Below are 144,179 nucleotides of genomic sequence, written 5' to 3'. Positions count from 1 at the left end.
AAATAGAAATGAAAATCTTGTGGTCTATTAAAATGATGAAAATGATTGATTATGATAAACTAATGAACTCACCAACCTTTTGGTTGACACTTTTAAGCATGTTTATTCTCAGGTATTAAATAAATCTTCCGATGTGCATTTGCTCATTTTAGAGATATTACTTGGAGTCATTCATGGCATATTTCAAAAGACGTTGCATTCGAGTCGTTGAGTTCATCAAGATTATTATTAAGTCAATTATAATTGGATATATTATAAAATGATATGCATGCCATCAACTTTCGATGTAATGAAAGTATGTCTTTTAAAAACGAATGCAATGTTTGTAAAATGTATCATATAGAGGTCAAGTATCTCGGGATGTAACCAAATGTAATGTATTCGTCCAGATGGATTAGGACGGGTCATTAAAGAGGAGGCATTGTTCCTTCAAGACACAAGAATATCGTTGATTAGTATTCTCAATAATACTAATCGTGATATGGAATAAAGATAAAGATAAAATTTTTCCTTGACTCGCCGTAAATTCTTTATGTCATAATGCCGGGACGTCTATATGAGTCACCGTAATATAATCCCGGCAATTATATTACCCTAATTCATATGTGCATCCGACATTACTTCATAAGGTCAAGGTGGCTTGTCAATCAAATTATACAACGTGAGATGAAGATGGAATAGAAGTTAGATATGAATAGAAGAGTTCGAGTATAAATGCACAAGTAGTCACGTAAGTCCTACTTCAACTCTATATGCAGGTTGTAGTCTAGACTCACTAATGTACCCTATGACTCGGGGTTGACACCAATGAAACTCTAAATCCCTACAACCAACGCTCTGATACCATCTGTAGAGACCCGACAAAATCGTCATTGACGGCGCCGTCTACTTAGGTCCCGTTACGTGGTCATAAGTCTCTAAAACAACGTTTGACCCAAAAATATGTCGCATTCATTTCAAATGTAAGGATGTTTCAAAGCTTACAAAAATAGTTCAACGAATAGTTACATTACAATGTTTAAAGTACAAGTGAAACCTATGCGACACAATTTAAAGTAAGTCAAAAGACACTCCATGTATGCATGTATACTCGACATCCAAGCAAGTATCAAAAAGAGTGCGAAAGCATGTATCACATAGCATTCAAGGACCTGAGAAAACATATAGAAAACTGTCAACGAAAACATTGGTGAAATCATAGGTGTATTAATAAACGTTATATTTGAACCACAAGATTTAATATTTCCATAAAGTTGATTATCTAAATCGTTTACATTCCAAAGGTTGTTGCACGTTCGCGAGCACCCAATTATCAAAACTTAACTGTTTTGTACCCTGTTACGTAGTGTTAGAACATACACTATACTCGAAAATATATTTCATCCGCTAACGGTAGCGAACCGTCCTAATGAGGGCTCGTCAAGCCCATGTGATCACATAACATAAGTTCACGTTTACACCCTGCAAGTGTAACTAATAATAATTGAATTAAGGCTTTTTGTTCTAACTCACTGTGGAATGTTTGTTTTCGTACTTGTGTTCAAAGCATAAAAGTATGATACGTATATGTTTCTCATCCCATAGTTTAAATAGTAACAGTTGTTGAAAAGGTGGGACTATGATCTCACCTTGAGTGCACGAGTAAATAAGGTACTTCACAAAGTAAACGTGTGCAAGAACGAATGCTAGTCTTGACCTAAACAAGTAGGTCGTATCAATAACGGTAAACACGGTTGGTCAAAGTTGTTCAATTAGTCCTATGGCTCAATACGACTCGATTATATAGCATGCAAATCAAGTTGTCAAGTTTCATGCAAGAATCAAGTATACAAGAAGATTAGAACGGTTTAAACAAGTATTGGTTAAGTTTGAACAAAAGTCAACTTTAGTCAATGAAAAAGTCAACACGTTTGGGTTGGGTCCCGAACTATTTTTCTGAGCTAATTATTCATATATAAGCATGTTAGAACAAGTTACATGGTAATTGGAGGTGCGTAGCATAGTTGGAATTAAATAAAAAAGTGCAAATTTGAACAGTCTCCAAACGCGACCAATGTCGTGCCGCAACATAGCTGGGCCGCTCTGCGGCATAAAACGTGAGCTGGTGCCTGGGTCGTTTCACTAGTCACCACTAGTCACCACTTTGTGTTGAGTGAGTTGAGAGAAAAAGTGAAAGTATGAGATGAGAAGGAGAAGTGAATGAATGGTGGTGGGGAGGTTGACTAGTTCCACTAGTCACCACTTTGCCCACTTGACAACATTAGTCCTTCGAGTTTAAAAGCGGGTGCGCGAATTACCTAAATGAGATGTTTTAAAAACGCGTATTAACGGATGATGTTATAATTATTTAACGGACTTAAAATAATTAAACGGAAAGTAAACGGAAAAAGACGGGATGTTACACTACTCTAGCTAATGGACTATTTAATTAGCCCAATTTTAATAAGTTTATGACCCATATAAATGTAAGACAAAAACTCATTTATAAGAGCCAACATACTAGCATTTTTGTTCACCATAATCACAAATGTTTCATGAGATCCTAACAATAAGAACCACCTTTAGACCACCAGTAACCAAAAAGCAAAAAGGTGTCCCCCTTGTCCTCCACCCCCCCCCCTATGTACCCACGGTTTTGGAAGACCACCACCACCACCACACTATAAATACAAGCCTTGATCATCCATTTTACACTTGATCTCATTCACATTTTACACACACTTGCTCGCTAACTCTCTCTAGTCTTTCTCACTCTAAAAAGTGTAAGTTTTAAATTTTCTTCTTCTTCTTTTCTTCTTCATAGAATCGATATCATCATCATTAAAGGATCAAGCTTTTTAGCTTCTTGATCTTGTTATATCTTGAAGATTCAAACTTTGATTTGAATCCTTCAAGAACATGAAAGATTCAAGCTTTTTAGCTTTGAATCTTCATTATTTTGTTAGATCTAAGTTTTCTAACTTAAGATCCCTTTATTTTGTTAAAAAGATCAAAACTTGTGTTTATGATCTTCATGAAGCTTGAAGATCTAGCCTTTTGCTTTAAGGATCTTCAAGAATATTAAAGATCAAAGCTTTCTAGCAGGGTTTCATTATTTTGTTAAAGATCTTAGCCTTTTAGCTTATGGTCTCATTACTTTTACTAGATCTTAGCTTTCTAGCTTATGGTCTCATTAATCTTGTAAAGATCCAAGCTTTCTAGCTTAGGGTTTTCTTAATACTTGAGATCTAAGTTATCATTATAGATCTCACTTACTTGGAACCTTTTTGTGATTGTTGTGATGATAAAGATCAAGTCTTCATCATATCATATGATGAATATGCATAAACGTGTGTAAAAAGGACAAAGGTTGAAGCTTTATTGTGTTTATGCAATAAAGAGACAACCTTGATGTTCAAAACTTGTAGAATGATAGATTTTACTCTTAGTTTTATGTTGATGTTTGAAACTTGGTCAAAGTGATGCTAAAACATCAAAGAGTTGTACACTTGAAGCTTACACGCATCAAGGATGAGAACCGTGATGAGCATCAAGCACCAAGAAATCCACCGGAGCACTTGTTTGCTATTTTTCGGGGTCTGATCAGACTCCTAGGACTTCTGAAAAATTGATTTTCAGATATTTCGTTTTGAGTAGATGGCTTTTCTTTTAGGGATCGCCTAAATCCGATATACGGTTTAGGATCTATGGCCTTCCGAAAGTCACTACGCCTTTGTAACGACGTGCTGAAAATTCTGACCTACTCGCGCTTGAACCATTGCCACGGTCAAAAGACATCGAGTTAGGATCTGAAAATTGGATAGCGGTTAGAGGACTCACAAACAGAGCCTTGGCCAGTGGCCGTGCATCATTTAAGTTTGTATAGAGGTCATAGCAGCTGTCCGAAGTCAGCCTTTTGTTTCGATCTCTATTCTTGTTGAAAACTTACTTTATCTTTTATGAATGATGATGATGATGATGATACTTAAGACTTAATTTATTCACTTTTAAACTTTTGGGGACAATATACTGACTTAGTGACCTTTGACTTAGGTTGACGACCTTTCGGACCGACTTACTACCTGCATACTTTTCATATCGACTTTTACCGCACATTCACTGTGAGTTATAGCTTCCCTTTTTATTTTAACTATTTTTGAGACTGAGAATACATGCGCTTTTTATGTTTTACATACTAGACACGAGTACTTAAACTTCATATATGTGTGGGTTATATAATGGCATAAACATTCCCCTTAGCACGGTAACGTTTAATCATTGGTTTTTGAACCGGTGAACGCGAATATTAGATATGGATCCATAGGGTTTGACATCCCCACTCAGGCTAGTCGCGCTAGCATTTAACGGGTGTTTAATACTTTGAGGACATACGCACTCGCCAAGTATACTTTTATGGGGTATTATTATTACGTTAAGTTAGTTACCGGGTGCCCACGGATAAGCATATACTTTATCATACTGATTTGAAATACTGATGAAACGCTGGTTGAAGCACTGAAATCTCGTGGTCTACATTACATTACTAATTACAAACAAACTATAGCTCACCAACATTCGTGTTGACTTTTTAAGCATGTATTTCTCAGGTGCTTAGACGTTGTTGCTTTCGCTGTTAGACTTGATGTTATAGTCTTAATGTTATAGACTTGCTGCATTGTTTAGAGATGTCTCAAGCATGGAACTTTTCATTTTGCATTCACAACTTATGTTATTTACGAGCTATGGCTTTGTAACGACCTTTGTGTCACGTTATCATTTGTAAAACATTTGAAGTTATCTTTCATGAATGCAAAACTCGTTTTAAAACAGCATGTAGTATTATACCGTGTAATGGACCTGTTGTTGACGATTCGTACATGATGGTTTTGTACGGGGCGTCACACGTAGACTCCATTACCAACATACATCGAGATCAAACACTCGATCTCTAGGGTTCCATCCACCCGATGAACCTCATGGTCCGCCATCCCTAACACAAAAGCGAACACGCGCTTAACAGCCCAACACCAAGGCCCGTCTCCATGGCTTGGTAGAGACATTCTCCCAAACACTAGGGAATGCTTGGTTGCACCAAGTCTTACGCCTCTCGTTCGTCAATCAAAACGTCACCGTAGGGTTATTCATTAGGAATGTCACCCATATCAACAATACGCACAACACAATCGAAACCTTAAGGGTCTCACTCGAAAGAGCCTAACGACCCGATACCAACCAAAAGCCTGAGCACCCAAAGACTCGCGTAATAGAGTCAAGGCACAACACACCACTCATACACTCTACTGAGTGCATATCAATATCAAAATCGTAGGCCGACCACCCGCTACTATTATCTCCAATAGAGAATAAAATTTAGCTAAGGCCTACACTCACACTGCATTTAACATAAAAGTACGTTATGCAAAAACAACATAAATGTACCTCATCGTCTCCTCATGACGTTCGCCGTCCCTAGCACGGGACACTCCGCTTTGCGATGCCCTCTTCTATGACAATTAAAACACACAACATCACCAACACCCGATGTCGGGCACTCCCAAAACTTGTGGCCTCTTTCGCCACATTGAAACATCTAGATGCACTAGAACTCGATGCTCCTTTCCCCACACTACTCGTACCTCCAATTGCACTTTTGATTCTCTTACTCGGAGCGCCATACGAGTCAATCGTTCTCTTACTCAGAGCATTATCCATCCTCTCCCAAGGATATGGCTCAAAACCCTTAGCCAAGGCAAATAGTTAGGCAAACGAGTTCACTTGCCCAAGGCTTATCTTCCCACGTAACTCATCGTTTAAATCCTTACAGAAATCTTGCATCAAAAACCTTTCGTTATTCACGTACTCGAGGCAAAATTTCCCCTTAGACATAAAGGTAGCCCGTAGAGTATTTAGGTCCATAGACCCTTGTCTCAACATGCGTATCTCCTCACGCATTCTTGTCAAGTCGGCTGGCGTTCCGAATTCTTCAAAGAATTCTTTCTTAAAATAGCCCCATGTCAAACTCATGAACGGTTCTTCACCGACCGTATCAATTTTACCATCCAACCAATCTTTCGCACCATCTCGCAACAAACTAGTAGCGATTCTTGTTTTTTTGTCCGGAGGACACTCACTTGTACGAAAGCATCCTTCGATAGCCGAGATCCAACGAGTACTCACTAACGGATCCGGTTATCCATGATACATAGGAGGTTTAGTCGATCGAAACTCCTTGTAACTAAACTCCTTTTTACCATTACCCCGAGGCTCGATAAGCCTTCTTTCTAACTCTTCTCGAATCATGTTTACTTGCTTCGCAACCTCGGCTTCAACCCTAGCCGAAAACTCATCGTTATCATTTCGTTCTCCACTTGATGTACCACTTCCCGTCGCCATTCTAAAGAATGCAAAAATGATTAAACACGGGCGAAAATAAAACCACACGCACCAAACCGCCCCATCTTGCTCGACACTCGTCGTACATTACTTGCAGACACGATTTGCACCCGTAATAAGGTTTGCAAGTCCTTGTTACGCACGCACTTCGTACCAACTCGTTAGTACAACGACCATCTTGCTCGATGATATTCACAAATGCAAACACAATACAATATCACGATACAAGCTACAATCCTAGTTAGTTCGCCTACACGCTAAGGCACTAACCAAATTCCCGTTCCGACCCGAAATCCTACAAGTCCTGCAACAAATAAGCACACACAAAAGTCTAAGTTTGGCACCTATCTCAAGTCACCTAAATCCCTTAGACCATGCTCTGATACCACTTGAAACGACCACAAACCATTTTAACGAAAAACGACAAAACTTTTTTTTTAAAACAGGAGCGGCGCACCAACCATAGGTGCGGCACTTTTGGGGACACAAGAACGGCTCTCCTATTTCTGAAAGCGGAGTTCCTGTCGACTCACCAAAAAGACTACAACTCACTAACGAAAAGCGGCGCTTTTACCTCAAAAGCGGCGCTCTTAAACCTGAACATGTGCAGTTTCGAAATATATAAGAGTTAAACCAACCCATTAAACCCAATTCCAAGTCTAACAATTTAGTGACCCAAATACAAGTTTAATATGACTCAAAATAGACTTTTTCACGATTTGAGTACTCCATAACCATAACGATTCATTAGTTTGTAACAAAACGACCCGTTACACTAGTTTTGACCCAAAGTCAATTACAATCCACAAATTCCAATTAACGACTCAACCCTTGGGTTGTTGACACAAACTAAAGCATGGTGATTGGGGATACGCTACCCAATACTAATCAATCCAAAAGCAAGATCTTCTAAAGAAACCTAGCTAAGATCTCTAATCCCCACGTTTACCCGAGCCGCCATCATACGAACCTATAAAAATATCAACAACGAGAGGGTAAGCTAATGCTTAGTGAATGTAAAGGTATTATATACATACATATGCATAAAATGACTACCCATCACCAAGCACAAAGAGTAAACACATACCACCACCGTATAGCAAGCAAGCTATAAATAGGCACATACACAAAGTAGCTACACGCTACGAAATCTCCAAGCTAGCGCCACATGATTAGCTACAACACAACAATAAGTATATACGTGCATACACAATAAATATACTCAACAACATCAACAAGGTTAACCCCTTAACCTCATCCACATGAAGGTTGGCCGAACATCACGCACCTTAGTGAATCTGAACATCACGCGACTCACTACCTCCAAACAATTTGACTATTAAGGATGGCCGAACTTCACGCGCCTTTATGAATCCGAACTTCACACGATTCATACCTTAGTCATACATCACAATAGGGTTGGCCGAACTTCACGTGCCTTAGTGAATTCGAACATCACGCGATTCACTACCCGAATCATCATCACGACAAAAGCTAGCAAAACCCATCGCCAAAGGGTTTATCCAATACACTAGCCAATCACAACATCAAGGGTGGTAACCCAAACGCATAAGCGTATCACATGGACCCGAAGCATAAGAAGAGCCCATTCACCCACACATACCTAGAGTAAACCCGAGCAAGGGTCACTCCACACACACGCACCCATCCTATTCATACATACACGTATAGTAAATTTACACTCACCTTAAACGCCTCGATGAAGTGCAATCCAATCCCGCAACTCTCTAATGGAACGTACCTATTCCATTTATCACATAACAACCAATGCAATTAAGGTGGATTTATAAATCAACCCAAATTAACACTTAGTGCAATTTTGACCCAAATGCACTTCCGAGCCCAAACCGCGCCCAAACTGCGCCCAAACTGTAGTGACCCAAACTTTTTCATGATTATATATATTAAATGAAATTGAAATTTACATGATTAAGTGTTTCCAACATGTTAAGCAATTAAACTTGTTAAGACTTGATTAATTGAAATGAGTTTCATGTAGACAATTGACCACCCAAGTTGACCGGCGATTCACGAACTTTAAAAAATTGTAAAAACTACATGATGATATATATATATATGGATATATGTATATGGTTAACATGCGATTATGATAAGTAAGTATCTTACTAAGAGTATTAACAATGAGTGATATACATAAAAATGAGATTATTGAATTAAGAAACTCGAAACAATATATATAACGATTATCATTATAACAACGTCTTACTAAATACATATGAATCATATTAAGATATAGATACACTATGTTTAACATGATAAAATGATAATTAAGTATATCATTAAGTGTGTTAACAATGAACTACATATGTAAAAACAAGACTACTAACTTAAGGATTTCAAAACGAGACATATATGTAACGATTATTGTTGTAACGACATTTTAATGTATATATATCATATTAAGATATATTCATACATCATAATATCATGATAATGTAATAATTTAACATCTCATTAGATATAATAAACAATGGGTTAACAACATTAAATGAGATCTTTAACTTAAAGGTTTCAAAACAACACTTACATGTAACGACTAACGATGACTTAACGACTCAGTTAAAATGTATATACATGTAGTGTATTAAGATGTATTTGTACACTTTTGAAAATTTCAAGATACATATCAAAGTACTTCTACTTAACAAAAATTCTTACAATTACATCCTCATTCATTTTCATCAACAATTCTACTCGTATGCACTCGTATTTGTACTCGTACAATACACAGCTTCTAGATGTATATACTATTGGTATATACACTTCAATGATCAGCTCCTTAGCAGCCCATGTGAGTCATTAAACATGTGAGAACCATCATTTGGCAACTAGCATGAAATATCTCACAAAATTACAAAAAATATTATAAATCATTCATGAATTATTTACATGAAAACAAACTTACACATCCTTTATATCTAATCCATATGCCAACGACCAAAAACACCTACAAACATGTTCATTCTTCAATTTTGTTCATCTAATTGATCTCTCTCAAGTTCTATCTTCAAGTTCTAAGTGTTCTTCATAAATTCTATAAGTTCTAGTTTCATAAAATCAAGAATACTCTCAAGTTTACAAGTCTACTTCCAATATTTCTAACCATTTCAAGTGATCATCCAATCTCAAGAAATCTTTCTTATTTACAGTAAGATATCTTTCTAATTCAAGGTAATATTCATATTCAAACTTTGGTTCAATTTCTATATCTATAACAATCTTATTTCGAGTGATAATCTTACTTGAACTTGTTTTCGTGTCATGATTCTACTTCAAGAACATTCAAGCCATCCAAGAATCCTTTGAAACTAGATCAATTTTTGTCACTTCCAGTAGGTTTACCTACTAAACTTGAGGTAGTAATAATGTTCATAACATCATTCGATTCATATATATAAAACTATCTTATTCGAAGATTTGAACATGTAATCACTAGAACATAGTTTAGTTAATTCTAAACTTGTTCGCAAACAAAGTTAATCCTTCTAACTTGACTTTTAAAATCAACTAAACACATGTTCTATATCTATATGATATGCTAACTTAATGATTTAAAACCTGGAAACACGAAGAACACCGTAAAACCGGACATACGCCGTCGTAGTAACACCGCGGGCTGTTTTGGGTTAGTTAATTAAAAACTATGATAAACTTTGATTTAAAAGTTGTCCTTCTGGGAAAATGATTTTTCTTGTGAACATGAAACTATATCCAAAAATCATGGTTAAACTCAAAGTGGAAGTATGTTTCAAAATGGTCATCAAGACGTAGTTCTTTCGATTGAAATGACTACCTCTTACAATATTGACTTGTAACCTATATTTCCGACTATAAACTTATACTTTTTCTATTTAGTTTCATAAATTTAAGTTCATTATGAAACCATAGCAACTTAAATCACTCAAAATGGATTTAAAACGAAGAAATTATGGGTAAAACAAGATTGGATAATTTTGCTTGTTGTAGCTACGTGAAATTTGTAACAAATCTATACAAATCATAACTTAACTAACTTATATTGTATTATACATGTATTCTAACATATATTATGTAATCTTGGGATACCATAGACACGAATACAATGTTTTAACATATCATATCGACTCATCTATATATATATTTCGGAACAACCATAGACACTCTACATGCAGTAATGTTTGAGTTAGCTATACAGGGTTGAGGTTGATTCCAAAATAATATATATACTTTGAGTTGTGATCGAGTCTGAGACTTGTAGACACTGGGTCGTGGATTGATTCGAGATAATATATATTGCTTTATTTCTGTACATCTAACTGTGGACAACTAGTTGTAGGTTACTAACGAGGACTGCTGACTTAACAAACTCAAATCATTAAAACGTAATAAAAATATTGTAAATATATTTTGAACATACTTTGATATATATGTACATATTTGTTATAGGTTCGTGAATCGACCAGTGGCCAAGTCTTATTCCGATGAAGGAAAAATCTGTGAAAGTGAGTTATAGTCCCACTTTTAAATCTAATATTTTTGGGATGAGAATACATGCAGTTTTATAAAGGTTTTACAAAATAGACACAAGTACTTGAAATTACATTCTATGTTGGATTATGAATACCGAATATCACTCTTTTAGCTTGGTAGCCTAAGAATTAGGGAACAGACACCCTAATTGACGCAAATCCTAAAGGTAGATCTACGGGCACTAACTCCCCCCATACTGGAAAATGGTATGCTTTAGTACTTCGAGTTATTAATACAGATGGATTTCTGTTTTGGGGATATTCTATATGCATTTTGTTAATGTCGGTTACCAGGTGTTCAACATATGAATGATTTTATACAGATTGTATGTTATTGAAAGATGAAATCTTGTGGTCTATTATTACGATTTGATATATATAGGTTAAACCTATAACTTACCAATATTTTTGTTGACGTTTAAAGTATGTTTATTCTCGGGTGATTATTAAGAGCTTCCGCTGTTGCATGCTAAAATATGGACAAGATTTGGTGTCAGCATGCTTGTATAATATTGTTTAAAACTGCATTCGAGATTTACTTTATTGTAACATATTAATATTGTAAACCAATATGTATTGGTCGTGTGTAAGTGTGATATTTTTAGATTATCAAATTCTTGATAATCTAGGTGGTGTCCTTTTAACCTTGTCAATAAAATAAAGGTTATGGTTTGTTTTAAAAACGAATGCAGTCTTTGAAAAACGTCTCATATAGAGGTCAAAACCTCACAAAGAAATCAATTAATATGAAACGTTTATAATCGATATGAACGGGACATTTCAGTTGGTATCAGAGCGTTGGTCTTAGAGAACCAGAAATTTGCATTAGTGTGTCTTATCGAGTTTGTTAGGATACATTAGTGAGTCTGGACTTCAACCGTGTTTTCCTTTAAAAACGATTGCTTAACACTTTTGTTGGAAACTATATATTATTAACAGGAAAATATTATGTGATATATTAATCTCTTAACATGTTTGATATTGTGTGATAGATGTCTACCTCTAGTACAAATCCCATCGACTCGCCTAATAATAATGAAGAGTCGAATATATTTTGGGAAGATTCACAAATTCCCGAAGAAGAACCGAAAGAGGAGGAACCGGAAGAGGAGGAACCGGAAGAAGAGGAACCGGAAGAAGAGGAGGTTCCGGAGGAAGAAATATTAATAACTACATAAAAATGGTTAAATAAAAGAAAATCTTCAACCAATGGTCCAAAATTAATAATTGTCAACGGTGTTTCCGCCGAGGAAGCAAAATATTGGGAAGATTACCAATTTTTCGACGAATCGGATCCTGATGAGGATTACGATGATGTTATAGAAATTACCCCAACCCAATTTGAAAGAGCAAAAGAAAACCATAAGGGAAAAGGTATCAAAATAGAAAAACCTGATTCCAACCCCGATGAACTTTATATGTATCGTCAACATCCGTATTTCCTAAATTGTAACAATAACCCGGGAACCTCTAAACCACCAGGTTTTTCTAAACCATTGTGGAAAATGACGGCTCGTATTAGAGGAACATCGTATATCCCTAGAAAATTAGGAAAAAGAACCAAGTCCGAAGAAGAAGAAGAAACCAGTGATTCAGATTAGAGAGTTGTAATCATGTTGTGTAATATATGTATTGTAGTGTGCTTGTATTTTCATGTTATGTAAAAATTGCTTGTATTATTTGTTATTTATCTTTTACAAATCTAATCCTTGTCTATTTTACAGTATAAAAACACACAATGGACGTTAAGGATAGACAACTGAATATTCTAGAAGACCTACCCGGGGACATGATTGATGAAATCTTGTCAAGAGTCGGTCAGAGTTCATAGGCACAATTATTTATGGCAAAATTAGTTTGTCAAACATTTGAAAGACGTTCCAGGCATGCCTTAGTTTATAAAAGGCTTTCCTTTAATAGATGGGGTATATCACATTGGGGAGACCATAAGTTACACTGTGTTTTCTTTAAAGCATTGAATGCGGGGAACCCAGATGCAATTTTACGCTACGGGTTGAGAGCCTATTTTGACTCTACCTATCCTAACATAGGACTTCGTTCTTTAGAAAGAGCTTCTAACATGCAACATAAAGAAGCATGCTATGTCTACGGGTTAGTAATGTTCGCTTCTCACCAAATTGAGAAAAAGAACATAGGATTGCAACTACTAAATAAAATATTCCCACAAGTGACGGATTCAGTAGTTGGGGTGAGAAATGAGATTTTTAGATTATTACGGGGCTGTTGGGCATTACAAAACCCTCGTCCTTTTGACGACATTACAACATGCTTCCTAGCCAACGGTCATAACGGTTATTTTCCACAAGACCAAGGATGGGAAATAGTCTTAGTAAAACCAGAATGTATGACTTGTTTCTGGACTTATGAATTACGTGTCTTTATTGCCTTTGCTGAACGACTTGCGTACTAGCTAGAATTATCTTGTATCAAAGTTATTGTGTGCTATATTTCATGCTATATGTAAAATAGTGGTATTGTAAGTTTGTAAAATATTGTATAAGAGTTTGAACATGATATATTATTATAAACAGTTTTTCATATAGAATTGTAGTAGTTGAATTGTATATTGGCTATTAAGTATGAACTTAACGGGTAGGTACCACCCGAATGAAAAATTATAAAACGCTAATATGAAGAAAAAGATTTTATAAATAAGTTCATATTATGCTACGAAATACTATTGACTACTCTTAATATTCTATATGATTAACTTAATTCTTTTGGATATTTTTGAAGGAAATGGCACCGACTACTCGTCAGAACTTGAACATGAGCGAGGAAGACTTCCGTGTTTTCCTTGCAGCAAACGTAGCCGTAGTACAGGCTGCGATGCAAAATAACAATAACTCTGGATCTAGCAGTGGAACTAATTCCACAAGAAATCGTGTAGGATGCTCCTACAAAGAATTCACTGCCTGCAAACCTCTGGAATTCGATGGAACCGAAGGTCCAATTGGATTAAAACGGTGGACCGAGAAGGTCGGATCGATGTTTTCCATAAGTAAGTGCACTGAAGAAGATAAAGTAAAGTACGCTACGCATACCTTCACAGGCACTGCGTTAACATGGTGGAATACCTATCTCGAGCAGGTGGGACAAGATACTGCCTACGCGTTACCATGGTCAGCATTCAAGCACTTGATGAACGAGCAGTATCATCCCGGAAATGAGGTCAATAAGCTCAAGGTAGAGCTTAGAGGATTTCGAACGCAAGGATTCGACATTACCACGTATGAACGACGATTCACAGAGTTGTGCCTATTATGTCCAAGAGTGTTCAAAGATGAAGAAGAGAAGATAGACGCATTTGTTAAATCTTTATCAGAAAGGATTCAAGAAGATGTGAGTTCACACGAGCCCGCCTCCATACAAAAGGCAAGCCGTATGGCTCACAAACTAGTAAATCAGATTGAGGGAAGGATTAAGGAGCAGGCGGCTGAAGAGGCCAACATGAAACAAGTCAAGAGAAAGTGGGAAGAAACCAGTGACAAGGGTCACCAATACAACAACAACAATAATTACAACCACAATCGCAACAACTATCCCAACAACCGCAACAACAATCACAACAATAACCACAATCCTAACAATAACTACAACAAACGTCCCAACAACAACCACAACAACAACCATCCCAACAATAATAACAAAAGGCAAAAACCATGTCAGAGGTGTGAAGGATACCATCCGACTGGGTTCTGCAAGACAACGTGTACTAAGTGTAATAGAGGTGGTCATAGCGCGACAAAGTGTGAAATCTACAGACCGGTGATTAACAAAAATAATGCAACCAGTAATGTCGGGACAAGTAATGCCGCCTTTATTTGTTATGGATGTGGAAAACCGGGCCACGTCAAGAGTAAATGCCCAAACCAAGGAAATACAAATGGGTAAAGCTGTGGAAGAGTCTTCAACATTAATTTGGCAGAAGCGCAGGAAGACCCGTAGCTTGTTACGGGTACGTTTCTTATTGACGATAAATCTGCTTATGTTTTATTTGATTCGGGTGAGGATAGAAGCTATATGAGTAGAGATTTTTATGATAAATTAAGTTGCCCATTGATGCCTTTGGATAATAAATTTTTACTCGAATTAGCAAACGGTAAATTAATTTCAGCAGATAATATATGTCGGGATAGAGAAATTAAACTGGGTGATGAAACGTTTAAGATTGATTTAATACCAGTCGAGTTAGGGAGTTTTGATGTAATAATTGGCATGGATTGGTTGAAAAAGGTGAGAGCAGAGGTCGTTTGTTACAAAAATGTGATTCGTATTATGCGCGAAAAAGAAAAACCTTTAATGGTGTACAGAGAAAAGAACAACGCGAAGTTAAATCTTATTAGTAGTTTGAAGGCACAAAATCTAATAAGAAAAGGTTGTTACGTCATTCTAGCACACATCGAGGAAGTTAAACCTGAAGAAAAGAACATCAGTGATGTTCTCGTCGCAAAAGAATTTCCCGATGTATTTCTGAAAGAATTACCGGGATTACCCCCACATCGATCCGTTGAATTTCAAATAGACCTTGTACTAGGATCTGCACCAATAGCTCGTGCTCCATACAGACTCGCACCCAGCGAAATGAAAGAATTACAAAGTCAGTTACAGTAACTTTTGGAGCGTAGCTTCATTCGACCAAGTACATCACCATGGGGAGCTCCTGTTTTGTTTGTCAAGAAGAAAGATGGTACATTCAGGTTGTGTTTGGACTACCGAGAGTTGAACAAACTTACCATCAAGAACCGTTACCCATTACCAAGAATCGACGACTTATTTGATCAACTACAAGGCTCGTCGGCTTATTCGAAGATTGATTTACATTCTGGATATCATCAAATGCGGGTGAAGGAGGATGATATTCGGAAGACTACTTTTAGGACGCGTTACGGTCATTACGATTTTATAGTTATCTGTTTGGATTGACTAACGCACCAGCTGTGTTCATGGACCTCATGAACCGTGTGTGTGGGCGCCATATCTCGATAAGTTTGTCATAGTTTTCATTGATGACATACTTATCTACTCAAAGAATGATCAAGAGCACGAAGAACATTTAAGAAAAGTGTTAGAATTGTTGAGGAAAGAAAAACTGTATGCTAAGTTTTCAAAGTGTGCATTTTGGTTGAAAGAAGTTCAATTCCTCGGTCACATAGTGAACAAAGAAGGTATTCAGGTGGATCCGGTAAAGATTGAAACCGTTAAAAAGTGGGAAACCCCGAAAACTCCGAAACACATACTCCAATTTTTAGGGCTGGCTGGTTATTACAGGAGATTCATCCAAGATTTTTCAAAAATAGCAAAACCCTTGACCGCATTAACGCATAAAGGGAAGAAATTTGAATGGAAGGATGAGCAGTAAAAAGCGTTTCAATTGTTGAAGAAAAAGTTAACTACGGTACCTATATTGTCATTACCTGAAGGGAATGATGATTTTGTGATATATTGTGACGCCTCAAAGCAAGGTCTCGATTGTGTATTAATGCAATGAACGAAGGTAATTGCTTATGCGTCGAGACAATTGAAGATTCACGAGCAGAATTACACGACACATGATATGGAATTAGGCGCGGTTATTTTTGCATTAAAGACTTGGAGGCACTACTTATATGGAGTCAAAACTATTATATATATCCATCACAAAAGTCTTCAACACATATTTAATCAGAAACAACTGAACATGAGGCAGCGTAGGTGGATTGAATTGTTGAATGATTATGACTTTGAGATTCGTTACCACCCGGGGAAGGTGAATGTGGTAGCCCCGACGCTTTGAGTAGAAAGGACAGAGAACCTATACGGGTAAAAGGTATGAATATAATTATTCGTACTAACCTTACTACTCAAATAAAGGAGGCGCAACAGGGAGTTGTAAAAGAATGAAATTTAAAGAATGAAATACCCAAAGGATCAGAGAAACATCTTAATATTCGGGAAGATGGAACCCGGTATAGGGATGACAGAATTTGGGTACCAAAGTTTGGGGATGTGAGAGAAATGGTACTTGGGAAAGCACATAAAATGAGATATTCAATACATCCCGGAGCGGGGAAGATGTACAAAGATCTCAAGAAACACTTTTAGTGGCCGGGTATGAAAGCCGATATTGCTACATACGTAGGAGAATGTTTGACTTGTTCTAAAGTCAAAGCTGAACATCAGAAACCATCAGGCCTAATTCAGAAACCTGAAATCTCGGAATGGAAATAGGAAAACATTACCATGGATTTCATTACTAAATTGCCAAGGACTGCAAGTGGTTATGATACTATTTGGGTAATAGTCGATCGTCTCACCAAATCAGCACACTTTTTGCCAATGAGAGAAGATGATAAAATGGAAAAGTTAGCACATTTATACTTGAAGGAAGTCGTCTCCAGACATGGATTACCAGTCTCTATTATCTCTGATAGGGATGGCAGATTTGTTTCAAGGTTTTGATAGACATTACAGCAAGCATTGGGAACTCGTCTAGACATGAGTACTGCCTATCATCCAGAAACTGATGGGCAGAGCGAAAGGACGATAAAATGCTTGAAGACATGCTACGAGCATGTGTTATTGATTTCGGAAACAGTTGGGATCGACACTTACCGTTAGCAGAATTTTCCTACAACAACAGCTACCATTCAAGCATTGAGATGGCACCGTTTGAAGCACTTTATGGTAGAAAGTGCAGGTCTCCGATTTGTTGGAGTGAAGTGGGGGATAGACAGATTACGAGTCCGGAGATAATACAAGAAACTACCGAGAAGATCATCCAAATTCAACAACGGTTGAAAACTGCCCAAAGTTAACAAAAGAGCTACGCTGACATTAAAAGAAAAGATATAGAATTTGAAATTGGAGAGATGGTCATGCTTAAAGTTGCACCTTGGAAAGGCGTTGTTCGATTTGGTAAATGAGGGAAATTAAATCCAAGGTATATTGGACCATTCAAGATTATTGATCGTTTCGGACCAGTAGCTTACCGACTTGTGTTACCTCAACAACTCGCAGCTGTACATAACACTTTCCACGTCTCGAATTTGAAGAAATGTTTCACTAAAGAAGATCTCACTATTCCTTTATACGAAATCCAAATCAATGAAAAACTTCAATTCATCGAAGAACCCGTCGAAATAATGGATCGTGAAGTTAAAAGACTTAAGCAAAACAAGATACCAATTATTAAGGTTCGATGGAATGCTCGCAGAGGACCTGAATTCACCTGGGAGCGTGAAGATCAGATGATGAAGAAATACCCGCACCTATTTCCAGAAGATTCGTCAACACCTTCAACAGCTTAAAATTTCGGGACGAAATTTATTTAACGGGTAGGTACTGTAGTGACCCGAACTTTTCCATGTTTATATATATTAAATGAAATTGACATTTACATTTACATGATTAAGTGTTTCCAACATGTTAATCAATCAAACTTGTTAAGACTTGATTAATTGAAATGAGTTTCATGTAGACAAATGACCACCCAAGTTGACCGGCGATTCACGAACGTTAAAAACTTGTAAAAACTACATGATGATATATATATATATATATATATATATATATATATATATATATATATATATATATATATATATATATATATATATATATATATATATGGTTAACATGATATTATGATAAGTAAGTATCTTACTAAGTGTATTAACAATGAGTGATATACATAAAAATGAGATTATTGAATTAAGAAACTCGAAACAATATATATAACGATTATCGTTATAACAACGTCTTACTAAATACATATGAATCATATTAAGATATAGATACACTATATTTAACATGATAAAATGATAATTAAGTATATCATTAAGTGTGTTAACAATGAACTACATATGTAAAAACAAGACTACTAACTTAAGGATTTCGAAACGAGACATATATGTAACAATTATCGTTGTAACGACATTTCAATGTATATATATCATATTAAGATATATCCATACATCATAATATCATGATAATGTAATAATTTAACATCTCATTAGATATAATAAACAATGGGTTAACAACATTAAATGAGATCGTTAACTTAAAGGTTTCAAAACAACACTTACATGTAACGACTAACGATGACTTAATGACTCAGTTAAAATGTATATACATGTAGTGTATTAAGATGTATTTGTACACTTTTGAAAGACTTCAAGACACATATCAAAGTACTTCTACTTAACAAAAATGCTTACAATTACATCCTCATTCATTTTCATCAACAATTCTACTCGTATGCACCCGTATTCGTACTCGTACAATACACATCTTCTAGATGTATATACTATTGGTATATATACTTCAATGATCAGCTCCTTAGCAGCCCATGTGAGTCATTAAATATGTGGGAACCATCATTTGGCAACTAGCATGAAATATCTCACAAAATTACAAAAAATATTATAAATCATTCATGAATTATTTACATGAAAATAAACTTACACATCCTTTATATCTAATCCATATACCAACGACCAAAAACACCTACAAACACTTTCATTCTTCAATTTTCTTCATCTAATTGATCTCTCTCAAGTTCTATCTTCATGTTCTAAGTGTTCTTCATAAATTCTATAAGTTCTAGTTTCATAAAATCAAGAATACTCTCAAGTTTACAAGTCTACTTCAAAGCTTTCTAATCCATTTCAAGTGATCATTCAATCTCAAAAAATCTTTCTTATTTATAGTAAGATATCTTTCCAATTTAAGGTAATATTCATATTCAAACTTTGGTTCAATTTCTATAACTATAAGAATCTTATTTCGAGTGATAATCTTACTTGAACTTGTTTTCGTGTCATGATTCTACTTCAAGAACTTTCAAGCCATCCAAGAATCCTTTGAAGCTAGATCAATTTTTATCACTTCCAGTAGGTTTACCTACTAAACTTGAGGTAGTAATGATGTTTATAACATCATTTGATTCATATATATATAACTATCTTATTCGAAGATTTGAACATGTAATCACTAGAACATAGTTTAGTTAATTCTAAACTTGTTCGCAAACAAAGTTAATCCTTCTAACTTGACTTTTAAAATCAACTAAACACATGTTATATATCTATATTATATGCTAACTTAATGATTTAATACCTGGAAACACGAAGAACACCGTAAAATCGGACATACGCCGTCGTAGTAACACCGCGGGCTGTTTTGGGTTAGTTAATTAAAAACTATGATAAACTTTGATTTAATAGTTGTGCTTCTGGGAAAATGATTTTTATTATGAACATGAAACTATATCCAAAAATCATGGTTAAACTCAAAGTGGAAGTATGTTTTTCAAAATGGTCATCAAGACGTCGTTCTTTCGATTGAAATGACTACCTCTTACAATATTGAATTGTAACCTGTATTTTCGACTATAAACTTATACTTTAACTATTTAGTTTCATAAATTTCAGTTCATTATGAAACCATAGCAACTTGAATCACTCAAAACAGATTTAAAACGAAGAAATTATGGGTAAAACAAGATTGGATAATTTTGCTTGTTGTAGCTACGTGAAATTTGTAACAAATCTATACAAATCATAACTTAACTAAATTATATTATATTATACACGTATTCTAACATATATTATGTAATCTTGGGATACCATAGACACGAATACAATGTTTTGACATATCATATCGACCCATCTATATATATATTTCAGAATAACCATAGACACTCTATATGCAGTAATGTTTGAGTTAGATATACAGGGTTGAGGTTGATTCCAAAATAATATATATACTTTGAGTTGTGATCGAGTCTGAGACTTGTAGACACTGGGTCGTGGATTGATTCGAGATAATATATATTGCTTTATTTCTGTACATCTAACTGTGGACAACTAGTTGTAGGTTACTAACGAGGACTGCTGACTTAACAAACTCAAATCATTAAAACGTAATAAAAATGTTATAAATATATTTTGAACATACTTTAATATATATGTACATATTTGTTATAGGTTCGTGAATCGACCAGTGGCCAAGTCTTATTCCGTTGAAGGAAAAATCTGTGAAAGTGAGTTATAGTCCCACTTTTAAATCTAATATTTTTGGGATGAGAATACATGCAGTTTTATAAAGGTTATACAAAATAGACACAAGTACTTGAAATTATATTCTATGTTGGATTATGAATACCGAATATCACCCTTTTAGCTTGGTAGCCTAAGAATTAGGGAACAGACACCCTAATTGACGCAAATCCTAAAGGTAGATCTACGGGCACTAACTCCCCCCCATACTGGAAAATGGTATGCTTTAGTACTTCGAGTTATTAATACAGATGGATTTCTGTTTTGGGGATATTCTATATGCATTTTGTTAATGTTGGTTACCAGGTGTTCAACATATGAATGATTTTTATACAGATTGTATGTTATTGAAAGATGAAATCTTGTGGTCTATTATTACGATTTGATATATATATATATATATAGGTTAAACCTATAACTTACCAACATTTTTGTTGACGTTTAAAGCATGTTTATTCTCAGGTGATTATTAAGAGCTTCCGATTTTGCATGCTAAAATATGGACAAGATTTAGTGTCAGCATGCTTGTATAATATTGTTTAAAACTGCATTCGAGATTTACTTTCTTGTAACATATTAATATTGTAAACCAATATGTATTGGTCGTGTGTAAGTGTGATATTTTTAGATTATCAAATTCTTGATAATCTAGGTGGTGTCCTTTTAACCTTGTCAGTAAAATAAAGGTTATGGTTTGTTTTAAAAACGAATGCAGTCTTTGAAAAACGTCTCATATAGAGGTCAAAACCTCGCAAAGAAATCAATTAATATGAAACGTTTATAATCGATATGAACGGGACATTTCACAAACTAACCAATGATCACTAACACAAGTGAGAATGGTCCTAATACACCAATTAAACTCAATCATAAGTGTTAAACACTTATCTTGCCCAAATTGACACATAAACCCTAATTTTGACCCATTTCAAAATTAGTCTTCCAAATACATCTAAATGGGTTTCAACACTTCTACAATCACTAAACCTAGTGATTAAACCCAATTACAAGTCCTAAATCATGGCCAAAACGTCAACCAACCCGAAACCCGCCAAGTATCAAAAATAACTAGTCACCATAAACCCACTTAATCATCTAAATGGGTTTTACAACTAACAAGCTCAAAACCCTAACTTGAATATCAAATCATAAAGATGAAATTCGGAGTTGAGACTTACCAATAACACCAAAATGATGTCGTTGACGAGTAGAACAACTTTAATACTTGAGACTTGACCCGATTCAACTTTCTTCTTCCTTAAATGAAGCTCTCTCTCTCTCTCATTAAAATGGATTTCTCACTCCGTGGTTTGAAGAGGGTGTTTGTGTGAGTGAAATAAGGATAAGAATGATCAATGGATCAGTTTTAATGGCTCAATACCGACCCCAAGTGAAAAGACCCAATTACCCCTCATTTAACTCTTTTAAATTTCCAACAGCACCCAATCAGGACCAAAAGCGGCGCTCATAGACCAAAAGCAACTGATAATGCTAAAAACGAACATATATTTCATAGCATTATCCCTCAAGAAAGACAAGCTTTTAGTTGCAATTGTTCTATTTACAAGTGATATTCGTTTAAATAATAAAAGGTGAAGACAAAAGACAGATTCGATGAATTGAAGACGCAAACGACCAAAAAGCTCAAAAGTACAAAGTACAATCAAAGTGGTTCCAATTATTGATGAGAAACGTCTCAAAATTACAAGAGTACAAGACGCGAAATGCAAAATACAAGATATTAAATTGTACGCAAGGACGTTCGAAAATCCAGAACCGGGACCAAAGTCAACTCTCAACGCTCGACGCAACGGACTAAAAATTACAAGGTAACTATGCACATAAATAAAATATAATATTTAAATAATTCTTATAATTATTTATATATTATATTATTATTTATAAACGTCGGCAAGAAAGAAAACAAAGGCATGTGAACTTCACCAGCTGGCCATGCGATCGCATGGCCTTGAAGAGTAATCTTCATGCGATCGCATGGAGGCCTTTTTCAGCCTACAGGCCTATAAATTCGCGTGTTTGGCTCAGTTAATATATCATATATTCATCTCTCTATCTATACGTAAATATATTTATATTTATATTTTAATTTTAATTTTAATTTTAAATTCTAATAATAAGGGTATGTTAGCGAATGTTGTAAGGGTGTAAGTCGAAATTCTGTCCGTGTAACGCTACGCTATTTTTAATCACTGTAAGTTATGGTTAATATTATTTTTAATTTAATGTCTCGTAGCTAAGTTATTATTATGCTTATTTAAGACGAATTAATCATGATGTTGGGCTAAAAATTTTAAGATTGGGTAATTGGGCTTTGTACCATAATTGGGGTTTGGACAAAAGAACGACACTTGTGAAAATTAGACTATGGGCTATTAATGGGCTTTATATTAACTAAATGATACCTCGTTAATTTAATATATAGACTTATAATTTGACGTATTTATATATAACCACATACGCTTGACTAGGCACGGTGGGCGGGATATCTATAAATACCAATAATTGTTCATTTTACCGGACATGGAACTGGATTAATAGTTAGTAGACTTGTTGAAACAGGGGTGGATTACATTCAAGGGTAATTGGTGTAATTGTTAACAAAGTAGTAAAACCTTGGTTTACACGCAGTCGATAACCTGGTGTTTTCATTAAACAAAGTATTAAAACCTTGTTACAATTCGAATCCCCAATTAGTTGGAATATTTGACTTCGGGAATAAGAATAATTTGGCGAAGGCTTTCGCACTTTATATTTATGACTGATGGACTATTATGGACAAATCCGTATGGACATATCGAATAATCCAGGACAAAGAACAATTAACCCATGGGAATAAACTAAAAACAACACGTCAAACATCATTATTACGGAAGTTTAAATAAGCATAATTCCTTTATTTCATATTTAATTTCCTTTATTTCATACTTAACTGAACTTTTAATTATCGCACTTTTATTTATTGTTATTGTATTTAATTGTACTTTTAATTATCGTACTCTTTAATTATCGCAATTTTATTTTATCGCACTTTTATTTATCGCAATTTCATTATTGATATTTACTTTACTCTTTAAATTAAGTTGTATTTATTTTTAATATTTTACATTAGGTTTTAACTGCGACTAAAGTTTTAAAATCGATAAACCGGTCATTAAACGGTAAAAAACCCTCTTTTATAATAATAATATTACTTATATATATATTTGTATTTTTATAAGTTAAAACTAATATAGCGTTAAGCTTGTTTAAGTGTATCCCTGTGGAACGAACCGGACTTACTAGAAACTACACTACTATACGATTAGGTACACTGCCTATAAGTGTTGTAGCAAGGTTTAGATATATCCATTCTATAAATAAATAAATATCTTGTGTAAAATTGTATCGTATTTAATAGTTTTTCCTAGTAAAATATAAGCTATTTCATATACACCTCGCATAACATCAAGTATTTTTGGCGCCGCTGCCGGGGACATTCTTGCTTAAAATGCCGGAAGCGCAACGCTATATAAAAAAAAGATTTTTATTAATTTTTTAGTTTACTTTTATAAAAATACGCTTTTGTAAAAATACGTTTTAAATAATCAAAAATATAAAAAGAAAAACAAAATATAAATATTTTTAAGAGTTTGTTAAATATAAAACTATAAAGTTTCTTTATTTTTATTTTGTAAAAAAATAAGTTTTATTTACTTAATATAAATATTTTATAAATTATAAAACACAAAACAGAAAAAAAAAAAAAAATATTCGAGGCCCGTACTGTAGCAGCCCACAACCCTGGCCCGATACTCTTATCCATGTGATCGCATGGATTTTTAAGGTGAGGACCATGCGATCGCATGGCCCTGACAGACACGCCACATTTGACCTAAAACAGCAATCATTACGGTAATTATTATTATTATTATTAATTCTAAACCCTAATTAGGGTTAATTAAAATATAATTAGTTTTAGTTTTTATTTAATTTGTATTTTAAGTTATAATTAGTTTAATTAAATTATAAAATTAATAGTTTTATAAAATAAATAATATAAAAATAATATTTTTATAAAAATTGTACTTTTTACAACTTTAAGTATATTTTTATATTTTGTTTCTTTTTATTCGTTTTAGCGTAATATTTGTATTTTTCGCTCGTATTTAATTATAAGATATAGTTTTTGCCATAGTTATTTTTATTTCTAGATTTTTAGGCTTCGACGTAAAATTCTTTAAGTGCTTTTTCTTTAGACTAAGATTTAGGTGCTTTAGAATTTTACGACGCCGTTTTTAAGTGTTAGTACCTTTTTAAGTTATTGCCATTTGGGATATAGTTTTTCTTTTAAGCTTTAATATTTTTAGACGCAACTTTTAATTCTTAGTTTTTAATTCCTTTTTAAGTTTCGACGCGCTACTTTCTTATTTTTATTTTTCGACGCCTATTATTTTTCGACCTTTTATTTTTCAACGTTTTTCGACGCGCTCTTTTTCTTTCTTATTTCTCGACTTTCTAGTTTTTAGGACATAGAATTTTTCTATTTCTTATCTAAAAATTTCTTTAAATTTAAACGAAAAATTATTTTAAGTGGTTAAATTGATAGACATCAAAATTTTCTGGTTCGTAGTAATAGTTGGATTTGTACGTGGATCGGGTTATTGGAGCCAAACAGTACTCAATTATATTGAGACCAAATGAATCCTGCCCCTCTGCTGCATCTTTTGGCTATTCGAAACGTGGGCAAAATCAGAAAAGTCTATTAATTTGATAACTTATATAATTTTTCTTATTTTTATAACTAATAGGATATTCAGTGGATGCACCGAGCAAAACGTTCACCACCTTTTGTACGTTCACCACCTGTAACTCGATCAAGACATCTAGCAAATATTGTCGCCGTTGATTTTTCTTTAGAATCGTCATCCAGTCGACCAATTACTCCAATTCAAATTTCCGATAATCCATTTTTTGAACCCGACCTCACAATTGAGAATCCGGAGATTATTCAGGGACAATTCATAGATCCTGAACCACTAATCTTTCCTCCGGAACCACCAATCATTCAAACAAAGATTGTTGAGGAACTAACCATTAAATCAGAATTCTATAGTGATTCAGATTCAACAAATTCAATTATGGAGAATCTGGAACCTTTAAGTATGGAAGACTGAATGAGAGCTAAACGCACTGGCCAAGGTCACGCAATTACTCAACCTGACATTAATGCGCCAGATTATGAAATCAAAGGACAAATTCTACATATGGTAACTAATCAATGCCAATTTAGTGGTGCACCGAAGGAAGATCCAAATGAACATCTTCGTACTTTTAATAGGATCTGCACACTATTTAAAATAAGAGAAGTGGAGGATGAACAGATATATCTCATGTTATTTCCCTGGACTTTAAAGGGAGAAGCCAAAGATTGGTTAGATCGTTACCTGAAGGGGCGATTGATACATGGGACGTTTTAGTTGAAAATTTTCTTAAACAATTCTTTCCGGCATCTAAAGCCGTGAGACTTCAAGGAGAAATTGTTACGTTCGCACAGAAGCCAAATGAAACTCTATATGAAGCATGGACAAGATTTGGAAAGTTATTAAGAGGATGTCCGCAACATGGTTTAGACACTTGTCAAATAGTACAAACATTCTACCAAGGATGCGACATCACTACAAGAAAAGACATCGACATAGCAGCTGGTGATTCCATTATGAAGAAAACTGCAACTGATGCTTACAAAATTATTGATAACACTGCTTCCCACTCACATGAGTGGCACCAAGAAAAAGATATCGTTAGATCATCTAAAGCAGCTAGAGCCGATTCTAGCCATGACTTAGATTCCATTTCTGTAAAGATAGATGCTGTCGAGAGACGAATGGAAAGGATGACCAAAGATATCCACTCAATACGAATTAGTTGTGAGCAGTGTGGAGGACCACATTTGACAAAAGATTGTCTCAGTATTGAACTAACAATGGAACAAAGAGAGAATGTTTCATACATAAACCAAAGGCCTGGAAATAATTATCAGAATAATTAACAACCGTCAAGACCAATATACAATCAAAACCAGAATTATAACCGAAATGTTCCATACAACAACCAACAAGGTCCAAGTAATCAACAAGTATCCAATAATACTTACAATCAGTAAAGACCTATTTTTCAAAACAAACCACTACAAACCGATGATAAAAAGCTAAATTTAGAAGATATGATGTCGAAGCTAGTTGAATCTCAACCTCAATTTTTCACATCTCAGAAACAAACCAATGAACAAAATGCTCAAGCATTTAGAAATGAACAAGCTTCTATTCAAAATTTGGAACAAGAAGTAAGCAACCTAGCAAGGTTGATAGGTGAAAGAAAACCGGGAAGTCTACCAAGTGATACAAATGCTAACCCCCAGAATGAAACAGCTAAAGCCATTACCACAAGAAGTGGTATTACACTTAAACCACCTGAAATGCCTGTAATTTCTGATGAAGCTATTCCTACTCCACAAGAACCACAATCTGATCAAGATAAGGAAAAAGAACCGGTAGTTGAAAAGGTTAATGAAGATAACACAGTTAAGGCTAAACCTTATGTTAAACCATACCAACCACCACTTCCTTACCCGAGTAAAATAAGAAAAGAGAGACTTGAAGCCGAGCAATCCAAATTCTTGGATATGTTTAAACAGATAAATGTCAATCTTCCTTTCATTGATGTGATTTTAGGAATGCCTAGATATGCTAAATCCTTGAAAGATCTGATCACAAATAGAAAGAAAATGGAATAAATCTCGGCTGTTACTATGAATGCTAATTGTTCTGTAGTGCTGTTAAATAAGTGATGTTATGCGAGGTGTATATAAAATAGCTTTTAAATTTTAGAAGGAAATACTATTAAATAGGATACAATTTTACACAAGATATTTATTTATTTATAGAATGGATATACTTAAACCTTGCTACAACACTTATATGCAGTGTACCTAATCATACAGTAGTGTAGTTTTTAGTAAGTCCGGTTCGTTCCACAGGGAAAATCTTTAAACAAAGCTTAACGCTATATTAGTTTACTTTTATAAAAATACAAATGTATATATAAGTAATATTATTATTATAAAGGAGGGTTTTTACCGTTTAATGACCGGTTTGTCGATTTTAATTCTTCAGTCGCAGTTAAAACTAAATGTAAAATATTAAATAAAAGACTTAATTTAAAGCGTAAAGTAAATAACGATAATGAAATTACGAATAATAAAAGTGCGATAAAATAAACTTGCGATAATTAAAAATTACGATAATTAAAAGTGCAATTAAATACAATAACAATAAATAAAAGTGCTATAATTAGAAGTGCAATTAAATATGAAATAAAGGAAATTAAATATGAAATAAAAGAATTATGCTTATTTAAACTTCCGTAATCATGATGTTTGACGTGTTGATTTTAGTTTTATGCCCATGGGTTAATTGTCCTTTGTCCTGGATTATTTAATATGTCCGTCTGGTTTTTGTCCATAACAGTCCATCAGTCATAAATATAAAGTGCGAGTGTCCTCGTCAAATTATCCTTATACCCGAAGTTAAATATTCCAACTAATTGGGGACTTAAACTGTAACAAGGTTTTATTACTTTGTTTAATAATTACACCAGGATGTCGACTGAGTGTAACCCAAGGTTTTAATACTTTGTTAACAATTATGCCAAGTGTCCTTGTACATAATTTCACCCCTGTTTTAATAATTCTAGTGGCTATTAATCCATTCCCGTGTCCGGTTAAATGAACGATTATTTGTACATATAAATACCCCGCCCATCGTGTCCGATTGAGTGTAAATGGTTATTTATAGGGACGCCCAATTGTAAATCTTTATATTAACATTAACAAACTATCATTTAGTTAAACAAATATAAAGCCCATTAATAGCCCATAGTCTAATTTCCACAAGTGTCGTTCTTTTGTCCAAACCCCAATTATGGTACAAAGCCCAATTACCCAATTTTAGTAATTAGCCCAACATCATGATTACTTCGGATTAAATAAGCATAATAATAACTTAGCTACGAGACATTAAATTAAAAAGGTTGAACATAACTTACAATGATTAAAAATAGCGTAGCGTTATACGGACAGAATTTTGACTTACACCCTTACAACATTCGCTAACACACCCTTATTATTAGAAATTAAAATTAAAATTAAAATTAAAATATATATATATATATATACTTTACGTATGATGAAGAGAAGAAATATATGTTTTGTGGTGCACCAAACTGCGAATTTATAGGAGATGTGGCCTGACTTTTCATGCCATGCGATCGCATGGACTTTCTTCTTCCTGGCCATGCGATCGCATGGCCAGCTGGGAGAGCTCACATGTTGCTTGTTTCCTTGTGCCGACGTTTTATAAATATAATATAATATATATATTAATTTTAAGAATTAATTATATATTATATTATATTTATATGCATAGTTGACTTGTAATTTTTAGTCCGTTGCGTCGAGCGTTGAGAGTTGACTCTGGCCCCGGTTCCGCATTTTCGAACGTCCTTGTGTACAATTTAATATCTTGTACTTTGCGTTTTGAATCTTGTACTCTTGTAATTTTGAGACGTTTCTTATCAATAATTGGAACCTCATTGATTGTATTTTGTACTTTTGAGCTTTTTGGTCGTTTGCGTCTTCAATTCGTCGAATCTGTCTTTTGTCTTCACCTTTTATTATTTAAACGAATATCACTTGTAAATAGAACAGTTGCAACTAAAAGCTTGTCTTTCTTGAGGAATAATGCTATGAAATATATGTTCATTTTTAGCATTATCAAATATTCTCACACTTGAGCGTTGCTTGTCCTCAAGCAATATAGTCTTGAAATACAAGAATCACTTCTTTATTCTTCACATTTTGTACATCAGTGATTTCAATACGGCGGTATAAACAATGGTAGTAACGATGTGGTTTACAGTCCCACATGACTATAAAATTTAGATCCATTAAGGAAATTAGATCTTTATGAAAACATTTGATCTTTTGAAAATTAAATCTAGTTTTTACCCTAGATAAGTTTTCCGGAATAACCCTTCACCGGTGTTTGCAAAATATTTTTGTGGGCTTGGTGGGTTTCAGATTTGAAAATTTTAGCTCAAAACTTGCGGTTTTGTGTCACCCACTTGCTAACCTTGTATTAGGAAAGCAACACGTCCAGTTTACTTGTCCCGTATATTACCTTTCGGTAAACTACCGTCCGGTTGTAAAGGAAAGCGTTGAACAAGCAACTGTTAAGGCAATGTCCCCTGACATGCTTTTAATTATGGTCTATAACGTGTCGGACGCAATTACTATCCTTTGTAGGAGCAATAGTAAAGCTCACCCTTATAATTTGTCGGTCTGGCACAAGGTCTTGTCTTTAACCATGCTATGCAACCACCGTTCTTAAGGTTGACACCCGATTTGGTTCAGATGACCTAATGAATTCCAGGTGAATTTCTAGGATTTTACGTTCAATGGTAATGAACGCATTGAAAATGGGTTTTCAGAAAACAAATCGGTTTATAATTTGATCAAAATATTTTCTCGTTCAAGCTCGAGTTTAGATATCATTGAATTCCATGGGTTTGAATTCTCAATCTTTAAGGTCAATCTCTAGGATTGAGTAATATCAGGCTTAAAAGCTGATTTTTAATCTTTAAGGAGATTATCCTTTCTGGGGATCTGATTCATTAGTCTTATCCAGCTAATTTGCACGGCACCCTCCCCATTTTACGAGACAGATCCTCTCATGGTTAGGATAAGTCTAACCACTTGGCAACCCTGTTTAATGCTGAGGTCCGTGGATTTCCTGCTGATTTTAGTGATGACTTTTCTAGGTTTTTCGTCAACCTACAGCTGGTCTGGACGACAACTTCTTGACCTAAATCAAGGAGCGCATTTCTTTTTCGGAAGACTTTACTTCCTTTTAATGATGGAATTGATTCATCGTGTAGATCCATCTCTTCTTTTCTTTCATCGGGTAAAATAGTTTAGTTTAGTCCAAAGCAAAAGTATTTTCAGTTATTTGTTACAGAAATATGTGACATATGTTTAAGATAACTTGGTAATTTTTCCCACACTTGGCTTTTATTTTCTTTTTTTTTTTTATTGTCCTCTATTCCATTTTAAATGAATTTTAACATTTTGGTTTGTTTCTCAATTTATGTCCTTTCTGAGCTAACAATAATTTCGGTGTTAACACCTAGTTTTATCGTTCATAAATATGTATAAACATGATTTTGAGTTCATTTAATTGAAAATTTTTAAAAATTTTACTAGAATTGGGTAGTCAGTATATAAGACTAGGGCTGTTCTTTATCATCAGAGAGCACTAGATTCTAATACAACTACTACGTTACTAGTATTTTTTAATGGTAACCAAGTGTTTAAGATAAAAATTTTAAAAATCCGAAAGAATTTAACCCCTTCCCACACTTAAGATCTTGCAATGCTCTCATTTGCAAGAAATCAGTAACAATTTAAATTATTGAGGGTGATTAGCGTAAAAATGATTAAATTTTACCAAAGTTTCCAAACATATTGGCGTTTGGTTGCTGAATGATAAATGGTGCATATCATTTGTTCATTTCGTCTGTTGTTACATCACATTTATTTGTCATCTTGTCGTCAAAATTAGTAGCTTTTGCTGAACTTAATGCCAGTCTTTGAAAATGCGCTGTTTTACCCTGTTTTGTACAATCGACAATATACATACATACAAATATAATCATGCATGGCAATTTGAAATGGGACTTAATATCCCACTTTCAAATTCTAAATATGAAATATTAGTACACAATAATAATAAAAATGATAAAAATTACAAATATATCCAATAACATAAGTTTAAACATGAAAAAGTCAAAAGATAAAAACATAAAAATCATAAAAATAACCAAATGGAACTAAATCAGTCTGGATATGGGTTCCAGTTCATCTCGTCAGGTGGGTTCCATTGTTGGTTATAGGTATTTTGATAGGCTTGGTTATAGTCATACCGGTTAAAGGGTGGTCGGATATCGGGGCTATGTGGCGGAAAATGAGCAGGTCGAGTAGGTACATAGTTATTTGGTACCTGATATGATAGCTGGCTCATGATTTGGTGCTGATGAACTAACCAGCTATCGTGTTGGCGTCGCCTATAATCCTCGTATACTCGCTCGGAGTTCCACTGCTCATACATACTATGTCTGGCTGCGTTCGTCATTGCTTCCTCATCTATACGAACGTGGATGTCAAGAATAGCATCTCGAAAGACATCCCTAATGTCTTCCGCCTCCTCCATTTCCTCGTCTGAGCCTCTCTCTACCTGAGGATGAGATCCCTCATAGGGTACTGCCTGGTTACGTCTACTTTTCAATACCTTAGCACCCATATAAACTTTCAATCCTAAGGGCTCAACCTGTTCTCTACAAAGCTGTAATGGACCCCCTTGGTTCCTATCAACACCTAAATACTCTCCAATGAGAGTAACAAAAATACCTCCTCCTATTATACTCCCGTCCTGCATTCCCTCTACCATTTTAGATAAATAAAAAGCAACACAGTAAGGGATATTGACAAAGCTTCTAGGATCCCGAATACACTTTAGGTAGAATAAATCATGTAAGGTAATTTTTTCTTTATTATGACCTCTCTGCGTAATCGAGTTAGCCAAAAATCTATGAATAATACGAAGCTCGGCTCTGTCAATATGTGTATAGGAGTGTCCTCCTGCTCGTGTAAAAACATCAAAATGTGACATACGTCTCCAAATGGCGTCATCGTCAAAGTTACTATCTACCCTTTCACCATAATGAATCAAATTTGTACAATCGGGTAATAGCAACTCACCAGGAGTATATATCTGTAAGGTCCTGGCCATGTCCAACATGGACATTCTGTACATCCTACCGCCAAGGATAAACCTAAGAAATCTTCTATCATCTATTCTAACTATATTTGTATCAAGTGATACATTACTCATCAACTCAACACACCATTCCTTATATACAGGTCTACGAATGGTGAAAAGACGTTCCCAATCTGTAAAAGAAGAACTGCCATACCTTTGAACTAAAAGCTGTCTAACACGGTCAGCTAGATGGACCGTTTCCAAAGGGGCCCAATCGATTACCCTTGGCACCTCTACATTTTTTGTTACCAATTTGAATTTGTTCCTTTGATATGTCTCGTAATCTCTCCATCTCCTATCAAATCTCATATTAGGATGCAGAGTGTGCTCAGGAATCGTTGGGAATTCTACTGGCGGCCTCATTGGAAATACTATGAATTCATCAACAAACTGTACCGGATCATAATAAGGTATGTGCTGATCAGGCTGTTGTTGTTGTTCCTGTTGTGGTTCTTGTTCGTGTTGCATTTCTGGTTCTGGTGCTGGTCGTCTAGATGATGATGCTCCTGAACCTCCAGTATCGACTTTCTGTAAAACACATTAAACATAAAATTTGTGCATCCATGTTAGCAAAATAACAACTTAAAACAATCACTATAACATGTTAAATCAAAATTAAACCTATACACATTTTCACAATTTTTCACAATTCTACACTTTTCAAATAAGCACATATGAAAATGTATACAAAGTTCATAAGCTTTTAACTCAAATAACATGTCAAAATATTCATTACTAATAATTAAACAAGTCTCAAATGGCAAATATATCAAATTAATCAAGTTCATGAATTTTGGACTTAAAAAGTCCACTTTAATCTCCAAAAATCATGCTTAGGATCATTGTTTGGATCATTTAACTATCTAAACATGTTACACTACTCAATTTAGCAATAATTCATGACAAAAATCGGCCATAACCTGTTTATATCAAAAAGCCCCAAATTGCTCAAGAACACAAACCCTAGATTTCTAAAAATTTTGAAGTTTTTGGCTTCAAATCATGTTAAATAGCATCAATCTAGGTTATACATGCATAAAATACTAACAATTTAACACTAATTACACTAGAAATTAACAAAATTGCATTAGGTAAAAAATTGGTAATTATCACAAAAACTAGGAATTTATAGAGTTTAGGGGTGTAATTTTTACCAATTTGCTGAAGAATGAGAATCTAGGCATGATTAGAGCAAGAAAAATGACGAATTACGGTGAATTTTGGTGAAATTTGGAGAGAATTTGAGTGTGTTTTCGGGTATGTGTGTGTTTTTGTGGAGAAAGACAGACCAGGCTGCTGTATGTATCAGGCCTGCATTTGGTCCCCATGCGATCGCATGGGTTCCAAGTGCAAACCCCATGTGATCGCATGGGGTGCCGGCTACAGTAAATTTTTTTTTTTTATATAAAACCTTATACTTTATAAAACTTATAATTAATTAAATTTTAAAAAATTTGTTTTCCTTTAGGAGCGAGGGCGTTTCGGATCGTTGTCCTAGTCTGTCCCTCGACAAAATTTTAAAATTTTTCAAATCAAAGCGTGGTTTTTAAAAGTAAAGATTTTTGGGTTTTTTTTTATGTTTTTGGCATACTTTAATTCAATAAGATTAAAAATAATGATAATAAAAGTTCTCGTCCCTCCCTCGGGTAAAGCAATTTCGGTTCAATGACCTAGTTTTCAACTTACGACGAATTTTAAAAATCATTTTTTTAACTTAATAAGATAAAGTAAATTTTTGTTTTTAAATTCACACCAAACTTAAAATAAAAATACATAAAATTCAAAATTAATATTAAAAATTCACACCAAACTTAAAATTTGAAATGCATAAAATTAAAAATTCTTATTTTTTTAAAAAATTAAAAATTCACACCAAACTTAATTTTAAAAAATTAATATTATAAAATCACACCAAACTTATATTATATTTTTCAAATATTTACAATTTTAAATATATTGTTTTTACAAAGTTTACAATATTAATTTAAGATTTATATATTAATTTTAAAAATATGGTAAAAATAAAATTAAAAATCTTTTTTGGCTTTTTATCCCACTTTAATCAATCAAATATTATCAAAAATATGCGCCCCTCTTTTCGGTAAAGTAATTTCGGTTCCAAGACCTAATTTAACTCATGACGAATTTTTGAAATATTTTGGGTTGATTGATTAAAGATATTTATACCTTAAGAATAAACGTTAAATTTCGCAGTGATGTAATAAATTTTTGAATGATATCAATAATTTCGGTCGCCAAACCTAATTTTATTCAATACCAATTTAATACTTTATAGCGAACAAATTAGCGTTTATTATCAAAAGGTTAAAAATAAAAATAAATAAAAAATAAAAACTGTACAGACTTACCTGTGAGATAGTATTCTTAGTTATATGATCTATCCCATTCATAAGATAATCGGTTTAATTGGTTTTCCATAGCTACATAGGCGTAACCTCGAGCATTCAGTGTTTTTTCTTCTAAACATATGAACGGTCTGTCTCTGCATAAAGTAACAAATTCGGTATTTGAATAGGTTTGATTATTTGAACATTTACCTCCATGTGACCATTTTTCGCATTTGTGACATCTTTCAAGGTGTCGTGCTCTTCTTTTCGCTGCGGATTTTGATTTCCCTTTACCAAATTGTAACTTATTATCTTCGCATCTGGATTCTTTTCTTACTCCGTCCAATCTTTCTCTGATTACTGATACTATTTCACTCGGAAGTGTGTCATTATTACGTTTAGTGATCAAAGCGTGTAGCATTAGACCATGGTTTAGTTCACAGGCAGTCTTCATTTCCTAAAAAAATAAAAATTCAGAATGGGGGGAGAAGACTAGTTCTTTAGGGTCTGCTAGGGAAAGACCATTCGGATTCCATTTTCGAGAACTACACGAAAACAGACAATCTAACTCTAACAGAAATACATATTATTTTTTAAAGACTTGATTCTCCCCACACTTAGTTAGCTGTGGTATCGAAATTGTGATTAACTTCATTGTCGAATGTAGTGACCCGAACTTTTCCATGTTTATATATATTAATTGAGATTGATATTTACATGATTAAATGTTTCCAACATGTTAAGCAATCAAACTTGTTAAGACTTAATTAATTGAAATAGGTTTCATATAGACAATTGACCACCCAAGTTGACCGATGATTCACGAACGTTAAAACTTGTAAAAACTATATGATGACATATATATGGTTATATATATAGTTAACATGATATTATGATAAGTAAACATATCATTAAGTATATTAACAATGAACTACATATGTAAAAACAAGACTACTAACTTAATGATTTTGAAACGAGACATATATGTAACGATTATCGTTGTAACGACATTTAATGTATATATATCATATTAAGAGATATTCGTACATCATAATATCATGATAATATAATAATTTAAAATCTCTTTTGATATTATAAACATTGGGTTAACAACATTTAACAAGATCGTTAACCTAAAGGTTTCAAAACAACATTTACATGTAACGACTAACGATGACTTAACGACTCAGTTAAAATGTATATACATGTAGTGTTTTAATATGTATTCATACACTTTTTAAAGACTTCAAGACACTTATCAAAATACTTCTACTTAACAAAAATGCTTACAATTACATCCTCGTTCAGTTTCATCAACAATTCTACTCGTATGCACCCGTATTCGTACTCGTACAATACACAGCTTTTAGATGTATGTACTATTGGTATATACACTCCAATGATCAGCTCTTAGCAGCCCATGTGAGTCACCTAACACATGTGGGAACCATCATTTGGCAACTAGCATGAAATATCTCATAAAATTACAAAAATATGAGTAATCATTCATGACTTATTTACATGAAAACAAAATTACATATCCTTTATATCTAATCCATACACCAACGACCAAAAACACCTACAAACACTTTCATTCTTCAATTTTCTTCATCTAATTGATCTCTCTCAAGTTCTATCTTCAAGTTCTAAGTGTTCTTCATAAATTCCAAAAGTTCTAGTTTCATAAAATCAAGAATACTTTCAAGTTTGCTAGCTCACTTCCAATCTTGTAAGGTGATCATCCAACCTCAAGAAATCTTTGTTTCTTACAGTAGGTTATCATTCTAATACAAGGTAATAATCATATTCAAACTTTGGTTCAATTTCTATAACTATAACAATCTTATTTCAAGTGATGATCTTACTTGAACTTGTTTTCGTGTCATGATTTTGCTTCAAGAACTTCGAGCCATCAAAGGATCCATTGAAGCTAGATCCATTTTTCTCTCTTACAGTAGGTTTATCCAAGGAACTTAAGGTAGTAATGATGTTCATAACATCATTCGATTCATACATATAAAGCTATCTTATTCGAAGGTTTAAACTTGTAATCACTAGAACATAGTTTAGTTAATTCTAAACTTGTTCGCAAACAAAAGTTAATCCTTCTAACTTGACTTTTAAAATCAACTAAACACATGTTCTATATCTATATGATATGCTAACTTAATGATTTAAAACCTGGAAACACGAAAAACACCGTAAAACCGGATTTACGCCGTCGTAGTAACACCGCGGGCTGTTTTGGGTTAGTTAATTAAAAACTATGATAAACTTTGATTTAAAAGTTGTTATTCTGAGAAAATGATTTTTATTATGAACATGAAACTATATCCAAAAATTATGGTTAAACTCAAAGTGGAAGTATGTTTTCTAAAATGGTCATCTAGACGTCGTTCTTTCGACTGAAATGACTACCTTTACAAAAACGACTTGTAACTTATTTTTCTGACTATAAACCTGTACTTTTTCTGTTTAGATTCATAAAATAGAGTTCAATATAAAACCATAGCAATTTGATTCACTCAAAACGGATTTAAAATGAAGAAGTTATGGGTAAAACAAGATTGGATAATTTTTCTCATTTTAGCTACGTGAAAATTGGTAACAAATCTATTCCAACCATAACTTAATCAACTTGTATTGTATATTATGTAATCTTGAGATACCATAGACACGTATACAATGTTTCAACCTATCATGTCGACACATCTATATATATTTCGGAACAACCATAGACACTCTATATGTGAATGTTGGAGTTAGCTATACAGGGTTGAGGTTGATTCCAAAATATATATAGTTTGAGTTGTGATCAATACTGAGATACGTATACACTGGGTCGTGGATTGATTCAAGATAATATTTACCGATTTATTTCTGTACATCTAACTGTGGACAACTAGTTGTAGGTTACTAACGAGGACAGCTGACTTAATAAACTTAAAACATCAAAATATATTAAAAGTGTTGTAAATATATTTTGAACATACTTTGATATATATGTATATATTGTTATAGGTTCGTGAATCAACAAGTGGCCAAGTCTTACTTCCCGACGAAGTAAAAATCTGTGAAAGTGAGTTATAGTCCCACTTTTAAAATCTAATATTTTTGGGATGAGAATACATGCAGGTTTTATAAATGATTTACAAAATAGACACAAGTATGTAAAATTACATTCTATGGTTGAATTATCGAAATCGAATATGCCCCTTTTTATTAAGTCTGGTAATCTAAGAATTAGGGAACAGACACCCTAATTAACGCGAATCCTAAAGATAGATCTATTGGGCCTAACAAACCCCATCCAAAGTACCGGATGCTTTAGTACTTCGAAATTTATATCATATCCGAAGGGTGTCCCGGAATGATGGGGATATTCTTATATATGCATCTTGTTAATGTCGGTTACCAGGTGTTCACCATATGAATGATTTTTATCTCTATGTATGGGATGTGTATTGAAATATGAAATCTTGTGGTCTATTATTATGATTTGATATATATAGGTTAAACCTATAACTCACCAACATTTTTGTTGACGTTTTAAGCATGTTTATTCTCAGGTGATTATTAAGAGCTTCCGCTGTCGCATACTTAAATAAGGACGAGATTTGGAGTCCATGCTTGTATGATATTATGTAAAAACTGCATTCAAGAAACTTATTTTGTTGTAACATATTTGTATTGTAAACCATTATGTAATGGTCGTGTGTAAACAGGATATTTTAGATTATCATTATTTGATAATCTACGTAAAGCTTTTTAAACCTTTATTGATGAAATAAAGGTTATGGTTTGTTTTAAAATGAATGCAGTCTTTGAAAAACGTCTCATATAGAGGTCAAAACCTTGCAACGAAATCAATTAATATGGAACGTTTTTAATCAATAAGAACGGGACATTTCAGTTGTGAAGACCCGTCCTAATCCATCCGGACGAAGTCCATATCGATTATAAACGATTCACAACAGTTGATTACATCGCGAGGTACTTGACCTCTATATGATACATTTTACAAACATTGCATTCGTTTTTGAAAAGACAAACTTTCATTACATCGAAAGTTGACAGGCATGCATACCATTTCATAATATATCCAACTATAATTGACTTGATAATAATCTTGATGAACTCGACGACTCGAATGCAACGTCTTTTGAAATATGCCATGAATGACTCCAAGTAATATCTATAAAATGAGCAAATACACAGCGGAAGATTTCTTTCGTACCTGAGAATAAACATGCTTTAAAGTGTCAACCAAAAGGTTGGTGAGTTCATTAGTTTAACTTAAACAATCGTTTCCATCATTTTAATAGACCACAAGATTTCAGATTTCCATTTCTCATAAACATACGTCCCATGCATAGAGACAAAAATATCATTCATATGGATTGAACACCTGGTAACCGACATTAACAATATGCATATATAAGAATATTCCCATCATTCCGGGATCCTCCTTCGGACATGATATAAATTTCGAAGTACTAAAACATCCGGTACTTTGGATGGGGCTTGTTGGGCCCGATAGATCTATCTTTAGGATTCGCGTCAATTAGGGTGTCTGTTCCCTAATTCTTAGATTACCAGACTTAATAAAAAGGGGCATATTCGACTTCGATAATCCAACCATAGAATGTAGTTTCACGTACTTGTGTCAATTTCGTAAAACAGTTATAAAAGTTGCGCATGTATTCTCAGCCCAAAAATATAAAGGGTAAAAAGGCAAATGAAACTCACGATACTGTATTTTGTAGTAAAAATACATATGACGTCATTGAACAATGCAGGGTTGGCCTCGGATTCACGAACCTATATCAATTGTGTATATATTAATACGTATAATGTAAGTTACAAAATTTCATTTATTAATATGTATTATTTATATATTATAGTTTTGTAGAATTTATTCTAACCTTTATTTTAAAACGTATACTTATATTATATTTTAAGTTATATTATATATATATATATATATATATATATATATATATATATATATATATATATATATATATATATCTATTTTATGTATATATATCTATAATGATTTACGTTTATATAAATAGTGACATTAATATATTTATATACATATATTTGTGGTTAGTATTGTATTTATGAAATTTTATTAGTTTGTTATGTGAATTATTAATACAATCCTAGTATATACCATAAGTATATATATAGTGTACAAAAGATTTATTTGTTAAAATAATAATTTAGATAATAATGATTTACTAATAATAATAATAATTTTATTAATAATGATAATACTAATAGCAAAAAAAATGAAAATGATAACTGTTAATGATACTAATAATAATAACTCTAAAATAATATTAATACTAATACCATACTTATGTTAATAATAAGGGTTCTAATATTTATAAAATGATAAATGATAATCATAATAATACTAGTAAATATTAATGATGATACTGATAAATATGATATTATTAATTGTAAATGTACTGATGATACTATTATTTATAAACCGGTACAAATTCTAATATTGATGATAATAATATATTTTTATTTCCTTCATAATAATAATAATGATAATCATAATCATAATCCTAATGATGATAAAATACTAAAATGATAAGTTCATTACTAATAATAATATTATTAATACCTATCATAATAATAATAGTAATGTCTATAATACTTTCAAATATGATAACAAGTATGATACTAATAATAACAATAACAATAACAATCAAAACAATCACAATAATAATAATAATAATACTAATAATAATTAATATATAATAACAATAATAAAATTAGAAAAGAAAACTACCTCACATGAAAAGAGTTTCAAAAAAAAAAAGAAACTACCGTCCTCTGGACTCGATCTCGTGACCACATGCTCACACGCAAACACTCTCGACCATCCCACCAATTCTGATTCTCTGTACTAATATCGAATTTAAATTTTATATATAAACTGTTTTTCTTCTATTCCTCTTCTTCTCCACAAGTCTCATGGATTCAACAAAACATCAATAACCAAAAAAAAAAAAAAAAAAAAAAAAAAAAAAAAAAATAAATAAAAAAAATCGGGGTTCCCTTTAAAGCTTCAAAACATTACAGAAAAAAAAATAATTTGGGTTCTAAAATAAAAAAAAAAAATACTAAAGGCCTACTGCAGCGTCGGTTCTTGGAACAAAACAAAAAAAATTGATTTCGTAATAGATAACATTATAGATAATGTTTATAACACGAAATAGTTTTCTAAACATGTATAAAAACTACCGGAATCGTCAATTTGATCAGAAACATATACACGAACGCGAATTTATCTCAAGAACAATTGTTGACTTTTTTAAAACTAAACTTTGACTTCAAAATTCAAGATCGATATAAAGATTTGAGAGTTGAGATTTTGCAGATAGATTCAAAGAAAGATTTCTAACCTTTCTGCATTTTTAGATTTTGAAACTTTATTCGAAATTGAATTAAGAGAAAAAAAAAAATTGGAGCGTGCAGAGAAGAAGAAAAAAAAAATATCGCTGTGCTCTTTAATCCCATTGGATTTCCTTTTTATTTGATTTGCAATTATACATAATCATGTTGTAATAATAGAGATCGGTTGATAAAAAATGGAGAAAATGTCAACACAGGTTCACGAGTTGGGAGCAGGAAAGAAACAAAAAAAATAATAATAATAGAGATAAAGGATACAGAGGTCACGCGTATAATATAGATCCCTACTGTTTTTTTTTAATTAATAATAATAATATATAATAACAATACTATTAATATCTAATAATATTAATAAAATTAATAATAATGATAATAATAATTGTAAAAATGATAATAATAATAATAATAATAATAATACCATACTAATTATGATAATATTAATATTTTATCGATAATAATAATATTAGTAATAATAATCTAATTTATACATCCAATTTCATCTTTATATGATATAAAGTGATATTATGAATACAAATATTGATATTTGACGATACAAATAACATTACTACAACAACTATATTTGTATTTAAATTTAATTTATTAATATCATCTATTATTATGTAATATTTAATAATTATGTAATATGTATTGTAACATATACTGAATATTATATATTTATGCATTTTAATATAAATATATTATAATATTTATTTACATACTAATTATATTATACTTATGTATGTAATTATGAAAAATATAAATTTTTTATATATGTAAGTATTATATATATTTATTAAAATAGTACATTATTTCATCATAGATATATTATAAATTTCTACATATACATAATATAATAATTATGTATAAAATCATATATATATAGTTATATTTATGTATATATGTATACTACCATATATATAAAATCATGTTTTAAATGTTGAGTAGATGATTAATTATGTATATTAAACAATTAACTACAAAGTATAACATTGTACATTTAATATTTTGATAACGTTGGTAAAATATGTTTGAATCATTTATATACAATATACTATATATATTCAAAATGAAAATCTTTAGTTATTAAATGTTATCTTTTATAATAACAAAATTACTTAATAGTTCATTAATACTAATATAATTAGTTTTATATATAATTATTTATATTTACATTCTTAGTTACAATTAAAGGTTCGTGAATCGTCGGAAATAGTTAAAGGTCAAATGTTATCATGAAATAGTTCAAACATAATGAGACTCGGTTTAATAGACTTTGCTTATCGAGTCGAATCATATAAGATTATGTTTAAATTTGGTCGGAAATTCCCGGGTCATCACAGTACCTACCCGTTAAAGAAATTTCGTCCCGAAATTTGAGTGAGGTCGTCATAGCTAACAATAAATATGTTTTCCTGACGAATATGAGTTGATAACTTGAGTTTTATCATCATTGAGTAATATGGATAAAAATAATTCGATTATTCGAAGAGTGCGAATGAAGCTATTCACAAAAGGATGAAATGAGAAACAAAGATTTGTTTTTAACTTTTGACGTAGTCAGGTTTGAATTTAGAAAATAAGGCGCGTCTTAACTTTTGACATTGCCTTGGTTGAATTCCGGAATTTAAGGGATTTAAAGAAAATCTTGAAGATCTATAAAATCTGATTCTTCGGAATTTATGGAAATTAAGATCTCTTTAATTAAATACGGTGATCTGCCCCGATTACTACGTCTGATATTTCCAGTATAAATTAAGCTCTTCCTTTCCATTATTCTCACCATTCTTATACTTTCTTTCTTAGTTCATACATCCAAAAGATTCTGAAAATGATTAATCCAGTTCTGATCCTTGTCCTCATCCTTACTATCACAACAATCATTCTCCTTTTCCAACTTCCACCAGAGGAATCTGCTTTCTTCTACTTCGCCCTCGGGATTATAATGTTTTTAATTCTCCCGTGTCTTTATGTTGCGATAAACATTGATATACACGGTTTGTAATTTATGTGTTGTTATCGGACTTTATATTCTCCCTTATATTTCAAAGCTCTATGCTTTTGTTTTCTCTTCCCGACTTCAAGTCAAGCGAATAATGGTCCAGAATTTATAGATATAGAGTTTCGAATGATTATAATGTTCTAAGCATGAAGGAACGTGATAGCACGATTTGATTTTCAAATTTATCAACATCACGGAAGATAGAACCATCAAGAATACATTTTCTTGATTTGTTACGGAGTTAAGTAGGATGAAAGAGTTATGTAACATGGCACATGATGACGTTATGATCTGTGAATCATCACGTTTCATTTAGAAACTCAGCATGACTTACTATAATATAATCACGTTGATCAAGTGTCATTATATTATACTAACTCATGCATCAGTTCCCATCATTACTACAATAACATTCATATTTTAAGCTTGAAAATTTACAGAATATAGAAACTAACAGTTTCTATATGATGTAATACTGATAGCACGAAAAGATTAATGATTTCAGATAAGAATAGTTATAAAAATATCTCCAGAAATATGGAGGATATTTATAATGAAAGGTACGATAATATCTCAGAATATGTAAGATCAGAGGATGATAGAAACTATTGTCTGCAAGGGTTTAGAGTAAGGAGCAAGTTATTCACTATAGATTTTAGCAGACATTGAATTATTTGGATTCTTTGAAGTCAAACTTATTCTTTGTGATTTATCCACGGCTTTCTTCATAGTTTCGCATAATCTGCTTTTCGGTACTATATTTTCTATTGAATGTTTCCAATATATTGATACACAGGAAGCACGAAGAGGTATATAATTTCGGACGAGAATATTTATGAAAATATCCTCAGAAATATCAAAGATATTGATGATGATATTTTGGAATTTCTAAGTTCGACGGTTGATGGAGAAAGATTTTCCGCAAGATTTTAACATGACTTCGGAGCAAGATATTCTCTAAAGATTTCAACGGATCCAGAATTACCTGAATCCTTTGAATATAGGATTTGGTCCTTGTATTTGTCCTTGGTCTCCTTCATGGGTAACTCAATCTGTTTTTCAATACCCAATTTTCTATCGAGCGTTCCTAACACTCCTTTCTTTATCATCAAACTTTTGTCCGTTTAGACTATCTACCATTTTTCTGTTTCCTCTGCATTTAATGCTATGATATCTGAATCATCGGTTATTAATCCGAGGTGGTTTCAGGAGAATTGTGTTTTTAGATGATTAAACGCTGATGGTAATATGATGGAATATGAAAGGTTACCTGGTAACAATAAAAGAGCACGCGTATATATAAACGTTATAATAAGGTTGTTTCGTACGAAAAGTCGAAGTTGACTTGTTGGAGCTGTGACAAAATTGGCTAATTTTGAAAAGGGATCGCAAAGTTGTTTTTGTTAATAAATGCCAAACGATCTGACGCGGCTACGTGTTGAACTTTTACTCAATTGCCGAGAGTTTCTCAGGTGCATAACTATATGCATAAATCTTTCCTTCCGTAGATGAAGTGCGGTTGATTCATCCTATCGATTGAGGTGTTTTCAAGAATCATGAAAGGTTTGAACGCAGAATGTAATCGTGAAGATACAAATGAGGTTTAAGACGAAATCAAGTGGCAAACTTGAAGAATTGTTTAGTTTCATATGTTATATTCAATATTTTAATTCATTTTAATTGTCCAATGTTATTAGTCCACAGTCGATAGTCCACAGTTGACAGTGCAATCATTCATATATAGTTTAATATATAATATTTGAATTAATTAATACGTATCGTGACCCGTGTACATGTCTCAGACTCGATCACAACTCAAAGTATATATATTATTATAGAATCAACCTCAACCCTGTATAGAGAACTCGATCATTACTGCATATAGAGTGTCTATGGTGATTCCAAATAATATATATAGATGTGTCGATATGATATGTCAAAACCTTGTATACGTGTCCCGATATTTAAAGTGCGTAAAATAAATAACAGAAATTAAATGACGATAAATAAAGTGCGTAAAGTAAATAACAGAAATTAAATGACAATAAATAAAATTGCGAGAATATAAATTGCGATAAATAAAATGTAATACGGAATTAACAGTTAGCTAGGAACAGTTAGCTAGGATTTTGTTAGCGTGGTTTCTTAATAAAATTTAATATTGTTAATTAGTCTGTTTCTAATCAATTTTTATTGTGTCCATTATTTCTTCATTATGCCACTTGTTGGATTCTGATAGGTCAAAATTCAAATATGAAATTGAATTTGAATGAAAATAGTTATTCTTTGGTGAATTGATAAGTATCCCGGTGGTTGTAAATAGGATAGTGAATAACTGTTGAATCAGATTCGAAGAATATACAGTGTAACTTATTAATGTGAAATTTAAATATTCCTCGGGTATTACCTACCCGTTAAAATATTTTTATTATTAACAGTTTGTACAAAAGAATTTTTAATTACAATCTTTATGAAAACATATATACATATATATTTTCTTCAAATGTAATCATGAATTTAATGAGTTAACATGATATTAAACTCATTTAGTTTTCAGTTGGAACTAGAATAAATAATCTCTAAAACATTAGAGATTACATAATCACCATGTCGAACGAAGATAACTGATGTAGAATGTCATGTAGAATGATGATTATACTCGAGGTATAGATTGAGATGTTGAGGCATGTGATATTGAAATTTGGGTTGTTGGTGGTACTGTTGGTGCCGGTGATTTGGATGAAGCTGGTACGTTTTGCACCATATTTTCCAAGACTACAACTTATGCGCGAAGTTCGTTAACTTCTTCTATTACACCGGGATGATTGTCGGTTCGGACGAGCAGATGAATGAGGTTTAGAATCTGAGATAGTATATGATCGTGATGAGATACTTTGGAAATGAGAGAGAAAATGGTGTCTCGAACAGGTTCGCCGGTAAACGTTTTAGGTTCATTGTCAAGAGGTGAATTTGATTAGTGGAAATGATCGCCTTCTTCGCGTTTCCATTGATTAAGTCGACTACGAACCCATCTCCAATTCATTCAGAATAGATGATGGCTAATTGATCGATTCATTCCGGTTACTCTGCTTTCGGAGCTCGAGTGGAAATCCATATCGAAATAGCTGTCGGAATAACTATCGAAATAGCTATCGAAATCTGATGGACTCGAACTGGTTGAGGGATTCATCTCGTACGATCAGATGAAGGATTTTCGATAAGAAATAGATTATAGGATGTAGATTAGTACCCTGCAATACATAATTTACATATGCATATATAATACTAAAATCCCATAAGCTACGGAGGAATCTATGGAAGCTGTCAGGCAAAGGTAACAATAACAGATACGCTAAGATATGAATTTAACTATACACTGTCTATGCAATAAAGGCAGTAAGACGTGTCTTAGACTTTAAGGATGATAAGCAAATAATTTTTCGATACTAAATGATAAGCAAAACTTTTGACATGCAAACACGGTCGAAGTCCAGACTCATTAATGCATTCTAACGACTATCAGTTAGACTCACTAATGCAAGACCTGGTTCGCTAAGACCACCGCTCTGATACCAACTGTGAAGACCCGTCCTAATCCATCCGGACGAAGTCCATATCGATTATAAACGATTCACAACAGTTGATTACATCGCGAGGTACTTGACCTCTATATGATACATTTTACAAACATTGCATTCGTTTTTGAAAAGACAAACTTTCATTACATCGAAAGTTGACAGGCATGCATACCATTTCATAATATATCCAACTATAATTGACTTGATAATAATCTTGATGAACTCGACGACTCGAATGCAACGTCTTTTGAAATATGCCATGAATGACTCCAAGTAATATCTATAAAATGAGCAAATACACAGCGGAAGATTTCTTTCGTACCTGAGAATAAACATGCTTTAAAGTGTCAACCAAAAGGTTGGTGAGTTCATTAGTTTAACTTAAACAATCGTTTCCATCATTTTAATAGACCACAAGATTTCAGATTTCCATTTCTCATAAACATACGTCCCATGCATAGAGACAAAAATATCATTCATATGGATTGAACACCTGGTAACCGACATTAACAATATGCATATATAAGAATATTCCCATCATTCCGGGATCCTCCTTCGGACATGATATAAATTTCGAAGTACTAAAACATCCGGTACTTTGGATGGGGCTTGTTGGGCCCGATAGATCTATCTTTAGGATTCGCGTCAATTAGGGTGTCTGTTCCCTAATTCTTAGATTACCAGACTTAATAAAAAGGGGCATATTCGACTTCGATAATCCAACCATAGAATGTAGTTTCACGTACTTGTGTCAATTTCGTAAAACAGTTATAAAAGTTGCGCATGTATTCTCAGCCCAAAAATATAAAGGGTAAAAAGGCAAATGAAACTCACGATACTGTATTTTGTAGTAAAAATACATATGACGTCATTGAACAATGCAGGGTTGGCCTCGGATTCACGAACCTATATCAATTGTGTATATATTAATACGTATAATGTAAGTTACAAAATTTCATTTATTAATATGTATTATTTATATATTATAGTTTTGTAGAATTTATTCTAACCTTTATTTTAAAACGTATACTTATATTATATTTTAAGTTATATTATATATATATATATATATATATATATATATATATATATATATATATATATATATATATATATATATATATATATATATATATATATATCTATTTTATGTATATATATCTATAATGATTTACGTTTATATAAATAGTGACATTAATATATTTATATACATATATTTGTGGTTAGTATTGTATTTATGAAATTTTATTAGTTTGTTATGTGAATTATTAATACAATCCTAGTATATACCATAAGTATATATATAGTGTACAAAAGATTTATTTGTTAAAATAATAATTTAGATAATAATGATTTACTAATAATAATAATAATTTTATTAATAATGATAATACTAATAGCAAAAAAAATGAAAATGATAACTGTTAATGATACTAATAATAATAACTCTAAAATAATATTAATACTAATACCATACTTATGTTAATAATAAGGGTTCTAATATTTATAAAATGATAAATGATAATCATAATAATACTAGTAAATATTAATGATGATACTGATAAATATGATATTATTAATTGTAAATGTACTGATGATACTATTATTTATAAACCGGTACAAATTCTAATATTGATGATAATAATATATTTTTATTTCCTTCATAATAATAATAATGATAATCATAATCATAATCCTAATGATGATAAAATACTAAAATGATAAGTTCATTACTAATAATAATATTATTAATACCTATCATAATAATAATAGTAATGTCTATAATACTTTCAAATATGATAACAAGTATGATACTAATAATAACAATAACAATAACAATCAAAACAATCACAATAATAATAATAATAATACTAATAATAATTAATATATAATAACAATAATAAAATTAGAAAAGAAAACTACCTCACATGAAAAGAGTTTCAAAAAAAAAAAAAGAAACTACCGTCCTCTGGACTCGATCTCGTGACCACATGCTCACACGCAAACACTCTCGACCATCCCACCAATTCTGATTCTCTGTACTAATATCGAATTTAAATTTTATATATAAACTGTTTTTCTTCTATTCCTCTTCTTCTCCACAAGTCTCATGGATTCAACAAAACATCAATAACCAAAAAAAAAAAAAAAAAAAAAAAAAAAAAAAATCGGGGTTCCCTTTAAAGCTTCAAAACATTACAGAAAAAAAAATAATTTGGGTTCTAAAATAAAAAAAAAAAAAAATACTAAAGGCCTACTGCAGCGTCGGTTCTTGGAACAAAACAAAAAAAAATTGATTTCGTAATAGATAACATTATAGATAATGTTTATAACACGAAATAGTTTTCTAAACATGTATAAAAACTACCGGAATCGTCAATTTGATCAGAAACATATACACGAACGCGAATTTATCTCAAGAACAATTGTTGACTTTTTTAAAACTAAACTTTGACTTCAAAATTCAAGATCGATATAAAGATTTGAGAGTTGAGATTTTGCAGATAGATTCAAAGAAAGATTTCTAACCTTTCTGCATTTTTAGATTTTGAAACTTTATTCGAAATTGAATTAAGAGAAAAAAAAAAAATTGGAGCGTGCAGAGAAGAAGAAAAAAAAAATATCGCTGTGCTCTTTAATCCCATTGGATTTCCTTTTTATTTGATTTGCAATTATACATAATCATGTTGTAATAATAGAGATCGGTTGATAAAAAATGGAGAAAATGTCAACACAGGTTCACGAGTTGGGAGCAGGAAAGAAACAAAAAAAATAATAATAATAGAGATAAAGGATACAGAGGTCACGCGTATAATATAGATCCCTACTGTTTTTTTTTAATTAATAATAATAATATATAATAACAATACTATTAATATCTAATAATATTAATAAAATTAATAATAATGATAATAATAATTGTAAAAATGATAATAATAATAATAATAATAATAATACCATACTAATTATGATAATATTAATATTTTATCGATAATAATAATATTAGTAATAATAATCTAATTTATACATCCAATTTCATCTTTATATGATATAAAGTGATATTATGAATACAAATATTGATATTTGACGATACAAATAACATTACTACAACAACTATATTTGTATTTAAATTTAATTTATTAATATCATCTATTATTATGTAATATTTAATAATTATGTAATATGTATTGTAACATATACTGAATATTATATATTTATGCATTTTAATATAAATATATTATAATATTTATTTACATACTAATTATATTATACTTATGTATGTAATTATGAAAAATATAAATTTTTTATATATGTAAGTATTATATATATTTATTAAAATAGTACATTATTTCATCATAGATATATTATAAATTTCTACATATACATAATATAATAATTATGTATAAAATCATATATATATAGTTATATTTATGTATATATGTATACTACCATATATATAAAATCATGTTTTAAATGTTGAGTAGATGATTAATTATGTATATTAAACAATTAACTACAAAGTATAACATTGTACATTTAATATTTTGATAACGTTGGTAAAATATGTTTGAATCATTTATATACAATATACTATATATATTCAAAATGAAAATCTTTAGTTATTAAATGTTATCTTTTATAATAACAAAATTACTTAATAGTTCATTAATACTAATATAATTAGTTTTATATATAATTATTTATATTTACATTCTTAGTTACAATTAAAGGTTCGTGAATCGTCGGAAATAGTTAAAGGTCAAATGTTATCATGAAATAGTTCAAACATAATGAGACTCGGTTTAATAGACTTTGCTTATCGAGTCGAATCATATAAGATTATGTTTAAATTTGGTCGGAAATTCCCGGGTCATCACAGTACCTACCCGTTAAAGAAATTTCGTCCCGAAATTTGAGTGAGGTCGTCATAGCTAACAATAAATATGTTTTCCTGACGAATATGAGTTGATAACTTGAGTTTTATCATCATTGAGTAATATGGATAAAAATAATTCGATTATTCGAAGAGTGCGAATGAAGCTATTCACAAAAGGATGAAATGAGAAACAAAGATTTGTTTTTAACTTTTGACGTAGTCAGGTTTGAATTTAGAAAATAAGGCGCGTCTTAACTTTTGACATTGCCTTGGTTGAATTCCGGAATTTAAGGGATTTAAAGAAAATCTTGAAGATCTATAAAATCTGATTCTTCGGAATTTATGGAAATTAAGATCTCTTTAATTAAATACGGTGATCTGCCCCGATTACTACGTCTGATATTTCCAGTATAAATTAAGCTCTTCCTTTCCATTATTCTCACCATTCTTATACTTTCTTTCTTAGTTCATACATCCAAAAGATTCTGAAAATGATTAATCCAGTTCTGATCCTTGTCCTCATCCTTACTATCACAACAATCATTCTCCTTTTCCAACTTCCACCAGAGGAAGCTGCTTTCTTCTACTTCGCCCTCGGGATTATAATGTTTTTAATTCTCCCGTGTCTTTATGTTGCGATAAACATTGATATACACGGTTTGTAATTTATGTGTTGTTATCGGACTTTATATTCTCCCTTATATTTCAAAGCTCTATGCTTTTGTTTTCTCTTCCCGACTTCAAGTCAAGCGAATAATGGTCCAGAATTTATAGATATAGAGTTTCGAATGATTATAATGTTCTAAGCATGAAGGAACGTGATAGCACGATTTGATTTTCAAATTTATCAACATCACGGAAGATAGAACCATCAAGAATACATTTTCTTGATTTGTTACGGAGTTAAGTAGGATGAAAGAGTTATGTAACATGGCACATGATGACGTTATGATCTGTGAATCATCACGTTTCATTTAGAAACTCAGCATGACTTACTATAATATAATCACGTTGATCAAGTGTCATTATATTATACTAACTCATGCATCAGTTCCCATCATTACTACAATAACATTCATATTTTAAGCTTGAAAATTTACAGAATATAGAAACTAACAGTTTCTATATGATGTAATACTGATAGCACGAAAAGATTAATGATTTCAGATAAGAATAGTTATAAAAATATCTCCAGAAATATGGAGGATATTTATAATGAAAGGTACGATAATATCTCAGAATATGTAAGATCAGAGGATGATAGAAACTATTGTCTGCAAGGGTTTAGAGTAAGGAGCAAGTTATTCACTATAGATTTTAGCAGACATTGAATTATTTGGATTCTTTGAAGTCAAACTTATTCTTTGTGATTTATCCACGGCTTTCTTCATAGTTTCGCATAATCTGCTTTTCGGTACTATATTTTCTATTGAATGTTTCCAATATATTGATACACAGGAAGCACGAAGAGGTATATAATTTCGGACGAGAATATTTATGAAAATATCCTCAGAAATATCAAAGATATTGATGATGATATTTTGGAATTTCTAAGTTCGACGGTTGATGGAGAAAGATTTTCCGCAAGATTTTAACATGACTTCGGAGCAAGATATTCTCTAAAGATTTCAACGGATCCAGAATTACCTGAATCCTTTGAATATAGGATTTGGTCCTTGTATTTGTCCTTGGTCTCCTTCATGGGTAACTCAATCTGTTTTTCAATACCCAATTTTCTATCGAGCGTTCCTAACACTCCTTTCTTTATCATCAAACTTTTGTCCGTTTAGACTATCTACCATTTTTCTGTTTCCTCTGCATTTAATGCTATGATATCTGAATCATCGGTTATTAATCCGAGGTGGTTTCAGGAGAATTGTGTTTTTAGATGATTAAACGCTGATGGTAATATGATGGAATATGAAAGGTTACCTGGTAACAATAAAAGAGCACGCGTATATATAAACGTTATAATAAGGTTGTTTCGTACGAAAAGTCGAAGTTGACTTGTTGGAGCTGTGACAAAATTGGCTAATTTTGAAAAGGGATCGCAAAGTTGTTTTTGTTAATAAATGCCAAACGATCTGACGCGGCTACGTGTTGAACTTTTACTCAATTGCCGAGAGTTTCTCAGGTGCATAACTATATGCATAAATCTTTCCTTCCGTAGATGAAGTGCGGTTGATTCATCCTATCGATTGAGGTGTTTTCAAGAATCATGAAAGGTTTGAACGCAGAATGTAATCGTGAAGATACAAATGAGGTTTAAGACGAAATCAAGTGGCAAACTTGAAGAATTGTTTAGTTTCATATGTTATATTCAATATTTTAATTCATTTTAATTGTCCAATGTTATTAGTCCACAGTCGATAGTCCACAGTTGACAGTGCAATCATTCATATATAGTTTAATATATAATATTTGAATTAATTAATACGTATCGTGACCCGTGTACATGTCTCAGACTCGATCACAACTCAAAGTATATATATTATTATAGAATCAACCTCAACCCTGTATAGAGAACTCGATCATTACTGCATATAGAGTGTCTATGGTGATTTCAAATAATATATATAGATGTGTCGATATGATATGTCAAAACCTTGTATACGTGTCCCGATATTTAAAGTGCGTAAAATAAATAACAGAAATTAAATGACGATAAATAAAGTGCGTAAAGTAAATAACAGAAATTAAATGACAATAAATAAAATTGCGAGAATATAAATTGCGATAAATAAAATGTAATACGGAATTAACAGTTAGCTAGGAACAGTTAGCTAGGATTTTGTTAGCGTGGTTTCTTAATAAAATTTAATATTGTTAATTAGTCTGTTTCTAATCAATTTTTATTGTGTCCATTATTTCTTCATTATGCCACTTGTTGGATTCTGATAGGTCAAAATTCAAATATGAAATTGAATTTGAATGAAAATAGTTATTCTTTGGTGAATTGATAAGTATCCCGGTGGTTGTAAATAGGATAGTGAATAACTGTTGAATCAGATTCGAAGAATATACAGTGTAACTTATTAATGTGAAATTTAAATATTCCTCGGGTATTACCTACCCGTTAAAATATTTTTATTATTAACAGTTTGTACAAAAGAATTTTTAATTACAATCTTTATGAAAACATATATACATATATATTTTCTTCAAATGTAATCATGAATTTAATGAGTTAACATGATATTAAACTCATTTAGTTTTCAGTTGGAACTAGAATAAATAATCTCTAAAACATTAGAGATTACATAATCACCATGTCGAACGAAGATAACTGATGTAGAATGTCATGTAGAATGATGATTATACTCGAGGTATAGATTGAGATGTTGAGGCATGTGATATTGAAATTTGGGTTGTTGGTGGTACTGTTGGTGCCGGTGATTTGGATGAAGCTGGTACGTTTTGCACCATATTTTCCAAGACTACAACTTATGCGCGAAGTTCGTTAACTTCTTCTATTACACCGGGATGATTGTCGGTTCGGACGAGCAGATGAATGAGGTTTAGAATCTGAGATAGTATATGATCGTGATGAGATACTTTGGAAATGAGAGAGAAAATGGTGTCTCGAACAGGTTCGCCGGTAAACGTTTTAGGTTCATTGTCAAGAGGTGAATTTGATTAGTGGAAATGATCGCCTTCTTCGCGTTTCCATTGATTAAGTCGACTACGAACCCATCTCCAATTCATTCAGAATAGATGATGGCTAATTGATCGATTCATTCCGGTTACTCTGCTTTCGGAGCTCGAGTGGAAATCCATATCTAAATAGCTGTCGGAATAACTATCGAAATAGCTATCGAAATCTGATGGACTCGAACTGGTTGAGGGATTCATCTCGTACGATCAGATGAAGGATTTTCGATAAGAAATAGATTATAGGATGTAGATTAGTACCCTGCAATACATAATTTACATATGCATATATAATACTAAAATCCCATAAGCTACGGAGGAATCTATGGAAGCTGTCAGGCAAAGGTAACAATAACAGATACGCTAAGATATGAATTTAACTATACACTGTCTATGCAATAAAGGCAGTAAGACGTGTCTTAGACTTTAAGGATGATAAGCAAATAATTTTTCGATACTAAATGATAAGCAAAACTTTTGACATGCAAACACGGTCGAAGTCCAGACTCATTAATGCATTCTAACGACTATCAGTTAGACTCACTAATGCAAGACCTGGTTCGCTAAGACCACCGCTCTGATACCAACTGTGAAGACCCGTCCTAATCCATCCGGACGAAGTCCATATCGATTATAAACGATTCACAACAGTTGATTACATCGCGAGGTACTTGACCTCTATATGATACATTTTACAAACATTGCATTCGTTTTTGAAAAGACAAACTTTCATTACATCGAAAGTTGACAGGCATGCATACCATTTCATAATATATCCAACTATAATTGACTTGATAATAATCTTGATGAACTCGACGACTCGAATGCAACGTCTTTTGAAATATGCCATGAATGACTCCAAGTAATATCTATAAAATGAGCAAATACACAGCGGAAGATTTCTTTCGTACCTGAGAATAAACATGCTTTAAAGTGTCAACCAAAAGGTTGGTGAGTTCATTAGTTTAACTTAAACAATCGTTTCCATCATTTTAATAGACCACAAGATTTCAGATTTCCATTTCTCATAAACATACGTCCCATGCATAGAGACAAAAATATCATTCATATGGATTGAACACCTGGTAACCGACATTAACAATATGCATATATAAGAATATTCCCATCATTCCGGGATCCTCCTTCGGACATGATATAAATTTCGAAGTACTAAAACATCCGGTACTTTGGATGGGGCTTGTTGGGCCCGATAGATCTATCTTTAGGATTCGCGTCAATTAGGGTGTCTGTTCCCTAATTCTTAGATTACCAGACTTAATAAAAAGGGGCATATTCGACTTCGATAATCCAACCATAGAATGTAGTTTCACGTACTTGTGTCAATTTCGTAAAACAGTTATAAAAGTTGCGCATGTATTCTCAGCCCAAAAATATAAAGGGTAAAAAGGCAAATGAAACTCACGATACTGTATTTTGTAGTAAAAATACATATGACGTCATTGAACAATGCAGGGTTGGCCTCGGATTCACGAACCTATATCAATTGTGTATATATTAATACGTATAATGTAAGTTACAAAATTTCATTTATTAATATGTATTATTTATATATTATAGTTTTGTAGAATTTATTCTAACCTTTATTTTAAAACGTATACTTATATTATATTTTAAGTTATATTATATATATATATATATATATATATATATATATATATATATATATATATATATCTATTTTATGTATATATATCTATAATGATTTACGTTTATATAAATAGTGACATTAATATATTTATATACATATATTTGTGGTTAGTATTGTATTTATGAAATTTTATTAGTTTGTTATGTGAATTATTAATACAATCCTAGTATATACCATAAGTATATATATAGTGTACAAAAGATTTATTTGTTAAAATAATAATTTAGATAATAATGATTTACTAATAATAATAATAATTTTATTAATAATGATAATACTAATAGCAAAAAAAATGAAAATGATAACTGTTAATGATACTAATAATAATAACTCTAAAATAATATTAATACTAATACCATACTTATGTTAATAATAAGGGTTCTAATATTTATAAAATGATAAATGATAATCATAATAATACTAGTAAATATTAATGATGATACTGATAAATATGATATTATTAATTGTAAATGTACTGATGATACTATTATTTATAAACCGGTACAAATTCTAATATTGATGATAATAATATATTTTTATTTCCTTCATAATAATAATAATGATAATCATAATCATAATCCTAATGATGATAAAATACTAAAATGATAAGTTCATTACTAATAATAATATTATTAATACCTATCATAATAATAATAGTAATGTCTATAATACTTTCAAATATGATAACAAGTATGATACTAATAATAACAATAACAATAACAATCAAAACAATCACAATAATAATAATAATAATAATACTAATAATAATTAATATATAATAACAATAATAAAATTAGAAAAGAAAACTACCTCACATGAAAAGAGTTTCAAAAAAAAAAAAAAGAAACTACCGTCCTCTGGACTCGATCTCGTGACCACATGCTCACACGCAAACACTCTCGACCATCCCACCAATTCTGATTCTCTGTACTAATATCGAATTTAAATTTTATATATAAACTGTTTTTCTTCTATTCCTCTTCTTCTCCACAAGTCTCATGGATTCAACAAAACATCAATAACCAAAAAAAAAAAAAAAAAAAAAAAAAAAAAAAAAATCGGGGTTCCCTTTAAAGCTTCAAAACATTACAGAAAAAAAAATAATTTGGGTTCTAAAATAAAAAAAAAAAAAAATACTAAAGGCCTACTGCAGCGTCGGTTCTTGGAACAAAACAAAAAAAAATTGATTTCGTAATAGATAACATTATAGATAATGTTTATAACACGAAATAGTTTTCTAAACATGTATAAAAACTACCGGAATCGTCAATTTGATCAGAAACATATACACGAACGCGAATTTATCTCAAGAACAATTGTTGACTTTTTTAAAACTAAACTTTGACTTCAAAATTCAAGATCGATATAAAGATTTGAGAGTTGAGATTTTGCAGATAGATTCAAAGAAAGATTTCTAACCTTTCTGCATTTTTAGATTTTGAAACTTTATTCGAAATTGAATTAAGAGAAAAAAAAAAAAATTGGAGCGTGCAGAGAAGAAGAAAAAAAAAATATCGCTGTGCTCTTTAATCCCATTGGATTTCCTTTTTATTTGATTTGCAATTATACATAATCATGTTGTAATAATAGAGATCGGTTGATAAAAAATGGAGAAAATGTCAACACAGGTTCACGAGTTGGGAGCAGGAAAGAAACAAAAAAAATAATAATAATAGAGATAAAGGATACAGAGGTCACGCGTATAATATAGATCCCTACTGTTTTTTTTTAATTAATAATAATAATATATAATAACAATACTATTAATATCTAATAATATTAATAAAATTAATAATAATGATAATAATAATTGTAAAAATGATAATAATAATAATAATAATAATAATACCATACTAATTATGATAATATTAATATTTTATCGATAATAATAATATTAGTAATAATAATCTAATTTATACATCCAATTTCATCTTTATATGATATAAAGTGATATTATGAATACAAATATTGATATTTGACGATACAAATAACATTACTACAACAACTATATTTGTATTTAAATTTAATTTATTAATATCATCTATTATTATGTAATATTTAATAATTATGTAATATGTATTGTAACATATACTGAATATTATATATTTATGCATTTTAATATAAATATATTATAATATTTATTTACATACTAATTATATTATACTTATGTATGTAATTATGAAAAATATAAATTTTTTATATATGTAAGTATTATATATATTTATTAAAATAGTACATTATTTCATCATAGATATATTATAAATTTCTACATATACATAATATAATAATTATGTATAAAATCATATATATATAGTTATATTTATGTATATATGTATACTACCATATATATAAAATCATGTTTTAAATGTTGAGTAGATGATTAATTATGTATATTAAACAATTAACTACAAAGTATAACATTGTACATTTAATATTTTGATAACGTTGGTAAAATATGTTTGAATCATTTATATACAATATACTATATATATTCAAAATGAAAATCTTTAGTTATTAAATGTTATCTTTTATAATAACAAAATTACTTAATAGTTCATTAATACTAATATAATTAGTTTTATATATAATTATTTATATTTACATTCTTAGTTACAATTAAAGGTTCGTGAATCGTCGGAAATAGTTAAAGGTCAAATGTTATCATGAAATAGTTCAAACATAATGAGACTCGGTTTAATAGACTTTGCTTATCGAGTCGAATCATATAAGATTATGTTTAAATTTGGTCGGAAATTCCCGGGTCATCACATCAGTTGGTATCCGAGCGTTGGTCTTAGAGAACCAGAATTTTGCATTAGTGTGTCTTATCGAGTTTGTTAGGATGCATTATTGAGTCTGGACTTCGACCGTGTTTACTTGAAAAAATGATTGCTTAACAAATTTTGTTGGAAACTATATATTTTTAACATGTGAATATTATGTGATATATTAATCTCTTAACGCGTTTGATATTATGTGATAGATGTCTACCTCTAGAACAAGTCCCATTGACTCACCTAATAATAATGAAGAGTCAAATGTAAATTGGAATGATTCGTGGACTGATTCACAAGTTCCCGAAGAGGAACCGGAAGAAGAGTCGGAACCGGAAGAAGAATCGGAACCGGAAGAAGAATCGGAACCGGATGAAGAAATAGAACCGGTGGGGGAAATAATAAAACGGTTAAGTAAAAGAAAATCCTCAACCAACCGACCAAGGTTAATTATGGTCAATGGTGTTTCCGCCAAGGAAGCAAAATATTGGGAGGATTACCAATTCTCCGATGAATCGGATTCCGACGAGAATTCCGATGATGTTATAGAAATTACCCCAAATGAATTTAAAAAGGCAAAAGAAAATAATAAGGGAAAGGGCATAAAAATAGAGAAATCTAATTCCAACCCCGATGAACTTTATATGTATCGTCAACCCCCGAAGTCCTTAAGTTGTAACAATGACCCGGGAACCTCTAAACCACCAGGTTTTTCTAAACCAATGTGGACAACGACGGCTCGTATTAGGGGAACATCATATATCCCTAGAAACTTGGCAAAATGAACCAAAACCGAACAAGAAGAAACGAGCGAGTCGGAATAAGATAGTTGTATTCGTGTGGTGTAATATATGTAATATAGTGTGCTTATGCTTTATGATATATGTAAAAATTGCTTGTATTAATAAGTATTTTTTTTATGAATCTAACTCTTGTCTATTTTACAGTATAAAAACACAAAATGGATAGACAACCCAATATTTTAAGAGACCTACCCGGAGACATGATTGATGAAATCTTGTCTAGAGTCGGTCAGAATTCCTCGGCACAACTATTTAAGGCGAGATCAGTTTGTAAGACATTCGAAGAACGTTCCAAGAATGCCTTGGTTTATAAAAGGCTTTCGTTCGAAAGATGGGGGATATCACATTGGGAAATCCATAAGTTACGATGTGTTTACTTTGACGCATATATTGCGGGGAACCCAAATGCTATTTTACGCAATGGGTTAAGAAATTATTTTGACTCAAAATATCCGAATATTGAACTTCGTGATTTAGAAAAAGCGGCGAACATGCAACATAAAGAAGCATGTTATGCTTACGGATTAGTAATGTTCGCTTCTCACCAAAGTGAGAACAAGAACATTGGGCTACAACTATTAAACAAAACGTTCCCACAAGTGACGGAGTCGGTAATTGGGGTAAGAAATGAGGTTTTTAGATTGTTACGGGACTGTTGGACATTACGTAACCCTCGTCCCTTTGACGACGTTACAACACGCTGTCTTATCAACGGCCATAACGGTTATGTTCCACAAGACCAAGGATGGGAAGTAATCCTAGTAAAACCAGAATGCATGACTTGTTTCTGGACGAATGAATTACGTGTCTTTATCGCCTTTGCTGAACAACTTGTGTACTAGCTAGAATTATCTTCACAACCATCTTGTATCAAATTTATTGTGTGCTATATTTCATGCTATATGTAAAATAAGCGGTATTGTAAGTTTGTAAAATATTGTGAAAAAGTTTGAACGCGAAATATTATTATAATCAGTTTTTCATATAGAATTGTAGTAGTTGAATTGTATATTAGCTACTAAGTATGAATTTAACGGGTAGGTACTACCCGAATTTAAACTTATAAAACGCTAATATGAAGAAAAAGCTTTTATAAATGAGTTCATATTATGCTACGAAATACTATTAACTACTCTTAATATTCTGTATGATTAACTTGTTCCATTTGACTATTTTGAAGGAAATGGCACCGACTACTCGACACACCGTGAATATGAATGAAGAGGAATTCTGTACTTTTCTAGCTTCAAACATAGCTGCAGTACAGGCTGCGCTACATACCAACAATAACCTTGGATCTGGCAGTACAGGAAATCGTGTAGGATGCACCTACAAAGAATTCACTGCCTGCAAACCTTTGGAATTTGATGGAACCGAAGGACCGATCGGATTGAAACGGTGGACCGAGAAGGTCGAATTGGTGTTTGCCATAAGTAAGTGTACTGAAGAGGATAAAGTGAAGTACGCTACGCATACCTTCACAGGTTCTGCGTTAACATGGTGGAATACCTATCTAGAGCAAGTGGGACAAGATGATGCTTACGCACTACCGTGGTCAGCATTCAAGCACTTGATGAACGAGAAATACCGTCCCAGAACCGAGGTCAATAAGCTCAAGACAGAACTTAGAGGGTTACGAACCCAAGGATTTGATATTACCACGTACGAAAGACGATTCACAGAATTGTGCTTATTGTGTCCGGGAGAATTCGAAGATGAGGAAGAGAAGATCGACGCGTTTGTGAAAGGATTACCGGAAAGAATCCAAGAAGATATAAGTTCACACGAGCCCGCCTCCATACAACAGGCATGTAGAATGGCTCACAAACTAGTGAACCAGATTGAAGAAAGAATTAAAGAACAGACTGCTGAAGAGGCCAATGTGAAGCAAGTCAAAAGAATATTATGATCGGCGCATTAGTGAGTTTCTCTTTAAGAATATTAAAAGATTTGATACACTCATCTGAAAAGATGAATGGAGCATCCTTTTCTAGGAGTTTATTCATAGGAGTGGCAATTTTAGAAAAATCTTTTATGAAACGTCGGTAAAAACCGGCATGCCCTAGAAAACTCCTAACACCTCTAACATTGGTGGGATGTGGAAGTTTAGCAATTACATCTACTTTAGCTCTATCCACTTCAATTCCTTCTTTTGAAATTTTATGTCCAAGAACGATGCCTTCTTTAACCATGAAATGGCATTTCTCCCAATTAAGTACTAGATTTGATTATTCGCATCTAATAAGCATTCGTTCCAGATTAACTAGACATGATTCAAATGTATCACCGAAGACTGAAAAGTCATCTATGAAAACTTCTATGCATTCTTCTATCATGTCGTGAAAAATCGCCATCATACACCTTTGAAAGGTTGCAGGGGCGTTGCAAAGTCCAAATGGCATGCGTTTGTAAGCAAAAGTACCATAAGGGCACGTGAATGTGGTTTTCTCTTGATCTTCGGGTGCTATTGGAATTTGAAAATATCCGGAAAATCCATCTAGAAAACAATAGTAACTATTTCCGGCTAATCTTTCCAACATTTGATCAATAAAAGGTAAGGAAAAGTGATCTTTTCTGGTGGTGTCATTTAATTTTCTATAATCAATACACACACGTCATCCTATTACAGTCCTAGTAGGAATAAGCTCATTTTTCTCATTTGTAATGACAGTCATGCCACCCTTCTTAGGCACGCATTGAACTGGGCTTACCCATGGACTATCAGAGATTGGATATATCAAACCTGCATCTAGCAGTTTAATAATCGCTTTCTTAACTACATCTTGCATATTAGGATTTAGTCTTCGTTGGCGTTGCACATACGTTTTATGACCTTCTTCCATAAGGATTTTATGTGTGCAATACGAAGGACTTATTCCTTTAATATCATGAATCTTCCATGCAATGGCTGGTTTATGAGCTTTCAACACAGAAATGAGTTGTGATGTCTCATTTTCAGTAAGAGAAGACGATATTATTACAGGTAATTCAGATTCACCATGTAAATAAGCGTATTCCAAATGGTTTGAAAGTGACTTTAACTCTAATTTCGGAGGTTCTTCTATCGATGATTTGTATCGATATCTGTCTTCTTCTTTTAGCATTTAGATTTCTTCTGTTGTTGGTTCATATCCATTAGCTATTAGTGTATCTAACATTTCAGCTTCATCAATTTGTTCTGTTCCTTCTCCTAAATAACATTCTCCTGTTCCTTGTAATTCTGGAAATTCTTCTAATAATTCTGCATGTGCATCTATAGTTTGAATATAATAACATGTATCATCTGCAGATTGCGGTTGTTGCATTGCTCTATCAACTGAAAAGGTAACACTCTCGTCCTCTATACTTAGGGTCAGTTTCTTACCGAACACGTCTATCATTGCTTTAGCCGTGTTTAAGAATGGTCTTCCTAATATGAGAGGAACTTGAGAATCTTCTTCCATGTCCAAAACAACAAAATCTACTGGAAATACTAAAGTACCAACTTTAACTAGCATGTTCTCCATTATCCCTCTAGGATATTTTATTGATCGATCGGCTAGTTGTATGCTTATTCTTGTTGGTTTCAATTCTCCAAGGTCTAGTTTAGCATATAGTGAATACGGCATTAAATTTATACTAGCACCTAAATCTTCTAATGCTTCTATTGAACTAAGACTACCCAGAAAACATGGAATTGTGAAACTTCCTGGATCAGATAGTTTTTTTGGTATCTTATTCAACAGTACTGCTGAACAATTAGCATTCATAGTAACAGCCGAGAGTTCTTCCATTTTCTTTCTATTCGTGATCAGATCTTTCAAGAATTTAGCATATCTAGGCATTCCTGAAATCACATCAATGAAAGGAAGATTTACATTTATCTGTTTAAACATATCCAAGAATTTGGATTGCTCGGCTTCAAGTTTCTCTTTCTTCATTTTACTCGGGTAAGGAAGTGGTGGTTGGTATGGTTTAACATAAGGTTTATCCTTAACTTTGTTATCTTCATTAACCTTCTCAACTACCGGTTCTTTTTTCTTATCTTGATCAGGTTGTGGTTCTTGTGGAGTAGGAATAGCTTCATCAGAAGTTACAGGTATTTCAGGTGGTTTAAGTGTTGTACCACTTCTTGTGGTAATGGCTTTAGCTGTTTCATTCCGGGGGTTAGCATTTGTATCACTAGGTAGACTTCCCGGTTTTCTTTCACCTATTAATCTTGCTAGGTTACTTACTTCTTGTTCCAGATTTTGAATAGAAGCTTGTTGATTTCTAAATGCTTGAGCATTTTGTTCATTGGTTTGTTTTTGAGATGTGAAAAACTGCGTTTGAGTTTCAACTAGCTTCGTCATCATATCTTCTAAATTTGGCTTTTTATCATCGATTTGTTGTGGTGGTTTGTTTTGAAAATTAGGTATTTGCTGATTGTAAGTATTGTTGGATACATGTTGATTGCTAGGACCTTGTTGGTTGTTGTATGGAATATTTCGGTTATAGTTCTGATTTTGATTGTAAATAGGTCTTGGCAGTTGATAATTATTCTGATAATTATTTCCAGGCCTTTGGTTTATGTATGAAATATTCTCTCTTTGTTCCATTGTTAATTCAATACTGAGACAATCTTTTGTCAAATGTGGTCCTCCACACTGTTCACAACTAATTCGTATTGAGTGAATATCCTTAGTCATCTTTTTCATTCGTCTCTCGACAGCATCTATCTTTGCGGAAATGGAATCTAAGTCATGGCTAGAATCGGCTCTAGCTGCTTTAGATGATCTAACGATATCTTTTTCTTGGTGCCACTCATGTGAGTGGGAAGCAGTGTTATCAATAATTTTGTAAGCATCAGTTTCGGTTTTCTTCATAATAGAACCACCAGCTGCTATATCGATGTCTTTCCTTGTAGTGATGTCGCATCCTTGGTAGAATATTTGTACTATTTGACAGGTGTCTAAACCATGTTGCGGACATCCTCTTAATAACTTTCCAAATCTTGTCCACGCCTCATATAGAGTTTCATTTGGCTTCTGTGTGAACGTAACAATTTCTCCTTGAAGTCTTACGGCTTTAGATGCAAGAAAGAATTGTTTAAGAAATTTTTCAACTAAAACGTCCCATGTATCAATCGCCCCTTCAGGTAATGATTCCAACCAATCTTTGGCTTCTCCCTTTAAAGTCCGGGGAAATAACATGAGATATATCTGTTCATCCTCAACTTCTCTTATTTTAAATAGAGTGCAGATCCTATTAAAGGTACGAAGATGTTCATTTGGATCTTCCTTTGGCGCACCACTAAATTGGCATTGATTAGTCACCATGTGTAGAATTTGTCCTTTGATTTCATAATCTGGCGCATTAATGTCTGGATGAGTAATTGCGTGACCTTGGCCAGTGCGTTTAGCTCTAATTCGGTCGGGTTCAAAAAATGGATTATCAACGGCGACAATATTAGTTAGATGTCTTGATCTAGTTACAAGTGGTGAACGTACAAAAGGTGATGAACGTCTTGCTCGGTGCATTTACTGAATATCCTATTAGTTTTTAAAAGGAAAGAAAAATTATAATAAGTTATCCAATCAATAGACTTTTCTGATTTTGCCCACGTTTCGAATAGCCAAAAGATGCAGCAGAGGGGCAGGATTCGTTTGGTCTCAATATAATTGAGGACTGTTTGGCTCCAATAACCCGGTCCACGTATAAATCCAACTATTACTACGAACCAGAAAATTTTGATGTCTATCAATTTAACTACTTAAAATAAATTTTCGTAATTTTAAGAAATTTAGATAAGAAGTAGAATAAAAATCTATGTCCTAAAAACTAGAATAGCGAGAAATAAGAAAGAAAAAGAGTGCGTCGAAAAAAAAGATCGAAAAAGAAAAATAAGAAAGAAAAATAAAAGGCGACTGAAAAATAAAAGAAACTTATAAAACTTAAAAACACTTTGACTAACCCAACCTTATCACTACAACTAACTTAAAATTATAATCGCAAGTTGAGATTACTAATTGGAATGATAATTGATACATAGGTAAAAGGCGTCTAAAAATATTAAGGCTTATAGGAAAAACTATATTCCAAATGGCAATATCTTAAAAAGGTACTAAAACTTAAAAGGCGTCGCAAAATTCTAAAACACATAAATCTTAGTCTAAAGAAAAAGCACTTAAGGGATTTTACGGCAAAGCCTAAAAATCTAGAAGTAAAATAACTATGGCAAAAACTATGTTTAAAACTAAATATGAGCTAAAAATACAAATATTACGCTAAAACGATTAAAAGGGGACAAAATATAAAAATATACAAAAAGTTGTAAAAAGTACAATTTTTTTAAAAATATTATTTTTATATTATTTATTTAATAAAACTATTAATTTTAAACTTTAAATAAACTAATTAAACATAAAAATACAAAATTAAATATAAAAACTAAACTTAAATTATATAATATATAACCCTAATTAGGGTTTAAATATATTAATAATAATAATTACCCGTAATTAATGCAGGCTACAGTCAGCTGTGGCGTGTCAGACGGGCTCATGCGATCGCATGAGTCTTAAGCTACCCGGCCATGCGATCGCATGGGCTAGGGTTTCGGGCCACAGAATGGGCTGCTACAGTACCGGGCTCGAGTTTATATATTTTTTTTTTTGCTGTAAAATATATTTATAAAATATATTTATAAAATAAATTAAATAAAACTTATATTTTTACAAACTAAAGAAACTTTATAAAACTTAAATATTTACCAAACTCTTAAAAATATTTATATTTTTGTTTTTCTTTTAATATTTTTGAATATTTAAAACGTATTTTTACAAAAGCGTATTTTTTTTTATATATATATTCGTGTTGCGCTTCCGGCTTTTAAGCTAGATTGGGTCCCCGGCAGCGGCGCCAAAAATACTTGATGTTATGCGAGGTATATATAAAATAGCTTTTAAATTTTAGAAGAAAATACTATTAAATACGATACAATTTTACACAAGATATTTATTTATTTATAGAATGGATATACTTAAACCTTGCTACAACACTTATAGGCAGTGTACCTAATCGTACAGTAGTGTAGTTTTTAGTAAGTTCGGTTCGTTCCACGGGGAAAATCTTTAAACAAAGCTTAACGCTATATTATTTTACTTTTATAAAAATACAAATGTATATATAAGTAATATTATTATTATAAAGGGGGGTTTTTACCGTTTAATGACCGGTTTGTCGATTTTAATTCTTCAGCCGCAGTTAAAACCAAATGTAAAATATTAAATAAAAGACTTAATTTAAAGCGTAAAGTAAATAACGATAATGAAATTACGAATAATAAAAGTGCGATAAAATAAACTTGCGATAATTAAAAAGTACGATAATTAAAAGTGCAATTAAATACAATAACAATAAATAAAAGTGCTATAATTAGAAGTGCAATTAAATATGAAATAAAGGAAATTAAATATGAAATAAAAGAATTATGCTTATTTAAACTTCCGTAATCATGATGTTTGACGTGTTGATTTTAGTTTTATGCCCATGGGTTAATTGTCCTTTGTCCTGGATTATTTAATATGTCCGTCTGGTTTTTGTCCATAACAGTCCATCAGTCATAAATATAAAGTGCGAGTGTCCTCGTCAAATTATCCTTATACCCGAAGTTAAATATTCCAACTAATTGGGGACTTAAACTGTAACAAGGTTTTATTACTTTGTTTAATAATTACACCAGGATGTCGACTGAGTGTAACCCAAGGTTTTAATACTTTGTTAACAATTATACCAAGTGTCCTTGTACATAATTTCACCCCTGTTTTAATAATTCTAGTGGCTATTAATCCATTTCCATGTCCGGTTAAATGAACGATTATTTGTACATATAAATACCCCGCCCATCTTGTCCGATCGAGTGTAAATGGTTATTTATAGAGACGCCCAATTGTAAATCTTTATATTAACATTAAAAAACTATCATTTAGTTAAACAAATATAAAGCCCATTAATAGCCCATAGTCTAATTTCCACAAGTGTCGTTCTTTTGTCCAAACCCCAATTATGGTACAAAGCCCAATTACTCAATTTTAGTAATTAGCCCAACATCATGATTACTTCGGATTAAATAAGCATAATAATAACTTAGCTACGAGACATTAAATTAAAAAGGTTGAACATAACTTACAATGATTAAAAATAGCATAGCGTTACACGGACAGAATTTCGACTTACACCCTTACAACATTCGCTAACACACCCTTATTATTAGAAATTAAAATTAAAATTAAAATTAAATATATATATATATATATATATATATATATATATATATATATATATATATATATATATATATATATATATATATATATATACTTTACGTATGATGAAGAGAAGAAAGATATGTTTTTGTGGTGCACCAAACTGCGAATTTATAGAAGATGTGGCCTGACTTTTCATGCCATGCGATCGCATGAACTTTCTTCTTCCTGGCCATGCGATCGCATGGCCAGCTGGGAGAGCTCACATGTTGCTTGTTTCTTTGTGCCGACGTTTTATAAATATAATATAATATATATATATATTAATTTTAAGAATTAATTATATATTATATTATATTCATATGCATAGTTGACTTGTAATTTTTAGTCCGTTGCGTCGAGCGTTGAGAGTTGACTCTGGTCCCAGTTCCGGATTTTCGAACGTCCTTGAGTACAATTTAATATCTTGTACTTTGCGTTTTGAATCTTGTACTCTTGTAATTTTGAGACGTTTTTTTATCAATAATTGGAACCTCATTGATTGTATTTTGTACTTTTGAGCTTTTTGATCGTTTGCGTCTTCAATTCGTCGAATCTGTCTTTTGTCTTCACCTTTTATTATTTAAATGAATATCACTTGTAAATAGAACAGTTGTAACTAAAAGCTTGTCTTTCTTGAGGAATAATGCTATGAAATATATGTTCGTTTTTAGCATTATCAATAAGATACCAGAAAAATTATCAGATCCAGGAAGTTTCACAATTCCATGTTTTCTGGGTAGTCTTAGTTCAATAGAAGCATTGGCAGACTTAGGTGCTAGTATAAATTTAATGCCGTATTCACTATACACTAAACTAGACCTTGGAGAATTAAAACCAACAAGAATAAGCATACAACTAGCCGATCGATCAGTAAAATATCCTAAAGGGATAATGGAGAACATGCTAGTTAAAGTTGGTACTTTAGTATTTCCAGTAGATTTTGTTATTCTGGACATGGAAGAAGATTCTCGAGTACCTCTCATATTAGGAAGACCATTCTTAAACATGGCCAAAGCAATAATAGACGTGTTCGGTAAGAAACGGACCCTAAGTATAGAGGACGAGAGTGTTACCTTTTCAGTTGATAGAGCAATGCAACAACCGCAATCTGCAGATGATACATGTTATTATATTCAAACTATAGAATCACATGCAGAATTGTTAGAAGAATTTCCAGAATTACAAGGAACAGGAGAATGTTCTTTAGGAGAAGGAACTGAACCAATTGATGAAACTGAAATGTTAGCTACACTTATGGCTAATGGATATGAACCAACAACAGAAGAAATTCAAATGCTAAAAGAGGAAGACAGATATCGATATCAATCATCGATAGAAGAACCACCGACATTAGAGTTAAAGCCACTTCCAAACCATTTGGAAAACGCTTATTTACATGGTGAATCTGAATTACCTGTAATAATATCGTCTTCTCTTACTGAAAATGAAAAATCTAAACTCATTTCTGTCCTAAAAGCTCATAAACCAGCTATTGCATGGAAAATTCATGATATTAAAGGAATAAGCCCTTCGTATTGCACACATAAAATCCTTATTGATCATAAAACGTATGTGCAACGCCAACGAAGACTAAATCCTAATATGCAAGATTTTGTTAAAAAAGAAATTATTAAACTGCTAGATGCAAGTTTAATTTATCCAATCTCTGATAGTCCATGGGTAAGCCCAGTTCAATGCGTACCTAAGAAGGTTGTCATGACTGTCATCACAAATGAGAAAAATGAGCTTATTCCTACTAGGACTGTAACAGGATGGCATGTTTGTATTGATTATAAAAAATTAAATGACGCCACCAGAAAAAATCACTTTCCCTTACCTTTTATTGATCAAATGTTGGAAAGATTAGCCAGAAATAGTTACTATTGTTTTCTTGATGGTTTTTCCGGATATTTTCAAATTCCAATAGCACCCGAGGACCAAGAGAAAATCACGTTCACGTGTACTTATGGTACTTTTGCTTACAAACGCATGCCATTTGGACTTTGCAACGCCCCTCCAACCTTTCAAAGGTGCATGATGGCAATTTTTCACGACATGATAGAAGAATGCATGGAAGTTTTCATGGATGACTTTTCAGTCTTCGGTGATACTTTTGAATCATGTCTAGTTAATCTTGAACGAATGCTTATTAGATGCGAACAATCAAATCTAGTACTTAATTGGGAGAAATGCCATTTCGTGATTAAAGAAGACATCGTTCTTGGTCATAAAATCTCAAAGGAAGGAATTGAAGTGGATAGAGCTAAAGTAGATGTAATTGCTAAACTTTCAAATCCCACCAATGTTAGAGGAGTTAGGAGTTTTCTAGGGCATGCCGGTTTTTACCGACGTTTTATAAAAGATTTTTCTAAAATTGCCACTCCTATGAATAAACTCCTAGAAAAGGATGCTCCATTCATCTTTTCAGATGAATGCATCAATTCTTTTAATATACTTAAAGAGAAACTTACTAATGCGCCGATCATGATAACTCCAAATTGGAATCTACCATTTGAACTAATGTGCGATGCAAGTGATTTTGCAATGGGAGCCGTTTTAGGACAAAGGATTGAAAAACGATTTCAACCTATTTATTATGCTAGTAAGACGTTACAAGGAGCACAAACGAATTACACAACTACTAAAAAAGAACTCATTGCTATTGTCTTTGCTTTTGACAAATTTCGTTCATATCTCGTTCTAGCAAAAACGGTGGTCTATACCAACCATTCTGCTCTTAGATACCTATTTTCAAAACAAGATGCCAAACCACGATTAATCCATTGGATCTTACTCTTACAAGAGTTCGATATTGAAATCCGAGATAAAAAGGGAGCAGAAAATCTCGTCGCTGATCATCTTTCTCGTCTTGAAAATCCCGAATTAGAAGTTCTAAATGAATCGGCCATACAAGACAACTTTCCTGATGAATATCTATTGAAGATAGATTATAATGAAATTCCATGGTTTGCAGACTATGCAAACTACTTAATATGTGGATTCCTTGAAAAAGGGTTGTCGTACCAAAAACGAAAGAAATTCTTTAGTGATATAAAACACTATTTCTGGGAAGATCCACATTTGTTTAAAAGTTGTCCCGATGGAATAATACGCCGAAATGTATTCGGAGATGAAGCTAGTCAAATCTTAAACCATTGTCACACATGACCAACAGGAAGGCATTATGGGCATCAACTAACAGCAAGAAAAGTTTACGATGCTAGATTCTATTGGCCTACAATTTACAAAGACGCAAACCTTCTTTGCAAATCCTGTGATGCATGTCAAAGGGCCGGAAAAATAAGTCAACGTGATGAAATGCCACAAAATGTCATTCAAGTATGTGAAGTATTTGACATTTGGGGTATTGAATTTATGGGTCCATTTCCAAAATCTTATAAAAATCTATACATTCTCGTTGCCATTGATTATGTATCTAAATGGGCGGAAGCACAAGCTCTCCCAACTAACGATGCACGAGTTGTAGTCAACTTTTTAAAACGTCTTTTTGCAAGGTTTGGAACACCGAAAGCTTTAATAAGTGATCGGGGTACTCATTTTTGTAATAATCAACTTGAGAAAGTTCTTAAAAGATATGGAGTAACTCATAAAATCTCCACCGCTTATCATCCACAAACAAGTGGACAAGTTGAAAATACCAACCGAGCTTTAAAACGTATTCTAGAAAAAACCGTAGGATCAAATCCGAAGGAATGGTCCATTAAATTGGAGGATGCACTCTGGGCTTTTAGAACAGCCTACAAAACTCCAATTGGAACCACACCTTTTAGACTCGTTTACGGAAAAGCATGTCATCTTCCAATAGAAATTGAACACAAAGCATTTTGGGCTTTGAAGACATGTAATCTTGATTTACATGAAGCCGGACGTCTATGATTAAGTCAACTAAACGAATTAGAAGAATTAAGACATGAAGCATACGAAAATTCGTTGATCTATAAGGAAAGAACGAAGAAATGACATGATAAAAGAATCTGAAGTTCAAAAGAATATAAAGAAGGAGACAGAGTTCTTCTTTTCAATTCACGATTCAAGCTATTTCCTGGAAAATTAAAATCAAGATGGTCTGGACCATTTATAGTCAAAAGAGTTTTCCCGTACGGAACAGTAGAGTTAATAAATTCAAATGGGATTGAATTTAAAGTTAATGGTCACAGAGTTAAACATTACATACATGGTCCGATGGAAGTTGATAATGAAGTCAATCATAATTTCACCACCCAAGAAAACCTTCAAAATGAAAACATAAATATGTTATCAACAACATATGAAAAATCAAAATTGGAAAATAGGGAGGATTCAAATTTGAGTGATGAAGAAGAATTCTTATACAAACCTCCCATTCCAAAAAACGAAGAAAAATGTGAACAAGAAGTTCAAATAGAAGTGAAAGAACCAAGAAAAGAACACCCGAAAAAGGTTTACAAACCAACTCGACTTACTAAAGCAGGAGACCCGGGTGAATTTATCATTTCTTGCTTGCTTAATGATGGCGCTGTATATAATGGACTCGCAGATTTAGGAGCAAGTGCAAATATTATGCCTCTTTCCTTATACAAAAGATTAGGTATGGGTAAATTAAAATCAACCAAAATAGGTGTTCAATCATTTGACCTAACCATTAAACACCCGGTTAGAATAGCAAATAATTTACTTGTTAATGTGGGAAGTTTGACCTTTGTTGCAAACTTCATAGTGATTAATATGGAGGAAAACCTTGATATTCCTCTAATTTTAGGTCGCCCATTTTTAGCAACCACCGAGGCATTCATTGATGTAAGAGAAGGTAGAATGACACTTAGTGATGATGATAAATCGATCACCTTTGTGAACCGAAAATTTAGATCTCCACCAACCAAAACTGTTAGACCAATAAAAATGCATAAGTGTGGGGAAGATGAAGAAACACTTAATGATGATCCGATCACAAAGAACCCCGTTGATGATAAGAAATTAGATGAACCAGTTTTTAACAGTTCAACGAAGAAACTTTATAAACGGATTCACGATGCTAAGATTAAGGGAAACTTTAAGTTATGTAACCGATTAATATCCAATTTATTGCCAAAAGAAAAGGCGATGTTAGTTGAATTTGTGAAAGTTATGGAGGAAATCAACAAATGGATTGAAGTAAAAGTCAAAGATATACAAGTTGTTGATGATCCAATTGAAAATAACGTTAATCACAATTTCAACTAAGTGTGGGGAGGTTTGAGTCTTTAAAGGATAATATGTATTTCTGTTAGAGTTAGATTTTCTGTTTTCGTGTAGTTCTCGAAAATGGAACCCGAATGGTCTTTCTCTAGCAGACCCTAAAGAACTAGTCTTCTCCCCCCATTCTGAATTTTTATTTTTTTTAGGTTTTTCGAGATGAAGACTTCTTGTGAACTAAACCATGGTCTAATGCTACACGCTTTGATCACTAAATGTAATAATGACACCCTTCCGAGTGAAATAGTATCATTAATTAAAGGCAAATTGGACGGAGTAAGAAAAGAATCCAGGAACGAAAATAATAAGTTACAGTTTGGTAAAGGAAAATCAAAATCCGCAGCAAAAAGGAGAGCTCGACACCTTGAAAGATGTCACAAATGCGGAAAATGGTCACACGAAGGAAAATGCTCGACGAATCAGACATATTTCAATACCGAATTTGTTACTTTATGCAGAGATGGACCGTTCATATGTTTAGAAGAAAAAACGTTGAATGCCCAAGGTTACGCCTATGTAGCTATGGAAAATCAATTAATCCGACTATCTTATGAGTGGACTAGAGCATATCAATAAGAAATCTATCTCACAGGTAAGTATGTACAGTTTTCATTTTTATTTTTATTTTTAACCTTTTGATAATAAACGCTAAATTGTTCGCTATAAAGTATTAAATTAATATTCAATAAAATTAGGTCTTGCGACCGAAATTATTGATATCATACAAAAATTTATTACATCACTGCGAAATTTACCGTTTATTCTTAAGGTATAAATATCTTTAATCAATCAACTCAAAATATTTCAAAAATTCGTCATGAGTTAAACTAGGTTATTGTAACGACCCGCACTTTTTCGATCGTTCTATACTTATAAGATTGATATTTACATAAATTAAACATTACCAACTTGATAAGTAATCCAAATTGTCGAGACTTATATTTCCGAAAAGAGTTTTACACAACGTTTGACCGTCTAGTTTGACCGATGATATCACGAACTATACAATATATGATAATTATACGTTTGTGTATATAAATGTATATATACATATTTAACATGATTAATGAATGTTTTAATACCTCATTTTATATTAATAACAATAAGTTACAAGTATATTTTGAAACTACTAACTTAAGTTTTCAAAACGATAACAATACGTAACGTTATTTGACATATATACTTAAGACTTATAATGTTATACATATATTGTATAAGTAATGTATTTAATTACTTTTAAAGAACTTAAATACATAAAACCATATAAGTGTATTCACAAAAGATAGCTATATTTGAATCCTCATTTCATTTTTCACAAAATTTCTATACGTATACCTAGAGTATTTGTACTCGTATCATACCTAGCTCCTATACGTATTTACTAATAGTAAATACACATCAAAATCACCACCTAACCAGCCATTATTCATGCCCTTAGAGCTAGGTAATTACTTTTGGATGATTACTTGACTAATTAACAAAATTACAAACTAAAAATCTTATCATGTATTACATGATACACGTTTTTTTTAGGTTATAAGTATCACCATTTCTAGTTCATTTTCTAACCTCATTTTTAGTTAAACACACACTCTTTCACAACCCTTAAAACCCTTAATCAATTCAGCAAAGTTTCCAAGAAGATCTAGCTTCAAAAACCATACTAAAACACCATAAGAAAACCATACAAAAACACTTCAAGAAAACCCTCCAAGAACACCAACTTACTCCCAATCTTTCATCCACTTCTATCACCCTTTTGATTCTAGCTTCTTACTCCTCTTTTACAGCAAACTTATCCAAGGAACTTGAGGTAGAATCTATGTTCATAACCTTATTCGATTCATATATATATATAGCTATCTTATTTTGTGGTACAAAAGTTTAACAACAAGAACATAGTTTGAATGTTTTCAAACTTGTTTGCAAACTAAATAGATCCTTCTAACTTAACTTTTAAAATACTTCAAGACATGTAACATAACTTATTTATATGTTAATTTAACAAGGTAAAACTTGGTTTTTCAAAGTATAAGTATTTTTGGAAAAATGGTCATTAAATGATTTTGTTGTAACAAAAATGTTTAACTTCATATGTTTCACTAAACTTTCACCTATGCCGTATGATTTTGAATGCAAACCAAGGTATTTACAGTTCATAGTCTTAAAGAAGAACTCGATCCAAGAAGATGGCAATTTGAATCAACGAAAACGGACTTGTAACGAAGAAACTATGACCGAAACAAAATTGGTTATCCAAGACTTAATTGACTTCGGGATTCATTGGAAAAATTTACATAAAATCACATCTTTATAAGATAACATGATATTTTATATATATGTACTCATAATTCAATTTCATATGGTTCAGGATCACCCGTAAGCAACACGAGAAGATTAATCATAAGATCCCATGATTGTACGCAACACGTCATTTGACAACACCGGTACCATGGGTCAAGATTAATCTCGACCAATACATATACGATGGGGTTTTATTTATTTCGTTGGGGGTTTTATTTATTTCATTGCGGGTATATTAAACATCTAAAAATGAACCATTAAAATTGAGTTACTAACAAAGAAATGCTAACTACGGACTAAGGAATTATTCTAAGTATTAAAAGTATAACAAGTATATATATATATATAACGTTTGTTTTAAAATGAAAACATATTGATATATTATATATGGATAGGTTCGTGATATCAACCGGAAGACCGAGTCAAATTATATATCTTCAAAGACAACCGTGAGTATATAGTCCCACTTTTAAACTCTAAATATTTCGGGATGAGAATACATGTATTTTATGTTTTACGATATGGACACAAGTAACTGAAAAATATGTTCTACGTTGAGTTGTACCACTGGCATACTTCCCTGTAGCTTGGTAACTAATATTTACAGCGGTATTGTAAACGCGAATCCTGTTGATAGATCTATCGGGCCTGACAACCCCAACCGGACTGGACGACCAGTATTCAACGGTTGCACAGTACTTCGTTTTATGACTACACTTGGTACGGTGTAGTAAGATTTCATATTAAAGGGAATATGCGACGTGAAAATGTTAAGTATGGTTACCAAGTGCTCAACCACTTAGAATACTTTTATTAAACTGTTTATATGCGAAATCTTGTGGTCTATATATATATTGCTGCCGGCATTAAACCTATATCTCACCAACTTTATGTTGACCTTTTAAAACATGTCTATTCTCAGGTGATTTCTAAAGCTTCCGCTGCATCATGTTGGATCTAACCAGGATCTTGCGTACGCATGTTTGTGTCAAAAATAAAACTGCATATCCGAGATGTTGTATTGTAAAATATGCTAGAAACCGTGTTGTTGTCATCATTTGTAAAGTTTGTAAGTCGAAGATTATCGCTAAACGTTAATCTTCTTTTTATTGTCTTAAGCTTGTAACAAAAATAATGGTTATGGTTTGCAATGTATAATATATGCAGTTTTCTTTCAAAAATGTCTCATATAGAGGTCAATACCTCGCAATGAAATCATACGTTATCTAACGCGTTCTTATGGTTAAGGACGGGTTATGACATGTGGTATCAGAGCGTTGGTCTTAGCGAACCAGGTTTGCATTAGTGTGTCTAACCAAGAAGTCGTTAGGATACATTAGTAAAGTCTGGACTTTGACCGGGTCTGATTTTAAAAACCATTGCTTATCACTGTTGGTTAAAAATTTATATGTAAATATTATGTAAGTACTAATGGGTTAGTTGTTATGTGATAGATGTCGGGCTCGAAACTTATTATCACATTCAGCGACTCCGAATCAGAACCTTCAGATTGTGTTTCAGTCATTAACATATCCGATGACGAAAGTGGTATTTTTGGGGAAGACTCACAATTTCCGGATGAACCAACTATAGAAATATCGGAAAGTGAGCCCGAGGAGGAAAGTGAACCCGAGGAGGAAAGTGAACCCGAGGAGGAAAGTGAACCCGAGGAAGAAATACAGGAAATTACAAAGGACGAGTTCGAACTAGGAAAGAAACGAAAAGCTAGTGAATTAGAAAATCCAAATCCCGAGTTTAATGAGAATGAAGTGGCACCAATTCCACTCAACACTACCACCCCTATCCCCGCTATTCCTATTAGTGCTATCCCCTCATCTAGTTCTTCGGCACCTCAGCCAAAACGTAGGGAGACAGCTAGGATTCGCGTTGGGGGATTCCCTGGACATAAATGTTTTGGGAAATAGACCAAATGATGCGCTGCCGTATTAAACCATGGAATCACATAATGTTTTGTATAATATTATTAGTGTGGTTTGTTTAAAGTTTGATGTAAGCATATGTAAAATAGCGAAGTATGAAATGCAATAATTTTCCATGGTTAAGTATTATTTAGATTGTAGTAATTGATTCTGTACTAAGCTATTAAGTATGAACATTAACGGGTAGGTACTACCCAAGATATAATTATAAAACGCTAATAAGAAGAAAAGGCTTTTATAATAATACCTGGTTCATATTATTAACAAGCTATAAATGTACTATAAATACACACTACATCTATAATATTCCATGTGAATAATTATTTTCTTTCATTAGGAAATGGCGCGATTGAATCGAATGACGGAACAAGAACTCGAGGAACTCATCAACCAGCGAGTGAACGATAGAATGCTATGGGTCGAAGCTGCAAGAGCTGCTGCAGTTAACCCAAATCCTCGTGTAGGATGCTCCTACAAGACGTTTCAAGCTTGCAAGCCATCATCATTCAGTGGAACGGAAGGACCGATCGGTTTAACCCGATGGATAGAAAAGATGGAGACGGTGTTCAAAATCAGTGGTTGTGATGAAAAAGACATGACCAAGTTTGCATCGTGCACTTTACAAGATAGTGCACTCACATGGTGGAAGAATTATGTGAAGGCGGTAGGAGGAGATGTAGCTTATGATACTCCATGGGAAGAATTCAAAGCAATGATAATCACCGAGTATTGTCCAAGGAATGAGGTTATTAAGTTAGAAGATGAGTTACGAAGTTTGAAGGTGGTTGGTACTGAAATCACCAACTACAATCAGCGATTTATGGAATTGGTTTTACTATGTCCTGAATTGGTTCCAACCGAAGCACGGAAGATTGAAATGTACAAAGGTGGTTTGCCCAAAAAGGTCAAGGCAAATGTTACAGCATCGAAACCTAAGACAATTCATGAAGCTATAACCATGGCAAACGAGCTAATGGATCAGGTCATTTTGGATAAGAAAGCATTCAATACTGATGTGAAGGTATCAGGTAACAAGAGAAAGTGGAACGGAAATTATGATCGAGGTTACCAACAGCAATCTTTTAAGAAACCAGAAACCCCGAAAGGTGCGGGTAGCGGTTCAGGCTTTGGTTACAAAGGACAAAGTCCTTTATGCAACCGTTGTCACAAACATCATTTTGGTTACTGTAGTGTGTTGTGCACTAAATGCAATAGACAGGGACATCTTGCTGAAGATTGTAAGGCTCTCGTTACAAATGGTAACAAGACTCCTGCTACCAACGCAAATAGAACTGCTTTGGCTAACGTTACTTGTTTTGGATGTGGAAAACAAGGTCATTATAAGAGTCAGTGCCCGAATCCAGAAAAGAATGGCGGACCTGCACGTGGAAGAGCGTTTGTTATTAATGCTAGAGAGGCACGTGAAGACCCGGAGCTTGTTACGGGTACGTTTACCATTAATAACTTATCAGCATCTATTTTATTTGACACTGGCGCCGATAGAAGTTACGTGTGTATAAATTTTTACACTAAATTGAATTGTTCATCATTACCTCTAGATGCTAAGTACTTGATTGAGTTAGCTAATGGTAAACTAATTAAAGCCGATAAAATTTGTCGTGGTTGTGAAATAAATCTAGCCGGAGAAACGTTTAAAATCGACTTAATACCCGTAGAATTAGGAGGTTTTGATGTAATAGTCGGCATGGACTGGATGTCCAAAATAGGAGCGGAAGTTGTTTGTGCTAAGAAGGCAATTCGTATTCCTGGTAAGGATAAAATACCGGTGATGATTTATGGAGAGAAGGGTAATTCAAAGCTAAAACTCATTAGCTGTTTGAAAGCCAAGAAGTGTTTAGAAAAGGGATGTTACGCTATTTTAGCACATGTTAATAAAGTTGAAAAGAAAGAAAAGTGTATCAACGATGTGCCTGTGGCAAGAGATTTTCCTGAAGTTTTTCCGGAAGAATTGCCGGGATTACCTCCATTTAGATCGGTAGAATTTCAAATAGATTTAGTACCAGGAGCTGCACCAGTGGCTCGTGCTCCATATAGACTTGCACCGTCCGAATTAAAAGAACTTCAAAGTCAGTTAAAAGAATTACTGGACCGTGGATTCATACGACCGAGTACTTCACCGTGGGGAGCTCCAATTTTGTTTGTTAAGAAGAAAGATGGATCTTTCAGGATGTGTATAGATTATCGTGAATTAAATAAGTTAACTATCAAGAATCGGTATCCACTACCGAGAATTGATGACTTATTTGATCAATTGCAAGGATCATGTGTTTATTCGAAAATCGATCTAAGATCGGGTTATCATCAATTACGCGTCAAAGAAGAAGACATTCCGAAAACTGCTTTTCGGACACGTTATGGTCATTACGAATTTTTGGTTATGCCGTTTGGATTGACGAATGCGCCAGCTGTATTCATGGACCTCATGAATCGAGTTTGTAGTCCGTATTTAGATAAGTTTGTTATCGTTTTCATTGATGATATTCTTATCTATTCCAAGAGTGAGCAAGAGCATGAAGAGCATTTAAGGTTGATACTGGAGTTGTTGAGAAAAGAACAACTTTATGCTAAATTTTCTAAGTGTGCTTTTTGGTTGAAAGAAGTGCAATTTCTTGGTCACGTTGTTAATAGCGAAGGAATTCAGGTTGATCCAGCAAAAACTGAAGCTATTGAAAAATGGGAGACTCCTAAGACACCAACGCAGATACGCCAATTTTTGGGTTTAGCCGGTTATTATAGAAGGTTTATTCAAGATTTTTCCCGAATAGCTAAGCCGTTGACAGTGTTAACGCAAAAAGGGAAGAAATATGAATGGACCTCGGAGCAGGAGAACGCATTTCAAATACTGAAGAAGAAGTTAACTACGGCGCCTATTTTATCGTTACCAGAAGGGAACGATGATTTTGAAATATATTGTGACGCTTCGCGACAAGGTTTTGGTTGTGTTCTTATGCAACGGAAGAAAGTTATTGCATTTGCATCCCGACAATTGAAGATTCACGAGCGAAATTATACGACGCATGATCTAGAATTGGGAGCAGTCGTGTTTGCATTGAAGATGTGGAGACACTACTTGTATGGGGTTAAATTCACTGTGTTTACTGATCATAAAAGCCTTCAACATATTTTTGATCAGAAACAATTGAACATGAGGCAACGTAGGTGGGTCGAGTTAATAAACGACTATGATTGTGAAATTCGTTATCATCCCGGAAAGGCGAATGTGGTGGCCGATGCTTTAAGCAGAAAGGAACGAGAACCAATTCGAGTTCGAGCAATGAATATAAAAATTCGCATGAATCTCAACTCACAAATCAAAGAAGTTCAACAAGAAGCACTCAATAAAGAAAACATAAAGAATGAAATAATGAAGAAGTATGAGAAGCAACTCGTTATACGGGAAGACGGAATTAGATATTTTGCAAATCGTATTTGGGTACCGAAGTTGGGTGGATTAAGGAAGTTGATATTGAACGAGGCACATAAGACAAGATACTCGATACATCCTGGAGTTGGAAAGATGTATCAAGATCTTAAGACACGTTATTGGTGGCCTAACTTAAAGACCGACGTTGCAACATATGTTGGGGAGTGTTTAACTTGTTCTAAGGTCAAAGCAGAACATCAAAAGCCGTCAGGGTTACTTCAACAACCAGAAATCCCAGAATGGAAATGGGATGGTATTACCATGGATTTCATCACGAAGTTACCAAAGACTGCCTGGGGATACGACACCATTTGGGTGATTGTTGATCGTCTCACCAAGTCTGCACATTTCTTGCCTATAAAGGAAACAGATAGAATGGAGAAACTATTACGATTGTATATAAAGGAAGTTGTTTCAAGGCATGGAATACCTATTTCTATTATATCCGATCGTGATAGTAGATTTACTTCAAAATTCTGGCAATCACTACAGGAGGCACTAGGAACTCGTTTGGATATGAGTACCGCATATCATCCGCAAACCGACGGGCAGAGTGAAAGAACAATTCAGACTCTTGAAGACATGCTCAGGGCATGTGTGATCGATTTTGGAAACGGATGGGATAAATATCTACCGTTAGCAGAATTCTCGTATAATAATAGTTATCATGCGAGCATTGGAGCTGCGCCATTCGAAGCATTGTATGGAAGGAAGTGTAGATCTCCTATCTGTTGGAATGAAGTAGGAGATCGACAATTAACTGGTCCCGAGATCATACATGAAACGACTGAGAAGATAGTGCAAATCAAGGAGAGATTGAAAACAGCCCGTAGTCGCCAAAAGAGCTACGCCGATGTTCGAAGGAAACCATTAGAGTTTCAGATCGGTGACATGGTTATGCTAAAGGTGTCACCTTGGAAAGGTGTAATACGTTTCGGTAAAAGAGGTAAACTGAACCCAAGATATGTAGGCCCGTTCAAGATCATCGAACGCATTGGACCGGTAGCTTATCGACTCGAGTTACCGCAACAACTCGCCGGAGTACATAATACCTTTCACGTCTCGAACCTTAAGAAGTGTCTTGCAAAGGAAGACCTTACCATTCCTCTTGAAGAAATCCATGTCGACAAGAAACTACAATTCGTCGAAGAACCAATTGAAATCATGGACCGTGAAGTTAAACAGCTCAAACAGAGCAATATACCGATCGTTAAGGTTCGTTGGAATGCTCGAAGAGGTCCTGAGTTTACTTGGGAACGAGAGGATCAGATGAAACAAAAGTATCCACACTTGTTTCTCGATGACGCAAAATAGGTACAATTTTAAAATTTCGGGACGAAATTTATTTAACGGGGAGGTAATGTAACGACCCGCACTTTTTCGATCGTTCTATACTTATAAGATTGATATTTACATAAATTAAACATTACCAACTTGATAAGTAATCCAAATTGTCGAGACTTATATTTCCGAAAAGAGTTTTACACAACGTTTGACCGTCTAGTTTGACCGATGATATCACGAACTATACAATATATGATAATTATACGTTTGTGTATATAAATGTATATATACATATTTAACATGATTAATGAATGTTTTAATACCTCATTTTATATTAATAACAATAAGTTACAAGTATATTTTGAAACTACTAACTTAAGTTTTCAAAACGATAACAATACGTAACGTTATTTGACATATATACTTAAGACTTATAATGTTATACATATATTGTATAAGTAATGTATTTAATTACTTTTAAAGAACTTAAATACATAAAACTATATAAGTGTATTCACAAAAGATAGCTATATTTGAATCCTCATTTCATTTTTCACAAAATTTCTATACGTATACCTAGAGTATTTGTACTCGTATCATACCTAGCTCCTATACGTATTTACTAATAGTAAATACACATCAAAATCACCACCTAACCAGCCATTATTCATGCCCTTAGAGCTAGATAATTACTTTTGGATGATTACTTGACTAATTAACAAAATTACAAACTAAAAATCTTATCATGTATTACATTATACACGTTTTTTTTAGGTTATAAGTATCACCATTTCTAGTTCATTTTCTAACCTCATTTTTAGTTAAACACACACTCTTTCACAACCCTTAAAACCCTTAATCAATTCAGCAAAGTTTCCAAGAAGATCTAGCTTCAAAAACCATACTAAAACACCATAAGAAAACCATACAAAAACACTTCAAGAAAACCCTCCAAGAACACCAACTTACTCCCAATCTTTCATCCACTTCTATCACCCTTTTGATTCTAGCTTCTTACTCCTCTTTTACAGCAAACTTATCCAAGGAACTTGAGGTAGAATCTATGTTCATAACCTTATTCGATTCATATATATATATAGCTATCTTATTTTGTGGTACAAAAGTTTAACAACAAGAACATAGTTTGAATGTTTTCAAACTTGTTTGCAAACTAAATAGATCCTTCTAACTTAACTTTTAAAATACTTCAAGACATGTAACATAACTTATTTATATGTTAATTTAACAAGGTAAAACTTGGTTTTTCAAAGTATAAGTATTTTTGGAAAAATGGTCATTAAATGATTTTGTTGTAACAAAAATGTTTAACTTCATATGTTTCACTAAACTTTCACCTATGCCGTATGATTTTGAATACAAACCAAGGTATTTACAGTTCATAGTCTTAAAGAAGAACTCGATCCAAGAAGATGGCAATTTGAATCAACGAAAACGGACTTGTAACGAAGAAACTATGACCGAAACAAAATTGGTTATCCAAGACTTAATTGACTTCGGGATTCATTGGAAAAATTTACATAAAATCACATCTTTATAAGATAACATGATATTTTATATATATGTACTCATAATTCAATTTCATATGGTTCAGGATCACCCGTAAGCAACACGAGAAGATTAATCATAAGATCCCATGATTGTACGCAACACGTCATTTGACAACACCGGTACCATGGGTCAAGATTAATCTCGACCAATACATATACGATGGGGTTTTATTTATTTCGTTGGGGGTTTTATTTATTTCATTGCGGGTATATTAAACATCTAAAAATGAACCATTAAAATTGAGTTACTAACAAAGAAATGCTAACTACGGACTAAGGAATTATTCTAAGTATTAAAAGTATAACAAGTATATATATATATATAACGTTTGTTTTAAAATGAAAACATATTGATATATTATATATGGATAGGTTCGTGATATTAACCGGAAGACCGAGTCAAATTATATATCTTCAAAGACAACCGTGAGTATATAGTCCCACTTTTAAACTCTAAATATTTCGGGATGAGAATACATGTATTTTATGTTTTACGATATGGACACAAGTAACTGAAAAATATGTTCTACGTTGAGTTGTACCACTGGCATACTTCCCTGTAGCTTGGTAACTAATATTTACAGCGGTATTGTAAACGCGAATCCTGTTGATAGATCTATCGGGCCTGACAACCCCAACCGGACTGGACGACCAGTATTCAACGGTTGCACAGTACTTCGTTTTATGACTACACTTGGTACGGTGTAGTAAGATTTCATATTAAAGGGAATATGCGACGTGAAAATGTTAAGTATGGTTACCAAGTGCTCAACCACTTAGAATACTTTTATTAAACTGTTTATATACGAAATCTTGTGGTCTATATATATATTGCTGCCGGCATTAAACCTATATCTCACCAACTTTATGTTGACCTTTTAAAACATGTCTATTCTCAGGTGATTTCTAAAGCTTCCGCTGCATCATGTTAGATCTAACCAGGATCTTGCGTACGCATGTTTGTGTCAAAAATAAAACTGCATATCCGAGATGTTGTATTGTAAAATATGCTAGAAACCGTGTTGTTGTCATCATTTGTAAAGTTTGTAAGTCGAAGATTATCGCTAAACGTTAATCTTCTTTTTATTGTCTTAAGCTTGTAACAAAAATAATGGTTATGGTTTGCAATGTATAATATATGCAGTTTTCTTTCAAAAATGTCTCATATAGAGGTCAATACCTCGCAATGAAATCATACGTTATCTAACGCGTTCTTATGGTTAAGGACGGGTTATGACAGTTATGAAACCGAAATTACTTTACCGAAAAGAGGGGCGTATATTTTTGATAATATTTGATTGATTAAAGTGGGATAAAAGACCAAAAAGATTTTTAATTTTATTTTTACTTTGTTTTTAAAATTAATATTAAAATAATATTGTAAAATTTTTAAATCAATATATTTAAAATTGTAAATATTTGAAAAATTAATATTTTTAATATAAGTTTGTATGTATAAAAACAAAAATATAAATTTAAGTTTGGTGTGAATTTTTAATATGAATTTTTAATTTTATGCATTTTAAATTTAAGTTTGGTGTGAATTTAAAAACAAAAATTTACTTTATTTCGCTAAGTTAAAAATTGATTTTTAAAAATTCGTCGTGAGTTGAAGACTAGGTCGTTGAACTGAAATTGCTCTACCCAAGGGAGGGACGAGAACTTTTATTATCATTATTTTTAATCTTATTGAACTAAAGTATGCCAAAAACATTTAAAAAACCCAAAAATCTTTACTTTTAAAACCGCGCTTTGAATTGACAAAATTTTAAAATTTTGTCGAAGGACGGACTAGGACAACGATCCGAAATGCCCTCATCCTAAAAAGAAACAAATTTTTAAAATTTTATTAATTATATGTTTTATAAGTTATAAGGTTATATATAAATAAAAAAAAAAAACCAAAGTCACTGTACCCGGACCCCCATGCGATCGCATGGGGTTTACACTCCAACCTCATGCGATCGCATGAGGCTGGAAATCAGGCCTGATACAAGAACAGCTCGCTGTTCTGTCTTCACAATAAGCACACACACATATACGAACCTACTCCCAAATCACCTCTAAAATTCGCAATTTTTCACCGTAATTCGTCAAATTTCTCGCTCTAATCATGAAATTGTTCAAAAGCTTTTCAAAGAAGGTAAAAATTACATCCCTAAACTCATAAATTTTCTAGTTTTTGTGATAATTACCAATATTTTACCTAATGCAATTTTGTTAATTTCTAGTGTAATTAGTGTTAAATTGTTAGTATTTTATGCATTTATAACCTAGATTGATGCTAATTAACATGATTTGAAGCCAAAAACTTCAAAAATTTTAGAAATCTAGGGTTTGTGTTCTTGAGCAATTTGGGACTTTTTGATATAAACAGGTTATGACCGATTTTTGTCATGAATTATTGCTAAATTGAGTAGTGTAACATGTTTAGGAAGTAAAAGGATCCAAACATTGATCCTAAACATGATTTTTGGAGATTAAAGTGGACTTTTTAGGTACAAAATTCATGAACTTGATTAATTTGATATAATTGCCATTTGAGACTTGTTTAATTGTTAGTAATGACTATTTTGACATGTTATTTGAGTTAAATGCTTATGAACTTTGTCTACATTTTCATATGTGCTTATTTGAAAAAGTATAGAATTATAAAAATTATGAAAATGCATATAAGTTTAAGTTTGATTTAACATGTTATTGTGGTTAATTTAAGTTGTTATTTTGCTAACACTAATGCATATTTGGATGCACAAATTTTGTGTTTAATGTGTTTTGCAGAGAACCGATACTGGAGGTTCATCATCGTCATCATCTAGACAACCCGCTTCAGCTCCAGAACCAGAACCAGAAATGCAATATGAACCTGAACCAGAACAACAACAGAAACAACAACATCAGCCTGATCAACATGTACCTTATTATGATCCGCTACAGTTTGTTAATGAATTCATAGTATTTCTGATGCATCCACCTGTAGAATACCCAACGATTCCTGAACACACATTGCATCCTAATCTGAGATTCGATAGACGATGGAGAGATTACCCGACATATCAAAGTAATAAATTTAAATTAGTAACAAAAGAGGTAGAGGTGCCTAGGGTAATTGATTGAGATCCTTTGGAAAAGGTCCAACTTGCTGACCGTGTTAGAGAGCATTTGATACAAAGGTATGGCAGTTCTTCTTTTACTGATTGGGAACGTCTTTTCACCATTCGTAGACCTGTATATAAGGAATGGTGTGTTGAGCTGATGAGTACTATAGCATTAAATGTAGATGTAGATAGATTAGATGATAAAAGTTTTCTTAGGTTTATACTAGGCGGTAGGATGTACAGGATGTCCATGCTGGACATGGCTAGGGCATTACAGATATATACGCCCGCTAAATTACTACTACCCGATTGTATGAGTTTGATTTATCGTGGTGAAAGTGTAGATAGGAATTTTGATGCGAACGCCGTTTGGAGGCGTATGTCTGATTATAATATTTTTGGGTGGGGAGGAACACATACCTACTTACATATTAACAGAGCCGAGCTTCGCATAATTCATAGATTTTTGGCTAACTCGATTACACAGAGAGGTCACAATAAAGAAAAATTGACCTTACATGATTTATTTTACCTAAAGTGTATTCGAGACCCAAGAGGCTTTGTTAATATCCCCTACTGTGTTGGTTTTTATTTATCTAAGATGGTTGAAGGAATACAGGAAGGGGGGATAATTGGAGGAGGTATTTTTGTTACTCTCATTGGAGAGTATTTAGGTGTAGATAAGGACTAAGGGGGTCCACTTTTGGAATGTAGGGAATAGGTTGAGCTTTTAGGATTAAGGGTTTATGCGGGTGCTAAGGTATTGAAGAGTAGACGTAACCAGACAATACCCTATGTAGGTAGTCAAACTCAGGTAGAGAGAGGCTCAGATGAGGAGATGGAGGAAGCGGATGACATTAGGGATGTCATTCGGGAGGCTATGACTGATGTCTACCAGCGTGTAGATGAGGTAGACATGACAAACGCGGAGAGATTTCATCGGATGGAGCAGTGGCAAGCCCAGAATGATTACGAGCATTCCAGGCAACGACAGCATGATAGATGGGACTATCATCAGTGTCAGATTATGAGCCGGCTTTCACCTCAGGATCACTACGTCCCGACCTGACCCGCTTACTATCCTCAATACCAGCCCGAGATGAGACCACCTTATACTCTCTACGACCCTAACCAGGCATACCCGTACACCTATCACCAACCATGGAACCCGGACGATGACATGAACTGGAACCCCTATCCATGATTGATATAGTTCCTGTTGGTAATTTTTATGATTGTTATTTTTTTTATTTATTTCTTTTTATTTATGTTTAAACACATTATATTATGATACTTTTATTGTAATGTTTAATATTTTTATTATGTTGTACTAATATTTCATATTTAATTTGAAAGTGGGATTTTAAGTCCCATTTCAAATTACCATGCATGTTTATATTTGTATGTATGTATATTGTCAATTATACAAAACAGGGTAAAACAGCGCATTTTCAAAGACTGGCATTAAGTTCAGCAAAAGCTAGTACTGTTGATGACAAAACGAAAAACAAATGTGATGTAACAACAAGACGGAATGAACAAATGATGTGCACCATTTATCATTCAGCAAACAAACGCTAATATTTTTGGAAACTTTGATAAAATTTAATCATTTTTCTACGCTAATCACCCTCAATAATTTAAATTGTTACTAATTTCTTGCAAATGAGGGCATTGCAACATCTTAAGTGTGGGAAGGGGTTAAATTCTTTCGGATTTTTAAAATTTTTTTTATTTATACACTTGGTTACCATTAAAAATACTAGTAAAGCAGTAGTTGTATTAGAATCTAGTGCTCTCTGATAAAAAAGAACAGCCCTAGTCTTATATACTGACTACCTAATTCTAGTAAAAATTTTCAAAATTTTCAATTAAATGAACTCAAAATCATGTTTATACATATTTATGAACGATAAAACTAGGTGTTAACACCGAAATTATTGTTACCTCGGAAAGGACATAAATTGAGAAACAAACCAAAATGTTAGAATTCATTTAAAATGGAATAGAGGACAATAAAAAGGAAAATAAAAGCCAAGTGTGGGAAAAATTTACCAAGTTATTTTGAACATATATCACATATTTTTGTACAAATAACTGAAGATACTTTTGCTTTAAACTAATCTAAACAGTTTTACCCAATTTACTGTAATATATATTTGAAAGAAAAGATGGATCTACACGATGAATCAATTCCATCATTAAAAGGAAGTAAAGTCTTCCGAAAATGAAACGCGCTTCTTGATTTAGGTCATGAAGTTGTCGTCCAGACCTGCTGTAGGTTGATGAAAAATCTAGAAAAGTCATCTCTAAAATCAGCAGAAAATCCACGGACCTCAGCATCAAACAGGGTCGCCAAGTGGTCAGACTTATCCTAACCATGAGAGGATCTGTCTCGTAAAATGGGGAGGACGCCGTTCAAATTAGCTGGATAAGACTAATGAATCAGATCCCCAGAAAAGATAATCTCCTTAAAAGATCAAAAATCAGCTTTTAAGACTGATATTACTCAATTCTTGAGATTGACCTTAAAGATTGAGAATTACAAACTCATGAAATTCAATGATATCTAAACTCGAGCTTGAACGAGAAAATATTTTGATCAAAATTACAAACCGATTTGTTTTCTGAAAACCCTATTTTTAATGCGTTCATTACTATTGAACGTAAAATCCTAGGAATTCACTTGGAATTCATTAGGTCACCTGAACCAAATCGGGTGTCAACCGTAAGAACGGTGGTTGCATAGCATGGTCAAAGACAGGACCTTGTGCCAGACCGAAAAATTATAAGGGTGAGCTTTACTATTGCTCCTACCAAGGATAGTAATTGCATCCGACACGTTATAGACCATAATTAAAAGCATGTCAGGGGACATTGCCTTAACAGTTGCTTGTTCAACGCTTTCCTTTATAACCGGACGGTAGTTTATCGAAAGGTAATATACGGAGCAAGTATACTGGACGTGTTGCTTTCCTAATACAAGGTTAGCAAGTGGGTGACACAAAATCACAAGTTTTGAGCTAAAATTTTCAAATATGAAACCCACCAAACCCACAAAAATAATTTGCAAACACCGGTGAAGGTTTATTCCGAAAAACTTATCTAGGGTAAAAGCTAGATTAAATTTAAAAAAAAAAGAAATCAAATATTTTCATAAAGATCCAATTTCCTTAAAGGGTCTAAATTTTTATAGTCATGTGGGACTGTAAACCACATCGTTACTATCATTGTTTATACTGCCGTATAGAAATCACTGATGTACAAAGTGTGAAGAATAAAGAAGTGATTCTAGTATTTTTATTTCAAAACTATATTGCTTGAGGACAAGCAACGCTCAAGTGTGGGAATATTTGATAATGCTAAAAACGAACATATATTTCATAGCATTATCCCTCAAGTGTGGTTCCAATTATTGATGAGAAACGTCTCAAAATTACAAGAGTACAAGACGCGAAACGCAAAATACAAGATATTAAATTGTACGCAAGGACGTTCGAAAATCCGGAACCGGAACCAAAGTCAACTCTCAACGCTCGATGCAACGGACTAAAAATTACAAGTTAACTATGCACATAAATAAAATATAATATTTAAATAATTCTTATAATTATTTATATATTATATTATTATTTATAAACGTCGGCAAGAAAGAAAACAAAGGCATGTGAACTTCACCAGCTGGCCATGCGATCGCATGGCCTTGAAGAGTAATCTTCATGCGATCGCATGGAGGCATTTTTCAGCCCACAGGCCTATAAATTCGCGTGTTTGGCTCAGTTAATATATCATATATTCATCTCTCTATCTATACGTAAATATATTTATATTTATATTTTAATTTTAATTTTAATTTTAATTTTAAATTCTAATAATAAGGGTATGTTAGCGAATGTTGTAAGGGTGTAAGTCGAAATTCTGTCCGTGTAACGCTACGCTATTTTTAATCACTGTAAGTTATGGTTAATGTTATTTTTAATTTAATGTCTCGTAGCTAAGTTATTATTATGCTTATTTAAGACTAATTAATCATGATGTTGGGCTAAAAATATTAAGATTGGGTAATTGGGCTTTGTACTATAATTGGGGTTTGGACAAAAGAACGACACTTGTGGAAATTAGACTATGGGCTATTAATGGGCTTTATATTAACTAAATGATACCTCGTTAATTTAATATATAGACTTATAATTTGACGTATTTATATATAACCACATACGCTTGACTGGGCACGGTGGGCGGGATATCTATAAATACCAATAATTGTTCATTTTACCGGACATGGAACTGGATTAATAGTTAGTAGACTTGTTGAAACAGGGGTGGATTACATTCAAGGGTAATTGGTGTAATTGTTAACAAAGTAGTAAAACCTTGGTTTACACGCAGTCGATAACCTGGTGTATTCATTAAACAAAGTATTAAAACCTTGTTACAATTCGAATCCCTAATTAGTTGGAATATTTGACTTCGGGAATAAGAATAATTTGGCGAAGGCTTTCGCACTTTATATTTATGACTGATGGACTATTATAGACAAATCCGTATGGACATATCAAATAATCCAGGACAAAGAACAATTAACCCATGGGAATAAACTAAAAACAACACGTCAAACATCATGATTACGGAAGTTTAAATAAACATAATTCCTTTATTTCATATTTAATTTCCTTTATTTCATATTTAATTGAACTTTTAATTATCGCACTTTTATTTATTGTTATTGTATTTAATTGCACTTTTAATTATCGTACTCTTTAATTATCGCACTTTTATTTATCGTAATTTCATTATTGTTATTTACTTTACTCTTTAAATTAAGTTGTATTTATTTTTAATATTTTACATTAGGTTTTAACTGCGACTAAAGTTTTAAAATCGACAAACCGGTCATTAAACGGTAAAAACCCCCTTTTATAATAATAATATTACTTATATATATATTTGTATTTTTATAAGTTAAAACTAATATAGCGTTAAGCTTGTTTAAGTGTATCCCTGTGAAACGAACCGGACTTACTAAAAACTACACTACTATACGATTATGTACACTGCCTATAAGTGTTGTTGCAAGGTTTAGGTATATCCATTCTATAAATAAATAAATATCTTGTGTAAAATTGTATCGTATTTAATAGTTTTTTCTAGTAAAATATAAGCTATTTCATATATACCTCGCATAACATCAGCAACGCTTTTGGAGCCTTCCAGCTCACAACTTGGAATTAAAAATGTCCGGGCTCGAATTACGGTCGTCTGGGCTTTTGATTCGCCTCAATCCGAGTTCGTATGAGAAAGTTATGACCAAATTGGTGAAAGTGCGCATAACTCCTTACACGCTCCATTTTTCACGTTTCCAACACTCGACACCTCAAACATTTGCGCTACGAAAAACGGGGTGTTACATATGTTTAATACTATTGGCTTGTGGTTACGATCACAATAATGTTATTTATTTTGAGTTTGTTGACTAATGTTTTGAAAGTCAAGTTTTTAATAAAATTAAAGACGATTGTTTTGAAACGTCTCATATAGAGGGCGTAAATGTGAACTGTGAGACCTATGAGTAACACGTCGTCAGATGGGAATTTGGCGAGGTGTTATAATTGGCTCAATATTATCACAAGGACTGATCGGGTGATTATATGACTACATGTAGGTGATGTGTAGCACTTGAAAACAGTTCTGTTTTGTTTGATGTAAAGTGTTACCTGTCCCCTTCTTTTGGTAAACAATAAGTCTGCAAAAAAGCAGGTACATGCATTAAGTTATGAATCTAAGGTAAAAAAAAAAATATGCAGTTGGAATGATGTTGTAAAATTACGCTTGGGATGGCATTTAAGTAAATTCATTAGGAGTTTTAGTAACTTGAAAGAGTATTTGTTAATTTAAGTATTTGTCAATTTGAAAATCAGTGTAACCTTCAATTTGCACAAGTTCGAAAGGGATTTCAATTTTATTTTTGCGCAAGAAAAAGATTACGTGTTCAAAAATTTTAAAATTGAGGTAATGTTCGTCAAATCCATTAACGATCGTTAGTCAAAAATACACGTTTGGTCCCTGAAGTTTCTTATAAAATTGCAAGAAAAATCCTCTCATCATCTTCATCCTTTTCATGAGCAAAATTATTGGGTTTTGATTCTGAAGTGTATTAATCAAATCCAAAAGTGTATAAACGTTCATCATCATCTCATGATGCATCAGAACGAAACAACAATAACAACAACAACAGATTCTTCATGATTCGATCCGAGTTCAATTTGTAACCGAAAATATGAAGATTGATCAGTTTTGAGAAATCTACTCCACCAAATGATGATTTGAGAATAGATCTGGAATCCTCATGACTCGTTTATGCTTCGTGATTCATCAAATCAGATGGAGAAACAACATTGAATTCACGATCTTCTGGTCAAACTTTGTTCAAATTCGGTCAACGTTTTGATTCGTGAATTCTAGTGCGTTTCTAGTTAATCTATTGATCGAAGAGTGTTAAGGAGGTGATTCTAATGTTTTTCATGAAGGGATCGAAGCTTGAAAGTGTCCGAAAGTCAAAATCGAATTTCATGTTCATCTTCATCTTCATTCTCTATTACTCAGTCGTTTCCAGAATTTGTTGCTATTTTGAATCAAAATATGTTACAGAAGTTATAATCTAGCAATTGGTATATTAACTTGGCTGTATATCTTTATTTAAGTTAGTCAAGTTCAGGGGTATGCTTATGTTACTGTATCCTAGTGTAGTGTAATCACCAAAACCACCACATATTGACCAACCTGATATCTATGGTCTGTGCAGGTGCAGATAGTATTCGTTTATGTAATTGGTAAATTACACATCCGACAATTGTAATATTTTGAGGGGACCATGTAGTTTAAGATCTTTTATGTTTTTTATTAATATTTAATTAATATACTGATGAAACCAAATTATTACTATTACTATTACTAATATAACTAATACTACTTCCGTCTCATTCTAATAGGTCAGTATTCCATTTTGGCCTGTCCCATTCTGATAGTGCACTTTCATAAATAGAAAGGAAAGAAGATATTTCATTGGTGGATCTGGAGAGAGAAGATATTTCATTGGTGGAGAAATGAAGTTAGTGGGATTTTCTAAAACTGCGTGTTTTTTGTATGTGGACTATTGGAATGAGACGGAGGGAGTAACTAATAGACAAAACTAGTTTTTTAACCCTCGCTTTGCGCCGGGGTTCGATTTCCAATGTATTTTATTGCGTTTATTTTGCAAAATTATTTCGTGGCTAACGATGATGTCGTTGAAGCGCAACTCAAGTCGAACGAAAAGGTATAACCCGTCAAAGATTTAGATGTTATCTTAAATTAACAATATATGTGTATTTCCGCGTTTCGCTATGGAGTTGTTGACTTTTTAAAACTTAACGCAATTAACTCGTTATCTTACATTAACACTGCGTATGATTTAAGAATATAATATCTACTGAGTAATATCAAAAAAATTACTAAATATTTTTTTTTAAAAATAATAAGACCCATATGTATATGTTGTTAATAGATGAAAATAGCTACGGAGCCTCTGAGGAAAAAATCAACGTGTATTAAAGGTGGACTCAAATATTTAACATTTTTTAAAAAGCGTCCGTTTTGCGTATAGTTAGTGACATTGTGTTCGTAAAGTTATTTCGAGCTTAATGATAGTGTCGGAAAAAATTTAACTCGTTGCGGGCGAGAAGATATGACCAGTTGAATATTTGAGTGAGGTTTATTTAAGATTTTTTATGAAAATGTTGATTTGACTTTTTACCACCCTGTTTGGGGGTCGATTTTAATTTTTAAACAAAGTGTGGGGGTTTTTTTGGAGAAGAAAAAAAATGAAATGACGAAAATGTTCTCGGTACTATTCATAACTTTTGTCTAATAGGTAATATGGTAATTTGTCTTATTAGTTATGACTAGTACTATTTAATATTCCATTTTTCACACACCCAACCCCCTAACTTTCGTTAAAATACAAATCGAAACCCTCATTTTATACCTATATTCTAAAATATTATTTATCTCATCACTAACACTAAAAACATTGAATAATAACACTCACCACGCTACTACTATGCTACTTTTTTGTGTGTCTCAAGCGATAAAAAAACAACTTTCATAAAAGGAACAACCCTTCAATGCTACCAAAAGATGTCGAAAAATATTCTTTTTTACAAAATAGATCAACTAACTTTTTAAAAAAAAAAAAAAACCCGAACGCTAAAAGAAGCAACTTTCACAAAGGAACAACCCTTCAATGTTAGATGTCGAATTTTTTATTTTTTTTACAAAATAGATCAACACTTTTTTTTTTAACTCGCATTCAAAACGGAGCCCCCGGCGCGAAGCGAGGGCTCCACAACTAGTTATGGCTATAGGGAGAATAAAAGGCTTGACCACCAATTCGTATACTCGTTAGTACTCGTTAGTATTATAAGAAATTAATAGAGAATAGATAGTATCAAAGATTAAAGATAATAGTTATAAAAAAGATGCATCAAGATTCATGATATACAGATTCAACCAATTATTTATTGTATCATATTAATGAAGATGGTGGTGGTGGTGGTGGTGGGGGTGGTGGTGAAGATATGAATGAGATGATAAAGAGGATTATGGGTGAAATTTATAAGAAATTAATAGTTCTATCAATTGGTACACCCTAAAGGAGGATTCCATATTTGTATTTGTAGAGTTCAATTTTGTACAAACACAAGATACTATATATACTATAGTATTTTATCATGTAATAGGAAACCTGAATACATAATGTATGAAAATAATAGAAATAAAAATGACAATAATACGACGATGTTAGCTCAATAATGATGCATATTGCATTTTGATTAAGAAAATGGATGAAACTTTTTTTTTTTTTTTTTTTTTTTTTGAACAGCGATTGGGATCACCCGAGGGGGACTAAACCACCAGTTGCGATCATCTCCCGTTTCGACTATGCCGATGCAGCGATAATAACCCCGCCCCCATCGCTGCGCGGGAGGAAACCTTGAAACCGATCCAAGGGCACGGCCAAGTAAAAACCCCTCCCCTTTACCCCCCAAACGATATGGGAAAGGTGCCATGGGTGGATACTTCATGACAGGAATGAAATTGCGTTTTTAATATGTAGCCAACGGGGGTCGAACTCCTGACCTCCCCTAAAGGAGGCAGGCCACCAACCGCTGGACCACATCACAATTTCAAATGAATGAAACTTTTAGTGTGTATATTTCTTTTATATTTTTAGCTATTTACCATCTAACAAGATTTTTGAGAGGTGAAACATTTCTTTTATAGAGGAAGCTTTAACTTTCATGTGAAATATTTATTGACAAATGAGAGATTATTATGTCGTATCAATGTCTATCAGGAAATATAGTGTTTCGGGAACTTATACAAGTAGTACTTATACAATATTGATTTACTTGACTACGTGATATTTTTTTAATTTTAACTTCGTATGTGCTTTAAACATATGCGTTCTTTTTCTTTTTTTACAATCTATCTAATTTAATATTAATCATGTTTAAGTCTCACGAAACCGCGGGTTATAAACTAGTTGGTATCACGTAGGAAGATCTGTATTTTTTTCGTAGGTGTATAGATTTAAATTTGTAACTGAATTATGATTTTGTTGTGTATATTTTGTTGAATTAAAAATTAGGGTTTATAATTGTGGTAGATTAAGAAGATTTGGATGAAGATAGAAATAAAAGGGGACAAAATTGCCATGTGCCATGCACATGAGAATACTTAACGGAATAATTCCAACTAATTTCAGGGTTATCTGCATTTAAAATGAAAGTTGAAGGTCAAAGAGGTTAAATAAAAGATAAAAGCTTTGTTTCCGGTTTTTTTTTTTTTTTTTTTTTTTTTTTTTTGGCAAAAGAACAAATACTTTTATAAAAACCGAGATACAAAAAGAATACCACAACAAAGGCTCGAAGACAATAAACAAAGCTAAAAGCTAACTAAAATCGAACCTTTAATGATATTTGTTTGAGACAAAGTTGAATGACAAGTAAATTAAAAAGAAGAATTAGAAATTTATCAAACCCTAAACATACGGCCATAACCGATTTCCCTCCAATTTGATAACAATTTCTTGACTTGTAACCGCCCTTTCACTCACTCTGCAACTTCTTCTTCTTAAATTAATTCTCTCGAAAAAATGGTTTTCAAATGTTTGATTTCCTGCAACACACTCGTCGCCATTCTCATCTTCTTCACGCTTGCTAATCACTCATCGTCAGGTACTATTTTTCAGTTTCAATGTTGATATTAATTTGCGTTTGCCACTCATTAGTTACTCTGAGATTAAAATTTGTATCAATTATTACTAGGTATTTACCTGTCAAAGCAAAATTGTAGACGAAACGTTGCACATGCATAACTACATACATACAGTGATGTTAGTATGAAATTAAACATGATCAATACAAGATGCAACGCTGATTAAGACTTGGATCATAATTAATTTCAGTATTACGTGTTGATTTTAACATGCAGGTGTTAACGTTCTAGAGTGAATCTGCTCTTAAACATGATAAATTTATTAAATAAAGTTGTTTATTGTCGATTGTTAATGTTGTTGCAGATGACAGTCAATCTGATTTGCCTAGTATAGGTTTTATTTGGAGTGATAATAAAAACAAATATACAGCAGGCGAAATTGCAGTTATTATCGTTAGGATATACAAAGATTTCAAGTCTGAAAAGGACAAACGCTTGTTTAATCCAACTTTCACGGTGAATGGCACGCAGGGGAACAGTAGTCTTATTACCGAGCTTTCGTATGATTGGAAAAATCGGAAAATTACATTCATTCCAATGATGGTTGGGCGGTTTTATATTGAAATCGATGACAATCGTTTTAACGTGCACTGGTACGCTTTGGACTATCATGTTTCACCAGGTGCTTGCTTTTTTTTTTTTTTTTTTTTTTTTTTTTTATTTTATAAATTTTCGCTTTTTGCACAACGTTTTCAAATACTGCTAGTGATACCAATGTCTTATTTGAACTACAGGTCCAATGTATGAACCTGGTGGTATCGTATCATGGATGGGTGATGTGGATAATGTAATAGCGGGGGAAAAATCGACAATCTTTATACTCCCTAAAGACGCATTTGGGAATACTATTACATCTAAAAAAACTGAACCAAAAGATTACAAATATTACGTGGCATCTGCGAGAGATGTGAATGGCACCGTTGTAACTATACAGGATGAGAAATACAACGGTTGGAATAAATTTGGCTATATCTCGTTTGAATTAACTGTAAACACAGCAGGACATATCTTAGTTCACGTTACATATGAACGTGCTCCTTTAAATGGTTCTCCGTTGCTTTTAACTGTTCACCCACGGCCCATTGATATTGGCAATTGTTTGCCACAGTGGATTGCTGAAACGAAATTCTTTCAGATTTTTTCTTATATGGAAACTATCATACACCAGCGAGATAATTTTGGGAACCTTGTACCGGGGCTATATAAATTTAGTGTTGAAGCTTTTGTAAAGGGCTCGAATTTGCACTTACCGGTTGGTGATGTAATATATAAGGAACTATCTCCTGGTATTCAGTCTTTATCTTTCAAACTAGATCAACCAGGGGACTACATCCTGATCATTTCAGATACGGATAAGAAGAACCCGATAATGAATATGCCATTTGAATTTAACGTTTATACAGGTGCGCTTTACATCTGTTTTGGTCATTATTAAAATGTGTTTTTATGTTTTTCAAATTTGGTGGCGGTTTTTAATATGGTTAATAATTCTGAATATAGGTTATGTTAATAGTATCCATAGTATGCTGGAGGGAGATGGCTTAGATAAAAATGTTAGACCTGCTGGTTGGGGTGATAATTTTATGATCTTGTTAAGGGATGAATTCGAATATCATGCGCCACTCGATAAAAATAAGCTTCAAATACGTATTACACTTGCGGCACATTGGCCAGAACCCGAGATTCGTGTGGATACTGATATATACCCAAGGATCAGTGTTTCTAAACCAGGTATATGCATGAATTCATATTTTATTTTGAATTTTGATTTATATGTAGCTTGTACATTATTATTATTATTATTATTATTAAATATTAAACAGGTGCGTTAGGGAACTCTAGTAGGAGCAGTGAATATGATACCACTTATAAGTATAAAAAGTCCGGGACATATGAAATTAGTGTCTTCTGCGGTAACATTCAGTTGAATCAAGGAAAGCCAATTTTAAAGGTAGTAAGTCCAGGTATTTTGATATATGTCAGCATTATGTTTAACTTTATCTATTGCATTCTGAGTTTTTGTTTATGTAAATTTTTATTTTATATTATTTTTTTTTTTTTTATTACTTGATGCAGGCAATGTGGATTTATCAAAATCGAAACTTGTGAAGTACGCACTAGATGTGGCAGGAGTAGATACTAACTTAGTTCTAGTGGAACTGATGGATTCCTTTTATAATCGGGTGCCGAACCAAGCAAAAAATCTGACGCTGGATGTCGTATCAGCAAAGCGTCCTCAACAATTCTATGCTTGGTACAAAGACAATCAGAATGGGACAATCACAGTTGGGTATATAATTGTTGGTACTGGAAGATTTGAGTTGAGTTTTGCATTTCAAGGACAGCGTGTCTTGCCATTTGCAGTGAATGTTTTTACTCGTAAGTTAATAAAAAAGACGAAAATATTAAATATGATTCATATGGGTTGAATTAACCATAACAGGGTATGTTTGTTTGTGAATTTATATGCTGACATAATTGGTTTTTTTTTTTTTTTAATATCCAATGTAAGACATGAGTTTCCAGTCAACATTTGGTCCTTATATCCTCTCACAATGGTTTCAGTTCAAACTTCATTAGCATTATATTTTTAGGGAACGGGGTGAAGGGTTGGAAACAGTCTTAAGATAACCCGATTAGGCCTCATACATCAAATAACTTCCCCCATTTTTTAGATAGCTTGAAATAGTCACGGGCTAAAAGGGAAAACCTTGTCGTTTTACCTACGATTATAATCAACATGTTTTATGAATTTTTTTTTTTTTTTTTGTTGTCTTCAGAGGGTATCTTACCTAAAGCCCGCGATGAAGAAGTCTATGTCTTTGAGGATAATTCCATTGGTATTGATGCTTTAGACAATGATCTCCCCTATCACGATTATCCTAAAATTCTTGGGGAAATTTGTAAGGTATGAAATATATGCACTTGTTCTTGAGATATACTTTCTGAAAGAAAAGAAAATATTAGATAGTAATTTGTCAAGTGTGATATTTCAGATCTACAATTGATAGATCCACATAAGTGTTAAGTGATACTTTACACAAATTTTATGCTAGAATTTATTTAAGGGTATTTTGAGGAGATTGTATCAAATTGAGTTGGATCTATCAATTATTATTATTATTATTATTATTATTATTATTATTATTATTATTATTATTATTATTATTATTATTATTATTATTATTATTATTATTATTATTATTATTATTATTATTATTATTATTATTATTATTATTATTATTATTATTATTATTATTATTATTATTATTATTATTATTATTATTATTATTATTATTATTATTATTATTATTATTATTATTATTATTATTATTATTATTATTATTATTATTATTATTATTATTATTATTATTATTATTATTATTATTATTATTATTATTATTATTATTATTATTATTATTATTATTATTATTATTATTATTATTATTATTATTATTATTATTATTATTATTATTATTATTATTATTATTATTATTATTATTATTATTATTATTATTATTATTATTTGTCTAAAAATGTTTAATAACGTACATTTGAACAGTTTAAAAGATGTGTGCATCCTAGAGAAAAACGGTTTTTATTTAGAATCTTGAATATATATATATATATATATATATATATATATATATATATATATATATATATATATATATTGTTTTTTTGGGCCACTTTGTATGTTGTTCAAAGTGTGCCAAATCTGGCTCATAGGAAAAAAGAACCAAATTCCCATTTAACTTTTTTGTGTTTTCCGCATTTTTCCATTTAGTTACAGTGTAACTACATACGAACTCGTGTAGGTTACAAAATCGTTTTCAAGATATAAGTGAACTACAATTAACAGAATGATATATCTGAGTGGCCCCATGATTTATAATATTTATTACATATTTCTAGCATGAACCTAATCAAATTATTATTTACATAAATTTGTGATATTGTAAAGTTTTAACTGTGTAATAATACAAAAAATTTCTATCTGTTTAAATGAAAAGAGTTAAAATGCTAATTTTTGTAAATATTTATGTATTTACAATAAGATAAACTGTAATGTAAATATTATGGACAAAGAAAAAATGTAACAAATGCAATGTAGGACATTGTTTGAAAGATCTTAATCATCTTATAATTATCCTAGCAGGGAAGTTATTAACTTTTTTGTTAAATGTTTATTTTCATGTTAATATTGGCAGCCAAGTCATGGTTCAGTTTTGGTGTATGGACATATCTTCAGATATACACCTTATAAGGGATATTTCGGTGAAGATACATTTTCGTACACAATAACAGATGGGAAAGGCCACAATTCTTCGGCTACTGTAACTGTGCACGTCATCAGTATTCCTCCACGGTTTGTTTCTTCTCCAAGTCAGTTGCTAGCAACTGAAGATATGCTCAGTCCTAAATTTGGGTGAGATTTCAAATCTTCTACAACTTTTTAAATGTTAGCTAATTTAATTAATTTTTCTGTAGCTTTAGTTTCCTTTGTTGGACATTATGTGGTCATAGTTAGAGGTGGCAGTATTTGATGGGTTGGGTAATGGGTTAAATGGGTCGTGTCCAGTTGACCCATCCATATATATATATATATATATATATATATATATATATATATAATAGCAGATTATAAAAGTTTGAGTACACATCAGGTGACTTTTAACCCATTAAACCCGTCCAACTTATATGACTTGTTTCATTTAAGCAATTTTCATCATGGGTTCGTTCCAAATTGTTTTCAACTTTACAATTTTTGTTATCTGATGTATCGAGATAAAAAAGTCTAAATGATGAAAACTCTACTATTTTCATTATGTTTTTTATACAAACAACTGAAAAATTGATGAAGTTGGATACATTATGGTGAAATTTTTCCTATTTATATGTGATAGTAATAGTAATGCAATACATGTATCTATTCAAATGAGTTGTACTTAAGTGTTAATAAATTAGTAATGTATTTTGACAGTGGTTTTCATGGGTTGGAGCTCACATATTCAGATACTTTAGAGAACATCTCTGTTATGATAAGTGCACAACACGGGTCTGTATTTCTTTCTCCTCGTTTAATGCAACTTTGGGATCCCATTTGGAACGAGCTTTCAGTCAGTAAAGCGGAAGACAAGGCCGGATCCTTAAAGTTAACTGGTCGCTTGGAAATCATCAACTATGCCTTTCAGCTACTTAAATATATTGGGTACCAAACATCAACTAATAGTTTCTCAGTTTTTTTTATTAAACTATATGAATGTGATGCTGATGCTTCAGATATTTACTCAAGTAGTTAGTAATCTTTAGATGTTATTATTGTTTGTAAAGCAAAGAGGAGAGATTCAATGGCAAGGATAATATTACGTTGTCTATCACTAGTGCAAGTGGAAAAAAGGAATTGAATATCCCAATGTACATACAACCAATTAATGATCCTCCGTACATCATTGTGCCTAAGTTCATCATCGTGGATAATGACAAAAATGACAAAGGCTTCCTCATCTTTGATAAACAGCGAGATAAGTTTAATGTTTCCATTGGGGATCCAGATCTTCATCATTATTCAGGTATATTAGAGTTTATTACATTTGATCTAAAAAACTACAAGTATATAATGATAAAACTGTTTAAATCCTACTTAAGTCGTAACTAGGGATGGCAAAAATACCCGTACTAGATGGGGAAACCCGAAACTCGACATTTTTGTGCCGGGTTTGGGTATGGGTAGGGTGATGGTTTTAATTTTTTGGGTCCTGAGACGGTTTTAGATAAAAACCCGTATACTCAACCCATATATCCAAAAATGACTCGAATTCGTATACCCAACCCGTTTAAATCACAATATTTATGTTTTGAATTTGTGTTATAGCTTTGTATTTAGTACATATGAATTCATTTTATAATTGTAAGAAGTAGGTGTTTGTATCAGGGTGATATTACATATTTTTGTCATACATCATTTTGACTAACCTTATATCCGTGGGGAAATGACTAGGAACCCGTTTGCCCATGGGAACTAGTTTACCCGACAGTTAGTAAGTAAATGGTGACCCGTCTGGTATGGCTCCGGGTTTGGGATGGGGTTTCTTGATCGGGTTTGTGTTCGGGATTACCTACACCCGGCCGGATGCCATCCCTACTCGTACCATGATGTAAAGTTCCAGATAATAATAGGGATGAATATGTAATTAATGAGTGAGAGTTGATGTTGCAGGCAATGAGAGTGAGTTTCAGGTGATGTTTTCTGTGGAAGTTACATCTGGATATTTGTCAGCTAAACTGCCAGCTGGGCTTATTAGCACAACTGAACTGAAGGCGTACAGAAGCAACCAGTGGCAACCCCTTCAAACATTTGTTGCAATATCAAGGCATTTTGCTGTCGAAGCAAAAGGCATTAGATTACGAGGAACAATACGTGAATGCAACAGTCTTCTACAGCAACTGTTTTATGTTGTCAGTGTTTTATTGTTATTAATTATTGTTCTTATTTTTATTACCATATAGATATTATATCATTGTTATGATTATCTTCAATGAATGAATATATGTTGCAAGTACAGGGTGACGAACATGAACATGATGGAGTTCTAAGAGTGAGTGTTAATGATATGGGGTTTTATGGGTGCTCTCCAGATTGTTCAGAGATGGAGTCAGTGGCTCTTATGACTAATGCAACAATAAACTTAATAACAAGGACACCCATTAGTTCATTGGTAGCCCATTGTAAGTTTAATTCTTCAAATTACTCTATCTATCTATGCATATGCAGTTATTTAGGTCTTCTTTTTCATTTTTTAATTTGCCATGTTTGAATAACGAATGTTATGTACGCCATTTATATTTGCTGTGTTATAAGTACTCACATAGCTAGCACATTTTATCTTTTTCACGGAATGGTTACTTTTCCAATAATCCATCTCTACTCCTTTTTCTACAATTTAATTTACTATCCATTCTGCAAGAGTTGGCAGTTTCGGCATTTTTCAAAAAAAAAAAAAAAAAAAAAAAAAATAGGTACATACGGGTTACATATAATCTTAAATAGAATAGAATGTCCATAGTTTTCTAAATGATATATGTTTCTGATTTTAATTAATATGCTGTTATGAGTGAAACTAGAAAGAGAACAAACGAAGTTATTGGCGTCTTGTGGGTCAACTCACCCGGCCCATATCATTATATGAAAAGTAATTATCATTATCATCTTTGTTGAAGCTCAACTAACTATCGTTACGTTGTATGATGTGCAGCTCTTGGTTCAGTGATCTTACTTGAATCCATTGCACTGTCTGTATTAATTTTGATTCTGATGTTTTTCATGTGTAAATCTATAATTGTCATTCTACGTAAAAAGAAGAAATGTCAAGTCGAATCTCAAAATCTTCAACATGATCAACATATGGTAGTTCTTCAGCTTTTCTTTATACTCCATTATTATTTACTCTTGTTATACCTTTTCTAGTTTCTAATAATGGTTAATTTCTTAATATATACTATATGTTAACTTATGTGCAGTCAAGAAACAGCTCATCTGAGAATATGATGCAACTTACTGAGAATAGTGTTATCCCCTTAGCACAAACTGAACAGCCTTCCAACATATTGAAGCCGTAAGTATTTATTTATCGTAATGAAATATACCATTTTTAACAATCACCGGGGTCGCGTGGCATCTTGATCTCGCGTATAAATGAGTAAATACTCACACTTTTCAAGCTGAGTAGGAACACATCATTCGTTTTAATGAAATTTGCCATTTATGGCATTAAACATGTTTAACTCCTTTTATGATATTTGCATGTGTATCAACACAATATTTTATACAAATAAAAAGATCAATGCATGTTCTAGAGTTTTTGATTACTTCAAGCTATACATGGCAGAAGGATCGGGTTGGGTCGAGATGCGAAAGAGTATGGGTCAAAACGGGTATGCGTCGATCGAGTCAGAATTTTTAGACGGGTCAAACGGGTCGGGTCTAAATAGGTTGGGTCAAGACCCGTTTCTTGAAGTTTCGTGATACGCATTTAAATTTTCAACTTCACGTTTTATATTTCAGCTTTGCAAAGCGCGATTTAGTTTTCTAGTTTCGCATTTCAATTTTTAGATTTCCCTTTTAGTTTTCAGATTCCTCGTTTCAGTTTTCAATTTTGCGTCTAAGATTCAATTTCGTATTCCACTTAGTTTTGTGATTCAGTTTTAAGACCGTGATTCAATTTTCATATTCTCATTTTAGTTTTCAATTCGCGTTTTCGATTTTCTTTTCTCGTTTAGTTGTTAAGTTTAAACTTCAGTTTGGCGTTTTGGGTCAATATCATGTTTTAAATTCAAGTTTCACATTTTGCGTTTCACTACTCGGTTTCGCGTTTCAATTTCCAGATTCACAATTCTGTTTCTGCGTTTTAGGTTCTCGTTTCGCAAAAATGAAAAAGTAAAACGCGAATCTAAAAACTCAAACGCAAAACTGAAAACTGGAATGGGAATTTGAAAACTAAAATGCAGAAACTCAAAACCAGAAACCAAAACACGAAATTGAAAGCTGAGAATTGAAACGTGAAACTGAAAACAACAAATTGAAATTCGAATTTGAAAATCATGGAGCTGAAAAGTGAAACGTGAAACTGAATATTTGAAACGTGAAACGGAAGACTGAGATGTGAAACTGCTGAAAACAGAACACGAAACTAAAAACAAAAAGCTCTACAACTCGACTCGTTGGAACCATATACAAGACCCGTTGTACCCGTCCGGATTTGATGGATTATGACCCAATTGACCAATTTCTTTATATTTGTCTAAGACCCAATGCGATTTAGACAAACCCATTTAACTCATTTTTAGAACTTTGGGTTTGCTTTGCCACGCTTCAGCACAACTTACATTGTAATGTACTGCACTATAAGAAAAACCTATGAGAAAAGTAAATTCACACACACGCGAACACACACACACATATGTGTGTGTGTTTGTGTGTTTACTTAAGGCGTGGGATGCTAAGTGTTCATTAACAACGCAATATTTTCTGTACCAAGTCTGATATGAAATCACAGACGATTTATTTGGCAACTTATTCATCTATAATTACTTATTTGCTTTTGACACCATTTGAATCATGTAGGGTTGAAGAGACTGATATCGAAGCTGAAGTTGCAACAACATTTCAGTAGTCTCCTTGTTTAACCATTACAGCCATATAGTCAAACCTGTAAGGTTGCTTGTCCCTGGACAACACTAACATTGTAAAGTTGATTTTTCTCTTATGTATATATCTAAGAAGATTCATGTTAGATGTGGCTTATTTACTTGTCCCGTTCACAAGTAACCGTTATGGTATATACTTACCTTATTATTTCTAATTTATAATGCCCATTTGAGCACCTGTGCATGATACGCGTGCATGATACGCACGCAGACAGCTCTCAGCTCCTAGTTCCTACCAAAAGCAAAGTTTATGATCAAAAATATTGAATTTAAGATGCAGTGAAATTTACTTGTTCGATGGAGTCTTTGATTCCGCCAATTGGTTTGCATCGGGAGTAAGAGACAAAAATTGTATGAGTCATCTTTTACAATTGCAAATGATCGAGCAGTTCAAGCAAAATTGAGGGTACTATCAAAACCAACTTTAAAATCATGAAATTGTCTTTATACCCATGCCATTTTTAGAAAATCAATATGAGTTAAAACTAGAAGACTTGATTTTGGTACATCAAAGACAAATCTACTTCTGAGACATATACTAAAGTGTCCATCAAAGATACTGCAAGATAAAAACTCACGAGAAATGATACTTTCACACAAAATTTTTACACAATTTATTCACACAGTGATATGGCATCCGATGTGGGCTCCATGTATGGCAACAACCCTTGTTTATTTTTGAATCATTATTTAAATCTTAATTAAGTTCTTTTCCATATTAAAATATATCCACGACTCTCTTTCTTCTTCTCCAAAATTTTAGTTTCTCTAACATCCACCCATTATCTATTACGGAGTATCTATTATTAACTACATAAAGCTCTTAAAATTAATTTGTTACTCGTGTAATTAGAGTTGCTAACGGATTTTTTTTTAATCAAGTAGGAGTTTGATTTATATATAATATCCACTATTTTTCCTTGGTTTCAACTCTACCAATAGATTTTATTGATATATATCGTTGTTTAATTTCATTTATCACATGCGAATGTTGAAGTATATTTAGTGATTGATATATTTTATTGAGCTGTGAACCATATTGAATAAGCTTTGTAAATCCTATCTTTTGTAATATGATAATGTCATTTTTTTTTGCTCGGGAAAACAACGCAAATCCTCCGGTGGTGTTATCCATCATTATCATTTTGAATACTACATTTTAATGTTTATAATAAATAATCATTGTCGTTCAAAGGAGAAGAATATATGTTAATGCGTATTATTGACGTTGTGGAGAAGATAGATATTTAGCCATATACTAAACAATCGATCGTGTAAACGATTATTCTAAATAGACCTAAAAAGAAATTAAATTAAATAGATATAAATATTATTTTAATATGAAAATAAATACTACTCCTAATTAATTAAGATTGGAAATAATTACTCAAAAATAAACCAGGGAAGTTGCTATACGTGGAGCCACATCGGATGTCATCTAATTGTGTGAAATATTTTGTGTAAGAAAATTGTGTGTGTGTGTAGCAATTCTCAAAACTCAATCCTCCACCTTCCATAAATAACTGTCAAAGTGTAGACACTTCTTGCCTTATTTTGAACCAACTAGCCCTCTTATAAATAGGAGGTAGATCAAAGATAAAGAATAACTTTTAAAATGAATAAACACAATCAATGTTGAGAGGTGATCTTAACACATCACTTTTTGATCCATGTATACCTAAATATCTATTTTACCCTTAATTATATTTATAATAATAATATAAGTTCAACTCCCTAGATTAATGTAGGGGAATAATTGTAAGTTTATGAGACAAAAGTGTACATAGATCAAAAAATGATGCGTGAGGATCAACTCCGAATATGTATTCATCAATTCAATTGTTAATTAGCAATAGGTATCATAGCAAAATTAAGGCAATCACTTTTGCAGATACGAATCCATCCGACACAAAACACAAGTTTTATTAATGATGAACAACTAAAAAGCATGTGAAGTTTGTAGTACCACTTTGATCATGTACTCTCCTGTTTCACACATACTTGACAGAGTACGGAGTTCGAACTGTGTATTTACCGAAACCCCATGTAATGAATCCTTCTGCGTACGGAGTTTTCACCGCAGTCTTATTATCATCCCGTGAGAGGTACACATCATATGACAACATTTGACCCAATTTAGTGAACTCAAGCACCTGCAGACCAACACCTAAATATAAACCAGGTGGCATAGAATACGCTTTTATGGTGTAATTCGATTTAGCTATTCCAACATTAGTCACTGTCCTTGTTAGAACTTTTTGTTCACCAGCTCTTAAACTAACAGCAATAGAAGGATAGTTTAGTTGTGCTTCCTCTATAGATTCCGTGCACGTTACATTTTTCTGCACAATGATTCCAACTTGTTTGGTTGAATATCCTAAACCACACAAATAAAGTATGTAATCATCAGGTTGGATATCAACAAATCAACCCTGGATCACTCGCTTTCGATGGGTTCACATGTCCAGAACCTAAAGCAAATATATCCGCAGGTAGATCTGTTTCATTCTCAATGGGTCGCCCATTTAGGTTTAGCTGATCCGCGGTGGTCATGATTGCTGACTTAATAGCTGCCGGAGACCAATCAGGATGTTCGCTTTTTATCAGCGCCGATATGCCTGCAAGATGAGGGCATGCCATTGAAGTACCGGAAATCATGTTAGATGTTGCTTTTGTTTTTGTTTTGTTATCAACCGACATGGGCCAAGCTGCAAGAACGTTAACTCCGGGACCAATGACATCTGGCTTAACAATTCCCGGGCTTGCCCTGCTTGGTCCTCGAGACGAGAAATACGTCACCTCGGGAGCACTTTTAACGCCAATTTTAGTTCCCCGAAATAAGATGGTAGCAACAGGTGTTGAACTAGAATTGATATATTTCTTGATTGTTTCACCGTCTTTGTATCCAAGGTGTGATGCGGGAAGAACATGAGGTTCTGCGAATGTACTAGACCCTTCTATCAATTGGTTTGCGACAATCATTGCGGTCCCACCCGCATCTTTTACCGTCTTCCCTTTCTCAAATATCCGTACGCCTTCGTCACACAATACTATTTTGCCTTTGACGTGGATATGGTTTAAAGATCCTGTTGAACACGATGCCACTTCTTGACCACCGTTCAATCCCGGGTAAACAAGTTGCAAAAGTTCTTGTGAAAAATCTTTCTGTTGAATTAAAGATTGACCGTCGAGTAAGACCTTGTTTCCAAGATAAACGGTAGCTCTTATATCTCTATCCATGGTGCAAGCACCAACAGTAAGAATCCAAGGTGCTTCATTTGATAACGATGAATTAAACGGTCCAGTGTTACCAGCTGCACAACTTACGAAGATTCCTCGTTGAATAGCACTATACGCACCTATCGCTATACCATCCTCGTAAAACTGTAACATCCCATTTTTCCCGTACGTATTGAAAGGTACATACTTAATCATTTGTACGTTTATAACTCGTTAGCTTATGTGTAAATGTATGAATATATGTATAGATATATATAAATGTATACTTGATAATGTGTGCACATGCAAGTCTATATGTGGGTTTTGTTAGCGTTAAGTCTTGTGAGACTATTGTTGAAGGCTAGGTGAAAATAGGAAGCGGGTTTGGAATGTACAAATTAAATTAAGTCGAAACTTGTTTAAGATGGTCGAACTGTTCAGATGCAGCCTTAGGCCGCGCCGCGACAAATGGGTCCGCGCCGCGGCATTGCAAGCAAACCAGGATCAGAAAGTGAGTTAAGGAGGGTTGATTTTCCCATTGTATGTCGCGCCGCGACGAATTAGGCCGCGCCGCGGCGGTACTGCTGGACAGGATCCGGACTTAGCTCATTATAAGTGATTTTAAGGGGTAATTTGGTAATTTGGCCTATAGATCAGATTGGAGCATTAAATCTCATCCACTTGTTCATTTAATTGAATTTCTTTTCCGTTTTCTTTCTATTTTCTCTCCCAAAACTTAAAACCCAATTGAATTAAAAGTGAGATTTGAGAGTGAAGGATTGAGGGTTGATCTTTGGAACAAGAATTAAAGTTGTTCCTCTTGTCTCTAGCTACCCATTGATAGTCTCGGTAAGTTCTAACTCTAAGTTTTAAGTTTTAATTGGTTAATGGCTAGGGTTTTGGTTACTAGAGACTTGTATGACCCATTTGGGGTTAAAATGGGTGAACTTGGGTTATGTGGGTGAAAGGAAATCTTAAATAACTATAACCTAGGGTTTGGCCTTATGATTTAAGATTTGTAAGTATTAATGGTGTTGTTAAGCTTTAAAACACTTGTTTAATGTTGAAAGAGTGTTAAAATGGGTCAAAAGGGGTAATGTTGACCTAGTTTGGGTAAAATGGGTATGAATTTCCCTAAGTTGCGATTAATTAATGTTAGTAGACTTAAATCACTAGCTTTAGTAATTTAATATGAGTCTTGGCCATTTATGGGTGGTTTTGAGGTAGGTGAGCTATTTAATGCAAATGGGTCATTAAATGCTCAAGTGATATGTGGTGTGGTAAGTTCCACTAGTTGTGTAATTAAATGTGTACTTATGTATTGGGTACGTTTCCTTGAAGTTTTGGAAGTGCATAATCATCACCGAAGTGTTAAGGTGAGTGGAATAATTATATGCGTGCATATATGATGTATTTATTTGTGTAGTTGAGTTGTGAAGTGTCGACGTGTTAAGACACCACTCCTCACGTGGCGAGTGAAGTGTCGATGTGTTAAGACACCACTCGGGAGTGAAGTATCGATGTGTTAAGATGCCACTCCGAGAGATGTAACGAGTGAAGTGTCGATGTGCTAAGACACCACTCGGGGTGAAGTGTCGAAGTGTTAAGGCACCACCCGGGGTGAAGTATCGATGTGTTTAGATGCCATCCGTGGGGTTAGTGTGCGAAGTGTTAAGTGCAGTAATGGTTGTTATGAACTCCGATGGTCTTTAAACACCGTTCCTTCGTTCGTTTGGTTAACCAAGGTTGTATATGTGTGGATTGTAGCATATTATATTGTTTAAACTATATGCTATTGTTATGCTAGCTCGTATGGTGGAAGGTTTAGTGTTATACTTGTGATGGTATGATTACTTATAATGCTAGCATGTATGCGGTAAATGCGTAAGTGATTGCAAGTAAGTAGGTTGTATATGTAAACGTATAATTGTTGCACTCACTAAGCATTAGCTTACCCCTCTCGTTGTTTATCTTTTTAGATACAGGTGTGGACAAGGGCAAGGGGGTTGTTGGGCACTAGGTGTCCCTTGATGATGTTATGTTGGAGCTTTTGGAAGTTGGCTTAGCGTTTTGGGTAGTTTAGTCCCAAACCATGCTCGATGTGTTGTTTGGTTTAAAACTATCATTTTTGTATTGGTCAAACTTGTATCACATTCGTTAATGGCCTTTGTGCCTTTTGTAAACACTAAACTTGTTGTATGTTTTAACGAAACGTGTGGAATGGTTTACATATTTAATTGGCGCGTAAATGTGTATTATTTTAAAAAAAAAAATTATCGTATGGAATACGGGTTGGGTTGTTTCAAATGGTATCAGAGCATGGTCTAAGGGATTTAGGCGACTTGAGATAGGTGTCTAGACTTGGACTTTATTGTGCATGCGCTTTTATGCGGGACTTGTAGGACTTTGGGTCTAATCGGGAATTATTAGTGCTTTGGTCATGTGAACTAACCTCGTGCTAATTGATTTGTGTTGTGTTTAGCAATCATCAAGCGAGATGGATGTTGTACTAGCAAGTTAATGCGACGTGCTCGCGTAACAATGATTAGCTACCATTGTTACGGGTGCAAATCGTGTCAAACAAGTAATGTACGACGATTGTTGAGTAAGATGGAGTAGTGTGGGGTACGTATATGCATACGTGTTATGTCCTTTTGTTTCGTTCGTTGTTTAATATTTTTTGTTTTATAGAATGAAGATGAGAAACGGACACGACACCGAAAATGGGGGCACTAGTGAGGACGCCGAGTTGACGGCCAAGATTGAGGCCATTCTTAAAAGTCAAAAGGCGAAGTACCTTGTGGATATCAAGAAGATGTTCCTAGACTCAATTGACGAGCAATTGGTCAAGTAGTCAAAGAACAAGTTAAGGCCGTCCTACATGAAGATAATGTGGGAAGACGTGACTTTTTCTATAAGAATTTCAAGGATGCTCAACTAGCTACTTTTGAGGGCAAAAGAGACCCGTTAAAGAGTGCCAGGTGGATCTCCGATATGGAGGGGCCTTTCGAACTTGTGAATTCCCGATTGATAAAAAGACAAGGTATGGTTGTAGCATGCTAAGAGGTGATGCGAAGCTATGGTGGGATGCAAAAATCCAAGTTTATGGCGAAGAATAATGCATGGATTTTACTTGGGATGAGTTCAAAATGGAGTTCTTCCAAGAGTACCGAACTTCGGTCGATCTTACTAGGCTTAAGGACGAGTTACGTTCCTTGAGGCAAGGGTCGATGGATTTGAATACTCTTAAATCTGTTTACTTGTCGAAAACTCAATTTTGCCCGGAGTATGTCGGGAATGATAAAATGTTGAAGGAAGACTTTTACCGAATCTTGAATGACAATTATCAAGAGAAGATAAGCGTGAATGTGGTGAAGAGTTTTGATGAGTTGTTTGATATGGCCAAAGGTTTCGAGTCGCTCATCTTGAGAAAGAGTGGCTTTACCTTCGGCAAAAAGAAGTTTGAAGCTACTAGTCATTCGAACTTTTCTAACAAGAAGCACAAGAAGGGCTCCGAGAGTGTTGGTAGTGTTAAGAAGGGTGCTTCCGGTGATTTTACTTATGCTTGCTACAATTGTGGGCAAAGGGGGCACATGGCTCGTGAGTGCCCGAAACAATCAACCACAACTAATCTCACTTGTTTTAATTGCGGTAAAGAAGGGCATAAGAGGCCGGAGTGTCCCGACTTGCGGGGTGATCATGTTAAGAGGTTAGAGAAGGCGGCGGGCACGGCTAAGGGGCGGAATTATTTGATGACCAATGATGAGGCCAGGCATTCCAATGAAGTTGTCTCAGGTACTTTCATGGTTAACTCTAATCCGGCAAAGATATTATTTGATAGCGGTGCTAATTTGTCTTTTGTATCGCCTCAATTTGTGTCTAAGCTTAACAAACCGCTAGCTAAGTTAAGTCATCCGGTAGAAGTTGAAATAGCGGATGGTAAGATGGTGCTACGGGTTGATGTGTGTAAAGATTGTAATGTTGTGTTTGGTACCGAAACGTTTAAAATCGATCTCATTCCGATGACTTTGGGTGAGTTTGATATTGTTGTTGGCATGGATTGGCTCGATCGTTATAGAGCCGATATTGCATGCCATGATCAGTTCATTCGTGTGAGAACCCCAAGTGGGGGAGAGTTGATTATTCATGGTGATAAACGAAGCAGACTCGTACCATTATGCACTTATGCACGGGCACGACGTTTTCTCAAGAGTGGTGGTGTATGTTATCTCGCTCAAGTAGTTGATACTCGTGATGAGCCACCACCCATTCGTAAAATTCTGGTGGTTAATGAGTTTGAAGACGTTTTTCTGGATGAGTTACCGGGTGTTCCGGCGAAAAGACAAGTAGAATTTCGCATTGAGTTGGTTCCGGGAGCTACTCCCATTGCTAAAACTCCTTATCGTTTAGCGCTGACGGAAATGCAAGAGTTATTAAATCAAACTCAAGAGTTGCTTGAGAAGGGTTTCATTCGACCGAGCTCCTGACCATGGGGTGCTCCGGTTTTGTTTGTGAAAAAGAAAGATGGAAGTATGCGGATGTGCATCGATTATAGGGAGTTGAATAAAGTGACGATCAAGAATCGTTATCCATTGCCTCGGATTGACGATTTATTTGACCAACTCCAAGGTTCAACGTATTTTTCTAAGATTGAATTACGGTCCGGCTATCATCAAGTGCGGGTCCATGAGGAAGACATAAAGAAAATGGCTTTTCGAACGCGTTATGGGCATTATGAGTTTGTAGTTATGCCTTTTGGTCTTACGAATGCACCGGCAGCATTCATGGATCTTATGAACCGAGTGTGCCAACCTATGTTGGACAAGTCGGTAATTGTGTTCATCAACGACATACTTGTTTATTCTAAGAGTATGAAGGAACATGAGCACCATTTGCGTGAAGTGTTGAAGACATTGCGGAAGGAGAAGTTGTATGCAAAATTCTCCAAATGTGAATTTTGGCTAAGGGAAGTTCAATTCCTTGGCCATATTGTGAATCGAGAAGGAATTCATGTAGACTCGGGGAAGATAGAAACGGTGAAGAGTTGGGGACAACCGACTACGCCTACAGAAATCCGAAGCTTTCTCGGATTGGCCGGTTATTATCGTCGGTTCATCCAAGACTTTTCTAAGATTGCTTCTCCTTTGACTAACTTGACGAGGAAGAACGTAAGGTTCAATTGGGAGGACGAGCAAGAAATCGTTTTTCAATTGTTAAAAGAGAAATTGTGTCAAGCTCCAGTGTTAGTGTTGCCGGAAGCGGTAAAAGACATGACGGTTTATTGTGATGCTTCTTTAACTGGCCTCAGGTGTGTTTTGATGCAAAGAGGTAAAGTCATCGCTTACGCCTCTCGACAATTAAAGGAACACGAAAAGAGATACCCGACTCACGATCTTGAATTGGCGGCGGTGGTTCATGCGTTGAAAATTTGGCGCCACTACTAGTATGGTGTCAAGTGTACGATTTATTCGGACCATAAGAGTTTGAAACATCTCTTTACTCAACGAGATTTGAATTATCGTCAACATAGGTGGATGGATGTGGTAAAGGATTATGATTGTGAGATACTTTACCATCCGAGAAAGGCGAACGTGGTCGCGGATGCGTTGAGTCGAAAGAGTCAACATCCGGCGATACGAGTAGGATCGTTACGCATGATTATTACTAACGATTTCCTTGTAAAGCTTGGTGAGATTCAAATAGAAGCGTATGTTCACAACAAGCATGAAGAGCGGATTGTGGGGCAAACGGAGTTCATTACTATGGGCTCGCGTGGTTTGTTGTCGTTTCAAGGAAGAGTGTGGGTACCTAAGATGGGTGGTAACCGACAAGTGCTACTAGATGAAGCACATAAGTCAAAGTATTCCATTCATCCGGGTGCAACAAAGATGTACTATGACTTGAAGAAAGATTATTGGTGGCCCGGTATGAAACGTGATGTGGTTAAGTATGTTGAACAATGCGTCACGTGTTTGCAAGTTAAAGCCGTACGATAAGTTACAACCCTTGGAAGTCCCGAAATGGAAATGAGATCACATTACCATGGACTTCATTACTAAGTTACCGAAGACGGTGAGAACCCAATATGATACGATTTGGGTGATAGTTGATCGATTGACGAAAGGTGCTTTGTTTCTTCCCATTCGGGAAACGATATTATCGGAGACTTTATACAAGTTGTTTATCAAGGAGGTGATATCGAGACATGGGGTTCCTATATCTATTGTTTCGGATCGAGATACTCGTTTTACGTCCCGGTTTTGGAACAAGTTTCATGAAGATATGGGTACTCAATTGAAAATGAGCACGGCGTATCATCCTCAAACGGACGGTCAAACCGAGCGTACGAACCAAACGTTGGAGGATATGTTAAGGGCGTGTATTATTGATTTTGGTGGAAGTTGGGATGACCACTTGCCATTGGTGGAATTCTCGTACAATAATAGTCACCACACTAGTATTGGAATGCCACCGTATGAGATGCTTTACGGGCGTAGGTGTCGAACTCCCATTTTGTTGGGGAGAAGTGGGTCAAAGAGAGATCGGGAGTTCTGATTTGGTCTTGGAGATGAATAGTAAGATTGAAATGATTCGGCTTGACTTAAAGCGGCACAAGATAGACAAAAGTCTTATGCCGATAAAGGTAGGAGAATGATTGAGTTTCAAGAAGGCGACATGGTGATGCTTAAGGTTTCTCCATGGAAGGGTGTTATTCGGTTTCGAAAGCGAGGAAAGTTAGCTCTTCGGTTTATTGGTCCTTTCAAGGTTTTGGCACGTGTTGGTGAGGTTGCTTATCGACTAGAGTTACCCGAAGAACTTTCGGGAATTCATAACACATTTCATGTTTCCCATCTTCGTAAGTGTCTTGCGGATGACTCGACTTGGGTGCCTTTAGATGAGATTACGTTGAATAACAAGCTAGAGTATGCGGAAGGACCGGTTGCAATCCTTGATGAGAAGGTTAAGATGTTGCGAAACAAGAAAATTAGAACTTTCAAGGTGCAATGGCGACATCGAAAGGGTTCCGACATTACATGGGAATCCGAAGAGTTTGTCTTGGTCTATCTTCCGGCTTGTCATGCGGCTTGGATCACGAGGACGCGCTCCGATTCAAGTGGGGGAGAGTTGTAACATCCCGTTTTTCCCGTACGTATTGAAAGGTACATACTTAATCATTTGTACGTTTATAACTCATTAGCTTATGTGTAAATGTATGAATATATGTATAGATATATATAAATGTATACTTGATAATGTGTGCATATGCAAGTCTATATGTGGGTTTTGTTAGCGTTAAGTCTTGTGAGACTATTGTTGAAGGCTAGGTGAAAATAGGAAGCGGGTTTGGAATGTACAAATTAAATTAAGTCAAAACTTGTTTAAGATGGTCGAACTGTTCAGATGCAGCCTTAGGCCGCGCCGCGACAAATGGGTCCGCGCCGCGGCATTGCAAGCAAACCAGTATCAGAAAGTGAGTTAAGGAGGGTTGATTTTCCCAATGTATGTCGCGCCGCGACGAATTAGGCCGCGCCGCGGCGGTACTGCTGGACAGGATCCGGACTTAGCTCATTATAAGTGATTTTAAGGGGAAATTTGGTAATTTGGCGTATAGAAAAGATTGGAGCATTAAATCTCATCCACTTGTTCATTTAATTGAATTTCTTTTCCCTTTTCTTTCTATTTTCTCTCCCAAAACTTAAAACCCAATTGAATTAAAAGTGAGATTTGAGAGTGAATGATTTAGGGTTGATCTTTGGAGCAAGAATTAAAGTTGTTCCTCTTGTCTCTAGCTACCCGTTGATAGTCTCGGTAAGTTCTAACTCTAAGTTTTGAGTTTTAATTGGTTAATGGCTAGGGTTTTGGTTACTAGAGACTTGTATGACCCATTTGGGGTTAAAATGGGTTAACTTGGGTTATGTGGGTGAAAGGAAATCTTAAATAACTATAACCTAGGGTTTGGCCTTATGATTTAAGATTTGTAAGTATTAATGGTGTTGTTAAGCTTTAAAACACTTGTTTAATGTTGAAAGAGTGTTAAAATGGGTCAAAAGGGGTAATGTTGACCTAGTTTGGGTAAAATGGGTATGAATTTCCCTAAGTTGCGATTAATTAATGTTAGTAGACTTAAATCACTAGCTTTAGTGATTTAATATGAGTCTTGGCCATTTATGGGCGGTTTTGAGGTAGGTGAGCTATTTAATGCAAATGGGTCATTAAATGCTCAAGTGATATGTGGTGTGGTAAGTTCCACTAGTTGTGTAATTAAATGTGTACTTATGTATTAGGTACGTTGCCTTGAAGTTTTGGAAGTGCATAATCATTACCGAAGTGTTAAGGTGAGTGGAATAATTATATGCATGCATATATGATGTATTTATTTGTGTAGTTGAGTTGTGAAGTGTCGACGTGTTAAGACACCACTCCTCACTCGGCGAGTGAAGTGTCGATGTGTTAAGACACCGCTCGGGAGTGAAGTATCGATGTGTTAAGATGCCACTCCGAGAGATGTAACGAGTGAAGTGTCGATGTGCTAAGACACCACTCGGGGTAAAGTGTCGAAGTGTTAAGGCACCACCCGGGGTGAAGTATCGACGTGTTAAGATGCCACCCGTGGGGTTAGTGTACGAAGTGTTAAGTGCACTAATGGTTGTTATGAACTCCGACGGTCTTTAAACACTGTTCCCTCATTCGTTTGGTTAACCAAGGTTGTGTGTGTGTGGATTGTAGCATATTATATTGTTTAAACTATATGCTATTGTTATGCTAGCTCGTATGGTGGAAGGTTTAGTGTTATACTTGTGATGGTATGATTACTTATAATGCTAGCATGTATGCGGTAAATGCGTAAGTGATTGCAAGTAAGTAGGTTGTATATTTAAACATATAATTGTTGCACTCACTAAGCATTAGCTTACCCCTCTCGTTGTTTATCTTTTTAGATGCAGGTGTGGACAAGGGCAAGGGGGTTGTTGGGCACTAGGTGTCCCTTGATGATGTTATGTTGGAGCTTTTGGAAGTTGGCCTAGCGTTTTGGGTAGTTTAGTTCCAAACCATGCTCGATGTGTTGTTTGGTTTAAAACTATCATTTTTGTATTGGTCAAACTTGTATCACATTTGTTAATGGCCTTTGTGCCTTTTGTAAACACTAAACTTGTTGTATGTTTTAACGAAACGTGTGGAATGGTTTACACATTTAATTGGCGCGTAAATGTGTATTATTTTTTAAAAAAAAAAAAATTTATCGTATGGAATACGGGTTGGGTTGTTTCAAAAACGGAGTTGGACCTCCACCTAAAGAAAGCGATAAAACATCTACTCCATCTTCGATAGCTGCATCCATACCAGCTAAGATGGCACTCTCGGAACAAAATACAACATTGCATACTTTATACAAAGCCAAATGGGCATGTGGGGCCATCCCAGCAGCAGTACCTCTGGCTTGTCCAAATACATTGGCACCACGGACAAAATTACCACCAGCTGTACTAGACGTGTGGGTCCCATGTCCCGCGTCATCAATCGGTGAGCCAGGTTTACTACTAGTAAAATCTCTGGCACCGATTAATTTATTGTTACATCCGGAAATTAATTCACATTTGCCTTTCCATTTTGGTGGTGGATGAGGGACACCTGCATCATCAAAAGAAGGATGGCCCGGTGTTATTCCGGTGTCAAGGAGTCCGATTATGATACCCTTTCCGTAGTTTGATCCTTTCCATAATCCTGTATTTTGTTGCAACCCCAAGAATTTTGGTGTGTGTGTTGTGTGAAACTTGTACATCCCTTCGGGTCTTGCAGATACGAATCCGTTCATATTTTCCATGGATTTAAGTTGATCTGCGGATAATTTGGCTGAAAATCCGGTAAACACGTTGTGATATGCATGAATCATAATTGGTTTCACAGTTAAGTCTGTGCTGCTGCTTTCAATCAAAAAGGAGTTGTACCAATTTAGACGGTCTTCTGGTGTAGGGAACTCTATACCATTGGGAGACTTTAAGTTGACAATGTAAGTTTTTGCACGGTTTTCATTAGCATAAGTGATGGTAAATATGTTGGTTAACGTAAGAACCAACAACGTAATATAATAAACTAATTCTGGTAAAAGATTATATTTCTTTCTCTCCATGGCCGGTAATGGAAGAAATGGTGGTAATAACTAGTATTCCTGAGATGTTCAAAGAACATATATAGAGAATAAGTCATTGTATGTACTCAAAGATATTGATTTTATCATTCATTTTGGATTCTAGGAAAGTAATTGAGCTGATTTTATTTTCTTTATAAAGAGGAAATATTCGTTACAAAGAGCCGGAGGGGAACCGGTTACTTCTAAGCAGGAGCATTGTTTAAATTCATTAATTTGCTATCTATCACCTTGAGCGGAATCATTGTTGGAATTATTTGTATATTGTAATTTGATATTCACGAATGTTTAATTATAATATTTGTCAACAGACAATAAAAGCAGATGGTGGGCTCCACCTGGTGCTTATGCATTTACGAGCCCTCGTGAAGCAGTATCGATCCTTGCTAGTATGTCACTCAGCTCCCTCGGCAGCCTGATCCAAAACACACTTTGCTAATTGCTAAATGCTTATATTTTATGTTGCTCTGACTGTTGTATTTGCAGCACCACCACCAAAGTTCTCTGTCACAATTTTGTCAAGTTGGAAAGCGTTTTTGGCTTAGTAAATACTACTTTGTAACAAAAAAAATTCAAGACTATGTAGAAGAAGTCAAGAGCTATGGTTTTTGGTACTAAATAATTGTCAATCAAGATTAAATGCATGAAGTACTTATTTAGATATATAGTGAAATAAATATGGTAAAACCCAAGTATTATTAGTAATGAACCAATGCAATTTAAAGGAAAAAAACTGATAACGCTTAGAGGACATTTTGGTTGTTATATGACTCAAGAGCCCTTTGTTCCTCATCATCAGACTCGATTCTTCTAATCACGTCTTCAGTCATGATTTCTGACCATCTGATGTGTGATGTTCTGTGTCAGAGAGTCTGTGTGTCAGAGCCTGAAGTCTTTCAGACGATACCTTTTAGACTCTCTTTATGGGACTGACTCTTTCAGACTCAAATTAGTCTGACTCATCAGATTCATAAGATGAGTTCGATCATTGTATTTCCCAACATGTAACTCAATAATTACATATCAAACTTTTTTTGGATTGAAAAGACATGCGCTAGGTGGCCAACGGGCCAAGGGTACCATTCTACCACAAGTTTAGACCTGTACAAGACTACATATGGGATTCATTTGTTTATAGCACTCTCATTTTCCAGTTATTACACACTCTTTAAAGTACAGAGTTGAGACCATGTACAAGTCAAGAGGTGTGGTTTTATTACTAGCTTGATAAGATAGCCAGAAAATCAAAATAAATAGTATGTAGTTGCACTTAGAATCATATTATCACTAAAAAAAGTCGTACGAGTGTTATTATTGATAAACAACAATATTCTCTGTCGAAGAAAACAAGGCACATATGGCAAGAGTAATAGAATTTAGAGGAAAAATATAGAAGGATGTCAAATTGCACTTGGGTTGAGTTGTCCCGCTCACACAAACTTGACAGAAAATGGGGTTCTGACTGAGTATTTACCAGAACTCCAAGTCACCGAGCCTTCGGCATACGGACTTTTCACCTCAGACTTAACATCCCGAGTGAAAATCATTTCATACGTCAACTTTTGGTTCACTTCACTGAATTTAAGCTCCCCGGGACCAACTCCTAAAACAATACCTGATGGTACAGAAACTTCTTTTAACGTGTAAGTTGAATTGCCTATACCTACATTCGTCACTGTCCTTGTAAATTTCTTTTCATCGTTAGCTCCTAAAGTTACAGCGAAAGAAGGATAGTTAAGTTGTGCTTCCGGAATAACCTGTGAGCACGTAACTCTCTTTTGCACGATAAGTCCCACTTGTTTACTTGTATATCCTAAACCACACAAATAAGGTATGTAATCATCCGGTTGAATATCAAAAATCAGCCCTGGATCGCTCGCTTTCGACGGGTTAACATGTCCAGAGCCTTTTGCAAATATATTCGCGGGGAGATCTTGTTCATCCTCGATTGGATCTCCTTTCAAATTTAACTGATCTGCGGTCGTCATGATTGCAGACTTAATGGCTGCAGGAGACCAATCAGGATGTTCGTTTTTCAACAAAGCTGATATGCCTGCAAGATGAGGACACGACATTGAAGTACCAGAAATCATGTTAAATGTTGCTTTTGTTAGTGTCGAGTTTTCAACAGATACAGGCCAAGCTGCTAGAATGCTAACTCCAGGACCGATGATGTCAGGTTTAACGATTCCCGGACTTGCAACACTAGGTCCTCTGGATGAGAAAGACGCCATCTCGGGAGCTGAATCGACACCAATAATAGTTCCTCGAAATATGATTGTAGCCGAAGGGGTCGAAGTTGAATTGATATATTCCTTGATTAACAGACCAGATTTATAACCAACATGCGACGCAGGAAGAACATGTGGATCAGCTTCGGTACTTGATCCGTCGGTAAATTCGTTTGCGAGAATCATTGCAGCTCCACCAGCATCTTTTACAGCTTGTCCTTTATCAATTCTACCAATGTTGCCTCCTCTATCACATAATACTACTTTCCCTTTTACATCAATACCTTTTAACGATCCTTCCGCGCAAAAAGCTGCTTGTTGACCACCGGTCAACCCTGGGTACACAAGAGGTAAAAGTTTTTCAGGAAAATCTTTAGGTTGGAATAGCGATTCTCCATCTAACAATTCCTTGTTTCCTAGACTTACAGTTGCTCGTATGGTTCTATCAACGGTACTCGCACCAACCGTAAGAATCCACGGGGCTTCATTTGACAACGATGAATTAAACGGCCCTGAATTACCAGCCGAACAGCTTACAAAAATTCCTCTTTGAATAGCACTAAACGCACCAACCGCGATACCATCTTCGTACAACGGAAGCGACGCTCCACCGAGTGATAGTGAAAGCACATCTACACCTTCTTCAATAGCTGCATCCATAGCAGCTAAAATCGCACTATCCGAACAACCAAAATCATCACATACTTTATACATAGCTATGTGAGCAAGTGGTGCCATACCAGCAGCAGTACCTTTCGCGTTTCCAAATACATTCGCACCATCGACAAAATTCCCGCCAGCTGTACTAGCAGTGTGGGTCCCATGCCCCTCGTCATCAAGAGGTGAAACAGGAGAGCTACCGGTAAAATCTCTGGCTCCGATTAATTTATTGTTACATCCGGTAACTTCACATTTACCTTTCCATTTTGCAGGGGGAGGTGGGACCCCTGTATCGTTAAAAGACGGATGTCCAGGTGTGATTCCGGTGTCTAGGAGCCCGATTATAATCCCGCTTCCGTAGTTTGAACCTTTCCATACTCCTAAATTTTGATGCAACCCTAAGAAATTCGGTGTATGTGTCGTGTGCAACTTGTACACCCTTTCAGGTCTTGCAGATACGAATTCATCCATAGTTTCCATTACTTTTACATGATCTGTAGACAATTTAGCTGCAAATCCAGTGAACACGTTGTGGTAAGCATGAACCATGCTCGGTTTCACGTCTAAACCTGCACTGCTCGCCATCAAAACCGAATTGTACCAGCTGTAACGGTCTTCGTTGGTAGCAAACTCTACGCCATTAGGAGAGTTTAAGTTGACAATGTAGGTTTCCAGTTGGTCAGCATTTGCAAAATAGGTGCTAAATATGTTGGTGACAGTGAGTAGTAACAATAAAGAAACTTGTGGTAAAATGTTTGATCTTTTAGTCTCCATGATTTGTAAAGAGTTTGAGTGTATCTATCAAGTGATACTGAAGTATCTATATATAGAACATGAACAGATGTTCATCGTGTAAATTTATGATGTTTAGTCTCTACTTTTGGAGTTTGGGAATATGCTAATAATCAAAATGGACTAATTTTATAATTACATAGTAATAAACGATAAGCATTAAGCAAAATTGTTTGAGTTGTCTACTAAACTGATATCACCAAAGAATAGAAGCTGTATGCTTGCATTGTAATCTCCTATTTAATCATTTTTATATTCCCCTATGCTCCTTCACAGAAAATAAAGTCATGAAGATACAAGTGATCTTAATTCTAAGGGTTTTCACCAAAGGCTAGGCCAGAGGCCTAGCGGTATCGAGGAGCCTCTGACCTTGAGGTCATGGGTTCAAGTCCCATTTAAAACATTTCCGTGTAAAATTATTATTTAGAGTTCGAGAGTTTGCCGCTGTAAAAAAATCTAAGAAGCTCGAATCATTTGACTTTATTCAAGCTCGAATATATAATTTTTTTTTATTTATATTCTTATTAATTACATTATAATTAATCCTATATACTAAAACTGGTCGGAATTTTGGTCGTTTATCAACATCAAAACGATATCACCAGGTTTCAAAAAAAACTCCCCAACTATGTTAACTTCTCAAATCTTTCAGGGTAAAAATCGTAAATTCGTTATTTTATTAAATTAACTTAAGCAAAAACCACCCGAATTTTCAACGGTTCATATCTTCCCGCTCGCCGCGAGTTAAATTTTTCCGACTTTACCGTTCAACAAGAAATAATTTTACGAACATAAGCAACTAGCTATACGCGAAACGGACTGTTTTTATAATACGCTAAATATTTCGGGATATTTTTCACATATACGTACACGTATAATAAACAACCTAAAGTAACCACATCATATCGATGGTTATGTTTCCTTATTTATGTGATTTTTCTGGCGTTAAAAACGCGAAGTCTATTTGGTATACTATGTACTAACCACGTGTTTCCAAACATACCTGTAGCAACGCGTTTTTAAATCTGTAAATACATAATGCTACGTTAAATATGAATACGCAATAAAAAAAGCCCCGCCGCATTGCGCGGGCTGGTATTTTTCTAGTATAATAATAAATAACATATTAATATTAATATTATTATAAAGATAATACACATTAAACAATATATACGAATGAAAGTCCAAGTAACGGGCTTATAGAAGTTCGATATAAAAAGCTTGAGTTCTCGTATAGTTAACAAGCTTCAAAATATATTTTATATTATTATAAAATGATTTTGAACAGTAATTTTTGTTTACTTATATATTTTAATCCCTTACTTTTTATCTATTATTTTAATTATCTCAAATGCGTATAAATGAATTTTAATTTTAAATCTTACTTATAAAAATGTACAATTAATTTTTCTTTTTTAAATGCTATATGTATTAACAAACCACGAATGATACAAACTGAAACTATCTGGGACATTCGCAACACTATACATGAATTGAATGAGACCCAGACAAGAACCTATTTACACATTAACAATCCAACATTCCAATTGTGGATCATAAACACGAAACTTAACAACTATTCTAAATAGCTATTAGGACTAGAGAGCCAAACGAACCAATCCAACTTCTTTCCTCGAATTCGATGAGAGATCCACTCGAACGATCTAACTTGGATTTCGTTAAAAATAGCCGGAACACTCCAACTTTTGTCTTGAAAAATCTTCGTGTTACGACATTTCCAAATAGTATACACACAAACCCATTGAACGGCTTGCCATAATTTTAGACCACTCGATGTTGCCGGGACTTGAATATTGTTCTCCCGACAAAGGTTTGAGAGGCTGAGGTTTGACGAAGGACCAAGGTTCCACCAAGAGAAAATCCGAGCCCAAACATCCGAGGCTAGATTGCATTGTAGAGAGGTGTGATCCACCGTTTCAATGCTATCGTCACAAGTGGGACACCTTACAATATTATAGACATTATTACGAGGCATAAGTATAGCATATTTATGAAATGCCTACCACAGCCTTTCCAGTGCAGCACTGGTGCAAATTCAGCACGCCAGTTGTCACTCATTCCACAACGGACTAAAATGGCTTCATTATTAGCATACAAACGTTGTGTGTAAAGACCTGTCCTAATCCATCTGGACGAATACATTACATTTGGTTACATCGCGAGTTACTTGACCTCTATATGATACATTTTTAATAAGCCTAAAATTTATAGAACTCATTTTCGTATCACCGATTATTTTAAAATTACTTAAGTTTGAATTTAACTTGCTTAATATCAATCGAAACATTAAACGAGTATTACAATCATTTAATATTTATTTTTAATATACTTTATTTATATATAGAGATATATTTTAAATAATAATTATTATAATATCCTATTTTTTTTTTTATTTTTTACTAACAACAACATATAATACTTTATATTATATTTCAAATTATTATTTATATATGCATACACACATATCTATTTACAATTAATTGTTCGTGAATCGTCGAGAGCAATCGAAGGTCAACTGAATATATGAAACAGTTCAAACTTTTTGAGACTCAACCTTACAGACTTTGCTTATCGTGTCAGAAACATATAAAGATTAAGTTTAAATTTGGTCGGAAATTTTCGGGTCATCACATTGTGGAAGTTCCAATTTTCAACAGTTGTTCTTTCATCATCAGACAGTGTGATTGACTTACTTACTCCTATTTTTGTTTTCCTCCATTTCCGAATGTTTGTCCAATTATCCTGAATAATCCTTTCGTTGACAAAAAAGAAGGGTTCTTTCCACCTTTTTAAAGAAGTTTCTTTCGTTCCAGCGAAAGCTTTATTAGCTTTACAGTCAAATGTGTACCAGCATTTACTCACCAATCGAGTTCTAAACAACTTGTGAAAAACATTTATACTTGGAATTTTACCAACAGCGTTACAGTACAATTCAAAAAGCACAATTTTTTGCATCCCAAGTGGATGAATTTGGCTAAGACCAATCCCATAATGAGACAGAAGTCCTTGAAGAAAAATGGAGGGAGGAATACGGAGGTTACCTATAGTAATTTGAATCTTATACAGTGTAATCATCTTTTTAGGAGGTTTATTCGCCCTATCACTAGAAGAAGAAACCATGGAATTCAGCAATCTAAGATTCCTATGATCTATACATAATCTATCTATTTCGGCTTCGGTGATACTTGACAGAATAGTGCTCACATCGCGATTGTCTCTTTGGGAAGAAGTGTTGCTGGATTCGGCCATGGTAGTATGCAAAATAAAAGAAATACAAGCAGAAGAGAAACATGAGTGATAACTGACCTTGCACTTATCAAGTCGCTAAAATGAGTAATTGCAGTTATCTTCAACGCAAATAATCAGTTTTCGAAAAAAGGAAAAAGGAAAGGGGGACAGGCTATTTATAGTCAAGCAAATGGATAATGAAAGGATGAGATTGAGACACGTGTATGGGCCAGATTAATTGGGCAAAAATTTAAATTTCAAAAATAAATCAAAAAGATTTTGGGAGCAGATTCATAATTGGTAATGTGACGTCAGCACAGAAATACAGACGGCTACAGCAGTTTTTGTGTCTTCGAGGAAAAAGGCATCTTTTATTTTTAGTTTAATGACTTTATTTTTTGCAAAAATAAAGACATTAAACTGGGGGGGACTTAATGGTGTATCCTAGGGGATACACGCATAAAAACACCATTTTTATAAAGAAAAATGGATCAAACAACACAAAAGATAACGAAATTTGGCAGTTTTCATTATTTGCCGCCCAACGTTCTGTAGGTCGCCCAGCATCATGCGTAAGCCCTGCAGGCAGCTTCTATGCTTAAGCCCTTATACTAGGCGCGTGAGCAGCCACGTCTGTAGTGACCCGAACTTTTCCATGTTTATATATATTAATTGAGATTGATATTTACATGATTAAATGTTTCCAACATGTTAAGCAATCAAACTTGTTAAGACTTGATTAATTGAAATATGTTTCATATAGACAATTGACCACCCAAGTTGACCGGTGATTCACGAACGTTAAAACTTGTAAAAACTATACGATGACATATATATGGTTATATATATAGTTAACATGTTTTTATTATAAGTATGTATCTCATTAGATATTTTAACAATGAGTTATATACATAAAAATGAGACTATTAATTTAAGAAACTCGAAAACGATATATATAACGATTATCGTTATAACAACGTCTTACTAGGTACATATGAATCATATTAAGATATTGATACACTTGGTTAATTATGTTAAATGATAAGTAAATATATTATTAAGTGTATTAACAATGAAATACATATGTAAAAATAAGACTACTAACTTAATGATTTCGAAACGAGACATATATGTAACGATTATCGTTGTAACGACATTTAACTGTATATACATCATACTGAGATATATTATATATCATAATATCATGATAATATAACAATTTAACATCTCATTTTTTATAATAAACAATGGGTTAACAACATTCAACAAGATCGTTAACCTAAAGGTTTCAAAACAACATTTACATGTAACGACTAACGATGACTTAACGACTCAGTTAAAATGTATATACATGTAGTGTTTTAATATGTATTCATACACTTTTGAAAGACTTCAAGACACTTATCAAAATACTTCTACTTAACAAAAATGCTTACAATTACATCTTCGTTCAGTTTCATCAACAATTCTACTCGTATGCACCCATATTCGTACTCGTACAATACACAGCTTTTAGATGTATGTACTATTGGTATATACACTCCAATGATCAGCTCTTAGCAGCCCATGTGAGTCACCTAACACATGTGGGAACCATCATTTGGCAACTAGCATGAAATATCTCATAAAATTACAAAAATATGAGTAATCATTCATGACTTATTTACATGAAAACAAAATTACATATCCTTTATATCTAATCCATACACCAACGACCAAAAACACCTAAAAACACTTTCATTCTTCAATTTTCTTCATCTAATTGATCTCTCTCAAGTTCTATCTTCAAGTTCTAAGTGTTCTTCATATATTTTACAAGTTCTAGTTACATAAAATCAAGAATACTTTCAAGTTTGCTAGCTCACTTCCAATCTTGTAAGGTGATCATCCAACCTCAAGAAATCTTTGTTTCTTACAGTAGGTTATCATTCTAATACAAGGTAATAATCATATTCAAACTTTGGTTCAATTTTTATAACTATAACAATCTTATTTCAAGTGATGATCTTACTTGAACTTGTTTTCGTGTCATGATTCTGCTTCAAGAACTTCGAGCCATCCAAGGATCCGTTGAAGCTAGATCCATTTTTCTCTTTTCCAGTAGGTTTATCCAAGGAACTTAAGGTAGTAATGATGTTCATAACATCATTCGATTCATACATATAAAGCTATCTTATTCGAAGGTTTAAACTTGTAATCACTAGAACATAGTTTAGTTAATTCTAAACTTGTTCGCAAACAAAAGTTAATCCTTCTAACTTGAATTTTAAAATCAACTAAACACATGTTCTATATCTATATGATATGCTAACTTAATGATTTAAAACCTGGAAACACGAAAAACACCGTAAAACCGGATTTACGCCGTCGTAGTAACACCGCGGGCTGTTTTGGGTTAGTTAATTAAAAACTATGATAAACTTTGATTTAAAAGTTGTTATTCTGAGAAAATGATTTTTATTATGAACATGAAACTATATCCAAAAATTATGGTTAAACTCAAAGTGGAAGTATGTTTTCTAAAATGGTCATTTAGACGTCGTTCTTTCGACTGAAATGACTACCTTTACAAAAACGACTTGTAACTTATTTTTCTGACTATAAACCTATACTTTTTCTGTTTAGATTCATAAAATAGAGTTCAATATGAAACCATAGCAATTTGATTCACTCAAAACGGATTTAAAATGAAGAAGTTATGGGTAAAACAAGATTGGATAATTTTTCTCATTTTAGCTACGTGAAAATTGGTAACAAATCTATTCCAACCATAACTTAATCAACTTGTATTGTATATTATGTAATCTTGAGATACCATAGACACGTATACAATGTTTCGACCTATCATGTCGACACATCTATATATATTTTGGAACAACCATAGACACTCTATATGTGAATGTTGGAGTTAGCTATACAGGGTTGAGGTTGATTCCAAAATATATATAGTTTGAGTTGTGATCAATACTGAGATACGTATACACTGGGTAGTGGATTGATTCAAGATAATATTTATCGATTTATTTCTGTACATCTAACTGTGGACAACTAGTTGTAGGTTACTAACGAGGACAGCTGACTTAATAAACTTAAAACATCAAAATATATTAAAAGTGTTGTAAATATATTTTGAACATACTTTGATATATATGTATATATTGTTATAGGTTCGTGAATCAACCAGTGGCCAAGTCTTACTTCCTGACGAAGTAAAAATCTGTGAAAGTGAGTTATAGTCCCACTTTTAAAATCTAATATTTTTGGGATGAGAATACATGCAGGTTTTATAAATGATTTACAAAATAGACACAAGTACGTGAAACTACATTCTATGGTTGAATTATCGAAATCGAATATGCCCCTTTTTATTAAGTCTGGTAATCTAAGAATTAGGGAACAGACACCCTAATTGACGCGAATCCTAAAGATAGATCTATTGGGCCTAACAAACCCCATCCAAAGTACCGGATGCTTTAGTACTTCGAAATTTATATCATATCCGAAGGGTGTCCCAGAATGATGGGGATATTTTTATATATGCATCTTGTTAATGTCGGTTACCAGGTGTTCACCATATGAATGATTTTTATCTCTATGTATGGGATGTGCATTGAAATATGAAATCTTGTGGTCTATTATTATGATTTGATATATATAGGTTAAACCTATAACTCACCAACATTTTTGTTGACGTTTTAAGCATGTTTGTTCTCAGTTGATTATTAAGAGCTTCCGCTGTCGCATACTTAAATAAGGACGAGATTTGGAGTCCATGCTTGTATGATATTGTGTAAAAACTGCATTCAAGAAACTTATTTTGTGTAACATATTTGTATTGTAAACCATTATGTAATGGTCGTGTGTAAACAGGATATTTTAGATTATCATTATTTGATAATCTACGTAAAGCTTTTTAAACCTTTATTGATGAAATAAAGGTTATGGTTTGTTTTAAAATGAATGCAGTCTTTGAAAAACGTCTCATATAGAGGTCAAAACCTAGCAACGAAATCAATTAATATGGAATGTTTTTAATCAATAAGAACGGGACATTTCAGTTGGTATCAGAGCGTTGGTCTTAGAGAACTAGAATTTTGCATTAGTGTGTCTTATCGAGTTTGTTAGGATGCATTAGTGAGTCTGGACTTCGACCGTGTTTACTTGAAAAATGATTGCTTAACAAATTTTGTTGGAAACTATATATTTTTAACATGTGAATATTATGTGATATATTAATCTCTTAACGTGTTTGATATTATGTGATAGATGTCTACCTCTAGAACAAGTCCCATTAACTCACCTAATAATAATGAAGAGTCAAATGTAAATTGGAATGATTCGTGGACTGATTCACAAGTTCCCGAAGAGGAACCGGAAGAAGAGTCGGAACCGGAAGAAGAATCGGAACCGGAAGAAGAATCGGAACCGGAAGAAGAGTCGGAACCGGAAGAAGAATCGGAACCGGAAGAAGAATCGGAACCGGATGAAGAAGTAGAACCGGTGGGGGAAATAATAAAATGGTTAAGTAAAAGAAAATCCTCAACCAACCGACCAAGGTTAATTATGGTCAATGGTGTTTCCGCCAAGGAAGCAAAATATTGGGAGGATTACCAATTCTCCGATGAATCGGATTCCGACGAGAATTCCGATGATGTTATAGAAATTACCCCAACTGAATTTAAAAAGGCAAAAGAAAATAATAAGGGAAAGGGCATAAAAATAGAGAAATCTAATTCCAACTCCGATGAACTTTATATGTATCGTCAACCCCCGAAGTCCTTAAGTTGTAACAATGACCCGGGAACCTCTAAACCACCAGGTTTTTCTAAACCGTTGTGGAAAACGACAGTTAGTATTAGGGGAGCATCATATATCCCTAGAAACTTGGCAAAACGAACCAAAACCGAAGAAGAAGAAACGAGCGAGTCGGAATAAGATAGTTGTATTCGTGTGGTGTAATATATGTAATATAGTGTTCTTATGCTTTATGATATATGTAAAAATTGCTTGTATTAATAAGTATTTTTTTATGAATCTAACTCTTGTCTATTTTACAGTTTAAAAACACAAAATGGATAGACAACCCAATATTTTAAGAGACCTACCCGGAGACATGATTGATGAAATCTTGTCTAGAGTAGGCCAGAATTCCTCGGCACAACTATTTAAGGCGAGATCAGTTTGTAAGACATTCGAAGAACGTTCCAAGAATGTCTTGGTTTATAAGAGACTTTCGTTTGAAAGATGGGGGATATCACATTGGGAAACCCATAAGTTACGATGTGTTTACTTTGACGCATATATTGCGGGGAACCCAAATGTTATTTTACGCAACGGGTTAAGAAATTATTTTGACTCAATATATCCGAATATTGGACTTCGTGATTTAGAAAAAGCGGCTAACATGCAACATAAAGAAGCATGTTATGCTTACGGATTAGTAATGTTCGCTTCTCACCAAAGTGAGAACAAGAACATCGGGCTACAACTATTAAACAAAACGTTTCCACAAGTGACGGAGTCGGTAATTGGGGTAAGAAATGAGGTTTTTAGATTGTTACGGGACTGTTGGACATTACGTAACCCTCGTCCCTTTGACGACGTTACAACACGCTATCTTATCAATGGCCATAACAGTTATGTTCCACAAGACCAAGGATGGGAAGTAGTCCTTGTAAAACCAGAATGCATGACTTGTTTCTGGACGTATGAATTACGTGTCTTTATTGCCTTTGCTGAACGACTTGTGTACTAGCTAGAATTATCTTCACAACTATCTTGTATCAAAGTTATTGTGTGCTATATTTCATGCTTTATGTAAAATAAGCGGTATTGTAAGTTTGTAAAATATTATATAAAAGTTTGAACGCGAAATATTATTATAATCAGTTTTTCATATAGAATTGTAGTTGTTGAATTGTATATTAGCTACTAAGTATGAACTTAACGGGTAGGTACTACCCGAATTTAAACTTATAAAACGCTAATATGAAGAAAAAGCTTTTATAAATGAGTTCATATTATGCTACGAAATACTATTAACTACTCTTAATATTCTGTATGATTAACTTGTTCCATTTGACTATTTTGAAGGAAATGGCACCGACTACTCGACACACCGTGAATATGAATGAAGAGGAATTCCGTACTTTTCTAGCTTCAAACATAGCCGCAGTACAGGCTGCGCTACATACCAACAATAACCTTGGATCTAGCAGTACAGGAAATCGTGTAGGATGCACCTACAAAGAATTCACTGCCTGCAAACCTTTGGAATTTGATGGAACTGAAGGACCGATCGGATTGAAACGGTGGACCGAGAAGGTCGAATCGGTGTTTGCCATAAGTAAGTGTACTGAAGAGGACAAAGTGAAGTACGCTACGCATACCTTCACAGGTTCTGCGTTAACATGGTGGAATACCTATCTAGAGCAAGTGAGACAAGACGATGCGTACGCACTACCGTGGTCAGCATTCAAGCACTTGATGAACGAGAAGTACCGTCCCAGAACCGAGGTCAATAAGCTCAAGATAGAACTTAGAGGGTTACGAACCCAAGGATTTGATATTACCACGTACGAAAGACGATTCACAGAATTGTGCCTATTGTGTCCGGGAGCATTCGAAGATGAGGAAGAGAAGATCGACGCATTTGTGAAAGGATTACCGGAAAGAATCCAAGAAGATATAAGTTCACACGAGCCCGCCTCTATACAACAGGCATGTAGAATGGCTCACAAACTAGTGAACCAGATTGAAGAAAGAATTAAAGAACAGACTGCTGAAGAGGCCAATGTGAAGCAAGTCAAAAGAAAGTGGGAGGAAAACGGTGATAAGAATCACCAATACAACAACAACAGCAGTTACAACAACAATCGCAACATCAATCGCAACTACAACAAACGGCCCAACAACAACAACAACAACAACAACAGCAACATCAACTACAACAATCATCCCAACAACAATAATAACCGCAACAACAACAACAATCAGAAGCAGCTATGCTAAAGGTGTGAAAAGTATCACTCGGGGTTCTGCACCAAATTTTGCAACAAGTGTAAAAGAAATGGTCATAGCGCGGCGAAGTGTGAGGTCTACGGACCAGGGATTAATAGAACGAAAGGAATAAATGGTGTCGGAACGAGTAATGGCGGAGCAAGTAGTGTCGGAGCAAGTTATGCCAATGTAGTTTGTTATAAATGTGGAAAACCGGGCCACATTATTAGAAATTGCCCGAACCAGGAGAACACGAATGGACAAGGCCGCGGAAGAGTTTTCAATATTAATGCGGCAGAGGCACAGGAAGACCCGGAGCTTGTTACGGGTACGTTTCTTATTGACAATAAATCTGCTTACGTTTTATTTGATTCGGGTGCGAATAGAAGCTATATGAGTAGAGATTTTTGTGCTAAATTAAGTTGTCCATTGACGCCTTTGGATAGTAAATTTTTACTCGAATTAGCAAATGGTAAATTAATTTCAGCAAATAATATATGTCGGAATCGAGAAATTAAACTGGTTAGCGAAACATTTAAGATTGATTTGATACCAGTAGAGTTAGGGAGTTTTAATGTGATAATCGGTATGGACTGGTTGAAAGAAGTGAAAGCAGAGATCGTCTGTTACAAAAATGCAATTCGCATTATACGAGAAAAAGGAAAACCCTTAATGGTGTACGGAGAAAAGGGCAACACGAAGCTACATCTTATTAGTAATTTGAAGGCACAAAAACTAATAAGAAAAGGTTGCTATGCTGTTCTAGCACACGTCGAGAAAGTACAAACTGAAGAAAAGAGCATCAATGATGTTCCCATTGCAAAAGAATTTCCCGATGTATTTCCGAAAGAATTACCGGGATTACCCCCACATCAATCCGTTGAATTTCAAATAGATCTTGTACCAGGAGCTGCACCAATAGCTCGTGCTCCTTACAGACTCGCACCCAGCGAGATGAAAGAACTGCAAAGCCAATTACAAGAACTTTTAGAGCGTGGTTTCATTCGACCAAGCACATCACCGTGGGGAGCTCCTGTTTTGTTTGTCAAGAAGAAAGATGGTACATTCAGGTTGTGTATCGACTACCGAGAGTTGAACAAACTTACCATCAAGAACCGCTACCCACTACCGAGAATTGACGACTTATTTGATTAACTACAAGGCTCGTCTGTTTATTCAAAGATTGACTTACGTTCCGGGTATCATCAAATGCGGGTGAAAGAAGATGATATTCCAAAGACTGCTTTCAGAACACGTTACGGTCATTACGAGTTTATGGTCATGCCGTTTGGTTTAACTAATGCACCAGGTGTTTTCATAGACCTTATGAACCGAGTGTGTGGACCATACCTTGACAAGTTTGTCATTGTTTTCATTGATGACATACTTATTTACTCAAAGAATGACCAAGAACACGGTGAACATTTGAGAAAGGTGTTAGAAGTATTGAGGAAGGAAGAATTGTACGCTAAGTTTTCAAAGTGTGCATTTTGGTTGGAAGAAGTTCAATTCCTCGGTCACATAGTGAACAAAGAAGGTATTAAGGTGGATCCTGCAAAGATAGAAACTGTTGAAAAGTGGGAAACCCCGAAAACTCCGAAACACATACGCCAGTTTTTAGGACTAGCTGGTTACTACAGAAGGTTCATCCAAGACTTTTCCATAATAGCAAAACCCTTGACTGCATTAACGCATAAAGGAAAGAAATTTGAATGGAATGATGAACAAGAGAAAGCGTTTCAGTTATTGAAGAAAAAGCTAACTACGGCACCTATATTTTCATTGCCTGAAGGGAATGATGATTTTGTGATTTATTGTGACGCATCAAAGCAAGGTCTCGGTTGTGTATTAATGCAACGAACGAAGGTGATTGCTTATGCGTCTAGACAATTGAAGATTCACGAACAAAATTATACGACGCATGATTTGGAATTAGGCACGGTTGTTTTTGCATTAAAGACTTGGAGGCACTACTTATATGGGGTGAAAAGTATTATATATACCGACCACAAAAGTCTTCAACACATATTTAATCAGAAACAACTGAATATGAGGCAGTGTAGGTGGATTGAATTGTTGAATGATTACGACTTTGAGATTCGTTACCACCCGGGGAAGGAAAATGTGGTAGCCGATGCCTTGAGCAGGAAGGACAGAGAACCCATTCGAGTAAAATCTATGAATATAATGATTCATAATAACCTTACTACTCAAATAAAGGAGGCGCAACAAGGAGTTTTAAAAGAAGGAAATTTAAAGGATGAAATACCCAAAGGATCGGAGCAGCATCTTAATATTCGAGAAGACGGAACCCGGTATAGGGCTGAAAGGATTTGGGTACCAAAATTTGGAGATATGAGAGAAATGATACTTAGAGAAGCTCATAAAACCAGATACTCAATACATCCTGGAACGGGGAAGATGTACAAGGATCTCAAGAAATATTTTTGGTGGCCGGGTATGAAAGCCGATGTTGCTAAATACGTAGGAGAATGTTTGACGTGTTCTAAGGTCAAAGCTGAGCATCAGAAACCATCAGGTCTACTTCAACAACCCGAAATTCCGGAATGGAAATGGGAAAACATTACCATGGATTTCATCACTAAATTGCCAAGGACTGCAAGTGGTTTTGATACTATTTGGGTAATAGTTGATCGTCTCACCAAATCAGCACACTTCCTGCCAATAAGAGAAGATGACAAGATGGAGAAGTTAGCACGACTGTATTTGAAGGAAGTTGTCTCCAGACATGGAATACCAATCTCTATTATCTCTGATAGGGATGGCAGATTTATTTCAAGATTCTGGCAGACATTACAGCAAGCATTAGGAACTCGTCTAGACATGAGTACTGCCTATCATCCACAAACTGATGGGCAGAGCGAAAGGACGATACAAACGCTTGAAGACATGCTACGAGCATGTGTTATTGATTTCGGAAACAGTTGGGATCGACATCTACCGTTAGCAGAATTTTCCTACAACAACAGCTACCATTCAAGCATTGAGATGGCGCCGTTTGAAGCACTTTATGGTAGAAAGTTCAGGTCTCCGATTTGTTGGAGTGAAGTGGGGGATAGACAGATTACGGGTCCGGAGATTATACAAGAAACTACCGAGAAGATCATCCAAATTCAACAACGGTTGAAAACCGCCCAAAGTCGACAAAAGAGCTACGCTGACATTAAAAGAAAAGATATAGAATTTGAAATTGGAGAGATGGTCATGCTTAAAGTTGCACCTTGGAAAGGCGTTGTTCGATTTGGTAAACGAGGGAAATTAAATCCAAGGTATATTGGACCATTCAAGATTATTGATCGTGTCAGTAGCTTACCGACTTGAGTTACCTCAACAACTCACGGCTGTACATAACACTTTCCATGTCTCGAATTTGAAGAAATGTTTTGCTAAAGAAGATCTCACTATTCCGTTAGATGAAATCCAAATCAACGAAAAACTTCAATTCATCGAAGAACCCGTCGAAATAATGGATCGTGAGGTTAAAAGACTTAAGCAAAACAAGATACCAATTGTTAAAGTTCGATGGAATGCTCGTAGAGGACCTGAGTTCACCTGGGAGCGTGAAGATCAGATGAAGAAGAAATACCCGCATCTATTTCCAGAAGATTCGTCAACACCTTCAACAGCTTAAAATTTCGGGACGAAATTTATTTAACGGGTAGGTACTGTAGTGACCCGAACTTTTCCATGTTTATATATATTAATTGAGATTGATATTTACATGATTAAATGTTTCCAACAAGTTAAGCAATCAAACTTGTTAAGACTTGATTAATTGAAATATGTTTCATATAGACAATTGACCACCCAAGTTGACCGGTGATTCACGAACGTTAAAACTTGTAAAAACTATACGATGACATATATATGGTTATATATATAGTTAACATGTTTTTATTATAAGTATGTATCTCATTAGGTATTTTAACAATGAGTTATATACATGAAAATGAGACTATTAATTTAAGAAACTCGAAAACGATATATATAACGATTATCGTTATAACAACGTCTTACTAGGTACATATGAATCATATTAAGATATTGATACACTTGGTTAATTATGTTAAATGATAAGTAAATATATTATTAAGTGTATTAACAATGAAATACATATGTAAAAATAAGACTACTAACTTAATGATTTCGAAACGAGACATATATGTAACGATTATCGTTGTAACGACATTTAACTGTATATACATCATACTGAGATATATTATATATCATAATATCATGATAATATAACAATTTAACATCTCATTTTTTATAATAAACAATGGGTTAACAACATTCAACAAGATCGTTAACCTAAAGGTTTCAAAACAACATTTACATGTAACGACTAACGATGACTTAACGACTCAGTTAAAATGTATATACATGTAGTGTTTTAATATGTATTCATACACTTTTGAAAGACTTCAAGACACTTATCAAAATACTTCTACTTAACAAAAATGCTTACAATTACATCTTCGTTCAGTTTCATCAACAATTCTACTCGTATGCACCCGTATTCGTACTCGTACAATACACAGCTTTTAGATGTATGTACTATTGGTATATACACTCCAATGATCAGCTCTTAGCAGCCAATGTGAGTCACCTAACACATGTGGGAACCATCATTTGGCAACTAGCATGAAATATCTCATAAAATTACAAAAATATGAGTAATCATTCATGACTTATTTACATGAAAACAAAATTACATATCCTTTATATCTAATCCATACACCAACGACCAAAAACACCTAAAAACACTTTCATTCTTCAATTTTCTTCATCTAATTGATCTCTCTCAAGTTCTATCTTCAAGTTCTAAGTGTTCTTCATATATTTTACAAGTTCTAGTTACATAAAATCAAGAATACTTTCAAGTTTGCTAGCTCACTTCCAATCTTGTAAGGTGATCATCCAACCTCAAGAAATCTTTGTTTCTTACAGTAGGTTATCATTCTAATACAAGGTAATAATCATATTCAAACTTTGGTTCAATTTCTATAACTATAACAATCTTATTTCAAGTGATGATCTTACTTGAACTTGTTTCGTGTCATGATTCTGCTTCAAGAACTTCGAGCCATCCAAGGATCCGTTGAAGCTAGATCCATTTTTCTCTTTTCCAGTAGGTTTATCCAAGGAACTTAAGGTAGTAATGATGTTCATAACATCATTCGATTCATACATATAAAGCTATCTTATTCGAAGGTTTAAACTTGTAATCACTAGAACATAGTTTAGTTAATTCTAAACTTGTTCGCAAATAAAAGTTAATCCTTCTAACTTGAATTTTTAAATCAACTAAACACATGTTCTATATCTATATGATATGCTAACTTAATGATTTAAAACCTGGAAACACAAAAAACACCGTAAAACCGGATTTACGCCGTCGTAGTAACACCGCGGGCTGTTTTGGGTTAGTTAATTAAAAACTATGATAAACTTTGATTTAAAAGTTGTTATTCTGAGAAAATGATTTTTATTATGAACATGAAACTATATCCAAAAATTATGGTTAAACTCAAAGTGGAAGTATGTTTTCTAAAATGGTCATCTAGACGTCGTTCTTTCGACTGAAATGACTACCTTTACAAAAACGACTTGTAACTTATTTTTCCGACTATAAACCTATACTTTTTCTGTTTAGATTCATAAAATAGAGTTCAATATGAAACCATAGCAATTTGATTCACTCAAAACGGATTTAAAATGAAGAAGTTATGGGTAAAACAAGATTGGATAATTTTTCTCATTTTAGCTACGTGAAAATTGGTAACAAATCTATTCCAACCATAACTTAATCAACTTGTATTGTATATTATGTAATCTTGAGATACCATAGACACGTATACAATGTTTCGACCTATCATGTCGACACATCTATATATATTTCGGAACAACCATAGACACTCTATATGTGAATGTTGGAGTTAGCTATACAGGGTTGAGGTTGATTCCAAAATATATATAGTTTGAGTTGTGATCAATACTGAGATACGTATACACTGGGTCGTGGATTGATTCAAGATAATATTTATCGATTTATTTCTGTACATCTAACTGTGGACAACTAGTTGTAGGTTACTAACGAGGACAGCTGACTTTATAAACTTAAAACATCGAAATATATTAAAAGTGTTGTAAATATATTTTGAACATACTTTGATATATATGTATATATTGTTATAGGTTCGTGAATCAACCAGTGGCCAAGTCTTACTTCCCGACGAAGTAAAAATCTGTGAAAGTGAGTTATAGTCCCACTTTTAAAATCTAATATTTTTGGAATGAGAATACATGCAGGTTTTATAAATGATTTACAAAATAGACACAAGTACGTGAAACTACATTCTATGGTTGAATTATCGAAATCGAATATGCCCCTTTTTATTAAGTCTGGTAATCTAAGAATTAGGGAACAGACACCCTAATTGACGCGAATCCTAAAGATAGATCTATTGGGCCTAACAAACCCCATCCAAAGTACCGGATGCTTTAGTACTTCGAAATTTATATCATATCCGAAGGGTGTCCCGGAATGATGGGGATATTTTTATATATGCATCTTGTTAATGTCGGTTACCAGGTGTTCACCATATGAATGATTTTTATCTCTATGTATGGGATGTGTATTGAAATATGAAATCTTGTGGTCTATTATTATGATTTGATATATATAGGTTAAACCTATAACTCACCAACATTTTTGTTGACGTTTTAAGCATGTTTATTCTCAGGTGATTATTAAGAGCTTCCGCTGTCGCATACTTAAATAAGGACGAGATTTGGAGTCCATGCTTGTATGATATTGTGTAAAAACTGCATTCAAGAAACTTATTTTGTGTAACATATTTGTATTGTAAACCATTATGTAATGGTCGTGTGTAAACAGGATATTTTAGATTATCATTATTTGATAATCTACGTAAAGCTTTTTAAACCTTTATTGATGAAATAAAGGTTATGGTTTGTTTTAAAATGAATGCAGTCTTTGAAAAACGTCTCATATAGAGGTCAAAACCTCGCAACGAAATCAATTAATATGGAACGTTTTTAATCAATAAGAACGGGACATTTCAACGTCAGCCATACCAAAGTCGGTTCCGTATATTTCGCACAACAGAATTAATCAGCAATCGACACGTGTATCCCGAGAATTTCGGACATTCTGTGCCTATAAATAGACCTCCTAGGTCACTGCATTTATCATCTGAAAGAGAAATATACTTTCTCTCTCACACAGTTCTTTCTCACTCTAAACGCACATTAGCCGCTTAGCAGCAATACGCTAGACGGATCAATTATAGATTGATCCCCAGATTGATTGAGGCCACCCCACAGATCTCTCATCTATGTTCCGGGTCTATAGAGATTATTTCTCGAGGGAAAACAACAATTAACATTATACGTCACACGCTGAGCAGCTATTGTCTTGTACTGGTACCTTACAGCCGCTACACGGAAAATCGTACCAACGGTTATTTTGTCATAATAATGTTTATATTTATGAAAAATTAATACAAAATCATCCGATGAAGTATGTACACGAATTTCACAATAGTAAAATGATACAGTTTTCTCGTTCACAATAAATCATATGGATTTTCTGGTCTCGGATTTGGTCCCGGTGTTTTGAAGGTTGGGTCATTGTGACGATTCTTGATGTTGTATTTGTTACTAATGATGTCCATTGAGGTGGTAGTCAGCGTTCTCCCAGTCACTGCCGCTCGTTCTTGTTTATGTTTATGTTTATGTTTGTTTGTAGTGCAAGTTACTTAGGTTTCCTTTGTTGGCATTTCAGGCATTTATTTACTTTTCTTAGTCATTCCTTCCTGTTGGTGGGATCGCTATTTTTAGTTTTGTAGGTTTGTTGTATGTTTTAGCTAGGTTCCGAATTCCTTTTTAACGTTTGTACTTGTTGAGCTTCGTAACTGTTATATTTTATAGCATTTTTTCGGAAAGAAAAAAAGCCATAAATAAAGTTGTTTCATTGTTTGCCATATAGTAACGAGGTAAACCCATTTCCTTTCTCTTTTCTGAATCTCTCATCAGTAACTTTCCTTTCTTCAATTAATTACATATTTATCTTAACATCTCTCACTGCAGATGCTATTTGCTTCCATTTCTCTTGATCTATTCCATTTGAGTTTCAATACCTAACTTTCTCTCTCTACAAAATCCTTTCATCTAAACCATAATTTCAACTAGTTGTCGCTGCTGTTGTGGCCTCCGACATCTCCCCAGAGGTCCAATGTGTCCCTTTTACTTGCTTTTCCTGCTTATATCTTCCTGATCTACTTAATCCGCGAGTTGGGTAGTGCTCAAGTTGGTTTCTTCCTCTCTAGTAGTCGCCTACCTTCCTCCTCCATCTTCATGGGCGACGAATGCTTTGCATTCTATGGTGCGGTGGTTGGTTTGGATGATTCCGGGTTGGTTGGTACTTTCTAAGTGAGTGTGGTCTTCATGATATGATGCATAATTATGACTTTAAAAACGCAATTTAGAACAAGCTTCCTTCACCCAACAGATCTGAACACAAAGACCCAATTTGTAACAGTAACAGCCCCAAAACAGAGTATAAAACTCTGAAATAAGAACACAAAGGATAGAAGAATCTAAACCCCAAAGTGATAAAGATACCACCACAATTAGAGATCTAGAAACACTCCAAATCTTCAACTACAGCTGATAAAGATTCCACCACAACTATAATATCAGATATGAAGATTTGGATTTCACCACAATGTTTGATAAAGTAACACCACAAACACTGATAAAGAAACCACTCTTAGCCACCGGAATCAAAGATTCGTAAAGACACAGAGATTTTGTAAATAGATAAGCTCTATCAAACTTTTTATTCAATCATCAACCAAGTTTTACAATTACAAGAGCTCTCTATTTATAGGAGAAGCATAACAGCTACTTTCTAGATAAGACAAAACATAAAAAGGAAATGGAGACAAAAAGGACAAACAATTACAAATTAGCCAATAAGAATAAAGGACAAAATCTGCAAAAGCCTGCCATTTGGTAGTGCTCCTCCCATGATAAAAAGCATCCAATGATAGATGAGAATCTTCCTTGGACAGCTAACATTCTTTTAGAACAGCCACGCACATGTTAAGCACATGACCTGACTGGTTTATTGAAAGCATAAGTAAACTTTGAATTGTATCAGAGAGTTGGCCCCTCAAAAGAAAACAACGTCGCCCACTGGTTGAACTAAGTTTCGTATGCTAGTGGAACTAAAATCCTTCAGCTGGTTGAACTAGTTGGTTCGCCTAAGTATTAACTTTGCTGATTCATTTGCTGGTTACCCGGCTAAGTGAATTAAAGCTTTACTGGCTAAACTAGAGCTCATTTTATGGTCCGGCTAGCTGGTTCTTCTTCGTTACTGGCTTGCCTTCAACTATCAAAACTTTATTCATGAAAACTTAACTACTTCAGTTTAAGGATTGAAGTAGGGTCACCCCTGAACTTCTTGAACCAGCTCCAAAAACACTTAGATGATACGAAATATATGGCAACATGACCATTGCTTGACCAGATTCAAATGTGACATCATTTGAGCTTGTGCTGGTTGTGTTGCTGGTTATATTGCTCAGCTCACCCGCATCATCCTCTGTAGTGACCCGTCCTAATCCATCTGGACGAAGTCTTCAACAGTTGGTCCCATTGCGAGGTTCTGACCTCTATATGCCATGAACGACTCCATGTAATATGAGCAAATGCACAGCGGAAGATTTATTTCATACCTGAGAATAAACATGCTTTCAAGTGTCAACCAAAAGGTTGGTGAGTTCATTAGTTTAACATAAATAATCATTTCATAATTTTAATAGACCACAAGATTTCATATTTCCATTTATCGTAAACATACGTCCCATGCATAGAGACAAAAATATCATTCATATGGATTGAACACCTGGTAACCGACATTCACAATATGCATATAAGAATATCCCCATCATTCCGGGATCCTCCTTCGGACATGATATAAATTTCGAAGTACTAAAGCATCCGGTACTTTGGATAGGGCTTGTTGGGCTCGATAGATCTATCTTTAGAGTTCGCGTCAATTAGGGTGTCTGTTCCCTAATTCTTAGATTACCAGACTAAAAAGGGGCATATTCG

General features: G+C 33.7%; 2 protein-coding genes, 1 non-coding gene and 1 pseudogene across 3 annotated transcripts; 1 reads left to right on the top strand and 3 right to left on the bottom strand.

The window, feature by feature from the left end:
* Positions 1-26,504: 26,504 nt before the first annotated feature.
* On the bottom strand, positions 26,505-26,611 carry LOC139895081 (small nucleolar RNA R71). Its single transcript, XR_011775550.1, has one exon. It is a non-coding gene; the product is annotated as a small nucleolar RNA R71 (small nucleolar RNA).
* Positions 26,612-97,283: 70,672 nt separating this feature from the next.
* Positions 97,284-106,874, top strand: LOC139891772 (protein GAMETE EXPRESSED 2). Its single transcript, XM_071874756.1, has 15 exons — positions 97,284-97,468; positions 97,813-98,130; positions 98,243-98,911; positions 99,009-99,239; positions 99,332-99,472; positions 99,585-99,887; positions 100,289-100,416; positions 101,720-101,937; positions 102,493-102,720; positions 102,843-103,081; positions 103,729-103,967; positions 104,075-104,237; positions 104,765-104,916; positions 105,030-105,124; positions 106,633-106,874. Exons 1-15 carry the CDS (start codon positions 97,387-97,389, stop codon positions 106,679-106,681), a joined length of 3,255 nt encoding a protein of 1,084 aa, XP_071730857.1. The 5' UTR covers positions 97,284-97,386; the 3' UTR covers positions 106,682-106,874.
* Positions 106,875-108,706: 1,832 nt separating this feature from the next.
* On the bottom strand, positions 108,707-120,063 carry LOC139891771 (subtilisin-like protease; annotated as a pseudogene).
* Positions 120,064-121,511: 1,448 nt separating this feature from the next.
* LOC139891770 (subtilisin-like protease) lies at positions 121,512-123,746 on the bottom strand. Its single transcript, XM_071874755.1, has one exon. It carries the CDS (start codon positions 123,744-123,746, stop codon positions 121,512-121,514), a length of 2,235 nt encoding a protein of 744 aa, XP_071730856.1.
* Positions 123,747-144,179: the final 20,433 nt, after the last annotated feature.

This window comes from Rutidosis leptorrhynchoides, chromosome 2, assembly GCF_046630445.1.
Source record: "Rutidosis leptorrhynchoides isolate AG116_Rl617_1_P2 chromosome 2, CSIRO_AGI_Rlap_v1, whole genome shotgun sequence".
Taxonomy (NCBI): Eukaryota; Viridiplantae; Streptophyta; class Magnoliopsida; order Asterales; family Asteraceae; genus Rutidosis; species Rutidosis leptorrhynchoides.
Note: the sequence above shows the minus strand (reverse complement) of the source record. Positions and strands in the feature narration are given on the sequence as shown.

Excerpts from the sequence above, each read along its gene's own strand:
- LOC139891772 (XM_071874756.1), top strand. The coding sequence starts at position 97,387 with ATGGTTTTCAAATGTTTGATTTCCTGCAACACACTCGTCGCCATTCTC. Across the intron at positions 99,888-100,288 it reads TGCAGTGAATGTTTTTACTC|AGGGTATCTTACCTAAAGCC; the intron begins GTAAGTTAATAA and ends TGTTGTCTTCAG. Across the intron at positions 101,938-102,492 it reads ATGCTCAGTCCTAAATTTGG|TGGTTTTCATGGGTTGGAGC; the intron begins GTGAGATTTCAA and ends GTATTTTGACAG.
- LOC139891770 (XM_071874755.1), bottom strand. The coding sequence starts at position 123,746 with ATGGAGACTAAAAGATCAAACATTTTACCACAAGTTTCTTTATTGTTA.